We start from the raw sequence: 112,256 nt of genomic DNA on the forward strand, positions 1-112,256 counted from the left end.
AGTATTCTAGTATGATGAAATTTAATTTTTGGGGTGGGCCACAGGGGGGGCCCGAGACTTTTTATTATGGGCCCGGGCCCACCCTGGCCCACCCCTGGCGCCGCCACTGCCTAGGCACAACATAGACAAACCGAAATTACAGAGAATCATTTTTTTAATCTTCAAATTTACTCCTAATGACATAAAAAAATAATAGAGAATCAATTTTAGACTGTGGCAAATCGATTTGTCTGAAGTTTATCTCAAAATAATTTAAACATCATTCATTTAAATTAACATTTATTTTATTTTGAAAACCTTTAAAAGCATTATAAATTTATAATTAAATTTTTATAATACGTGGTTTTAGTCTGAGATCACTCAAAAATTATAAAAATTGATTTCACATAAATCCGTTTTTCTTTCATGTTGCCGTGGGTCTGATAAAGAAAACAAATATCATGCTGTCATCCTCTAAAAACATTGTATAAATATTAAATATAAAATATAAAATATTAATGAACAACTACTTACGAGAAGTTGGTGTTTTTTCACATCGAGAGCAACAACAATCAAAGTGTTAGGTGGTTCAAATGCATTAGTAGAAATAGATCATAGATGAAAATCTTTTCGTACGCCGGAAAAATAATGCAAGGTGTGTAGGTACTATAGCTGTATATTATATTATCTCAACAACGGGTGTTAGGTGGTTTTAGTCGTGAAACAGAGGATTGTGTTATGGTTAGTGTGCCAAATAGATCAGAAATTACATTGATACCTATCATTAACTGGTATATTATTAGACATGATTTCATATTTTTTTCTGAAAGCTGGAAAACTTATGCTAATTTGCAACAACATGGATTTAAAAATAATCAAGTTCATCATGAATACAATTTCTTAGACCCTAAATAAAAATGTAGAGATGATGTGGAGTTTGGTCAAATATAGCAAAAAAAAAACGTAAAGGAACAGATAGAAATTGTTTGACTCGTAGGCTTCGTAAATGACGAAATTTATATGACGATAAAAAATAAATAATTGTAATCCGTTTGAAACGATTTTAAATGATGTAGCATAATTTGTATTTATTATTATTTTATTTTTTTAAAGTATTTTACAAGTGTCAATTAGAGGGTTCAAACCCATCCTTTAAAAAAGTAGAAAATAAAAAATGTTTAGTATATACAAAAATGTAAAATGTTTATTTTTTAAATCATTACTTTTAACTGAATAAATAATTTATATTAATATATTATATTATACTAAATTTATAGTGTACAGTATAGTGCCCAAGGTGTATTGATAGTGCCTGTATTGTATTGTGATGAGAGTTTAAATAATAAAACAAAATTGATACAAATTAATTCCAATCATTGAATGCATTTTACTATGTGGTTACCAGAAAATTCTTTTAAGTATGAAGTATGAAAGAGGTATGGACCCTCCCAATAGAAAATTCATAGCTATAGCCCAGAGTCTAATTTAAAAATTAGAGTGAATTGACCTTTACAATTCAAAGGTATATATATCAAGACGATCTCATCAGCTTTTTACGATACTTTAATATACTTGTTTATGACTTTAATTATGAAGGGACTAAGGGAGTTATAATTTTTTTGTACATCATAAAATACTTATAACATAGTTTATAAAAAGTACACTAGATGGTGTTAGTGACTATGCCAAAAGTAAAAAGCTTCAGGCTTCACTATCACACGTTTATCTGGTATCCTGATTCCTGTAGATTTTATAAATTCGTACTACTCAATTTTTCTATTCCATTTTCACTGTCGGTAATTATTATCTATAAATTCAATGTTAAAATTTATCAATAATCATTCAATATTTACTATTTAGTATTTATCTCTTAAGTGCAAACCGCGTATAGTTACTAATATTACTATAATTTTTCATCAATAATTTGTTATAAAAGTTGTATGTGAATAAGTTAAATTACAGTATGTCTTTTTCGGTGACATGTTTGCTAAAAAAACAAAATCGATTACTTGCTACAATGAGTGTACGGCACAGAAGTCAACGTAGAAATTTAGGGAAACCTCCTGGTATAGCAAAAACACTAGAAGAAAGATTGGAAGGTACTTACTTACTTTACTTATGGTATGATTGAGTATCGATTATTGTTAAAATATCTTATTTATTAGAAATTAACTTCAAAGATCCAAAGATTCACTTTAAAGTTGACATTGGATTACCTACACCACAAAGAGACAAAAAAATGGAAACAGCTAAGAGAATTGAGTTTATAAAAAAAATAAAATCCAATGCTGAACTTGAAAAGTTATCTAGAAACAATGAGTGTATGTATATTATATTGTAAAATGTTCAGATGTATAGAACATGTTATAGTTCATAGAGACATAAAAATATTTGTTTTATTATTCCAGCAGTTTTTGATTATTTTTTAATCAAACTATACAATAGATTAAGTAACTTATTTGAAAAACTACTCTTTTTAACTAGCTGTTAGCTGTAACGGTTAAATATTAATAATTTTTCTTTGTTATGTTCAAAATTGTAATAGTTCTACCTTAAAGCATGCGGAACAAATGCACTTTATCAACCCCCTCACGATTTTCAATTTTTTTTTCAGACGACTTGTTTTTTTATGCTTAAAACGATGGTGTAATTTTTTTTTCCGGAAACCATTATTTTGGAAGTTATAGCCTTCCAAAGTTTGCGATTTTACGTTTATTCGCATGCGCACAACACCACTACTTTACTGCCGCAGTATGGGCAGTGATTACACAGTTTGCGGCACTCGTCGCTCCGCTCCTTGGCGCCGTCGATCCACTCCGTAAATCAAAAATATCCCTCGATTTGCTGTGTAAAACCACCTTGGGTAGGCCTCGGAATTAAACAATGTTGTTAAAAAGCAATTATCAATTATATTGAAAAATAGTATTAAATATATTTTAGGCGCTGCGCGTGGCAGTCAAGTGCATAAACGTAAAATACACAAACTTTGGAAGGCTATAACTTCCAAAATAATGGTTTCCGGGAAAAAAAAAATACACCATCGTCTTAAGCATAAAAAAACAAGTCATCTGAAAAAAATTTGAAAATCGTGAGGGGGTTGGTAAAGTGCACTTTAGCCAAGCATGCTTAGTGATTTTATCAAATGGTTGTGATTGGTAATTTCAATCACAATGTATTGAAAAACAATTGATAAACTAATGAAATTGTTTAATAATTTAATTTAAAATAATAAATGATTCAATCTGTGATTAACTGAATTTATTATTATAATAAATAATTTTCAAATATGTAGTTATTTTTTTCTTATAGATTTAAAAACCACAATTTAGCAAATACAAATAGGCCAAAAATTTACTTCAATTTCTACATAGTTTTAAATAGCATGTTTTTGATAAATTTCATTATTTAAACCAATACCTATGTTAAAAGTACTTAAATTAAGAATTTAAAAAATGTTTAATATTAAAAAATTTGTCTGTTTATATAGTATTTAATAAAATACATATTATGTGATAATTAATTGTCTTTAGTACCAGTATCATTGGATGAAATATCTAATGAATGGTCAAAAACAAATGCTCCGTTACACATAAAAAAAGTAGCAGAATATTATGGGATTTTTGAGCATTTATTTGGAGATGCCTATTTTACGCCTTACATTCAAATGGATATTAGTTATGAATACAACTCAAAAAAAGTACCTGTTTATCGAGGAAATATTATTAAACCGAACGAGGTATTTATTGTATTTTTTAACTTTTTTTAATTATGTTTACAATAGTTTTGTTGTAATAGGCTCAGTATAATCCAGAAGTAAATTTTGAAGCTCCTGAAAAGACATTATGGACATTAATGCTTACAAATCCAGATGGACATTTACATGAAGAAAATTCTGAATACATCCATTGGCTAGTGTATGTATTTCACAAAAGTTCTTTTATAATTTTAATTTAAAACACTGATGCCTTATTATGTTTAGCGGAAATATACCAGATGGAGATGTTAAAAGAGGCGAAACAGTGTTTAATTATTTACAGCCATTTCCAGCAAAAGGAACAGGATACCAAAGAATGATCTTTGTTCTTTACAAGCAATCCACAGAAATAAATTTTTCTTCTATTAAATTAGTTAGTGAAAAGTAAGTTAAATTTTTTAATTCTTATAGTATATATTATTATTGTGCCTAAGGGCACAGAATTGACACGGATTGTATATATTTAATTAAAAAAATAAGTTTTAAATTATAAAAAACCGTGCAAGACCAATATATCAAATGAATGGGCAGTAAAAGTGTTAGTATATTTTGCTCAATCTGTAACAGTGCAACATACATTAACTTATTATACTATTAGTAATAATGTGTTAAAAAAGACAAATACTTATAATAAATTATTTCTAGAATAGATTTGGCCAAAAGAACATTTAGAACTTTTGATTTTTATCGTTCTCATGAAGATGTCATGACACCAGCTGGATTAGCATTTTATCAAACTGATTGGGATAATTCATTGACTAAGTTTTATCATGATCAATTATCCATGCCAGAACCAGTTTATGAATATGATTTTGAACCTCCATATATTAAACCACAAAAGTGGTTCCCTCTCAAAGAACCATTCAATTTGTAAGTTTATAATAATTTATTAGTTTTAATTTTCAATAATGTAATTATTTTATTTTAGATACATGGACAAGTATCGGGATGAAAAACAAATAGCTAAAGAATTTTTACTTAGAAAATTAAGAAAAACAAATCCATTCAAAAAACCTGAACCCCCCCTTAAGTATCCAAATGCAGTACCATTCAAGAAAACTACTCCGTCTTGGTTAAAACTTGAGATGAAAAAAGAACGTCTAAGATGGGGACGTGTAAATGATTATTAAAATTTTAAATCATTTACGACAGTTTAAATATTTACTTCTTTGTTCATAAAAAAAAAAATAAATAAACATGATTCTCATTCTTCAACAAATATTCTTGTTTATTTTACCAAATCGTAGTAAATTCTCTATCATGATTTTAACTTTTTAGTTTTATCTTAATACATCAAAATTTGGTCTACTAGTATAAGGTCTGGTTAGATCTACTAGCATGTTCTGAATACATATATAAATCCTAAATAATAATCATATTTAAGTTTTTTATGAAACTAAAAACAATTATTAGACAGTTATTAGTCTTGTCTGTTTAATTTTCATTGTTATTTTCAGTTTAAATTTGGATTATTCAAAATGATTAATTAAGAATTTAGCTATAAAGTCAAAATATATTACACTATGGTTTACAAATTGAATACTCATAATTAGATAATAGCCTTCATAAATTATTTTTTTTAGTTATTACAATTTTAAATTGAAAAGTTTATATATACATCAAATAAGTTATAAAACACATACAAATATAACTATTAGTTTATTATTCCAAATCTATTTACTATATTGCAAACATTTTAAATAGAAACAGCAATATTTATTAATTGTATAAAACAAGTTAGAGAGTAGCATAATATAAAAAATAATTTAAATTTAACAAATGCAACTTAAAAATAGAAATAGTCAATGCTGAATGAAATGTAGTTGTAACTATTACTAATGTAGAATAATTTTATTATACAATACATTTTTTAAAATTAAATTGATATACATTATTTACTTTTTAATGTAAATTATGTTAGTCAGTAAATTCATTTTTTATGATTAATTATTTTCTACTGTGTTTGCATTAATAAACATCATTTTATCTACTAGTTCTTGATTTATTTGGGATCTTTTTATATAATACAGTGTTTGTAACTCAAGTGGTAATTTACTTGATGATCCACTAAGAGCATATACAAAATGTTTTCTTGCTAGTCTTATTAGATTATGACATTTTGATGACATTCTTGACCACCACATAAGTGGACACTCTTCGAGACAAGGAGTTGGTTCAGATTCATACTGAGCAATTTCTAAATTAAGTCGATCTTCAAGTGACATATTATGTTTATTAATAACGGGAGAACTTTTTACATTGGCAACACTTCCAAGTAAAAATCCAATACCTAAACCATAATTTAAATTAATTGTAAATACATTCAGGTGATTATTTTTTTAATATATTGTATATAGTTATGCAGTTAAAATTTGTATATTAATTTTGAAACACTAACCTGATATTCTAGGTTTTTTAGATACATTTGTGTCAATTTCTGTTATATTCGATTTAGTATCATAAGTAACAGAACCTTCAATTTCCACCATTTTTACAAGTTCCTGTTTAATTGTTGGAAGATGTTCTTCACCTTCAGTCATAGGAAAATCTTTGAATCTTGGATCTAATAATGTTGCTATGTGTAAAAATGTTTGTACATCAATATTATTGTACCTAAAAATGTTAATTAATAATAAATAAATCAGTAAAAAGAATCATTGGTGTAACTTATTCTTACTTCCAGTGAAGTTCATTGGCAAATGTATTCTTTAAACTAGCAGCCAGATTTGAATCCCCGGGTTTAACTTTCAAATGATAGCTGGTTAGTTGATTAATCAAAGGTTTTAACAATGATATCAATGGTATCTTTTCTTCACTAAGAGTAGTAACAGTGACTTTTAAAGGCTCAAGAGTTGTAACAACATCTTCAATAACAGACCAATCTTTATCAGTTAACAACTCATGGGGAAAAAATCCGATATCCAATGTATTGCATAGAGTTTTAATGGTTTCTTTTCGTTGAACAAAACGTTCTAAATAGTGATATGTTGTAGTCCAAATTTGTGGGTACTCTCGACTAAGAAATGAATTATATACTTGAACAACATTATCCTGAACCGTGACAGATGTTAAAGCATTATGGTGATGTAATTTAGCAGAAACTGTTCTACATTTTGTTAAAACATTTAATACTTCTTCAGTTTCAAAGCAATTTTTTGTACATAAATTCTAAAAAAAAAAAAAATATGAAAATATTCTCAATTCAAATTCTAAATTATACACACTTGTAATTCGTAAATTAGGCATGGTATCAAAACAAAACCTTGAGTTCGTAATGCTGCATCTAAATTATCGTTTGAAAATGCTTTGATGACAGTTTTTACTTGTTCAATATTAATACTCCAATTAACAAACAATGAACCCAAAATTCCACACCATTCATTAGCAGTTCTGTTAGGGTTACATAAAATTGTGGCTAGTTGTTTAATACACAAACCTTCTTTATCCAACTGTACATTTAGAAACATTTTTATTAGATTATTTTTAAATTTTTTTAACTCTCATCTATAATATTACCTGTTGGAAAAATACACTTATTGTAATATAAACATTTAAGCTAGAACATTTCCACTCTTCTATACCTAAAGCAAAAGTGCTGCAACTGTTTGCAATACTATTGAGAACAGCAGATCTGGTAGTTTCATAAATTCTTGGTATTATGTACTGTTCTAATTTATATTTTCCTGGAATTTCACACGGGGACCTCAATGTAGCAATAAGGCGTTGAAAGCCTTTGCCTTCTACAATATCTGGTAAATGAAGATCAGCTATAACAAAATCAGTAATTGCATCCGATACAACTTTATTGATCACATCATTTGGCTAAAAAATAAAAATAAATATTTTAAAATATATATTTAATTATAGTAAACAAATAATATTTATAAATGAAACTTATTATCTTTAATCATAAAGTAATTTAACAAATTTTCTTAGAAACAGAAAATGAGTGGTAATATATGTCATTACATACTGAATTATCAATCTCTTGAAAAATAACTGACATCTGAGGCGTTTGTTCTTGGATATTATTAACATTTTCCCCAACAAACTGTTCATTAATTTCTCCTTGTATATACACATCCTGTTGTTTTATCCTACAACTAGACCTATTAACATCCACTTGGCCTTCAGATGTAGCTAATAACATTAGTTCATTTTTTCCATGTCTTTTTTTTGGACTTCCATCTTTAGATGACCCCATTTCTAGTACCATTAATTCAGTCTTATGTCTGCTTTGCAAGTGTACTCTCAGGTTGGTAGTATTACTTTTGTAAGCAAATTGCTTTTTACAAAGTATACATATAATTCGATCTTGTGTGAGTATACTGCCATTGTCTGAGGCAGGAAAACCAAAATACTTCCAGTAAGGACTATGCATACGCTTCGGTACAACTAATTTTTGGTAACTGACAGTTTCAATGTTTGAACGGTCCGGCACTATTTTAGTATAAGGACGTTTACTTTTTTTTTTTTTGCCATCTGTAAAATCAACAAACATATTTAAAAATCACAAGAAATTATTTAATACATTTCAAGATAATTTCTGCTTTTTAATCTAATTTTAAAGTGCTTTCTACAAATTTCAAATAAATCCACAGCTTACTGTTTGATGTCCCGGAGAGATTTTGTGAGGTCGATTGCAAAAATGGGTTTAATTCAATTGATATTTTATTACTCCGATTCATAATTTATTAGTACTTGAAATTTGCCTCCAAAATTCGGATATTTCACATAAAAAGTTGACTATCGATAATGCGATAATTATATTGCTTTTATCGAAATCAATTTTCGGATAGTAGTATGAACAACAAAAGAAGAAATAAACACTACACTACACAGAGTACAGAAAAATAGACTAAACCTGTCTGAAAAACATCGATCGATGTTCCAAGTTGGTTTGTGAGATATCGTTTTCACAATCCTAAAACGGGTGGTGCTCCAGTGTAGCCATATATTGAATATAAATAGTACCCAGTGACAAACACAAAGGTCAATTTATTTATCATGAAAAAGTTTAGAAGACAAAATATCAGCACACTAGCACAGTCGCACAGAATAAATAATATAAAAGTCACAAAAAATACGATTTAAGATCTATATTTTATGATTTAAGGAAACTTCTCTGTTATCGTCTTACATAGTACTAATTAGTACATACATATTATATACGATATAAAAAATGTCCGTTGACCAGTTTCAGTAATCAGTCGTAACCATTATTTTTGAATTTTGATATTATAAATTATAATTGACTTATGAGAATATTCAAATTATAACATTTTACATGCTTATAACTCACTTAAAAATTAAGATGTCGTAAAAATTATGTAATAGAACACGAATAATGTTTTTACCTATAACGACTAAAGGTTGAGCGATGGTATGTCTCTAACCTCTCACTACAGTACATAATGATCTTAAAATTAAATATTAAAACAGTCTCTAAAACAACTAAAAATTACTGTAAAAAAATGTCGCACCAAAATAGTTAACCACAAAAAGTCATTGATCTCTATAACTTATCCAGTGAATTCATGCCAACCAACTATCCCACAGCCCCACGTCGATTAAAAAGACATTGATGTCGAGACTCGAGATCTCTTGAATCCGGAAATGTATTAATACTATTAATTGAAGAAGAAAACTTTTCTCCCCCAAGTTAGAAAGTTCCCACACTGGTGGGCATCCCTCCTCACACGCCATTTATTCATGTTGTGTTTATTGTATCTCAGCTTTATCAAATTCACAAACAGCACACACATGAAACCGGCCATGTCGTGCAACCATAGATAAGATAATGGATCTACTTTATTATCTATGCGTGTATATGACAGAAACACGATCTGGGTGACTGGGTGCGATCCAACATTCTAACCATCTAACTTAACCATGAGGACCCTTCATATAGGTTTTAACACAAAAATTATATTTTCATACTTTTTACCGAATCAAAAGAATTTTATTAACATTAATTATAGAAAAACAACTAAAAGATTGAAGATGTATTAAAACAAGTAGCTAATAAACAATTAAGTCTCAATGACTAGCAGTTAGGGTGACGTATGAGGAACTTGGAGCGGTACGTTCACCCGTAAATAATAAACATAATAATATTAATATTATATACCAATAATTATACCAATTGGTACGTGACCTAAGCGGTTGATCTAGATCCGTGAAACCGAGTGCTTTTCTCCTTGGACTACAAACAGAGCAGATACTTATTTAGTATTTAACAGTATGTTGATTCAATCAATTCTTGAAGTATAGGCAATTATAAATACCATGTACAATATTTGAATAAGAATACTAAATCAGAGGTAGTATTTTATAACACACAAAGAAGACGTTTTAAATAAGTTTTGAATAAATTAATACACACCCGCTCACCCGCCCCCCCCCTAAGTAACGACCCTTACTTCTGAGGGTACTGCTTTAATATTTTCCGTTACACGACTTCAACAGAAATTTTTTTTTTACTGAACCAAAGGTGCCAGTATTGCTGTATTCCTGTTTCTAATTTAATTTATTTTTGAGTAAATATACTCAACAACACTTTTTAAATGATCTATTTTTCACCTAATATATTATATGAATACATAAGAATGATAAAAAGTGTTTCCGGTTATATGGGCATTTTAATTAATTGTATTTATTCTATGATAGAAGTTTTATTTAGTTCATGGTTTTTCCGAAATTCTTAATTTGGGTTTGGCAATGATTGCAATTTGTATATTCTTTTCTGTCGGTCCATTTTATTGCTAAGTTAAGAATAAATCTAAAAATAACAATTTCTTCATGCCATGTTTTTTAAATGCATACATATTTTTTTTCAATATTTATGAATTATAAAAACAAAAACCTTTTGAAAAATATAAAACTCACAAACTTTGCAATATATACCATCATCCTGAATTAATAATTGTACGTACAACTTTTACATAAACTCTAGTATAAGTTTGTTTCCAGGCTTCCAGCCATCAGTGGCGCAAAAGTGTTAGAAACATTGTATATGACATCGTTCTTTAAGGCGCACCCATTAGATGTAAATCAAAACACCTAACTGATAAAAGGATTAATCATTTATTTTACATTAATTCTAGATCTACAATGTGGTCACAGCAGTATCCTACAGCGGGCTTCTCGACTTCAATAAGACCAGTCTTGTAAAAGATACTTTTAAAAAGTATTTAAAATACGTATTTGAATACTTGAAAAAAAAAGTATTTAAGTACAAATACAAATACTTTTAAAAAGTATTTACAGATACTTTCAAATACTTTCAAATCTTTTTTCCTTGGCCTAATGACCTTATAGATAAAATGAATTATTATTTATTAATCAACTAAATTATTTTTTTATTTCAGAACTCTAATTTTACTTAAATTAATTAGAATAAGAATAATTAAGTTAGAATAATTAAAAAGTAAGACGAAAAATTTTTTTTTTTAAATAGGATTTGATTTTAAATACAGATACCTTCAAAAAAGTATTCAAATACTATACCCAAGTACTTTTTTCAAATGTATTTAGAATACGTATTTGAGTACTTAAAAAGTATTTGAATACTTTTATTCAAATACTTTCACTCAAGTACTTTACAAGTCTGAATAAGACTATAATATTCTATGACATAATTATGTCATATAATATAGATTAGGCGCCATCGCAGCTATCTAATCATTCTAATCAGTTGACAGTTACTAGTTTACTACCAGAGAGGCAGAGAATGTGACTGGCATTGGGCATTGGTTTTCTGTGCACTGTATACAAGGTGCATAAGTTTTAACACTCATGAAGTACTATGCCTAGGGCGGGTGACAGTAAATATTTATTTTGTATAAGTAAACGTACAAAAATAAACTTTACATTACTTACTGCATAATACATTTTTGTTATATAATATATTAATGCTTATAAACATTAAAAAATTTTAAATACAGTATGACATTAGACGGGACGGGTACAGTTTTCCCGAAAACTAAAAGAAAAGTAATCATCGAATTTAATTAATTATATTACAGTGATTTATATTTTATCTAACATGCTTATCTCCATTATTCTTTTAAAGGGAGATTGTAAATTCAGCCCGAAACATTTCGCCAGGAATAAATATTTTTAAACTATGCGTTCCGTGACTGTATCGTACTGTTCGCAACGTGATTTCGAAGCTGTATACAACGCAATCCATATGGCCAAATATTCAAATGTATGGTTGTCGCTTCCATTTATAAATTGTGGTATAGGTATATATTCAAACAGTAGGATTAAGTTGTGTGGAGTATATATATAAACGAAACCTTGAATATTAGAAATTGGATGGTTAAATGTTTTAGATTAGTTTTTTCCTGAGCCCTAGATGGTTTCTGATTACCTATTTTGAAATATTTTTGAGTACTATAAGTACTAAGCCAAATGACCATAGATTAACACAATTTTCTAATTATTTATTAAATAATTATATGACGCGTCTTTCACCTAAACATATGGGCTGCTGTTATAGCAGATTTGAACAGAACGATTAATGCTTGTGAGTCATTTCATTCCCATTGTAATATAAGTTTTAATTCTAATCATCCTCATATTTTTATATTTTTAGAAAAACTTTATCAAATTAAAATAAGAAAATTACATAAAAATAAATAGAATAAATGAACCACATAAGTATAGAAATTCAAAATAAAAATAAAGTATATTTTTAGGTGGAATTCACATGCATCCCTTCTAAAAAATTTAAAAAATGGATTTTTAAATTTACCAAATTTCCAAATTCTGGAGATTTAATTGTACCACTTTTTTGTGGAGATGCGAATATCTATTTGTTAAATGAAAATCCACAAAACAGTACAAAAATTTATTTAGCGAAAATGTAGGTTATCATTTGTTAAATATTTCAGTAGAGACTAATATTTTGGCAAACTGCTAAAATAAGTTTTGGATCAATTGATTTATTCAATTCAAATGTCGTCTAAAATCTTATTCAAGTGAAATATTTTCTGGTAAAATATTATTCAACTGAAATACTGTCAGGTACATATTTTCGGACTTTTTATAACTCTGGGAGCACTCTTTTCTTAATTTACAGTAAATTAATTGTGGATAATATTTTAGATTCTGAGCGGAGCGATGAATGTATTGATTTTACCATGATGTTTTTTTTTTGTGTCTGTCATTACGTTTTGGGGCAGTAAAAGTGCTTCGATTTTTGACTTCAGTACCTCGTTCGATCAGAAAGTGAATCTAGTTGGTACTTTGGGGGGTCAAAAGGGGAGAATTATTTTCTAAATAATCGAGAAAAACAAACTAAAAATTAAGGGAAAAACTGGAAATTTTACGCACACTCATTTTTCGACAAATCGATTTTGGTTTTTGATGTAACTTTAAAACAAATGACCATATAGATACATGAAATTTTCACCGAATGTTTATATATGTATATTCTATCCACCATGCAATTTTCAAACATTTTCGACTCAAGTTGAACTATTCATAGGCATTTGAAATTTTCGATCATTATTAGTTTTTTTTAAATTAATATTGATAAAAATATATTTGTTAGGCAGAAAAGCTTGAAAATTTAATACAAGGCTCTTGCCATATTGTTACAATATCAGTTGAAAAATAAAATGAATTCATAGTCACAATTATTTTTTATAAGCATTCAAAATTTGAATTTTGACAAAATTCGTAAAAATCACGAAAATTCACAAATTATTTTAAGCTAGAAATTCATAAAAAAATTTCTTTTTAAATCTAAGATTTAAAAATTTAATACAAGATTCCTTACAAGTTTTTCAATCTTTATTACAAATAAAAATTCCACCGGAAATTCAAATTAAATTTTTATAAGCATTTAAAGTTCAAATTTTGACTAAATACGTAAAAATTACGACAATGTTCAAATTATTTTATGCTAGAAATTCATAAAAATTTTTCCTTTTATATCTAAGAATTTTAAATTTTATATAAGGCTCCCAATAAATTTTTACAATAGCAGGTGAAATATAAAAGAAATATATTGGCACAATTTTTTTTTACAAGCATTCAAAGTTTTAATTTTAACAACATATGTAAAAATCTCGAAAATTCGCAAATTATTTTAAACTAGAAATTATTATTATTATTTTTTTTTTTTAATGCCCTGGGGCTTTTTTTATTTAAACGACCCAAAGGTCTTTATAAATATGTTTGACAATTACACATATTTTACATACTTGACATAAAATATATATGTATATTACACGTTGATGGAGTCACTTCCTATAAAGTGTCTCCTGCCTTAATCTAAAATCTTAAACTAAGTCGTATGGTTTCAGACGCTTAAGACGTCGGATATCCTTGGAGTTATCTAATAATTGAATGGCCAATGGATTGACATGGTGATCTAGCCTCGTCTCGTGTTTGCAAGCAAACCTATGGATTTCGTCTGCTATTGTAGGCAGCATCATATCACGGTGAATTGCATTGTTTCTTTCGAACCGGTAGGCTGCAGTGATGGTCCTAAGTGCAATATTTTGACAGCGTTGTATTACATCGATGTTAGACTTACTGGCACAACCCCACAATTGAATGCCATATATCCAGATCGGTTTTATAATTGCTACATACAGTAGACGTTTGTTTTCTATGGTTAACTCGGAGTGAGGTCCGACTAACCAATAAAGTTTTCGCATTTGTTCTTTAATCTGAATTTTTTTCTGACGGACGTGGTGTTTCCAGTTTAGATGAGAGTCAAGGTGCATTCCAAGATATTTTGCTGAATTTTTTTGTGGGATTGGTGATTGATTCAATATTATTTGGATGGTTTCGGTTTTGCGTAACGTATAGTTAACGTGCACCGATTTATCGCCATTAATCTTAATTTTCCAACGTCTTGTCCAGGCAAAGATATTGTCGATTGACCTCTGTAAGTTATTGGTTGCAGTAAGCTATTACGTGTTGACAAAATTGCTGTATCATCGGCAAACATAGCTAATGTTGTGTTATCATCGTTTGGTATATCAGCCGTATAGAGTAAATACAAGATAGGTCCTAAAACACTACCTTGCGGTACTCCAGCTGATATATCTTTCATTCGGTTATCGCTTCTTCGTGTATGACTCGAAATTGACGGTCAGACAAGTATGATTCAAGAAGTGCACACCAGGTATGTGGCAGCTGATCACGCAGTTTGATGAGGAGTCCTTTGTGCCAGACTTTGTCAAAAGCCTGAGCTACGTCAAGGAATACTCCACAGCAGTACTTTTTTTCTTCAAGAGCTTTACTAATCACATTAGTAACTCGATGTACTTGATCGATTGTTGAATGTTTGTTGCGAAATCCAAACTGATGTTCTGGTATAAGATTTTTTTCCTCTATAATCGGTTTTAGGCGTTTGAACAGAAGTTTCTCTAAAAGTTTAGATAAACTTGGAAGGAGTGATATCGGTCGGTATGATGTGAAATTTTCAGGTGGTTTTCCTGGTTTGAGCAACATAATAACTTATGCCCGTTTCCATTGTTCTGGAATGTATTCCAAGCGCAAAATAGCGTTGTATATGTGTGTAAGATGAATGATAGCCTTCTTTGGAAGTTCTTTCAGTTATTCAAATTATTAAAAAATTTTCTTTTTAAATCTATAATATATCCTATACAGATAAACCGTCTCCGCTCAGAATCGTTTTTCGTATACAATGATATAATATCATTGGATTCAAATTTAATTCCATCCATTACAGTAACCCACTTGTAACCTACTGTACAGCAGAGCGACATCCAAGACTTACCCGCCTTTTTTTAACTTACTTATGCATATGAACATCATCCTTACCAATGTTTCTATAGCTTTTAATAGAACATATATTTACCATTTTACCACTGTTTTACAAAATATTAACAACCAAAACTAATAAACTAATAAAACTTGAATTATTTATTTTTTAATAATCAAAAGTAAAAAATTCTTAATACTTTTCTAAATAATTGAGAAAAACAAACTAAAAATTAAGGGAAAAACGGGAAATTTTACGCACACTCATTTTTCAACAAAATTGATTTTGATTATTGATGTGTAACTTTAAAACGAATGACCATAGATACATGAAATTTTCACCGAATGTTTATATAAGTATATTCTATCCACCATGCAATTTTCAAAAATTTTCGACTTAAGTTGAACTATTATTAGGCATTTGAAATTTTCGATCATTATTAGTTTTTTTAAATTAATATCCAAAAAAAAATGTGTTTGTTGGGCAGAAAAGCTTGAAAATTTAATACAAGGCTCTTAACATATTGTTACAATAGCAGTTGAAAAATAAAATAAATTCATAGTCACAATTTTTTTTTATAAGCATTCAAATTTTGACAAAATACGTACAAATTACGAAAATACACAAATTATTTTAAGCTAGAAATTCATAAAAAGTTTTCTATTTAAATCTAAGATTTTAAAATTTAATACAAGATTCCTTACAAGTTTTTCAATCTTTATGACAAATAAAAATTCCACCGGAAATTTAAATTAAATTTTTATGAGCATTTGAAATTTAAATTTTTACAACATTGGATTTTCACTTTTAGCGATTTCCTTATTTTGGTGTAACTCTAAAATAAATGACCGCAGATACTTGAAATGTTGACTGAATGTTGATATAGGCGTTTTATATATTTGATAAAATTTTCAAAATATTTTGATTTGTTTTGAGCTGTTTACTGACATTTTAATTTTTCAACTTTTTTAGTTTTTTTTTCTATAAATATCGATAAAAATTTATTTGTTCGGTAGAAAAGCTTGAAAATTTAATACCAGGCTCCTAACATATTGTAACAATAGCAGTTGAAAAATATTAAAAATTCGTTGGTACGATTTTTTTTTATAAGCATTTAAAGTTGAAATTTTGACTAAATACGTAAAAATTACGGCAATGTTCAAATTAACTTAGATAGAAATTCATAAAACTTTTTCTTTTTAATTCTAAGATTTGAAAATTTAATACAAGGCTCCTAACATATTTTTACAATAGCAGTTGCAAAATAAAAGGAATACAAAGTCACAATTTTTATTTATAAGCATTCAAAGTTTGAATTTTGACAACATATTATGTAAAAATCACGAAAATTCACAAATTATTTTAAGCTAGAAATTCATAAAAAATTTTCTTTTTAAATCTAAGTTTTGAAAATTTAATACAAGGCTCATAATATATTTTTACAATAGTAATTGAAAAATAAAAGAAATATATAGTCACAATTTTTATTTATAAGCATTTAAAGTTCAAATTTTGACTAAATACGTAAAAATTACGGCAATGTTCAAATAATTTTATGCTAGAAATTCATAAAAATTTTCCTTTTATATCTAAGAATTTTAAATTTTATAAAAGGCTCCTAATATATTTTTACAATAGCAGGTGAAATATAAAAGAAATATATTGGCACAAATTTTTTTAAAAGCATTCAAAGTTTGAGTTTTGACAACATATTATGTAAAAATCACGAAAATTCATAAATTATTTTATGATAGAATTTCATAAAAAATCTTCTTTTTAAATCTAAGATTTGAAAATTTTTAATAATCTATAATATATCCTAGACAGATAAACCGTCTTAGCTCAGAATCGTTTTTCGTATACAATGATATAATATCATTGGATTCAAATTTAATTCCATCCATTACAGTAACCCATTTGTAACCTATTGTACAGCAGAGCGACATCCACGACTTACCCTCCTTTTTTAAATTGACGATGCACCACTTTCAAAATTTGAATTGGTAATTTTTCGGTTTTTAAAATGTTATATTAAGGATATAATGTCCTTAAACATTGATTTATAAATATATAAAATAGATGTCATATTGAATATAGTATTTATTATACTTGGACCATTTTTCAAATTATCATAGTCACAATGACTTCCAAACAAAATTTATAGCAATATAGGAATACTTATTTAGCTTGTTAGAATTATTTGATCACTGATAAAATGTAATGTTGTGTTCTATCATTGATTATAAGACCTATGGATAAATTATACTAGTGTTGCAAAACGCATTTAAATATTAAATTATTACTATAGATAATCTTAATTCTATTTACATGAAAAATATTTTATATTATATGTACAGCCATAATTTTAAATTTATAAAATTTAATCATTATTATAATATTAGGTCTAAAAATAATTCTAATATTAGATCTGTTTTATGTGGTATTACATTTGATTAACATAGCCCCATTAATATTGGTATTAAATTATGTAAATAAGTTTAATTCATTTAAACAGTTTAAAATGCATGTAAATTATTTTCATTTAATATAATATTGTCTTCTGCAGAATATAGTGTTCACAACAACAAATTTGTTAATCTCCCTATATAAATTGTTTAATTTATTGATTTAATTTGTTTATTTTATATTTTTACTTTTGTTCTCTTATTACTGGATTTATATCTTAATTTAACTATTTTATCTGTCAGTTCTTCATTTTATTGTATTGAACTGTCTCTCTTTAGAACAAGCCTAGCTTTTAAAGAGAGAATCAAAAACAAGATTTTTTATATTAAATTGTATAATGTTATTACTATTATTATTGTTGTTTTTAATATTAATAAATATTATTATTTATTATTATTGTAAGTAGATAACAGTTTTGGGAAGTCTTTATAGGATGTTGATGCAACCTGTCCCATATATATTATAAACCACACACTCTTGAATACCATTTTTGTATCAATATTTTATTAGTGAGATAGGTATAAAACTAACATAATACTGACACTGTTTTATGATTAAAAAAATGTAAAATATAATTTCTTTTTTAATATGAAACAAGAATGATATTTTATTTTTAATGTTATATAAGCATTTTACTTTAGAATTGGTATATTGGTATCACAAAGTTAACCCTACTACCCACTCTCAGTTTTAAATTTGAAAAATATGAATAATAACAATTGTAAATTATTGTTAAATAAATAACAAACTAAATTATTATATTATTAAAAAAATATGTACAATAGGAAAAGTTTGAGAAATTAAATGTACAAAAGGAAAAATACATTTAATACATACATTTTAGGTAAGTATACATAATTATTATCATTCTGGACATGATTTATAAGTCAGAACTTTGAACATTATAGAGATAATTTTTGGATTAATCTGGTCCACAAATTACGTAAGAAATAAGCAGATCTTGTGCTCAAAAAAATAGTGTATAGATAGATTAACACAAATTAAGTTTTTAAATAAAAACTGTAAATGTTGATAAATTAGTTAGTTTAAAACAATATTGTAAGTGAGTAATTATTATAAATCAACTAAAACCATAAGTAGTTAATATCTATACACATATTTTTTCTACATAATTACTTTCCTTATTTAATTAAAATATATAATGTGACAAAATACTGGACCTGTCAGACGTTCATTATTTATCTTATATTATTTCAATGAAAGTTAATTTCAGCAGTGCCAAAGTTAAATACAAATTCCTTAATGTAATATCTGCAAATTTTAATTTTAAAGTTGATAAATGTTTGAATAATATAGTACCTTCTACATTGACACGACTACTTAACTTTCAAGTTTAACAATTAGGATGATAATTACTCAAATAATGTATTTTAGTATATCTTGCGTTTGTTGAGATAGTTATACAACTATAATTAAAATAAATAACAGATATATTTTTATATAACAGAAATAAATACTATTGCTTTATTTTAATAAGTTATGATAGCATACTACCTTTACTATCTTGTTTCAATTAAATAAGTCAGACTTTATTGTAATAAGAAAATACCTGTTATTTATTTGGTTTAAATTGGTGTCTATTATTGTACTTATTATTAAATATTAATCATAATATTTAGGATATTGAATGAATAGAGAGGATGCACCCTTACATTGTAAAAATATCCAAATAACTCTGAACGTCAAAAGGTCAAAATAAAAATGCAATACTTAATAAAAAATAATTTAAATCTATACTGGGTCTTAATAGTAGTTTTACATAACATTAGTATAATAATTGTATTATAACTCGATACAGAGAACAATGTTTAATTATTTCCAAAATTAAAGTTTGGTAAAATTGATCTATAATAATAAATATTTGTCTAATTGTTTTTAGTTAAGAATTGAAGGCAACAAATTTAATTTAATTTTCATTGTCAATATCTATCAGTCTTAAGTTCTAGATTAATTATTACAAAATTGCTCATCTTCATTTTTATTTTAATGTAGAATTAATAATAATAACGCTGAGATCTGATAGAAAACTGCATTAGTAGTTGGGTCCTAAAATCTAAAATAGGGAGTGGTTAGTAACAAAATTTATATTGAAAAAAATATATAATATATAATTACAATGCAATCATTTTTAAAACCACAAATAATTTAAGCAAATTTTTACAAATGGAATATAATTGACCAAGGAAAAATAGTTTGTGTAGTTCATTTAAATTAAGCCCGTTAATTCAAATTACTAAAAATAAATTAATAATAATAAAAACAAAGTTTAACTAAAATAATTTGCAGATTATTAAACCTTAAATAATTAGTTTTCTAAGCAACACAGACTTTAATTCACCAATTAAAAAAATTAAATATAATACTTAGAAGAAAAATAAATTTATGTATAGAAAATTATGGCATAATTAATAACTATATTACAAAAATATGATATAAGAAACTTTATGCAATACTTTACAAAAATGAACTAGATTGTTTCATCATGTTCCGATATTTAATCTTAATGAAACAAAAAATAATTTTTAATATTTTGCTTTAACTATTAAAAAAAAAAAAAAAAAAAAAAAAAAAACAATACATTGTTAATAGTTGAATTGAAAATGTTGAGGTAGATAATATTATATTTATAGAATACAAGCCTGAAAGATGAAGAATCAAACATCACTTCTAAAATAATTATCCCAGGGTTAAAATTGTAGTACTAATATTAATCGAAACGTAAACCGAAATGCTTGTAAAAAAATATTTTGTTATTAATATTTTTATGATTTAAATGATAGTATTATATATCAATAAATTTTAAAATTTTATTTGTTTATTTATCGAAACAAAATTTACTTTTTATATTATGCTAAAACTTTAATTTTAATATCATCACTAAAATACCAGATTTGACAGAGAAAATGAGGATGAATTATTCAAAATATTTTTTTAAAATTTATATCTGATTATGCGCATCAACAGATACATGAAGTGTTTGTATTGAGAAGTATAGGTAATTGTTTTAATAACATTAAGATTTTCATGGGGATATATTTATTTTAAAATACTTCAAGAAATTAGATATATGAAGGGTGTAGTACTTTATGAAAGAACAAATTAGACTACAATATTAGTACTTAGGAAGTACCTGTATTTAAATTAATATAAAAAGTCGACAGCTATGATTAAAAAAATAACTTCAAAACCATAAATAAAAATTACCAAATACCTAACAATTGGAACATAGTTTTGGTCTTGAGACCCAGAAACAAAGTTATAAAAAGTTTGTAAAAAATCAACATAACAAAAAAAGTTTGCGGTCACTTGTGGTAAAATTGACAACTATTTAAATAACAAAAACACTTGCCATAGTATATTTAAGTCGTCCTTCCTTCATCTCCTTCACCCATAAACGAATTTTCAGATTTTAATTTTTCTAAAGTTTTAATTTGTTGCTGTAAAAATAACACCCTGGAAACAAAATTGAATAACTATTAGTTAAATGTAGGGTTTTTTATATTTAAATACTTACTTGTGTTCTAATAAGGATGCTTGCACTTCAGTCAAACGGACAATAGATCTTGCATATTTGAGTTCTGCAGATACTCGTGAACAGTGTACACTTCCTAATATATGGGCCTCTTCATTCAATTTTTGTGCCTGAAATGAAATACTCATCTATTAAAGCAATGAATTAATTTTTAAAATAAATTTATGCTTTTAATATTGTTACCTGTTTTGCTAAAATATCAGCTGGCCAGGATTTAACGTGTGATGTTAAATCATCACGTACAAAATTAGACATGACGGGAGATGTTGTTGTTCCAAGTTGTCTGTAACTCATTACATTGTTGACTTGGACAACCGTTTCCGCATGGCTTGTTACAGGACTTCCTGTTATTATGAATTATATTAATTTAATTCTAATACAGGGGAACACTTTAGTTTCTTTGTTTTAAAAAAACTATTCTAAGAACATTATATTTTAACATTATACAAAATTTTTTAAAATTATTTGTAATATAATTAAATGTTAGAAAGAGTAACAATAAGAGTAATATTAACAATTAAATCTTTTAATTGTTTGGTCAAAAACAAACAATGTCAATAAATATAAGTGATAAAAATAAAATAAATAAGTAATAATATGGTAAAAAAATAACAAATAATTGGTGTTTTATATTCTGCTCTAGTATTGTATTTTGATCTCATAAATGAAGTGACTGGGGCCAGGAGTGATGGGTTTGTTTTGTTATTAGTATAGATATATAAAAGGGTTGAATCCAGAAATATTTTTGAAATTAGTAGTAATAAGAATAACAAATAATATATAGGTTAGAGGAAATTTATTTTGGGTTTTCTTTCAGCTTAAAAAATATTACATTTTTAAGACTAGAAAATATAAAATTGGATTATTTAGAATATGTTAATTTAATTAATATTACTATTAAAAATGAAATGAGAGATGGATAAGTTATCAAATTAAATGATTACCTTTAACTTCTTGGGTGTTATTAGTTTCTGTGTTTGCTGGAGTGGGTGGACTTCGCTCAGTAACATTATTGGTTGTCGATGAATCAACTAAGTTCTGAGTTACATTTGATAATGGTGGTGTTGTTGATCCAACATCAACATTTGTTCTTTCACATAGTTCACTGTTAACTTCAGTTCCCTTTATCTTAATTTTAATAAATTCAATTAGGATAAATTAATTTCAAATTATTTATTAAAAAATGTATACGGAGAACAAATACTTGTGATTGAGGAGTAGAAGAACTGTGCCTTTGTGCAGGTACATTTGATAGTTGAATGGATTTTTCTGAAGTAGGAGTGCTGTCGCCACTACATAATTCCATATCTTGGGTTTGAGAAGAATCGCCTAATTAATATCATAATGAATTTATTATACCTATTTATATGATGGAGATGTTATGTTTGACTGCTAATTTAGACTGATTTTAATTAATAGTTTAGAAAGTATATTTTTATAATTATTAACAGTATTTAAACATAGGTAAAAAAGTAAAAAGTAAATAAATACGTACAAATAAATATGTGAATAATATACCTAAACATTTATCTTTAAAGTAGATTATGGTTTGCAATCAACATAGCTTGAAAACGTGTGGTACCTAGAGTGATTTACCAACAATGCTCATACCCTTTTTCTTCAATAAAATTATTCAAAATCTTAGTTTTCGAATTTTTGAATATAATTAAAAACTATATTTCTTAATTGTTATATTACTTAAGAAGTATTCTATTGCATTACACTTAATTTTATTAATAGGTACCCTTTTTTATCTGAATAATTTATCGGAAAATTTTGACATATTGGAATCAAAATTTTAACAGGTAGTTATCAAGTTAATTTATGATTTTATAACATATAATTACTTTGAGAGATATAAGCTCTATGGTTATTTTAATAAAAATGTAGTAATAAGTAATTAATATTAATTCATTAGCATTAATAATTTTAGAAATTATCATAGTAAGAACTTGATCCGAAACAATATCTATATTATATATTATGTGTAAAATCATTTTTAAAGATAATCTTTAATAAAATCATTTTAAGAGGACGCTGCTACACACTTATTTGCTGTTTCTGTTTTACAAGTGTGTAACATAACACATTTATGCTTAGCAGATCACGTTTAGCTCCATTAGTTTACAAATTAAAGTAAATCGACATATTATGAAACTTAATGGTAAGAAAATTATCTGTGTTTGTATGTAGGTTTATTCCAACAACTTAGATTTAAGTGAATTATGAGCATTTTTAATTTATGCTTATTTATACACACATAATTTGCTACAAAATTGATCTAACTGATACTAAATTGAAACACAGATAATGTTTTTACCATCAAGTTTCATAATAGGTCAATTTACTCTAATTTGTTAACTAATAGAGATAGACGTGATCTGCTAAGCGTAAATTTGCTATGTAACACACTTGTAAGACAAAGACAACAAATATGTGTGTAACGTCTTCTTAATAAATGATGATAAGCTATTTGCTCAAATTTTAATAAAAGTACATCAACATTCAACATTATAAAATAAAAATACACTAAAAAATGTTAATTAAGGAAATTGTCAAAAAAAAAATCTCTAGAATTTAAAAATATGGGTTTGTAAGTAAATAAAAAATTCTAAAAACTTTAATTTTAATAAATCCATTATTTAAGAAAATATAGGATCAAGTATGGTTAGTTTACCGCCTTGATTTGTTATTCAATTAAAAATAATACAATATTTATTGCAATAAGTAACAGCCAGTAGCCACTAATGGCTAACGAGTTACACTTATAACAGCAGATTAAGTATCTTAGTTTATTCATTTTTAAAACAATTATTTACTAATTAATATAATAAAATACCATCATTTTAAAATTTAAATAAATATATGAAAAAACTAATTTTAAGCTAGTAATATAAAGTATTCAAACAGGATATATTCAATAAATTATATTGTAAAATTAACTAAGAATGCTTGATAAATAAATGTACATACTATCTATAGTAACAAGTTTTTAGTTTAAATACATTATAAAAAACAAAAAGAAAGGAAATTAGGTTTTGGTAGGAAACATTGTTCAATATTGTTATTATAATGTTGTCTAGTTCATTTAGGAAAATACTATTAGCATCAATAACTGTATTATTTATTTTTAACTTACAGGAATTGATTATCGTAGGTCCATCTAGTTCAAGTCTATCTACATTACACTCGGAGACATGATGAGATTGCGAGACATTTATTGGAAGATTATTACTTCGAATTTGATTCCAATAAGGATCTTTTTGATGATGAGTTGGTCTACTTGTAGAATTAACTTGTTGTTGAGAGGACTGTTGTGAAACTTTGTTCACATGATTGCTCATTGATGATGATCTCATAATTGAGTTATTGGAATGTTTTTCTGTACAAAATTACATTAAAATTAAATAGAATATTAATATAATTAGTTATGTTTTAAATGACTACAGACCATGGTGGTATTGTGTTCGAGAAGGTTGAGATGCTGGATAAGCTTCTAACCATTCTCGTGGCTGATCCCATTGGGATACTTCGGTTTTACAATTATAATAGTATTTTTTGCCTGAAGAACTTGTATGTTCAGACCAATCACCCACTTTAGTGACAGTTGAACTTCCGCCAGACCTGGATTCCCGGTTATTACTACTACTGCTGCTACTCTATACATAAATAAATATAAAACTAAATACACTATATACACAAATAAATTGATAAACAAATGAAATTTGTTAAATTTAATTAACAAATCTACATATAGTATTTACAGATTATGAAAATAATATTTACCTGACAAGAGCTATGAACAACTTTCCGTTGACCAGATTCTCTTGAATCTCTAGAATCCCTAGAACTTGACCACTTCACAGAATGAACAACCATTTTCTATAAAATTAAATATCATTGTTATTAAAAATGTTATATGTATTAAAAATAATAAATTACTTCCGGACTAATCCGATCGTGGTTTGTTCTATATTCATCTCTACTTCGTCTATCTTTTGGTGACCTACTATAATCTGAAAATAAATACATTTTTTAGTTTCATGCTATATATATATATAAATATATACATGGTGTCTCGTGAGATTTACCCATTGTGATATCTCTCAAAATAATGGTGATATCGAAATTCTGGTTTTGTAATAAGACTAACAGGGATAAGAACTACAATTATTTCATTTTTAAATTAATTTTAATGTTTTGTAAAAAATTTAAAAAATATATTTTGATATTTAATTATTTCCAAAAAAATTAAAGATGGCCATTTATAGTTTATTTTTCTGAAAATATTGACGTTTCATATTTTATTTTCATAAATTTTCTGATTCATAATATTTTATTAAGTTTCGAGAAAAATTGCGAATTATTTAACACCATAATAATATCAAACATTTGGCGCAACGCGACGCGTGCATTCTCATACGGCAGGCCGAATACATTTTGTGTTCCTAATAGTTATAAATTTATAATCATATTTTGTTTCTTCAAAACTAGAAAAAGTATTAGAAGTCGGGAAATTAATGAAAATAAAATTTTGAAACGTCAATATTTTCAGAAAAATAAACTCTATAAAATGGTTATCATTAATTTTTTTGGAAATAATTAAATAAAAAAATATATTTTTTAAATTGTTTACAAAATATTAAAATTAATTTAAAAATGAAATAATTGTAATTCTTATCCCTGTGAATCTCATAATAAAATCAGAATTTTGAAATCCCCATTATTTATTTCGTGAGATATCGCAATGGGTTAATCCTTGCGGGACACTCTGTATATTGATTTGAAGGAAATATGTATAGTGAATAACTTATTAAATTTTACTATACTAAGTATTTACTAAACTATTACATATTTTCTGAGGTATCTCAGCCCTAAAATTTGAATAAAATTTCTATAAAATATCAATAAAAGACATAGATGTTGAAAATTTAAACATTTATAATACCTTTTAAATAACACAGATTTTTATAAAATGTAAAAAGGTTAGATCCTACAGTTAAAGTAGACAGGGCACTATTTTCTCTCAAGGATATCTCGCATTAAGCCAAAAAAATGGCAAGCACAAAAAACAATTAAAATTAAATAATAGCATAATGTGATTGAATAGATACAAAAGATGCATAGGGTATTTACTATTTTATATAGTTTATAAACTAGGAAATTTCTAACTTCAAATGATTATAAATTTTAAAACTTAGTTTTGCAATAGATAAAATCGTAATTGTAGTTTTAAAACCTATTTTAATCCATGCTAATTTAAATAATCATAGATAAAATAAAAATAAAAGTTCATTAAAATAATTTAATGATCCAAAAATGTTACTTTTATAATATTAATAGTTAATTCCAAATGAGAAAAAAAAACAGGATAATAGTTAATTTGCAACTGTCCTGAACTATTTTAATTACATTTTAAAGTAAAAATTCACGCCAAACACCATGGATTCACAGAATATGAATTTTAATCCAGTCTATATCAGAAGCTTACATTAACAGCTGCAGGAAAACTACACCTAAAGTTTAACTGAAGTTACTGATCAAAAGGACGAATTAGTATAACTGAGTCTTGACGGTAATGGAATCCTAAATCATTCACCAAAAAATTATGTATAATATTGTCTATATCTCAAAAACTAAAAACACTTACCAGAATATTTATCACTATTCCTAGATTTATAGTCTCGAGAATCTCTCTCCTTATCTCTGTGACTTTTTTGAGAATGATATGAACTTTTGCTAGAGTATGATCGATCTCGCGATGGACTTCCTCGGCTAGGACTTGGATACGAGGTACCATTTCCCCTACCGCTGCCATACTTTTGATCACTGCTAGAATTTTTTGAAACTAAATATTTAGAATTCTGAAAAAATTAAGTGCATCTTAATAAAATAATGATATGTACAAATTTATATGGTTTATTAATGAAACTCTAATAACTAACACTAAGTATAGAACAGGAGGTAGAAGTTTATATGGAACGAGCAATAAATTGTGAAACTCACATTACTGTACTGCTGAGCACCAATATTGACCAAATCAGTATATATATATTAATTCTATTTAAAGGTCGAGTAACTACCTCTACCACTTAAATCCAGTATCTTAAAATTTAACGCAAAGTTTTAATGGTATTTATAATATATCTAATTATAGTGGGGAACTAAACCCATTTGGCCCCCTTTGCGATTTGCACTTATGTTTATATCATAAATTTGAAAATGAGACAAGTATTCTCAACTAAGTGTTCATTTTAATAGATTACTAACTAATAAGCAACTCTTAAAAATTAAGTGCTTAAAAGTTAAAATACTAGAGTGAATAATTTTCTTTTATATGTTAGACATATTTAATACATTGTTTAGTGAGTAATTTTTTAATATTTTACAATTTCATTTGATTTGGGTTATAATTTCAAATGCTTTTTTATTATTAAAAATAGTGAATTTACAATCTATACAATGGTACAATAGGTAAGTGTAATGACAAAATAACATTAAATACAGAAAATAAAGGCTTCCAGCAGTATCATCTGACAGGAAATTAGGGTTTTAATTTTTTAGAATTTTCTCCTTAGTTATTTTTTTTATTTTTTATTAGGCATTGAGCAGATCTCTAGGCCATTGCCTTTTTAGCCTTCTAAGAATAATTGAGGTAGAGGATATACTTTTAATTATGGGATTAGGATGAGCTCAAAGCTTTGAGTGAAATGTTAAGTAGTAGGATTTGGCTAAGACGTTGAGGGTTGGTATGTTCAGGTCTTTATTGGTAACGTACCAAGGGGCAGTGGTTATTAGGTGTAGCCATATGGATTGGAATGCTTGCAAGGTTTTAATGTTAGATAGTTTAGCTGGCCCCCATAGTTGGATGCCGTAAAGACAAGCCGGACAAATTATTGATTTGTATATTGTTAGTTTGTTGCTAGTTTTGATTTTAATAGAGGTCTTAGGAGATGCAGTCTAGAGTTCACTGATTTACGTTTTTGTTTAAGATACAAGCTAATTTCAAATGCTAAAAAGTAAAATTATTAGATAAAAACATGATAGTTAATAAATAGTTAAGGGTGACTATATAATTAATTTTTTGAAAACATTTTAAGTTACCAGATGAACAATTTTTTTTTAATTGTATGTGTTTACAATAAAGCATACACAACCTAAAATTTAAAACTTAAAACCAATAACATTATAATATTAACTTTGTAGACATTCTTGTAGAAAATAACTGGTATAGCAAGTTGAATCAGGAGAATAATTTTCTGTATAAGTATTTTTTTACTTGAACCTTAAATTTTTTTGTAATTTACATTATTCTTTCTCAATGTATTAATTAGGTACCTGAGAATTGAGATATGTATTGACATTATAAAGTTTTTAATACACTATATTTACTTTAGACTTATAGGTTTAGGGCCGTTCTTACAATGTCCGGTTAAGTGTCGGTTAAGACTAACCGGTAGAATTCTATCGGTTAACTCATGATAAATTCTTCCGGTTAGTGTTATCAGGCACTAACCGAGCATTGTAAGAATGGCCCTTAATATATCAGATAAAATCATTATATGAATTATACAACAATGAAAATAATAGTAAAATGTTATTAATTTGTTTTATAATTATGGTAGATTTTTACTTAAAAAAAATAATATATTTATATGGTAGGAACCAATATTTTGAAGGACATTGTTGTGTACCTATCAATGCTATAAATTATCACAAGACTCAATAATATTTACCTGATACTGATGGGACGGGTTCTTGTCATAATACCTGAAATCAAAATATCCAAACATTAATATTACTATCGATGTATAATAATTTGGAATTACGTTATTCCCGTAATTTGGTAAATAGGCCTTACCCATCACTAATCCTTTGAAGTTTCCTCGCATGCATTACCATCAATGCCGATTATCTGTGGAAATTCACCACCCGGCTATGGAATTATATCGTCAACACTAAATGTAGGCGGACGTGTCAGTGGTTCTAGTGCTTAATTAGACGTAAGAATCTTTAATCGTAACCAGACGCTATGAAATAACCCAACGTTAAAATGCAATAAAATGGAGTGAAAAGGAAAAAAACTTTATAGACGGGGTGAAGATGCTGTCGGGAGAGTAGAGGGGGCTTGTCATCCATCGGGAAGGTACGCATTGCCATTGGTCAGATCAAAAATCAGCTGGCATTAATAAACAGTGCAAACAATGAATGGTGAAATATTTATAAATTTAATTAAAATTAAATTGATTTTGGGTTTCTAGTTAACGAAGGTACTACTTGAATAATTCAGCTATTAATACATTATGTTATTCCAAAAATTTCCACAAGCTAAACCGAAATTTGACCGAAATAGTATTTTGTTTATTTTTGTTCAGTTTGCAGCCGTGTTGTATTCGTAAAAATTTTGTTTATGCAAAATTCGTCCTTGAAATAAAGACACTTATTTGATTAGAAAAGTAAATAAAAATTATCTGAATAGTGAATTGTAAATCTACTGTTGATGAATTTAGTAAATTATCCATATCATTAATTGCTTTAGTTGTTATGTATTGACCTACGACACTAAAGTAACGATCTGTAGTCTACTAGTCTTTTTAGATATACGAGTAACATTAATACGAGTATCCCTTAACTATTGAAGTTATGGTAGATGTACCCGTTCAAGATATGAACAAAAATACATTTACTTGGCACAACAAGAATGGCTACAAATCTGCGAAAACGTAATTTTTATTATACTAAGTACAATAAAATCGAAGTACTTGACTTATAAATAATTTTTATTTTCTCAGATATAATTTATTTAATTATTTTACAAGCATTGAAGATTCACATTCAAAATATCTTCATTATCAAATGACCAAACCTTTGTCTATTAAAGTAAGAATAATACTCGACTTTTTTGTTAATGCTTTTATTTAATTAGTGGGTATGTTATCTAAAAAAAAAAATTAATTAGCAAATTTTATAATTTCATAACTAAGAACGTAGGTAAAATTGTAAATTTATTATTTTTAATGAAACAAAAAAAAAGTATCCTTTTAAATGATTATAATGAGGATCTAAACTAACTATATTTGATTCCTTTATCTCCTAAATTCTGATTTAATAATGATATTTTTATAAGTTAGTTTCAATTTAAAAAAATTTTTTCCTCAGTTACACAAGACAATTGATTTGTATTTTATTCGAGAATACTTGCTACTTTAAGCATCAATAAGCATATAGGACCTAGACTTCAAGTATATAGAACATTTCCATCTATAAATACAAGATACATCCATATAGATCAATCAAGATACTGCTCCATAAAATTTCATAATTTACCCATGGTACCTCTTCATCACTGACTAAATTAAAGCTAACTATAACAACATTATTTTAAATACAATTTTTAACTATTATTTATCTTAAAATATTTCAGACTCAACATGATTCTCCATGTAAAAGTGATTCTCCTCAACCATTTTATCATATTCATCAGGTAATTCACTTATTTAATTATTATTAAATTTCTTTTATTGTGTCATATTTGTTTTTATTTGTACAATCTATATTATATGTATAAAAAAAAAAAAAAATACAATAAGTACAATAAATATATAATATAATATAGGTCATCATGGTTGGCTTGGTGAAGAAACTATTCATTAATAGCAATTCATGACGGGATGGTGGACTAGTTAACTAGTCGACTACTAGTAGGTCACGGCACCAGCTATGCTTTAAATGTCAGCCAGGGTCACCCGGGATTGTTCTAGAAGAGAGGTTTTGAATGAGAGGGTTTCAGTGATTTGAAAGTTTAAGGTGGAAACGTTTATATAGGGTTTTGGCAACGTTTTTTTACTGTCGGAATGAGGAGGTCCCTGTGGAGGGTATCATTTGATACATAAAAGGGAAACAGTTATCTGTCTGAGGCATTTAGATTGAAATGTTTGGATTCGGTTTATATTGGAGTCTTTGGCTAATCCCCAGAGTTGAATTCCATAGGACCAGATAGGTTTAAGGAGTACTTTATACATAAGGATTTTATTGTGTAGTGAGAGATGTTTGGATGACAGTAGGAGGCAAAGATGTCTTTGACGATTATTTAGTATGAGTCATTTGTTACGTATGTGGGTAGCCCAAGTGAGTCGGCGATCGAGGTATAGACCTAGGTAACGGACATTTTGAGCGGTCGGGAGAGGTTGGTTGTTAAGAGTGATGGAGGGGCAGCTTATTGATCTGAGAGTGAATGTGCAGTGGATGGATTTGGATTCATTGAGTTTGAACCCCCAATCTTTGTACCATGTCGAGGTGGGTTTGGATTCCGCTGGATGCCCCGAGAGGGTCACGGTGGATAGCCAGGATGCTTTATCATCGGCAAAGTCACCAGTGATGGTGAGGTTGGTTGTGGGTTGGTCTGACGTGTACAGGTAGAATAAGAGAGGTGCAGAAGATGGAGTTGGAGAAGAAAGGTGTGTCATATTTAAAATTAATATTCTTTATGGTTAAATAAGTTATAAACATAATACATTGTTGTGTTTGACTTCAATTGAGCATTTTTCATTATTAAATTTTTGTAGTTCATAATATACTAGCAACTATCATCACATGAAAAATTATGTGTTTTTTGTACATTATAACTGAATTATTGGGGTATATTTTATCATAGGATTCAATTATTACACAAAAGTCAAGTCCAACACCAATTAGATTTAGTCCCCGTATGGGTTCTAACGCAATCAATTATGCACGCTCGAGTGCTACAAATCGGGTATCAATCACTCCCAATATGTCACCATTCAGCAGTTCTAATATAGATCAATCAATATCAAAAATTAGTGCAATGTTTCCTACTGCATCGGAATCCCACATACAATCGTTATTAAATAAGTAAGATAATATTTTAATTATATATATTTTTTTTTTAAATATAATGACAATTGTTTTAGATATCATAATAGAGAAGCTGTTGTTATTAGTGCTTTGCAAGTAGAAAAGCATCCAATTGCTACACCTGGACCATATACACCACCATCAATTAATCGTCATTATATGTTACAAGCAAATCCTTCACCCATGGCAAGTCCATTACCTAAACCTGCCCATTATTCTCCAAAAATGAAACTCAGGTAATTTTTTCAAATGTATTTAATTTCAAGGGACTACAATAGTAAAGTGATAGACCCTCATTAAAAAAATCAAATTGGAAGTGTTCAACATTAAATTAATCTTATTAGCTTAATTATTATTTTTTATAAAAAAGTCCAAATATTTTAACACTGATTATCTAGATATTTAACTTCTCAAAATTCTTAGGAAATTTTAGTTGATTTCAAATAAAATGTAATTAAGTATTTACCTCAGTTTGTAAGTATTTAACATTGTTTGATTTAAAAATAAAATATTTGGTCAGACTTATCCAAATAATTATTATGGGTAAAAACCAGATTTATATATTTTTTTACATATCCCTAATAAGTATATTATGTTGTCTTATGAAAGAAAAGATGTAGACAAGTCGTTCGATTGTGAGTTAGTAAAATATATTTTTTTCTTATTTGAAAATATTGCATGAGTTAAGGAACTTATAACGTGTTTTGTGAGATTAAGAAAAAAAATTAATTATTCTACTATTAATTTTAATATTTCGGTACCTGAAAAAATTATTTTTTTTTATCACTGACAAAAAGAAAACATGCAGTGGTATAGCATCTACCATAGTTTAAATATTTTGTTTTGCAATCACATATTTAATTGTGTTTATGTCATTTTTTAAGTTAGACAATTGCCTAGCAAAATAATAATAAAAAAAACTAGTTCATTTATAAAAGACAATTGTAGATTTATGTCTCATAAATTAATTGGTGGAAAATTGTAAAAAATTTTAAAATAATAGCAAGTAAGTCGTGGATATCGCTCTGCTGTACAGTAGGTTACTGTAATGGATGGGATTAAATTTGAATGCAATGATAGGTATCATTGTATACAAAAAACGATTCTGAACGGAGATGATTTGTCAGTCTAGGATATATTATATTTAAATATTGTCATATATTCTATTTTGAAACAAATAAATTATTTTTCATTTAGGACGCATTTTGAATAAGGCATGGTTAATCAATTTTTCCAAAAACATTGCATGTAGTTATCAAAATTCATAATACTTTATATTATCATAGATATACATATACCTGGTTTGAGGATAAATCATTATCATTACGCAATTTCATAAAAATTTAAAACTCAAACGCTCAAAACATTTTTCCTATAATGACGCTTCAAATTTTTTCTATAACTATTTGAAGAACAACTTATGGAAAACTTAATGTTAAATTTTATAACCTTAGGTATAAATACAAACAATATTATGAGTTTTGAACTACAAAATAATTTGCAAATATTCATGGTTTTGACGAATTTTTGTCAATATTTGAAATTCAAATGGTAATAAATATTTAATTTGAATTTCCAGTGGACATTTTTTTTGTGATAAAGATTAACAATTTTTTTAGGAATCTTGTATTATATTTTCAAATCTTAGATTTAAAAAGAAAATTTTTATGAATTTCTAGCTTAAAACAATTTGCTAATTTTTGTGATTATTACATATTATGTCAAAATTCAAAATTTGAATGCTTATAAAAAAAAATTGTGACTATAAATTTCTTTTATTTTTCAACTGCTATTGTAACAATATATTGAGAGCCTTGTATTAAATCTTCAATATTTTCTACCCAAAAAATAAATTTTTATCGATATTAATTTAAAAAAAAACTAATAATGATCGAAAATTGCATATACCTATGAATAGTACAACATAAGTCAAACATTTTTGAAAATTTCATGGCCGATAGAATATACTTATAAAAACATTCGGTGAAAATTTCATGTATCAATGGTCATTTGTTTTAAAGTTACATCAATAATCAAAATCAATTTTGTTGAAAAATGAGTGTGCATAAAATTTCCCGTTTTTCCCTTAATTTTTAGTTTGTTTATCCCGATTATTTAGAAAAATATATAAGAATTTTTTACTTTTGACCACCAAAGCAACTAGATTCACTTTCTGATCGAATAAGTTACTGAGTCAAAAATCGAAGCACTTTTACTGCCTCAAAACGAGATGACAGACACAAAAAAAAATATATTCATGGTTTTGACGAATTTTTGTCAATATTTGAACTTCAAATGCTAATAAAAGAAAATTGTGCCTATGTATTCTTATAATTTTTTAATCACTATAAGAATAACTTATGAGAAACTTTGTATTAAAATTTCAAGTATTTTTATAAGACCTAAAAAAATGTATCGACATTTCAAAAAAAAATTTTAGTAAAATTGAAAATTTTAGTTGTTTATAAATATCTCAAAAAAAGTCAAAATATTTTGAAAATTAAATCATGTAAAGAAAATGCCAATCTTAATAACTGGTAAAAATTTCTAAATTACTTGCAAATATTCGCGTTTTCGACAGATTTCGTAAAAATTTGAACTATAAACGCTTATAAAAAAAAATTGTGCCCATGTATTCTTACAATTTTTTAATCACTGTAAGACTAACTTATGACAAACTATGTATTAAATTTTCAAGTATTTTGATGGGGCCAAAAAAATTTTATGGACACTTCAAAAAAAAAAAAATTTCTGAAAAATTGAAAATTTCAGTTGTCTATAAATATCTCAAAAAAAGTCAAAATATTTTGAAAATTAAACTGTATATAGATATCACTAACATTAACATTTGGTGCAAATTTCAAGTATTTACAGTGATTAGTTTTTGAATTACAACCATATAAAAATATCGATTTGGTCGAAAACTGGTTTTGCGTAAAAATTCCCGTTTTTCTGTCATTTTTTTTTTTGGGTTTTTCTCAATTTTTTTGAAAACTATTGGAAAATGTTTACTTTTGACCTCTATAATGCACCAAGGATATTCACTTTTACATTGGAAACCACCCCCAAAGTTTGAAATTGAAGCATTATTTCGACTAGTTATGCTGTACACAGACACAAAAACAAACATAAAAAAAAAAATAACACACATCATTGTAAAATCAATACATTCATCACTTCGTTCAGAATCTAATACACATTTAAGTATTTATTAATGTTTATTGATTGTTTTTGAATATTGTTAATTTCTAAGAGAATATAAGTAATGGGAACATAAATCTGGTCTTTAACTATCTATTAGTATGTAATTATTACCTATTTTATTATCCTACAGTAGATATTGAAAACTACATTAAGAGTTTATCCCTTTAATTTATCTTTTTTAAATTTTTAAAACATTTTTCAACAACTGAATATTGTAGTTGATGGCTAAAGATACAAATATTAAGTGTATAATTGTATTTGTGAATGTTTTTGTGTGAGGCTTGAATTTAATTTGATTTGCCGCCATAATTTTTTTTTTCATTTACTTATTTTATTTTTATTTTTAGCATGAATTTTATTTTTGATGTTTCAGTATATGTAGTTAAATTGAATTGATAATTGTCTGATGTAATTAGACGATAGAAAATATTTTTTGTGGGCAAAATTTTACATTGATGGATTTATTTTAAAGCATGAGATGGTGAGTATTTTTTTAATATTTTTTTTTTTTGTTAAATTGATTATGCAAATTATGTTTTGTTTTCTTAAATTCCAATGTGTTTGTTTTATATTTCATATAGATATTTGAAAAGTGTATTTCCAGTTGTAGAAGAAACAGTACTTTTGGATACATTATGTAGTGCTGATAATAATGTTAATCAAGCGACAAAAACATTACTAACTATGGGATTCAACAAACGACATAACATTACAAACATTGTGCCTAAACTGCCTAGAGTTACATTAACCAACAGTGAAAATGATTTTGAAGAGGATGATATGTATTGGTTACGAAGAAAAGTGTGTGATAATTATGATAAAACTAAATCTACTTGTTCATCTTTGCCTGTTTCTTCTGTTGTATCAACACCAACCAAAAAAATGAATGTTGATGAACAGAGAAAAAGTAAAAATTAAAAACAAATTATAACCTTATGATTTAATATTTATTATTATTATTATTATTATTTAGTAAAACAAAGATTGCATGATAAATTTGATGATCAAGAAGAAAGAATTATAATTTTTGCTTTAGAAAGTACAGATTATAATGAATTATTAGCTGATCAAATTCTTAAAAATTATTTAGATAATGAATTCAAAACAAAGGATGAAAATGATGGGTAATATTATTAAAATAAAATTTACAGATTAAATATAGTGTTATAAAATGATCTTTTGAACTTGAATTCAATCTATTGCAATGTTCACTTATACAAATATAGTATATACAATTAAGAGGACGCCACACCCGCATGTGTTGTCTCCGTCGTACAAGTGCGTAGCATAGCAAATTTTACGCTCAGCATATCAAGTTTATCTCCGTTAATTTAAAATTTAGAGTGAATTGACCTATTATAAAAATTAAAGGCAAGATTATTACCGAGGGCATCTCATAGGCTTTTTATTATATTTTAATTTTAAACCGAGTTATGAGTATTTTTAGATATCAAAATAATTTACAATTTTAAAATAGTCATAACTCAGTTTAAAATTAAAATATAATAAAAAGCCTATGAGATGCCCTCGGTAATAGTCTTGCCTTTAATTTTTATAATAAGTCAATTCACTCTAAATTTTAAATTAATGAAGATAATCGTGATCTGCTGAGCGTAAGATTTGCTATGCTACACACTTGTACGACGGAGACAACACATGCCGGTGTGGCGTTCTCTTAATAATACATAATTTAAGAAGTTAATATTAATTTTATTTACTATTATAGTAAACTCAAAAAGGAAAATTCTAGTACCGACACAATTGGCAGTTTTGTTGTAATGAACATCAATAACTCTAAAACTGAAGCAAACAATTCTTTCTGGTAAGGAACTATTTGTGTTATATGTTTAGTAACAAGCGTTTAAAAATTATTGAATTACAAATGACCGAGAAAGGTTTGGCCGATTAGGTAATCAGTAATCTTCCCGACGGGCCTGTTTTTGTGAGGGCTGTTATAGGTACTTAGGTGTCCATGATAGGTATACCCATTAGTTATGGAGAAGGACTCGCTGCACGGATAAATACTAGGGAATGCCTAACACAAAACAACAAAATCTAAAAAATCTATGTTGAACATGTTCGAGTTGATTAATATCAGAAACAGTGTACGGATCCCAGACAACCGACCCGTACTCTAAAATAGGATGAACTAAAGCAAAATAATATAATGATTTTTATGATTTTGACAATTTAAAGTTTTTAGATAGATGCATAATGAACCCTAAAACTTTAAATGCTCTACTAGTGATCATTGCAATATTGACTTAAGACTTGGACTAAGGGTTTTAGCTATTTTAAAACCCAGGTCGGTGAGATTATCCAACGCCTTCAATTGTCAAACCAGAGATATTGCAGTCAAAAAGGATAGTAGAATGGGAACGAGTAAACGTCATGTCTGCATTTTGAAGCATATTAAAAAATTAATATGCATTAAGGTATTATTTAGGGGGAGAAGAAGTTACAATTGGGGTGTATGGGCACGTTAGGTTTGCTATTATTATTTTGTTATTATATTATATAGATTACATTGTGTAAGTGTCCACTTTACTGTATAAAAGTTTTATGCTTTTTGGTAATATCCTAAGAAGACTACAATAAATCGGCCTAGAAATCTACTTAAATTATTAATAATATTCCCTAATCTGGTTTATTTTTAATGGTTAACACTGGTTCCATATATTCTTATTTATTAATCATTCATTATAATATCTCATCTCACTTACTGGTCTTTCTTTTGTAAAAAATATAAATAAGTTTCATAAACAATTTCTTGGAAAAAAATTATAAATATATGTATTTAAGTCAAAATATACACAATTAAAAAAAAAAAATTATGTAAAAATACTACTTATTACCATTTAGTATAAATGGTATAATATATTATACTCAATTGTATTGCTTTTTTCATAGTTTTATTACTTTTAATTAAATTTATATTTCGATTTATAGTATAACTATTAAATATTGTTTTAACTGGGTTTAGTGAAATTCATTTTGAGAACCAGAAAGTAGCAGCAAAAGGTACACAAAAAAATTTGGCAAAAGGTCCCAATAAAGAATTATTGAGGTAAATACTATTTGTTACCAAACAATACTAAGTAATAACTTTACTAAGTAATATATTTTCTTTGCAGGAAAAATTCCTCATCTAAATGTGAGCATGATGAAAAAAATAGAGTGAAACCCAAAGGCCCGAATAAATCATTGTTGAGTAAAATTCATTCATTAGCAAAAGGACCAAATATGGAGTTAAAAAAAGGACCATCTAAAGGATTAGCCAAGGGTAGTATTTTCCATCGATTATTTAGGAAATAATTACTTATGCTATATGTATAACATTATTTATAATTAAGTACAGTGTTCTATTATATTTTCTTTGAAGGAATGTACTATGTAGGTAATTTAAAATTCTTTTTCTCTAGAATAATTTAATATTATTTTGTTACATAAGGTTGCTAATTGGTAGAACTATTTTATTGATTTGTTTTTTAAGTGATAGGTATCATATATTTTTTCATTTTCTCTAATAAGAACCAACTTTTTTACATATTTAAAACTCTATCTTTTGTAGGTAAATATTCAATATAATATAAGTATAAACAATAATTGTGTACTTCATGTTGAAAAAAATTGTATATTAGTGATTAAATAAAATCTTGGAATATGCTGTAAAATTAATTAATTATATTTAGCTTGTAAACTAATCATATTAGAATAAATTACTTGTTCAACCTTTTAATGTTTCTTTGTATTTGAACAGTTTAGTTGATTAAAATAGAATAAATCGCGTATTTACTCTTACGATTCACTTACCCAACCTTTATCAAAATCGTCTTCTGTTGCTTATGTGAAATTTAAGTTCCCCATTAGTATTACACAAATCACAATTATTTAATTAATTAAATAGTTTAAAATAATATATAAAAATTGTTTTTTGACTATTTAAACTATAATCCAGTTTCTTGATACATCTATAACTGTTGATACAAGGTGTAAAGAAAAGGCATAATAAATTAAACAGTTATTTCTAATTAAGAATTCAATTATAATATATATTATATATATTATTTAAAGACACTTGCTTAAAAAGCGAAGATCAATATTTTACTTTGTTAATACTGAAAAATAAAAATAAAATAAGTCGTGGAAGTCGCTCTGCTGTACAGTAGGTTACAAGTGGGTTACTGAAATTGATGGAATTAAATTTGAATCCAATGATATTCACAGATTTTTAAAATAACAATATTATTTTGGAGTAAATTGATTTAAATGTTAATAATTGTTTTCAAAATATATGATGTAGGTACTTGGAAATTTCCTAGTTATATTTCTTAAATTGTTAATTTTCTTTCTGTCATGGTATGTTCTCAACTAGTAATAGTATCAATATTTAAATTTGGTTTCTAATTTATTTCTGCTAGCCTTGTTGTTATATATATATAGCTGCTATATTATAGTGACAAAATGTTTTAGAGGGATGGAAACTTTTATAGAGCCTTTGATAATAAGTCCTTCTCTGATTTCTATCAATTATCAATTACGTCAAATATATTGATAAGTAAAATTTATCGTCACTGCTTTTAAAAATTGTTATGAATTAAATTTGCTTAACAAATTAAATGTTGTTACAGTTATGTCTATTATAAAATATGTGAACCACTAAATTTACTAATTACCCTATGCTGATCCTAGTCCACCACTAGGTATAGGGTCATAGTCATACTGTTTTAGTTATCTACACAAGTCTGACAGCCATGGAAACAAAATGTTAATTTGTTTTTTTTCATATATTAAAAAAAAAAAACATAAAAACGTGTGTTGTGACTGTTATTTTGTACTGCAAGTTTAGAAAAAAAAATATATATATATCAGTAAGTTATTTTTTTATTCATTATTATTAACTAATAAATCATAATGTTTAACTGTAAGCCTCGGAAATTCTCTTTCGCCTCTTTTATTGATTCTTTGTTGTAGTTTTTCCACTTCATATTTTCTTAAATAAATCAAAGTATCTATGAATAAAATAAAATAATAAGTCACAACTAAAATATTGTAAAATTATTTAAGATATATACCATATATTTATTATTATATAATTATATTTAACTAAAAATGTAACGCTAGTGGCCTGTGTTGTCAAAGGGGAAATTTATTAATGTAAATTTCAATAAAAAATAAATAAATTTATGACATCAGTGTTTGTAATATAAATTTTATTTTAAATTAAGTACTAATTTACCTCTAATGTTTTCTTTTATGTTTGATGGGACTTTTTTACTAACCCAAGAATGGAAAAAACCACAAATAACTTTACTGTTTGCACCTGGATATAATAAATTAGTTATTTCTATCCAATTCAAATCTGACCAATGCTTAGGATTTATTTTTTCTAATCTATAAAATGAAAATAATTTTTAATATTACTTTTAATATTTGGGGATCAGAAACTTACAAATCCATTATAATTAAGTTGAATGTTGACATTAAAATAGGTTTTTCACAAAATAACATGGTATATAAATATATCCAATGGTATCTAACTTTTTTATAAGTGAAATTTTCACCAAGTTCATTTGCAATTTCAATCCATTCATATTTTGTTATTGTCCGTTTTTTCAAATCTTTCCAGTGTTCTGTATTTGTTACTAATAGAATTTTTGTAAATAATTCTTGACGCATTTGATCGTCCCAAAAAAGTTCTAATGAAATGAAAAAATATTTTTAATTTACAAATTACCTTTAAATATACTTCTTAATATTAATATGATTTAACTCACTTTTACATTTGATATGTTGATCGTTTAAAACTTCAAGTCTTCTGTAAAGCTGTATTCTAGTTCTGTTTAAAATTAAACTTAGTACTGAAAATTTGTTTTTAATTGCATCACACTTGTCTACTTTCATAATTAATTGGTCTTCTTCTTCACTAAAACTACAGATGAAAGTAATACAGTAAAATTATAAATAAATAAATAACTAATATATAAAAAATTTGTGTTTACAAAATTCACATATTTTGTTATACCTTGTTAAAGCTTTTCTTCAATTTCATAAAAAATGATAATTTAAAACATGGTATTTATATAAAATATAATTACAAATTCTATACTGAATAACAACAATTTCAATCTAATACCACAAATTTGTATTTGTGAACATTTAAAGAAATTTAATTTGTTTTTCATATTCACTCATATTTAAATTAGTGTACAGTGGTTAAATGTAGCATAACAATAATTTATGTTTAAACCACAAATGAATTGTTATTAGTTTTATGAGCTACTTTGTTGTTCAGCATCTAAAAGAAGTATTTAAAAAATATCCTAAAAATGAATATTTTAATTTCTATAAAACTCGATTTGAAAAAAATTATTACAGGTTTAAAGTGGTCAACCCAGCATAAACAAATATATTTCTAATATTTTAGATTCTGAGCGATGAATGTATTGATTTTACCATAATGTGTTTTTTTTTTTATGGCTATCATCACATTTTGGGGCAGGAAAAGTGCTACGATTTTTGACTTCAGTACCTCGTTCGATCAGAAAGTGAAGAATCTAGTTACTACTTTGAGGGGGACAAAAGTAAAAAATACTTTTTCTAAATAATCTGGATAAACCTACAACAAATTAAGGCAAAATGGGAATTTTTACGCACAACCAGTTTTCGACCAAATCGATTTGGGTTTTTGATGTAACTCTAAAACAAATGACCGCAGATACTTGAAATTTTTACCGAATGTTTATATAGATATTTTCTATATTTGATACAATTTTCAAATTTGTTTTGAGCTGTTTACTGACATTTTAATTTTTCAACTTTTTTCTATAAATATCGATAACAATTTATTTGTTGGGTAGAAAAGCTTGAAAATGTAACATCAGGCTTCAAACACATTGCTACAATAGCAGTTGAAAAATATTAAAAATTCATAGACACGATTTTCTTTTTATAAACATTTATACTTCAAATTTTTACTAAATACGTAAAAATAACGGCAATGTTCAAATTATTTTAGATAGAAATTAATAAAAGTTTTTCTTTTAATATCTAAGATTTGAAAATTTTTAATAATCTATAATATATCATAGACATATAAACCATCTTCGCTCAGAATCGTTTTTCATATGCAATGATATAATATCATTAGATTCAAATTTATTTCCATCCATTACAGCAACCCACTTGTAACCTACTGTGCAGCAGAGCAACATCCACGACTCAACCGCTTTTTTTTTATAAATACTTATAAATATAAAACTCATTATTAAACTAACAAACTTATATGAGAAATAGAGAACTTACGGTGTTTTGTTTTGGTATTTGTTAAACAGCAAATTGAATCTATTATAAACAGAATATAATAATCGGTTAGGAAGTCCAGCTGATATATAACGGATAAATTGCATTCTTTCTATAGGACTCAAAGCCATTTCTAATCCATTGGATAAGAATGGTAGAATATTTGAAATATTGTATTCCTGAAAATGAATTATTAATATATAAATATATATAAAAATATAATACAAATATTACGAATAAATTATTCAATAAGGCATAAGTTAAATTTAATTATAACAAATAAAAAAAATTTAAACATTAACATTTTTTATTCTGATTTTATATTCAAATTACTTATCAATACTCTACTTTCTCTTCCAGTACCTTACCTCGTTATAAGAACCATATTTTTAGCCAAAAATGAATGTTAAGAGGACGCTACACCCGCTGTTTCACGCGGGATAGAACCGAGAAGGCTACAGTCATAACTAAGAAACAAAATTCTCACCATAGATAAAGGGGAATTTGACAGTGTAACATTGTTTTTATTTTATTGATATCAGAACTGAAAAAAGTTATTCGAGTTTGAAAAGTGCAAAAATAATGAATTTTGAAACAATAAGAACTTTTTTGTATTTGTGATATCAAAAAGTCGAAAACAATGTTGCACAGTAAATGTTCTCCTTATTATGTGGTAAAATTTTGTTTCTTAGTTATAACTGTATCTTTCTCGGTTCTTTCCTGCGCGAAACCGCGTTTGCAATGTTATGCACTTGTAAGACGGAGACAACACATGCGGGGAAAGCGTCCTCTTAATGGGAGATTTAAAACAGTAAAACTCATCTTTTTTTCCACATACCCCACACAATAGCAGTTTGAATGTTGACTGGTGCCACTATTGTCACAAGGTGTTAGAAATTTGAAAATGAGACTTCAGAATTTTAGCCCTAGTTGCACCACTGCACATTATACTAATAGAAGCTGTGATCATGTATCCTTTCTAGTTTTATCAAATAAATTATTTTAAAAACATACCTTTTGAAATTTTGACCAATATTCCTGAATCATATTATCTTCATCTTTATTAAATACTCCTAGTTTGATCAGAGGATTTTGCTTCTTTATAATATCCATTTTGTGTTTATTTGGTAATCTACATAACGTAGTCTCCAAAAAATGAATTTTATTTTTACAACATTCAGGTGGTAATCTTATTATTAAACCTTTTAAATCCTAGGTGAAATAAATAAAAAATATATAAAGTATGTATTATACTCTGTTTCATGAGAGAACAAGCCATTATGGTATATAATATGTATTGACATTAGAAAGTTACAGTGTGGTGATACACAGAAGCGATTAGTTTTGGTCAGCACATGACTCGTTCTCAGGTGAAATAGAGTATACATTATATAAAATTAAGAAAAATGTTAAGGCTATCAAGTGTTATACCTGTGCAGCATCAATTTTTTCAACAATTTTTTTCAAAATAATTTTCCCAACTGTTTTTAACAATAAAATATCCGATGCTCCCATTTTACATTCCTTATTTATAGCTTGCTTGATTTTTTTAGACAAATGCTCATTTATTTTTTTAAAATTAGGATGATTTTTTAGTGAAGGATCTTTATTGGTTAGATACTTCATTAAATTAAAACGTTTTAAATTACGGTCAGTTTTAATAATAGAAGATGATTTTTCAGAGTCAAGTAAGTCCAAAGAATTTAGCAGATTCTTTACTCTAAAACGGTCTTGGGAAATCATAGGCATTTTATTTTCACTATTACAGTTTGAAATTACAGTTTTTAGAATATTGTGCTTTTTACTCTTTTTAGATTCCTTATTTGCAAGATTTTCATTATCTAAGCTATAATTAATTTCTAATGAAGCAGATGATAATTTATTTTCCAACAAAATATCTGTCGGAGAGCTTCTGTAATTCACTTCATTATTGGTATTTTTTTCTATTGAGTTCAAACTTTTATTATGTTTTCTTTTCTTATTAGATTTTTTAGTTGCAATATTATCACTATCTACATAACATTTATTTTCCAACAAAATATCTGAGCTTAACTCAGACTGTATTCTTTGGTTTATATTTTCTCTGTAGTCAGGACTATTAATACTCTGATAATTAACTTTCTCATGTGTTTTTTCAAATATTTGTATTTCATTATCATGGTTTGTTTCTAATTCAATTGAATTTAAACTTTTACTATGATTTTTCTTCTTTTTAGTTTTTTTGGTTGGCAAAGCATTTATTTCAGACATAATTGTTTGGTTTATATTATCCACGGAATCTGAAACATTAATATTTTGTTCATTATCTTTTTCGTACATTCTGTAATTCACTTCATTATTGGGATTTATTTCTATTGAGTTCAAACTTTTATTATGTTTTCTTTTCTTATTAGATTTCTTAGTTGCAACATTATCACTATCTACACTACATTTATTTTTCAACAAAATATCTGTCTGAGAGCTTAACTCAGACTGTATTCTTTGGTTTATATCTTCTCTGTGGTCAGAGCTATTTATACTCTGATCATTGACTTCCTTATGTGTTTTTTCAAATATTTGTATTTCATTACCATGGTTTGTTTCTAATTCTATTGAATTTAAACTTTTACTATGATTTTTCTTCTTTTTAGTTTTTTTGGTTGGCAAAGCATTTATTTCAGACATAATTGTTTGGTTTATATTATCTACGGAATCTGAAACATTAATATTTTGTTCATTATCTCTTTCATACATTCTGTAATTCACTTCATTATTGGTATTTTTTTCTATTGAGTTCAAACTTTTATTATGTTTTCTTTTCTTATTAGATTTTTTAGTTGCAACATTATCACTATCTACATAACATTTATTTTCCAACAAAATAACTGAGCTTAACTCAGACTGTATTCTTTGGTTTATATCTTCTCTGTGGTCAAGGCTATTAATACTCTGATCGTTGACTTCCTCGTGTGTTTTTTCAAATATTTGTATTTCATTATCATGGTTTGTTTCTAATTCTATTGAATTTAATCTTTTACTATGATTTTTCTTCTTTTTAGTTTTTTTGGTTGGCAAAGCATTTATTTCAGACATAATTGTTTGGTTTATATTATCCACGGAATCTGAAACATTAATATTTTGTTCATTGTCTTTTTCGTACATTCTGTAATTCACTTCATTATTGGGATTTATTTCTATTGAGTTCAAACTTTTATTATGTTTTCTTTTCTTATTAGATTTCTTAGTTGCAACATTATCACTATCTACACTACATTTATTTTTCAACAAAATATCTGTCGGAGAGCTTAACTCAGACTGTATTCTTTGGTTTATATCTTCTCTGTGGTCAGAGCTATTTATACTCTGATCATTGACTTCCTTATGTGTTTTTTTAAATATTTGTATTTCATTATCATGGTTTGTTTCTAATTCTATTGAATTTAATCTTTTACTATGATTTTTCTTCTTTTTAGTTTTTTTGGTTGGCAAAGCATTTATTTCAGACATAATTGTTTGGTTTATATTATCTACGGAATCTGAAACATTAATATTTTGTTCATTATCTCTTTCGTACATTCTGTAATTCACTTCATTATTGGTATTTTTTTCTATTGAGTTCAAACTTTTATTATGTTTTCTTTTCTTATTAGATTTTTTAGTAGCAACATTATCATTATCTACATAACATTTATTTTCCAACAAAATATCTGAGCTTAACTCAGACTGGATTCTTTGGTTTATATCTTCTCTGTGGTCAGGGCTATTAATACTCTGATCATTGACTTCCTCGTGTGTTTTTTCAAATATTTGTATTTCATTATCATGGTTTGTTTCTAATTCAATTGAATTTAAACTTTTACTATGATTTTTCTTCTTTTTAGTTTTTTTGGTTGGCAAAGCATTTATTTCAGACATAATTGTTTGGTTTATATTATCCACGGAATCTGAAACATTAATATTTTGTTCATTATCTTTTTCGTACATTCTGTAATTCACTTCATTATTGGGATTTATTTCTATTGAGTTCAAACTTTTATTATGTTTTCTTTTCTTATTAGATTTCTTAGTTGCAACATTATCACTATCTACACTACATTTATTTTTCAACAAAATATCTGTCGGAGAGCTTAACTCAGACTGTATTCTTTGGTTTATATCTTCTCTGTGGTCAGAGCTATTTATACTCTGATCATTGACTTCCTTATGTGTTTTTTCAAATATTTGTATTTCATTATCATGGTTTGTTTCTAATTCTATTGAATTTAAACTTTTACTATGATTTTTCTTCTTTTTAGTTTTTTTGGTTGGCAAAGCATTTATTTCAGACATAATTGTTTGGTTTATATTATCTACGGAATCTGAAACATTAATATTTTGTTCATTATCTCTTTCGTACATTCTGTAATTCACTTCATTATTGGTATTTTTTTCTATTGAGTTCAAACTTTTATTATGTTTTCTTTTCTTATTAGATTTTTTAGTAGTAACATTATCATTATCTACATAACATTTATTTTCCAACAAAATATCTGAGCTTAACTCAGACTGTATTCTTTGGTTTATATCTTCTCTATGGTCAGGGCCATTAATACTCTGATCATTGACTTCCTCGTGTGTTTTTTCAAATATTTGTATTTCATTATCATGGTTTGTTTCTAATTCTATTGAATTTAATCTTTTACTATGATTTTTCTTCTTTTTAGTTTTTTTAGTTGGTAAAGCATTTATTTCAGACATAATTGTTTGACTTTTATTTTCAAAGACATCAGAATCATTAATAATTTGTTCATTATTTTGGTGATCCCCATCATTATTTGTGTTTAATTTTATAAAATTTAAACTTACATCATGTTTTTTCTTTTTCTTAGATTTCTTAATAGCAACACATTTATTTTCCAATGAAATATATAATTCATGCTGAATACTTTGGTTTACATTTTCTCTCGCGTTTTCTCTAAAATCAGAATCATTAACTTCTTCATACACTTTTTCAATTATTTGATTTTCTGTTTCATTAGTGTTTAATACTATTGAATTTAAACTTACATCATGATTTTTCTTTTTTCTTTTTTTTATAGGAATATTCTCATTAACATAGTTACAATTATCACCAAATGAAATACCTGCTAAAGTATTTTTTTCAGACTTTCTTTTCCGGTTTACATTCTTCTTAGAATAAGATCCAATTATATTTCGTTTATTAACTTTTTCGTAAGTACTTTCTAACAATTTCATTTCTACATCATTGGTTGTATTTAATTCCATTAAATTTAAACATTTGACAAAATTCTTTTTATTACTTAGTTTTTTATCATTTTCTGTTAAATCAGAACCATTAATATTTTGTTCATTAACTTCTACACAAGTTCTATCAACTAATTTGGTTTCTGCTTCATTAGCATTTAAACTTTTATGGTGCTTTTTCTTCTTTTTAGGTTTCTTAGTTGCTAAAGCATTTATTTCAGACATTTTCTTTTTTTTTCTTAAATTTACTGTGGAATCAGAATCATCAATTATATTCTTTATTTTTTTCTTGTAGTGTAATTTACTTGATTAATGGTATTGCAGAACTTCCAGTTTTTTTTTTTTTTGTTGTTTCCTGAAATTGTATGAATATATATAATAATTAAATTCTGAACTAGTAATTTGAGTCATAAGTATCTTAAGTTTGGATGAGCAGAGCAGAGTGCTACAGGTATAGCCATATATTTATCATACGAAATATATATATATATATATATATATATATATATATATATATATAGCCATATATTGGTTAGTTCACTAGTATGCTGACTGCTCTGTTCATCGATATATTAAATATCTACATATAAGGTTATAGATCAAAATGCTTAGTAAACTCTGCTTAGGAATATGAAATTAAAACTGTATGTTTCCATTCAAAAGATTAAACATTTTAAAAATTTATAGCAATTAAAAATAGTTAATTAAAACATATTTTTCCCAAACATTTTGTTCGTAACAATTTAAATTTATGTAAAAGAAATAGGCTGTCATGCATTATGCCAGCGTTTCTTAAACTTTTTTATCCGTGGAACCCCTAATTCTTTTTACCTTTTTAGTTTTTTTTAGGATTATTTGCAAATAAATTATAATATTAAGTAGAAGTATAGATTATTGAATATATAGAGCCCGATATAGAGTTAGCTGATAGATTATTCCATATGGCTTATACATTATTATTTAATATACAAGTATTATTTTCCATAATGGATATTTTAAAGTAATTTTCTTGAACATTTAAAAAAAATTACTTAAGCTTCGCGGAACCTTGAAGTGATCTACCCTAAGGTTCTGCGGAACACAGTTCAAGCAGTCTACCAGCAAACACGTTCGGTTAGGTCCTGGCCGGTTTTTATATAGACTTTATATATTTATATTATAAAGTTTATCTTTAATAGATACACTTTAATCTTTTTCTTCGGTCAATATTTTATGTTTAATGTCTTATACACAGATAACAATACTTCAACATTTTGTAAAAGTATGTGCTCAATGGCTCAATACGTCATTTATTGTGCGACACCACAACTTATATTTTATACACTTAATATGTTGGCAAAAGATTTTTATTTAATTATTAGTAGTGAAGAATCAACCACAAGTTTTTTAATTGGCAAAAATTTTGTGGCAAATAATGAAAATGCCCAATATCTAAGTGTGAAAGTGGTATGAATTTATACCTACGTAACGAGAGAGGTAAGAAAAGGAGATTTTTACGTTGCAAGAGAAAGGGATGTCAAACAATGCACAGCTGAATGTGAGAAAATTATATTCATATATTCATTTAGCTTATTTTTTCATAATTGTGTGTACTATTATAGGAAAGATAATGCTTTTTTTGATAAACACATTTTTTATAATTAATTTTTTACTAGGTATTACTACTACAATAATTATATTATAATATTATGATATAATTTTTAATTTATTTATTTGCGGTAGACTGCATACTATATTCGTAAATCACCGGTAGACCGCATACTATATGACAACCAAGAAATATTTTCAAAAACTTTAATTGTTTCTGAAATAATTAGTGTCTCTCATTAAATGGAACACCATGCTTACAACAGTGTTACCGAGATCTATTCGGGAGATTAATTTTAACGTTTTTTGAAAATACTTTAAATACTTAGTATAGGCAGTAACAAATAAAAATTATTTTTCAAAAACGTTAATAGTTTCAATTGTTAATTGATAAAAGAATCACTTACTATATATTATGTGTATAAAACTGAGTCAAAATAATACTTATAAATAAAAATCATTCACCTGTTATAAATGTACCTATGAAGTAGGTATTTTTATGTAAAAACTATGAATGCAATAACTAAAAACTAAATTAATAAGGTCAGACACTCGGACATCCTCGCACGTGCAGCATGGATTTAAACTTTAAAAAATAAAAACCGAATACGAATAATACGACATACGATACGAATACCCGAATACGAAAACCAAACACAACTGCCTTAAGTAAAGATAATATAATGCATCAAATACTCAAATGTAAGAATGTAACTGTCGAATGCCGATGGTTTATTTTGTCGAAATCCACAACACCGAAAACTGAATAGAACCAACTCTACATGATAACTGGAAACACAGACTTCTATAATAACAGGGGTACGACACTCTGTAGTCTGTGTATTGGCAAAATCGGGTGACTGTGGCCTTGAACACGGTCTCCTGGAGGGCGCGGCATACGTTATCAATTAAATATATCATATTCATATCAATATCACCGCTGAACATTGATTACCACAAAACGATATTTGTAGTTTGTATAGTACAGTACTTGGTAATTTTACCAAGTTTGAATGTTTTAGCATTAAAATGTAAAATAAATTATTTAATCAGGGCCGGCGTTAGGGGGAGGCAAAAACGGGGCATTTGTCCAGGACCTCGTGCTTAAATATATTTTGTATAAAAATCTTGCAATAAAATAAAACAAGAATATAAGTAATATTAAATTAAATATGTATAATATTTTGAAAAGCAACGTGGTGCGGTAAAATTACAAAACCTTTGTATACCTTAATATATATTTTGGAAGTTGTCTGTTTACTCGTATGATATGATATGTAAGTTGACGTATTACACATACGTTTAAAAGTAATTATTGAACAGTTGAAAATTGATAATCGCTATTTCCCTAAAGTATTTTTTAATACCATTAAACATCATAGATGTAACTAGGGTCAACATTTTGGAAGAGCTTAACTCTTTAATATATTAAATTTAATTATTAAAAAAATTGTTTTATTTGGGACATGTATTTTTGATAATTTTTCGTTTTTAATTACACCTATAGTCTATAAATTATAGATAACTATAGTTATTGCCTTATTGGTTAAATAAATTAAATACGTTTTGCACAGGCCCTCGCAAAAGGTAGCGCTGGCCCTGTATTTAATTAATAACTCTAATGAAAAAAATATTAAAATACTTTAATTAATGGCTTATGTAATAACAGGATATTGAATTTAGAATAGAATACTAGGTTTAAAGAACTAACACATTATAAATTTAGTTTGGGATAAGCTGATTTGGGATAATGGCCCATATTTGTTAGGGCATACCAGACACTTTACAACCATAATGAAAATTATTAATTACAAAAAAAAATGAATAATAAATTAATAAGTAATAATACTAATAACATATGAAAACGCTACAACTACGGATTACGGGATACAGAATATACAGCCATACGCCCATACAGGACAGGTGTGAGGTGGTTAATGCCGCCTGGCCATTGCGTTGTATCCGTTTTTAAAATTTCGTAACAAAGAGGGATACACGTTGCCAACATCCTATCAGATTACGGATACGGTACAATTTTTAGAGTCCAATACTTCATACCGTAGGGATACGTAAACCCGCACAGCTGATCGACTGTCTATTCTATATTGTTCTGTGATAATAAGTATAGAACCATCATTGAACTATATTCAATGAGAACCATAGACATAATAAGATATGGACTGCTACTCCTCCACACCCTGCCATAAGTTTATTGAAATAAGATTGTTAGAAAGAGATAGAGCATTTTAGGTAAGAGAAAATGTAATATCATGGAATAATAAACAAAAAAGGTGGCTCATTTGAAGTCATATACATATAAAATTCACTTAATGCATACAATATTTTATTTTTATTTTTATTATAGAACTTTCAATAATAACTACAATAGTTCGACAATTATTTAAGATTATAAGATGTAAAGGTTACATGATAAGATAAGATACACTAGTCCCGATGGACTGTCTGACTGTACAATACATACTTACAGATAATGATTACATATCCAATTAACGTACATACAATGTCTTAAATATAGGATTTAAAACTTTTTTAATATCTTCTTAGCTCTTTAAAATGTAGGCAGAGTACTTATAAAGAAATATAAAAATGAATCTAGGAAAAAAAGTGACACAAAATAATGACAAATAAAAATCATTAAATGTATTTTATTTAAAAATCACAAATATCAGTTTTAAGCAGAGACATAAAATTAACACAATATGAACATCAGATAATAAATCTTTCATATTTGGTCAAATATAAAATTATCAAATTAAAATATAAAAAAATGAAATAGCCAATAGGTAAATAATAATAATAATAATATGAAAATAATAAATCTGAAATCATAGGCGTAACTTGGGCTCTTTTCACGTGGGGGCAAAAACAATTTTTGCATACCTCTACACATTTTCATTTCAGAAGTTAAAAAAAAGTTGTAAAAACGTCTATCATAGTTCTATATATTCTATACAAATAACCGAACCGAACCTATGACATATTCCATACCACGGTTTAAGATATACAGGTTAGCTGTCGCTGGCCCGCCACTCGGTCAGATTGTGTTACCATTCAGTAGTTCATATTTTCACCACACGCTTAAGGCGCTGGTAGTAAGTAGGGTCATATTTTACTATTGGTAATTAATAATTATTAGTACATCGTAGTATCCGACATCCGTACATTCCTAGTTGTAATAGAATATTAGAGTTTATATGATCATAAATTTAATATAACTTATAAGTAAAAAATATATTTATTCTAATATTAATATGTCGATATATATTACTCAGGGATGGTACTAGAGAAAATTTTTTTAATTATAAGATCATTAACTGAGCTATCTGATAATTGATTTAGTCTTTCCTTAACTTCATTTAACTGATCTTGTAAATATTGTATTCTATGTTTTGCTCTTAACACTTGTTTTTGTAAAATATGCTTTTTATTGCGGTGCTCATCAAATATTATTTTTTTTTGTAGGTGATAATAATAACCTAGTCGATTTGCTAACAGACAACTTTGATTTTTTTTAACGAAATGCTCTTCTTAAGCCTTTACAAAATGAATATTTATTTTGAATAGATGATTTATCAATTAAATATGGACATTTTTTATGTTGCCAATGGTTTTTAAAAATTATATCTGCACATTCAACTGATATACTTTTAAATTCTTGAACTAAAGGCCCACCTGAACATATTTTTTTAGAACTTAAAATAATCATAATTGAAATCAAATCATCCAATGAAGAAATATTTGAATTTCCACACAAATCTTGAAGGTTTATATTCTTTTCATATATATTACATTTCAAAATCATGTCTGAATCTAAAAAAATCTGTTTTTCAATGCTAATTCCAGCTTCATTGTTTTTACATTTTATTGTATACAATATAATATATGGTTTATTTGCTCTATGTATCTCATATTTCCAATTATCTGGAAGTGTGATTGACTCAAGATCACAACATATTTTCTCAAACTTTTGTTCAGTGGACAAGACTGAAGATTCTTCAGAAAATTCTGGATCAATATCATTACTACAAGGATGTTCAGAAATTTTAGATTCAGCCTATAAAAAAAAAAAATATTTACAATATGTAATACATAATGTATACTAGGATATATCTTACCTATATAACAGAACTTTAAAATTAATTATAAAATTGATATACAACATTTAAATATGATACGAACAGTCAAATATTTTATACATAATATTTATGTATAATTATGTATTATTTATATATTGTACCTGATTAATTAATATTTTTAGTAAGATTGTAAAATTTACCTCTACTACTTTAATGTTTTTAGAAGAGATTAATGAACTATCTCGCTTTCTAGGAGACTTTCTTTTAGTTTGTGGATTCGATAAATATTTTGGGCAAATATTCTGGCATTTCTGCACATAGCATATCTAAATAAATATTGGAATTTTCAACAGGTTTTGAAGTGCTACTACTGACCCACAAAATCTTTGTCATATCCATCACCATTACAATTTGCTCCAGATGATGTCATTATTTCTGTATGAACCAATAGTCTTTTAAAAGAACTTTCAAACTGTCAAGCAGTGGGATTATTGTTAAAACCTCCTCTTGAACGGATAGCTGAGAAAAATATTTCAAGGTGATCTTGGCTCATTTTATATGTTAATAAAAAATCTAATTCTTTTGTCATAACTAGATCAATAAACATATTTTTGATGCTTTGTAATGAAATTATTAATCCAATTAACCCAATTTTTCTAGTGGATTTGATGACAGGAACTATTGTTTTACTACCATCTTTACCAATTTCACAGTATAATGATTGCAATTATTTAATGGAGTTTTCAATAAAATTAAATACGTCACTTTTGTTTTCTCTTTTTAAAGGTCTTTTGTACTGTGACTTACTTAAAAAGTTCCTTGTGCTTAAAAAGTCAAATATATTGTTTAGATTCTTACAAAATGTTATTGTCGCATTGCAATCTGCAAAACTATTTAAATTTAATGTTTTTGAACAATACTCTAGTGCGTTTGCTACACTTGAGCTGAAAGTTTGAGCAGCTAAACGCACTTTCATTTCTCTTTATGATACTTAATGTGTCTGGTACGGATTTTTGTTCCCATATGAAGACCAATTTCTTCCTGTATAGAAACCAAATCTTGAAAAAATGACCACTTTATTGGTTTCATGCTCTCATCATAATATAGAGTTTTCCAGTCACCCAATGTATTTCAACATAGTTTAAGCATGTGAGCAGCATCTAATAAAATATGTACTACTATTCCAGATTCATGCTTTAAAAAAGGTTTGGGATAAGGCATAGATAAATCAGCTCCTAAATACTTTGTCATTGAAAAATTAGATACCGTCCCATCAAATGTTAGTTTTAACTTGGACTTCAATTTTGTGCACTAATTCAAAACATGTATTTACTAAGTTACCATTTTCTGTTGACCATATCCCATTTATAAGAAAGTAACCAACTGGTACTTTCCAATTTGAGTTTATGGCTACAAGCATAAAAACAAGAGCTTGAGTAGCTTTGGGAAGTCCATCACAACCATCGGTGCCAGTTCCATAATTTACATACCCCATCAATCTATCTCCTTTGAACGTTACACTTTCTTTGATGTGCATTTCATCTATTATTAGTCCACATATAAGTTTTTTGCATTTACTTGCCATTTCTTTTAATTTAATTTCAACAGCATTCAGGGCTTCAGCCGTAAAACCTGGTTTACCATCAATACATGAATACCACTTTCGTAGGGTACTAAGAGCGGGTAAAGCATTTTGAAAAGTTTCACGTACAAAGTTATAGGCATTCGGTGAATAAAAATGTAAAGTTAAGGCAAATGTACGTAAATCAGGGGAGTATGCACCACCTTCATGGTTTAATTGTCTTTTTAGAAGAGCAGTTTCTGCAGTTGGTAGGCATTCCTAGATAAAGAGATTTATAAAAGTAAATTAAAATTAAAAAAGTAATTAATCTTATTATGTCTATGGTATAGAAGCACAGATATAGATAATATTATCTATATCTGTGTATAGAAGTCTGTGATTAGAACATAGAGCACGGCTATTTCTATTACATGATGCATAAAAATCTATTATTTTATTTTAAAGCCACTAGTATACAACTATGATAGGTAACTTGACAGCTACAAAACAATACAAATTAAGATTAACAATAGATTAATTCTAATATACTAATATATTATATTATAAAGCCAGCCTATAACAAAAATAATATTAATAAATAATAAATATTTCTATTGCATGATTATGAATTAAATATTTAAAATATTTAAATATCTTTTGTCTAGATAACATTAATATAATTGATCATTGATCATTTTTTAATATATTAATTTAAATAATAACTATCCAATTCATTACTTGATATAGTGTTACTTTTTATACAAATGTTAAAAAACATGTCATTAGTCATTATTATTTGTCATCTCCATCTTACAAATACATAAAATACCTGCAAATTGTATGTTCTTAATAATTCACTAAACTCTGTTATACATAATGTTATTCTATTTAAAAGTAAGATTATAATGTAATGGATGTCATATTTTAAAATTTTTATTTTAATGCGAGTTATAAGCATTACAATTTCAATGATCTCAGAATTCGTTTTAAATTAAAGTATAAAAAAAAAACTAAAAGATTCCTGAGATTATATATTCTTATTTTCTTCAATTATCTAATGATAACAATAATAATTTATTCGACAAAAAAAAATAGCATACATACTAAATAGATACAATATACATACATGATACATAGTAATAAATTAGATTAAATTAGAATCAAAAAAATAATGATAATAATAATAAATATTTTAAATATTTTATCCCGCCAAATGTAGAGCCAATGAGAAAGCTGTATTTTCATATGGGTTTTATTTCGTGTGCAGAATGGTAATATGCGTCCGGGTCTCTAGCCACAACGATAAATATTTTTACCATCAAAATATTATTATATATTTATATTGTACGTGTAGCGCAAGAATCTTTTAATAATAAACAAAAAAAAATATTTGTTAGAACAAAAGTTTTGCGTCCTTCCATATGTACATTAATGTGCCTAATTAAATTGAATTTTCGGTATAATTGCAGTTTAGCTACCACGCGATTTTTTCAAATTTTTTTTTCGAAACATATGTATTTCGACGAGTTAAGAACAATGATGCAAAAATAAATTTGCGCAAACCGTTATTTTGGAAGTTACAGCCTTCCAAAGTTTTCGATTTTAGTTTTAAACGCATGCGCACAACGACAGCGTGCTTGCTGCATTGCCGCGCGGAAGTCTTCGAGTTTATACTATACAAATATATTAGTAATATAAAATATAAATACTTATGTTAGGGTTAGGATGTTTATGACCTTAAAAACACTTATAAATATGCACAACCTATCAAAATATGCCCTTTAAAAAAATTAAACAAGTCATTTTAAAATTGTATTTCTAATCCAAAATGTATTTTAAATTATTTTACAACTTTTTTATAACTTTAAACTTAAATACAAATATATAAAAATATGATATTTTGAAATTAAAAACATATAGGTACTTACAGTGAATTCGACACACTATCGCAATCATCGGTCGTAAACTTGATTAATAACGTAGAGTCAAAGTTAAGATAACTATAAGTAATAAAGATAAGTTAATTATATATACTACGGGTTTCATATTTTCTCATTTTCGTTAAATGTGAAACCGACTGTGCCTATACCTATCGGTTTTTATTGAAGTTATTTTTTGGCGAAATATGCATTTATTCATAAAAATCCCTAAATATGCAAAATAAAATTTAATGCATCTGATTCTATGTCGCACAAAATGAATTTATAACTTGGTCTGCAATGTGCTCGACTAAAAGAAAAAATATGCAAAAGTCATAAATATCCTAACCCTAGTAATTACCCTGTGACCTACTCGAGGTAGTGCTGCATAGCAAGTCGAGGGATATTTTCGATTTGCGGAGCGGAGCGACGGCGCCGAGGAGCGCAGCGACGAGTGCCGCAAAACGTGTGATCACTGTTCATACTACGACATAACTTTGATTAGCTATAACTAGGTAAATCGACGTTTTAAAAATGATGGTGCCAAAAATATATATAAATATATTTGTGTAACAGATATTCCCAGTTACGGGATAACTAGGCGGATAACTTATTATTAAAAGAACATCAAAAGATATTAAGATAAAAATTGTAGGTCATAAACTCGTACCTATCTAATGTTTCGGTCGGGCTTGAAATCATCGTAATTGGCACTCGGCAGTATGCGGTATGCATTATTTGTGAAACATGTGTCTTAATCTTTTAAATATTTTTGAACTTTTCTCGTGCAAAACAAACGGGCCCGTTAGTATCGAAGTACTAGAAAAACTTCAAGAGTGGAATCTAATAAGTAAAAATAATACATTAAAAAGCATATTCTTCGTTTGTGTCCCTTGAATAGTGCTATCGATGGATTTGTATGGCGACGTCGAGAAAAAAAAAACAAAAGGTCTTCGAGCACCATCATTTTTAAAACGTCGATTTACCTAGGTTTCGAAAAAAAATTGAAGAAATCACATGGTAGCTAAACTGCAATTTAAGCATTTTATTTGTATACACTACACCACTACACGTCTACACCAGACATTAGTCATTTAAGTCTTTAAGATAACTAAAATAAGACTCTGTAAACACAGCTTTAGAGCCTGCCGTACAAGAATAAAATTGTAGTTTATCGGTACGTTTTTCACTTAACTTTTTTTCTTGGCGTGGAACTTTTTTTCTGATTACCGTTGTTTACCACTGTACCACCAAATGTTGCTTGAAAAACTGTAGTATGTACCAGCATATAATATTAGCGGTTCTCAAGTCTCTAGCTTTTTGACGTCCTGACCCATTATAATTTATGGTCATTAAAAAGTGTATGTTTTCAATATTTATGTCCATAGTCCATAAAATAATTGTTGACCAACCTAACTGACGACTCTAATTTGAAAATCGCTGCAGTATAATATACCATATTACCATATATATTATATCAGGTATACCATGTGAAACATAATATGTATGGATTGATTAAAATATTTATATGTAAAAATTGTACTTCTATGATATTAAACGGCCCTACACGCTACACAACTAAAAAAATAAACTAAAACGTCTATAACCAAATTTGTTAAGTGTTAAGTAGAAAATTAATTTGTGCTAATTTTTAAACATTTTACACAATTTAATAGTTTACATATCAGCTCCCACCACAAGAATCAGTGTAGCCGTGTAGGGCGTAGGCCGTAGCAGCAGACAGCAGTACAGTTATGTATGATAGATGACAGTCATCAACATTTTTGAATTATGACCCATAACATAGAGTACAATTGTTCAGTCTCAAACAGACTAGTCAGACTACGAAGAGTGGAATTCTCTCTAAACCTATAGAGATAATATACAGTTAGTCAGTATAAACTAATATTTGATAAATTCTACACAATTAATTAGTTCACTTCAGCTCTCATGCTCATTTACATAGTTGCTGTACAAACAAACATGGGTAGATACTAGATAGACTATTTTGGTCTACCAGAAATTTCCAAAAATAGACCCTAATATAAAATGTCAACTGATAAAAAAATTAAATACCAACTACCAAGTACAATTGCTTAAGGCTCTATCTAACAGACCGCCTTATAAGGTGCGTTAAAGCAGTAAATGGCTAGTTGGCCTGATATTTTCACGCGATGTGAAAATGACACTTTTTGTTTGACAGAGGCTTAGGTACAGTGGGGAGCCCACTGGAAAATTTCCAGCTTTTTGGTATGCCTATCCACCCATTGGCCATGACCCTAAATCTTGATACATTATCATTTCTTCTATGTGTTTTTTATTTTTCTTCTTGCCCCATTGTTGTACCGAATATTGAAAACATGGGGCATTCATGTTTTTCTTATGAAAAATCTATTTTATAATTTACTTGAACCAACTTGGGGCACTATTTTAAATTTAAAAAAAATACTATATAATTTTCTGAATTTAAAAAATATATATTGTACCTGTTGAGTGTATATTAACATAATATACAAAAAAATAAAAACATTCTTGTTCTTATAATTTTCACCAATTTTTCTTCGACATTCACCCATCCGTAGAAAGTTAAAAATATAACTGTAGACTAATTATTCAGACTAAATTGTATTAAGGTTAGTCTTGTTTAAATGGAATTAACTTGTTTAAATTTATCCTAATTATAAATTTGACCATGGATGAATAATAGTGGCCCAAGATGGACTAGAAATTAAAAAACAATTTACAGATATGTATGCAGGATTATAATAATTTATTATGTCGATTCGTAAATTTAATACACATCTGAACAAATTTTATATCATACATTTCTATGTAAAACGTCTCATTCAATGAGTATTAGTTAAGTTTTCGGACCTTTTCAAAACCATAGATATTAGTAAAAAAAGAATTAATAAAAATGAATACTTTAGTTGAAAATTTGATGCTGCGACACTAGCAAAATGGTTTTGAATATTTCTAAGATAACAACAGAATACTTGTCTCACATTAATTAATTGAGAATAGGCCGTTTTGGAGGTAAAACTAAAAGATAATATTTTTGTTCCTAAGTTGGCCCGGTTGACGGTAAGTATAATTTACACTTACATACTTTAACGTCCAACAACTTTGTATTATTACATTCTATTTTACTTAGTTACTTAACATAAAAAAAAAAGAATTATTATTGAACAAATAGTTATTATTATAATTAAATTAAATAAACCATTTTTTTTAGTTCATAGATATATTGAGTACAAGTTAATATATTATTAATGGTATTACATATGAAAACGTTTACAAATTATTAGAAATTCAATGAACTAGACACATTAAATAATTAGTAGAATAATTTTTCATAAGTTGATTTGTAAATCAAAATAATTGATAACAAATCACTTTTTTATTTGTTGAGCTTGATACTGTTGTTGTAATTTAGTAAGTGACTCCCTATATTTTTCTTGTGTTTCTTCTAATGTATGTACCCGGTCATCAATTCTTTGCAATTCATTTTTTATATAACTCATACGTTTGTCAATATTTTCTTTAGCTTCTGTATGATCTTGACGCAATAATATAGGGCCAACCATTTTATATACTTCACCTGAAGATTTTAAAAGAGCTAACTCTTCTTTGACAATTGAATTTTCATTTAGTTGACCATCCAACTGTTGACGATTTCCAACTAATTGATTAATTTCTTTTTGACATTGTTTTAAAGCATCCAATTCTGTTTGAAACTTTTTTTGTAATTCTTCAGCTGCCATTTTGTAATTCTGAAAATGGAATACCTTTTAAAACACAATTATAAAAGTTGATGTTAAGATAAGAATTATGGTTGAAATATTGAAGAGTTCTTTACTTCTTTATTAACGACTTCTATTTAGTAAATAATAAATATTAACTTAAGTGAATTGCACGTTTTTAAATTTGTATTACTATTTATCAGTAATTACTAATTAGTAAATTTATTATTATCAATGTATTTTACATATTATTGTTATCATGGATTTTAAGTACACTCTACACCATAGACCTTATACTCATAGCTATCACCTTAGCAGTGTTGTCATTTCTGATAACATAAAATATGTTTATTTATTTATATTATTAAGATATTAATGTTGTAAAATAATTATTAGGGCTCGGGATTATGCATTTGCAAATTTCAAATTTGCAAAACATTTGTCCAGAAACAAATAGAATAAATCTGATTCATTATAAATTTGTTTTGGGGTGTCTGGATTTGAAATTTAAAAGTTTTTTGCACATATTTAAGCATACCTACCTATTTCCAACTTTTTCCTATATATGCATATTTTTTAAAATTTATACTGCATATTTTATCTTTTTTTATAAATTGGAATTTTTTTAATTATTTACATAATAAATTCATTTTGTATATGTATAAAAATTATTAATACAATTATGAAATTCAATTTTCTGTATAAGTATTTGTTTTTAAGGACAGCATTTAAACTAATGAAACTTAAAGACAAAAATCATTATAAATATATTATACCTAACCAAAGTAAAAAAAGTTAACGGTGATAGATTTTTTGATATTTAAAGCATACTAGCATTTATGTCTCCTAAAAATTGTGAATAACTTACATTAACACACATTTTATGTTGTTGGATGCTTAAATAGGTACATATATTTGTGATTTTAAGCACATAGTCCCAAGTCCAAAGCCCTGCTAATTATTATGAAAAATAGTCTAGATTGAATATATATTTGTCTATGGTCTAACGCAAGTTATAATTTTAAGTGGTGTAGGTATAGTTATACTAAAATTTAATCCATGTATTATAGCTATATAGGTATTTGATTGTAAGAAATTTTAGTGTAATTCGATTTTGATATTTCAAAAATTCATATTTTTATTAAAAGTTAAAATGCTTATTTATAGAAAATTTAAATTCATACAATTTACATAAAGGTAGTCAACATAAAAATATATATATATATTCATTGAAAATATTTGGTTTCTGGTATATTTTGTGTTTTATTTTATTAAACATTTTGTGTTTAATATTTGGTAAAAAAAACATTAAAAGATCGAAAAGTTCTTTCTGCTTCATGACATATTTCTAGTATTGATAATACGATACGATAATAATAAGCGTTTTATGCACAACCTGGTTTGTCCTATGCACATGCGCAGAAGTATGAAACAACATGTGCAGCGCAGCCACCGATTACCGCGGGAACTACTAGCTTGCTCCGTCTATGAGTATAAGGTCTATGCTCTACACATTAAATCATAGACATTGTGGTGATAGTGTGATACTCCGACGTATCATCACATGCAACATTGTACCAACGTTACCGCCCGTCCTTTTTGCATTGTATAAATTTTAACACACTTGCGCTCACGAGTAATATTTATGCTCCTTGCACCGACCGACCGATTAACTCGCGTCTCGCCCCCTCTACGTCCCGCCGGCTCAACTCGCCGCTGGACGTACGACCGACCGTCGCGCTTCGCGCGCGCTGCGCAAGTGCGCAACGGAACGACCGAACGAGTGCCGGAACGACCGTTGCACCGTCGCGCCCGACACCAAATCAATCACTACGTTTTCTACGAGCTTAGAGCTACCGACCTCGTCTCGTCTTGCTCCGACCCCGTCCTTTCGACTTTATTCTGTTTGTCCGCAAAAAACGACTTTGTGTTATATCGACAAGCGGTTCGTCGTGTATTTTGTACCGAATATTATTTACGTTTCAACAAAATAAATCTTTTTCGACACACCAGTGTCCTACCAAAATAATTCAGTGTTCTAATTTCATTATCTCTTTTTACCTTCGACCGACCGGTCCAGCGACCGTGCGTCTAATCCTTTTCCTTCTGTAAGAGACAAATTTCGCGCATTGGTGATCAACATCATCACCAAAACATAATATAGATGGACTGCGCGTTTAGCCCTTATCAATTTATCATGTCAGCAATAATAAACTTAGGTAGAAGGCACGAATTAAGATATCTTAAATCGTGGTAGAAGGTAAATAATCATGGAAAAATGTTTATCTCAACATTTTTCATCCATGATACGGAATTAATAGTTACCACGAGAGTTGCCGCGTTTTTTTGTTTTACATTTTTCGATTTTTTGATTCCAGTTATAATAGTGTAATATTATCATAGACATAATATAGATCATAATCTATATTACATGTATGAATATTATTATCTGTTATAATATTATATCATAGAAAGTAAAAAATAAATCTTAAGCATAATATTTTATATTATTAAAAAATAAATAATTCAAGTTTTATTAGTTTATTAGTTTTGGTTGTTAATATTTTGTAAAACAGTGGTAAAATGGTAAATATATGTTCTATTAAAAGCTGTAGAAACATTGGTAAGGATGATGTTCATATGCATAAGTAAGTTAAAAAAAGGCGGGTAAGTCGTGGATGTCGCTCTGCTGTACAGTAGGTTACAAGTGGGTTACTGTAATGGATGGAATTAAATTTGAATCCAATGATATTATATCATTGTATACGAAAAACGATTCTGAGCGAAGACGGTTAATCTGTCTAGGATATATTATAGATTTAAAAAGAAAATTTTATAATAATTTCTAGTTTAAAATAATTTGCGAATTTTCGAGATTTTTACATATGTTGTTAAAATTAAAATTTGACTGCTTGTAAAAAAAAATTGTGCCAATATATTTCTTTTATATTTCACCTGCTATTGTAAAAATATGTTAGGGCCTTATATAAAAATTAAAATTCTTAGATATAAAAGGAAATTTTTTTATGAATTTCTAGCATAAAATAATTTGAACATTGTCGTAATTTTTACGTATTTAGTCAAAATTTGAACTTTAAATGCTTATAAAAATTTAATTTGAATTTCCGGTGGAATTTTTATTTGTAATAAAGATTGAAAAACTTGTAAGGAATCTTGTATTAAATTTTGAAATCTTAGATTTAAAAACAAAATTTTTTATGAATTTCTAGCTTAAAATAATTTGTGAATTTTCGTGATTTTTACGAATTTTGTCAAAATTCATATTTTGAATGCTTATAAAAAATAATTGTGACTATGAATTTCTTTTATTTTTCAACTGCTATTGTTACAATATGGCAAGAGCCTTGTATTAAATTTTCAAGCTTTTCTGCCTAACAAATATATTTTTATCAATATTAATTTTAAAAAAACTAATAATGATCGAAAATTTCAAATGCCTATGAATAGTTCAACTTGAGTCGATAATGTTTGAAAATTGCATGGTGGATAGAATATACATATATAAACATTCGGTGAAAATTTCATGTATCTATATGGTCATTTGTTTAACCTGTGTAAGAACCTTTTGGTTCACCAAAATCGATTTGTCGAAAAATGAGTGTGCGTAAAATTTCCCGTTTTTCCCTTAATTTTTAATTTGTTTTTCTCGATTATTTAGAAAAGTATTAAGAATTTTTTACTTTTGACCCACCAATGTACCAACTAGATTCACTTTCTGATCGAACGAAGTACTGAAGTCAAAAATCGAAGCATTTTTACTGCACCAAAACGTGATGACGAACACAAAAAAAAAAAAACACACATCATGGTAAAATCAATACATTCATTGCTCCGCTCAGAATCTAAAATTATAGAATTTTAGTAACTTTTATATTTTTAATACATTTAACTATTTTATATATTATGTTTTTAAGATTTCCGAGTAATGAACAAATTGCAGTGATATGGACTAATACAATTAAAAAAATACAACCATCATACATGCCTTTAATTTTTTTTTGATTCTTAAAAAATAAATAATTAAGGTATACATTTTTCATGTCTATTGTCTTATCAGTTATCACTTTTATTTACACAAAATAATACCTTGGAATAAAAATAGTAAAAATGTTGACGTGGGCCCGCGTAATAGCCGTTTGAATTCAAATGGCCTTTGCGCGGACACCCGTGCAATTACTTCTCTTTTCAACCACCAATCGACGACGGACGACACCGACACGCGATAAGCGCGCCTGGAACGGTCGATCCGCCGAGACTCCGAACCGGTCGACACTTCGACAATCGACAGTACACTCAGTACAGTGAGTTCTCTGGACTCTGACCGACACTGAACGACACACGCGTTTTAACTTTTAACTTTTAATACTTTAAACTTTTGAAATTTGACAAAATGATATTCCTTAAAAAATATACAAATGAAATTGTTGGAGAAATTGGGAATACTGTTAACATCAGATCAAACTTAACATGTATGGAAAATGGAAGATATTTAATAATTGGGTTTCTGAATTGGGGAGTTGAATTTTACTCATTGGAACTATCGCTCCAGTATACCGAATGGCCAACGAATTGTTTGCTCATAAGGTCTTTTACAGTTATTATAAATAACAAATATTATAATAAGTACCTATTAAAATGAATTAATGTTTTTATTTAGTAAAAAATTTGTATGTCAACATAGTAATTTCAAAAAACCTGATATTAATAAAAAAGGATTATCAAAAAATGCGAATTGCCCAGCTACAATTGATATTACAATAAAACTTAATACTACTGCAACTAAAAAAAAAGATCCATTTATAAAGGTAGTATAAGCAATATATATATATATTTGGCTGGTATATTGAATGTTTTTATTTATGTTTTAGGAATTTTATTGGAGTTGGTGATTTGTTGTGTTATTACATGTTTATAAAAATATAATGGCATAATTGCAGTTTAGCTCCCTCTCGCCATTTTGAATTTTTTTTATCGAAACTTATGTAACTCATCGAGATAAGAACGATGGTGCAATCAGAATTGGTCGCTCTCACTTAGTTTCGAAGTTATGGCCTTCCAAAGTTTTCAATTTACAAAAAAATAACAAAAATGGTCCTCCACGCGGCATTATAGTAGTGTTGCGCGCATGCCTATAAACGTAAAATTGAAAACTTTGGAAGGCCATAACTTCGAAACTAAGTGAAAGCGACCAATTCTGATTGCACCATCGTTCTTAACTCGATGAGTTACATAAGTTTCGATAAAAAAAATTCAAAATGGCGAGAGGGAGCTAAACTGCAATTGTTCCTTATGACCTGACTCCAAAGATACTGATCTCAAGATTGTGAGTGGTGTGACGACCAGCCTCTGAATGTCTCAAATATCCCTACTTTCTGTCTAGCTCTTGTCTCGGTTTTCCTTTTATATGATTGTCATAATGAGTGGGTGGCGATTCTGTTATATGAGGTGTCTTGAAAATGTGTTTATGTATTCTTGTTGATTCTTATAGATGAGACATTGAGTTTCAACATTTTTTTTAAATTATTATAAGAATATAATTATTATATTTTCAATATTTAAAATTACATTAAACATAAATTATTGTTTCTTATTGATAATTTAAAACTGTTAATGATTCTTACAGAAAGGTTTAACGGGTTGTATAAAAATTTATAACAACCATACACATAGCATCAATACAGCAGAAAGCCTCAGATATTTACCAGCTAATAATGATGTAAAAAACTTATTTTATGAGTATTTTGACAATGGTATGGGCATAGCTGAAGCTCAAAAATATCACGAACAGTTATTGAGTTGAAAGAAGATTTTAAACTAGAAACATTAGCTAATGGTTGCATAAATCCATGTTACCGTACTATTCGTCATTGGCATGATATTTGGAGAAATTTAAACTTGGGTCCACGTACTGGTGCTGGATTAATCGAGGTAAGTTATTTAAACATATAATAAATTGATAAATTTATCCAAGGCTGGGCAAGTTAACTATTTTTTTTTAACTCGTTAAGTTAAGTTAATATAGAAAAAAGTAAGTTAAGTTAAAAGTTACCTCTATTTTTTTTTAATTTGCAAAAGTTACAAGTTAATTAGAAAATAAAAGTAACTTAACTATGTTAAAAATAAGTTACTTTTTTTTTAGTATAAAATTAATAATTATACCTGCCTATCTTTTTTTAAGCTAACAAATAAAATAATAATTCAATAAATGTATGTAATAAAGACTAAAGTTATTTACTGTAGGTATAGGTACTTATATTTGTATATTATACTTTAATCAATGATGAAATCCAATAAAATAATAAAATAATTGTATTTGTTAACGTAAATGATCCACAACTATACTAAATATTTTCTGTGAATATACAATATGTCATATTATGATAATTATTTTTATAAATAATTTTCCAATAATTATTAATTAATATATTTTAAATTTCAGATTTTTTTTTTATAAAATTAATTTGTACAAAATTGAATTTATTTTAAATCTGTGGTTTAGGAAAAAAAATAACTTACCGTGTCAATAAAATTAATTAACTCGTTAAGTTAGAAGCTACTTGAATTTATCATCGGTAACTAATAATCAGTAGTGTTCCCATAGTGTATACTACATATACGCCATATACTCTCAAACATTTTCTAAATTATCATGATTACACTACGTATACTCTCAAGCAAACCATATTATATTACTATAACATAATATAATATTATTACCAACACTCGACAGAAAATGTAAAAATAATATATATTACAGAAAAATGAATTTCGCAATAATCGTTATCGCCTTATCGGTGGTATTTCTCTAAATCGCCTTGAACTATCAGTACATGATGTCATAAAAGATTGCGCTGGTGTATCTCGTTTTCAATGTTTAATGGATAAACTTTACTCTTATTATCACCAAAGTCCCAAAAATTCTAGGGCCTTAGATGAAGCTTGTGTGGAGGTTGGAATTGAAATGAAAAAAATTAGTCGTATCTTAAATGTGCGTTGGTCTGCAAGTAGTTTTCGTACGATAAAAGCCATTTGGGAAAACTATCCAGGGATACATAAGCACATGAGTCAAACTCAAGAAATTGGGCTAAAAAAAAAAATTAGAATTTTCTTCTTTCCTAGAGGAACTTGGACTCTTTTATGACGTCCTTTCCGAACTCGGGATGTTGTCTTGTATACTTCAATCAAGGAAAACAACATTAATGCGCGCTCAATCAGAAATGTGTAGAACGATTAGAATCCTAGAAAGCCTGAAGGCAGAACCTGGTGAAAAAGAAAAAGAAATCACAGAAGCTATACAAAACAAAATTCATAAAGGCGTAAATATTACTGTAACAAAGTCTGGAGGAATCAACAGATTGCAGTTCTTGCAAAATATAGTCGATAGAATGCGTGAACGCTTATTCAATGACCTTAACAATAGCACAATACTACAAGATCTGAAGGTAAGGAATATTGAAAAATATAATATAATTTTAAATTACTGTACACAAACATCTAAATTAAATTTTTTTTTTTTTTTATCCTGTAGGTTATTGAAGAAGTATTTAAAATAGAAACTGATGACAATAGAGGAGAAGAAGAAGTTAAAAGAGTGTCACGCAGATTTGGGTTATCTGAATTTGAAAGTTTAGTAAACTTTTGTACACGAAATGCATCTTCTGATCTTATAAAAACACTAAACATACTTCCAACAAGTACTTCTGAATGTGAACGAGGATTTTCTGATATGAATCTCACCATTACTGATCTCAGAACTCGTTTAACGATTGAAAATGTGTCAGATTTAATGTTTATCTCCATCAATGGCCCCCCAGTTGAAGACTTCAATCCACAATCATATGTGAAAATTTGGCTGCGAGACCACAAATCAGCAAATTCAGCCCCACGCGGTAAAGAAAAGAAAAGAATCGTCGACGAAGAAAATGAGTTAAGAAAACAATTTTTTGTCAATTTATTTAAGTAATTAATTTTTTTAATCAAGTTTTTATATATTAAAAATGTAGAAGTATTTTTTTTTCAATATTGTAATTAAACCTCTCGCCTATATTTTAGCTTTCTTCAGTATAGTATACTCTCATAAAAAATGATGGGAACATCACTGCTAATAATATACATATATTTTTTTAGAAAATCAAAGAAAAACAGAAAGTATATGAAGAAAGTGGTGCCATAGTTCTATTTAAAGAAAACCCATTTGGTATAATTATAATTACACCAATCATGAAATCAGCTCACCAGTTAAATTTTGCAAAAGAAATTATATTTGTTGATAGCACCAGTGCATGTGATCCATTAATGATTAAATCATGCCATAACTTTTATAATGTGTCCAAGTGCAGCTGGGGCTATACCTTTGGCAATAATAGTTACCAAAGGTCAAACTTATGAATCTTATTGTCAAGGATTTTCATTATTAAAAGAAGCTCTTCCTGAAAGCTTTTGTGGACAGGGATTTCCTAATATTTTTATTACAGACCAAAGTTCAGCAGAAATTAATGCAATTAACTATATTTGGCCGAATAGTTGTACATTACTTTGTGTATTTCATGTTCTTCAGGCTGTTTGGCGTTGGTTATGAGATTTGAAACATAATATACCATTGGAAAAACGTAAAATACTTATGAAAGAGTTTCGAACTATCTTGTACTCTGAATCAATTGTTGATGCAGAACATGCATATTTAAAGTCAATTAGAGAAAATCTTGACTATCCAAATTGGATAAACTATGTACAAAATTATTGGAGTTATAGACAAAAATGGTGTTTATGTTTTAGAGCAGTGGTTCTCAACCTTTTTTGGTTCACGGCACACTATTATACATCACAAGTTTTCACGGCACACACGCACACGCACTTGACATCCACAACAACATCGGAAAGTTAGGCTTTTCGACACTAACAAACATAAAAAACAAAAAAACGGGAGAGGCTTCTTTCCGTTGATCAGAGAATGCGTGTCTGCTTGTCTTCAACTCGACCACGTATTGAACTTTTGTGTACGAAACGACAAGCTCAAGTTTCTCACTAATAATTAAAAATCTATTAACTTTATGATATAATATTCCGTTGTTTACTTTAAATAATTTAGTTCTTAAAATATTATTTTGTTGCTGTATTAAAAAAAAAAATGTCATATTTAATAACATTTCTCATGGCACACCTAGACAATCTCGCGGCACAGTAATGTGCCGCGGCACACCGGTTGAGAACCACTGTTTTAGATATCATACATCAAGAGGTCATGTTACAAATAATTATTGTGAGGTTGCTGTAAGACTGTTTAAAGATCATGTTTTATGCAGGGTAAAGGTTTATAATGTTTTAGCTCTAATTGATTTAACATGTACTGCCTTAGAAAGCTATTATAAACATAGATTAAGAGAATTTTCAGATAATAGAAATGCATCGTCCAGATTATTTCTACAAAAAATGATTAAAAAAACTACTTATTTAAAAAAAGAAATGATTATTCAAGAAAGTGAAGATGAGTTTTTAGTACCGAGTGAAGAAGAAAGTGGTTTAATGTATTATGTGGACAAGTAATGGACTTTGTTCTTGTTCAGCTGCGCTTACTGGAAAATTTTGTAAACATCAATGTGCTGTTTATAAATATTTTGGTGTTAAGTCTGAATATTGTCCGGTTATAACTCCCACAGATCGTTTCATTATAGCTAAAATTGACTATGGAGATAAAGTTGTAGATGAATCCTTTTATGAACCTTTCATAAAAGAAAATAACGGCCCAATTAATAATATTGAAATTAAAACTATTGAAAATAATGTGATATGTAATCAAAACGGTGATACTGAAGAAAATAAACCTAGCACATCTAGAATTGAAAATAATGATAATGAAGATAAAAGAATGATGTTTAAAAATATATTAAAGATTATGAATAATTGTCATCAAAATTTTGGTTCATCTTCAAGTGGTATTCTCAAATTAGAAGAACGTCTTAAAAAATTAAAACTGAAGGACAATGGGAAACTTTTTTGCAGTGTGTAGATTGGAATGAGATTGAGCACATGTACAGGGTTAAAAATAAATGAAAAAATAAGAAACGAGTCATGTGTATTATACTACACAGTGTATACCTCTTGGGTGACTTGGAAATTACACATTACAGAAATATAGTTTATAGGAAGTTATAAGAAAGTTATTACAATCATTAAAAACAGAATTTTAGGAACAAAAAATGTATTATTTATAGCCAATAGCCATAAGGCATTTTCTTTAACAATAACATATTATTATAAATTTTTATAATTTATAATAAAAATTAAAAATTAAACTTTTAGTGTGTATGTATATAAATTATACAAAACTAAGTTTAAGGCATTTAAATATCATATATAGGTGTTCAAACTCCAAAGTAACTTAATCTCAATTTCAATGATGAATGTGTACAGCCAATAAAATATTAATCATTGCCTGTGTTAATTCTTGCAATATTAATAAATGAGAATGCAAGAAAAATAGACAATTTATTTTTTAATTTTAATAAATACCATATGAGTGTTACTGTTAGGTAGCAGGAAGCTACTCTCCGTAAGACTTCAAGTCATGTATATATATAATATATATATAACATTTATTTGGAAAATATACAATCTGTAAGGTTAGTTTACAATAGGCATATATACGGTGTTTATGTGTTTTTACGTGAGTTTACTTGAGTTTAAGGAACTACCCAACAGAAGTACTTATGGTGTTAGGCCGTTAGGGTCATGTATATTTATTTTTGTTTTGTTCACGCTCATATGGTTATTGTAACCGTTACAGATTGAATATATACTAATAAATGTTAAAAAAAAATAATAATAATAATAATATTAAATATTATGATATTACACTCATCAAGTGACCACGAGGAAGACCGCACTAGCGCTGGTAAAGATTGACCTAAAAGGAACTGATCAAGCAATAGTAATTGAGAATGCCGCTGACAGAGATCATTGGAGAGTATTAGTAGAAGCTGCATACTTCATAGTTTAATATACTATAAACTCATTGGCATATAAAGATAAATTAATAATTATACTGATTCGGGTATGATAGCTTTGATTTAAATGAGATACATACAACTGCATGCGTTTTATGTATTACCATTCTGGCACAAATAACAAACCCTTCATTTCAGTCATACATTAAATTTCAGGTATCTATATGGATGGATTCTAAGTCACTCTCAAGTGTAATACATTGCTTTATTTTAGTAACTATTGTATAGGTACTAATTTTGTTAAAGAATTCAGTTTTAAAAAAAGATCCATATAACGATATAACCACCATAATTAATTTCCAAGAACACATAAGATACAACGCTGGGCGCCCAAAATTGACACTTATAACGATGCCAATACACTACAGGTACAAAAAGGTACAACTGATTGCGTTTATTGATATCTTGTAAAACATGTTACTTGACCTTAAGACATATCATTATTATATTATGTTAAGACACATTATGATGTAGGCGAATAATTCAACGCTCTAAAAAATTATTTACAGTATAATATACCTATATGAGCAGTTCAGCAGTTGTCATAAGAATGCACTTTTATTGTATTATAAATTATAAAATTATTGAGGTGTATAAAATACTGCTTCATTCGACAATTCAAAAAATCTAAATAGCGACTTACCTTGATCAATTGGAAAAATGATAAGTCAACGGTTGTTATATAAGTTGCTTTATTTTAGTAAGTGCCCTAGAAATGTTGTAATGCAACAAAACATACAGGATTCTTATCATTTTGTGCACATGTAGGTAATGATTTGCATATATGAAGAAATTACTGAACAGCGTTTTAAATGTTGTAACTGTTCTGGTTTTCGCAGTAGGCACTATAAATTTTCACGGAATTGCGGAAAAAAAATCCCCAGTAGTACCGTACTATTAGGTATGTTATAAATTATATAATATAAGTAAAATTAATATTGTATATTATTTTAAAAGTTGTCATTTTATAAAAAATTGGTAATATAAATAAATATTGTATATTAGGTACCTATACCATATAATATGATCGCTATAACATCAATTTATTGCAATCGAAAAAAGTTCATTATCTCTAATTGTGTACCTACCATAGGCGCACATAGGGGAGTGCTTGGGGGCGCTTAGCACTCCCAGGTTTAAAATTAGCACCGCATAAACTATTTAAAATATTTATTACATAGTCATATCTTTTGAAATATTATTATATAAATCTGTTTATGTATATCAGGATATTTTGAAAATATCAACGGTTAGTTTATCAGCAGAAATGATGGTTTTAATGAATAGTCTACCAGCCAGCTTTATATATGAAGGCATGAAAAATCAATGTTATAAAAGTTCGTTTCCAAATGTCTGTAAGCTATTGGGAATAACAATTCCAATTTCTTCGTCAACGTGTGAACGCTCCTTCTCAGCTATGCGTAGATTGAAAAACTGGTTACGCACCAATATGGGCCAAGAAAGATAGAAAGATTTACCAAGCTATCTACGCTTAGCATTGAGAGTGATCTTACCAATAAAATAGAGGGGGAAATTATATTGCAAACATTTGCAATATCAAACAGAAAATTAAATCTTGTCTAACATTAATAATTAATGATTACATGCAGTGGCGGACTGGACGACCGGGATACCGGGAAATTTCCCGGTGGGCCGCTGCTGGTATAAAATATATATTTATTAATATTATAATGGTGAAATAATAAATTAAAATATTATCTAATGAGTAATAAGTATGTAATATAAAATATTATTAAACATAAAAACCTAGCTTTCTGATTAGGTATTTTAAAATGCGGGACTGGCTTGTGTTCGGCCAGACCAGGCTTACAGTAGGTTACAATAATATAGTAGGTCACTGTAATGAATGGTATTAAATTTGAATTCAATGATATGATATTATTGTGTACGAAAAACGAGATTTTGAGACGGTATGTCTATAAAATTACTATAGGTAGGCAATAGGCATATTTTATAATATTATTGTGATTAAAGTAATTAATTTTAGTATTAGGCATTAGTATCTTCTACAGTAGGTTAAATTCATTTTTCCCCAAAAAAATACATTTGAAAATGTCATTGTGTGTATAAAATACAATAATATGTCAATATATTCTTAAAAGTTTCTTATATCCACGAATAATATTTATTTTTAAATTACAACAAAATAACCAAAATCGATATTATTGGATTTAATATGTAATTTCGTCCAAATTTTTGTTTAATAATAATAAATTTATTTATTGCTAGTAGTTGATAAATGTGAATAAAGTGTATGGCTAACATATGAATTTGCTAGCTTTGCTCTATACACTGAGGTAATATCGTAGAGCAAGAATACTAATCTAGATGTAATTAAAAATTTTTATTTTATTTATAATAAAGAAATATAAATTCACAATTTGAATTTAAAATGTCTATAAGAAATAACTGTGTTTATATATTTTTTAGATTTGTTGGCCATAATAAGAACAATTTATGAGAATCTGTATTTTTAATTTTTAATCCTTAGTTATAAAAACTGAACATTTCATAATTTTTTAATTACAATGATTGATAATTTTCAAGATTTTGATACATTTTGTCAAAGTTCAAACTTTAAATGATTATAAAAAAATGTATGCCTATGCATTTTTAATATTTTTCAACCGCTATAGTAACAATATATGAGGAGCCTTCATTACCTTTTCACGCACTTTGGGACAACAAATACAATTTTATTGATATATTTATCGAAAAAAAATTAAAATACATGCAATTTTAAATTGCCGTAAACAGTTCAAAACAAGTCAAAATATTTTGAAAATGTTTTGATGTATAAAAAATTCTAATATAAACACTCAGTCAAAATTGCATCTATCTATGGTCTTTTGTTTTAGAGTTACATCAAAAAATAAAAATAATTTTTCTTTTGTTTTTCACGGCACTTTTGAAAACTACTGGGAAAACTACCAACTAGATTCACTACTTTCCTATCAGAAAAGATAATGTTGAAAAAAATCTAAGCATTTTTACTGTCCTAAAAGGTGATGATAGATACAAAAAAAAAATTAAAAACACACACATCATTGTAAAAACAATACGAGTATATTCATCGCTCCGCTCAGAATCTAAAATAGTTATTATAGGCATTGTATAGACCGTTATAGCATCCACATGACGTATAAAAAATATATTATATATTTAAAAGGCCGTTAGTATATTGAGGGCCTCTACAATTATGATTTTCCCGGGCTGTGTTTTTCTCCCAGTCCGCCACTGATTACATGTTATTATAACTTGTAATATAATTACAAAATATTTATTTTTATTTTTAATAAAATTTATAATTATTGCAATGCAATTATTATAGTATTAGGGTGGTGTAGTGGGGGGCTTCGCTCCCCACGGGTCTGTGTACTATAAATTATTTCAGCTCCCCCTAAATTCACACCCTATGCGCGCCTATGGTACCTACCTGAATACCTATAAAGTACGAGTACCTACATTGGAAAAACACTCTTTACGACGATTATAGGATGCGTGTTGTCCACTATCTAATCTTAAACCGGAACTGAAACAAATAACAACTAATTGGTCAGTTGGAAATTGGAATTACATCTTGATCGCGATTTCGAGTATACTGTTCAAAACGCCGAAAGTTTATCCATCATGGCATACATTTTATATGCGTATAATATAATACATTTATATATTTAGTAATATTTAATTTATTATAAAATAACAATTTTTAACATAATATACAATATTTATTTTATTTTTCATATAATAAAATTTATAAAATAATTTAATACTACCGGTATAATGCAACTGGGGATTTTTTTTTCCTAGTGCGCGGATTTTTTTTCCGGGGATTTTTTTGCGGGGATTTTTTTTCCAACTACCATTTTCACGATGTCTAAGTACGGTACATCCGATGCCGTGTACAAAGTTTCATATTTTTTGGTGAAGTATTACGAGTTTGAGAGCAGTTCAGCGGAAATTACTGAACTGTGTTGTAACTGGATGAGTTTTCGCGGTAGGCACTGTACATTTTTACGATGTCTAAGTACGGTACATTCGATGCCGTGTACAAAGTTTCATATTTTTTGGTGAAGTATTACGAGTTTGGGAACAGTTCAGCAGAAATTACTGGTTTGGGATATTTCTGCGACAGGTAACCCTGATGTGAAATTCGACGGGACAATCTGGAATTTGGCGGGGAGATGTATAGATGTATTACGTTGGCAGTTGTGGAATTTCATGCTATTCGAACTTTGTTTATATAAATATACTTTAAGTAGTTACTACTACTATTTAGTCGCAATCGCAAACAAAACTGTTATTTTGTATAAAATTTATACTATATTTATACTATAAATCAAGCAAATAAAAAACAGTGCCGAACTAAAAAAAAGTTGTCAAAATTAGTTAAATCATGATTAAAAAGGTAATAAGTAGCTAGTACCTAAATGTAAAAAGTGTATAAATTAATTAGTTCATAAATAAATATATTGGTTGTTTTATATAGCTTGATAATTATAATAAAATAATAAAATCTATATAACTTACATTATAATTTATAATATATTATTACTGTTATACTTGTACAGCTTGAAAGCAGACTTCAATAAAATCTTAAATGTTTGGAAAATAATATAAAATTTTAAAATTAAATTAGTAAAAAGAATAATTCTTTTGTAATCATTATTTATGACACAAAACTGAAAATAGAAAATTTAAAATTCAGCAGGCAACCGGCAGCGATACGGTAGTTAACTTTTATCTCACATGGAGCGCTTACTGTAATTTCCAGCACCACAATGAACTCAATTTGGTTCTCACCTTATCATATGCCGATGGGCAACCTGTATATCTTAAATCGTGGCATACGCATTTCTTTCGTGTACCGTGAAATTTTGAAGGTGGTGGGGATGATGTTGGACACAATTCGGTATACGCATAACCGTATGTATAACGCATAACCGCATAACAATATGTTGTAGTAAAGCCATAGCCCGTAAGCCGTTTAGTCAAAAACGTAAACAAACAACAAACCGTTTATCTCAAAAAAAAAATCGTTCATAACAACACTTCTAAACCACCAGGTAATCATTTACAACTTCAACACTAAACCACCAGAGATCGACCACCAAGCAGGTGGGGATTGCAGAGTGTCGCTTCTATATTGTTCTGTGGCATAACTAATCTATTAACTACATCGTCTACAATTCTACATCCATACTTAATGCATACTGCATACTGCATAGTATATGATCTAAGGTCGGGTCTCTATACACAGCGTTTATTTTTTATTTTCCTATATCCATTAATTCCATTATCCATAGACATAATATGAAACAAAATATTAACAAACATATAAATTAATTAATTTTTATATAATCTGTGCCTTATCTTGAAGTGAGATAAAATATAAAATATTAAATTCACTCCTTGTGTAATCTATACAAAATAATATTCACTCAGCCAAAGGATTGATGTTATTAAATAAAATAAATGTAATGATATCCACAGTGACACAGTGTTGTTTAAGAAATAACAATAAGATTGAAATTTTTAAGGAAACCTTTAAAATTACCTTAATGTAAATAATTCTCTTCCTAATTCCAAGTTGGCAAGTTCTATCCATACGGATCTATAATAGTATTACTATAGTATTATTTTTCATAGTTCATTTTATATAATAATAATAGATATTGGAATAAAATAATTCATATTCTTCTGATGCTTTTTGTTTATTGTTTAACATAAACTTAATTTTTATTAATTTATTATTTAATTGCCTATAGTTGTGTTATTATCAAAAAACATAGACCTGAGATTTTGGTTGATAAAATTTTCAATTAAGTTTGATATGCAAATAATATATGATTTATTAATTTTAATTGAAATGGTTCATTAAATTATATTTATTTTATTTTACTTGTTTATTAATATTACAATCTATACATCTTGCTTAATGGTTAATATCTCAATAATCCTTTGAAGTTTATAAAATGAGTAATATTTATATTCAAGAACCACCTACTTCTGGAAAAGTAAGTGTTGTGTTTTTTTTATGATTTTTTAATTTCTAAATATTATACTATTGTCTAAGGTGTAGATTAATTGCATCTTATTTTAAAGTTATTAAATATTTTGTATTGCTCCTATAAGTCTAATGTCCGGGTAAATTTCTTAAATTTGTTTTCTTATAATATCTCCAAGTGTCTAACTCTTTTAAACTGATTAAAACTAAATTATAAATAATAGCTGAATGTCCCGGCATTGTCCGTGTTCAGTTTTTTTTTTTTTTGTGGCAAAACCTATATAGTTAATACATTAAATGTTGGTTTGAGCCTTGAGTTTATCTCAGTTTTAGTATTTATCAGTAAAGTTCTCAAACAAATCAGTGTTAGTATACTAGTACCTTCTTCTTTCTTCTTTGGAGTTTGTCGGCCATTAAGACCATCTCGTCACACATCCAATTCTCCAGCCTTCTCTATCCAGAGCTCGTGCTTTCCAATCTGGTCCTCCATTCAGTGCTAACACGTCTTTTTTTATCGTGTCTTCCCACCTTAATCAACGTCTCCCTAGTGGTCTTTTACCAACTGGGTTCGTCCATAGTCATCCTTATTATATTATTCTGACCTCGTCTAGCGTGACCGGCCCACTGAAGTCTTCGGTTTCTGATTGTATTTACTATGTTTTCTTTTTTAAATAGGCTTTCCAATTCATTATTTTTTCTTATTATCCACTCACCCGTTTCTCTGTCTTTCGTTGGTCCTAGAATTTTCCTTACAAAAACCATAAGTTTTCTTTCCTCATTCTTTCTTAATGTCCAGGTCTCCGCTCCATAAGTGACAACTGGGCATATTAAGGAGGCTGTATATATCTGTTTCTTAATTTCTAACAACAAGGATCGTGATCCTAATATTTTTGAGGGTCCATAAAAGCACTTATTTCCTGATACAATTCTTGCCCCAACTTCTTTGTCAGTTTCATTTTTTTCTGTTACTACTGAACCTAGGTACTTGATTTGTTTGGCTCTACTGAACTCATACCTACCAACTTTCGTGTGCGGGAATATGGCACTGCTATCTCTTTTTCCCATGACCATGTATTCAGTTTTTATACTAGTACCTACTACCTAGTTTTGTAAAAATAATTTGTCATATATGTGCAACCACAAGTCGCAGATCGAAGTTTTGGTACTCGGTTTATTTTTTAATGTGGTTTAAACTACTTACTCTCTAACTTTTCTGATAACTCAAAAAAAAAATCTAAAGATTCTGTCAAATTCATTTGAGTTGTTTTTGAGTAGGTATATAAGCTACACGCATGCATTTGGTTTTAAGATGTAGTTCTTTATTTGAAACCACTACCACTATAATTTGATGCATGGTTGTATCTGATCTAGGTACTCGAGTGTCCTATGTGAACCATTTATAAACTAAAAAAGTTTCAATTCCACTGTGAATCTTAAAATCCCTGTTTGGACTACCTCTTTAAAATGGGAGTATTGGAATTTATTATTGAACATATAAATTATTAGATAGACCACTATTCCAAATTCCAAATTCATATGTTTTGTTGTTTTTGAGATGTAGTAATGAATGAGTGAGTGGTATTTGGCTTATGATAGATTATAGCATAATTGCATTATGAAATATATAACATAATAATAGATACAATAATGTTTGAAATAATTAAACATAACCAGATTTTAAGAACATATTATATTTGTATTGTTTTATGAATGTTAAATAGAGTCTAAGTATTTTATTTACATAAATAAAGTATAAATTATAAGTATTAAAATATACAAAATACATATTATTAATATAAATATAAAATTTTAGTAATTCTATATTTCTAACTAAATATTTCTTAAAGGTCGTACTCAAAACTTCATTTGGTGATATTGAAATTGAATTATGGTCAAGAGAAGCTCCAAAAGCTTGTAAAAATTTTGTTCAGCTGTGTACTGATGGATATTATGATGGAGTCTTGTTTCATCGTATTGTCAAAGGTTTCATAGCTCAGGGTGGTGATCCAACTGGAACTGGAGCAGGTGGTGAATCAATTTATGGTCATCCATTTAAAGTAATAATTTTATTTAATGAATATTCTTTATCCAATAAAAATTAAGAAAATTTTTTAGGATGAAATACATTCACGTCTTCGGTTTAATCGACGTGGCTTGGTGGCTATGGCAAATGCTGGAAAAGATGATAATGGATCTCAATTTTTTTTCACATTAGGATCTACTCCAGAACTTCAATCTAAACATACAATATTTGGAAAAGTTGCTGGTGATACTATCTTTAATTTAACCAAATTAAATGAAACTCTTGTAGATACGGTATTAAAAAAGTATTTATTACATTGTTGTAAAATATTATATATGTCTTATTAATTTTATTTATAGGAAGATAAACCAGTTTATGATCAAAAAATACTAAAAACTATAGTATTAAATAATCCTTTCCCTGATATTGTACCTAGAGTTGAAAAAAAGAGTGAAAAAACTGAAAAACTTTCAAAAAAAAAAGAAGCCGTTGGTGTCAAGTAAGTTAATATGGTCTTTGAAAAATCTTCTAGATATTATATCATAATATTATATGGCATATATATATTTATTTCCTAGTTAAATTTACATATATATTTTTAGAAATTTTAAACTTTTATCATTTGGTGAAGAAGCTGAAGTGGACGAAGAAGAACTTATTGATGTTGTTAAAGAATTTAGTGGTAGACCAAAATCAACTCATGATGTTCTTAAAGATCCTCAGTTAAGTTCAGAACCTGCAGTTATAGATAATGAACTTACTGATGATATAACTATACCTTCTAGTGATCAGACATCAAAGTAAAAATATTTTATTTTTATTTTTACATCTATTCGTTTATACGTTAAACATACTTTTTTTTATTTAGAATAAGTATAGATGATGTTCGGTCAAAATTGTCATCTAATAGTAAAAATAAAAAAAGTGCAATTAAACCAATTGAAAAACCAAATGAAGAAGATTCTGACGATTATGAACTTGGCAAAGATCTAAAAGATGAAAAAAAAAAAAAAGCGTAATTATAAATTTAGTTTTCTACGCAGTGATAGCATTGATATAAATTGATCTTATTCTAAAATCATACAAACTGTTTTATCTATAAAGTGTATTTAAAAGTATATCATTATGACTAATGATGTTTAATATGAAAATACTAAATATTGTAATATGTATTTAAAATTTGCTTATTTTATTACTAGGGAGGAAATCCGAAAAGAAATAAATCAAATAAAATCACAGCTTTCAAAAAAAAAAAAAGATAAAAAAAAAGACCTAGATATAGAAGATACACCAAGCATACCACTTTTGCCTATTGATCCACTTAAACAACAATATTTAGAAAATATAAAAATGTATTCTTCCAAAAAAAGTGAAATTCCCTTAAAAGGTATTATTTATTGCCTAAAACTTTCATATATATTGTTAAAAATTCCTTATTTAATGATAATTGATTTAGGTTCAAATAGAGAAGAATTTGCTCTTAGTCTTTTAGAGCAGTTTAAAAATAAACTTCATAATGCAGTACGATCAAGTCAAGAAAAACCTGAAAAATCATCTGAAACACTTGAAGAAGATGATGATGATTGGTATATTTTCAAATTGAATAAATATTAAATAATAAAAAATTATTTATTCCTATTTTTTTTTCCAATTTAACTATTAGCTTGCTTGTATATTGTATAATGTGATTAATTTGATAATTCATACTTTATTATTTATAACACAGGAAAAGTCATCCCCTTCAATTTCAGAAGGAAGATGTTGTACTAGCAAAAGATGCAAATAAAAAAGATGATGATTGGTTTGAAATATATGATCCTAGAAGTGCTATCAACAAAAGGAAGCGTGAATCGAATAAATTCAATTCAAAAGCTGACAAAGATAAAAAAACAAAAGTTTAAAACATAAAAATATAAAATGTTATTCATTGTCTTTTATTATTCTAAAGATTAAAAAAATTGACTACCTATTGAAAGTTGAAATATCATTATATAAAGTTAAAATAAACTATGCCAGAGGGCAGAGGTATTCAAACTGTTTCATCTCATGGCTCCTTTGTGTGATCACAATATTAATTGCTCCTAAATTATTATGAAAAAGTTTAAACAATACAGATACAGTATTTAGTTCTAGAAATAAAAATTGAAATTGTAGCATGATGATTATCATTTCCATAATGATTATAAATAATATTTAAATTAATTTTACAAGACCTACTATTAATGTTGGTTTCCGGTGCTTTAACATGACTATCTTCGCCAACTCTCGAGGCCTCTGAGAGCCACGATACACAGTTTGAATATCTTTAATTTATACATTACGATTTAAAATATCAATGGATCATTTTTATGAGGTTTACTAGACTATTGAGTACTTAACTCATCAAAAGTAAATGTTTCAAAAAAAAAAAAAATTATCAGGTAGCTAAACTAAAAAATTGTTCCTTATGATAATGTTATTATTTTGGGTGCTCGTATAATAATAGTTTAAGACCTAACCTATGTAATACCCGCATTCCGCTTGTGTTGTCTCCGTCTTACAAGTGCATAACATGACAAATTTACGCTCAGCAGAACGCGTGTGGATCTGTTAGTTTAAAATTCAGAGTGAATTGACCTCTAATTAAATTTCGAGTAGTGGGACACAAAAGTCCGAATAATAAGTTTTTTGAAACTTTTCAACGGTGTAGTTCTAAATGCCATTAATTCAACATTATCCTTGTAATGCGGCGTTTTTTAATTTTAATTTTCTGGAATTTATAACGTCAATAACACTGAAATGAATTACCCAGGTCCTCTATCCGAAATCTTAATTCCAAAATTAAATCCCTCAATATGTTTTTCAGTTTCCCTAAAAATTAAAAACTAAACCGATGGAGTTGTTTGCCGGATTTGCCCACATCCACATTGATGTAAATCGTATATGGCAGCGCTATCTAACTAGGAAACTAAGCAGCTGTGATGGCCATATTCCACGTACATGATAGATAATATTATAGACTGTATAGAGTAATCAAATATATTAAAATATGTGTAGTGTTAAACTGTGCATTTATATTGTAAATAAAAAGTAATAAAATAAGTGTAACACGCCTGTACATATAATATATTTTTTGTTTATTGACATTTTTTTTTTTTTGGTTGATCGCGACAACCTAGAAAAATTCGGAGGTCGATCAAAGTTGGCCAGCACTGGTATAGACCATGGCTTATATTTATCTTATACTATAGAGTTCAAAATTATTCGGCGGCAGTAGATAGCGCTGCTGTGATCGAATTAATTTAAATCCATACGGGCCAATGCGGATAGCAGTATTCGCCATTCGGTAAGATTAAACCATAGAACATGACGAACATGTTCTAAGATTAAACCTCACTAAGGACCCGTTTTACAATCATAGTTAAAAACCTCGGTTATGCTTGAACCACTGATTTAACCGGCTGAATTCCGTGGTTTAACCGGAGTTCAGCCTTCAGCTATAATAATACGGGCCCTATACCCAAATAAACAGCAAGCTTATGACTTGGAAGTTTGCTTGCGGCTTGTGACTATCAAAAATGATTGTGTGCCCCCCCTCCAAGTGAAATAATTCATTTTAAAATGTATCGCGCCTACTTATTGATTATTATGGTGAGTTGTGACTTTGTGAGTAACCAAAAGTCAAGAATTAAGTTTTAAAAGTTAAGGTTTCAATTATTGTATAGTGCTGATTTTTTGTTTATAACAGTGTGCCGAATGGATCGCGTTCGACTCCTTTGTGTAAGTAAAAATTGTGTTGGTCTGACGAATGTTAATACGACTTACGAGCGCTTGCAAACGGTAAAATACGAATGAGAACGCTCGATATTTTTATTTTATTTTCAACGTTGCCAAATTTAATCGAATAATAATTTGAGCACGATAATCGACTAACTAACGATTATGAACGTTATACCTTTTTGACTGAACGATTAATACAGTTGATTTTTAATATTTATCGGACGTTTATCGAATTAACTGTATGATGTTATTTGTAACTTTTATACCAGATATACGAGAGAATGACTTAATAGGCGCTTTAGTCGTCGCACAAACGTTAACGAAGTATTCGTATTATAGTCGGTTAAAAATAGCAACAATGGAACAGGGTAACAAAAGGAAAAATTAATTAATATTCATAATGAATGATAATGAATGTATGTAGTATGTAGCAAATAAAAGCTCTAATAATTTATTAAAATATCTGTAGAGTATGGTGGATTATGCTATCCCGCTTTAACTAATTCATAGGTAACTCATTTGTCATAAACTCATAACATATGTGTATTACATTTTTTATACATATTTTTATAATATATTCTACAAGTTTTACTTTTTTTTTACATATATAATACATAGTCTTATAATTCAAAATTTTTTTCATTTTTAAACATATTTATATTACATATGATTTTCTTCAAGAATATTTATTAAATGATAAATAATAAATGATATGGCAACGTTGCACGTAAATTCGTTCTTCAATCGTATCCTTTTTTGGGGTCAGCGGTAAGTTCTTTGTTATTTTTAAGTGTTCTCAATCGTTCGGCCAAAAAGGTATAATGTTTTCAATCGTTCGATAGCCCTTGCAAGTTAGCAATTGCTATGATTTATGCATATAAACCTAACTAAAATAAGTGTATGGTCAATATATATATATTGAATATTGATCGTCAATTATACGAGAAGACTTGAACAAGCCGGGATAACATTTCAACTTTTAAAAAAGGTACGCTAACAATTTGCTATGAAATCCAAAAAAAATATTCAGCAAGCAATATTATTATTTTAATGTACTATTTTAGAGTTATTATAAAAAAATGTTTGCAATAGTTACCGATATACTTATGACCAATTAAAAAGTACAAATTGAAATTTATGATTTTCTTCAGTATAATATGTAGTTAAATACTTAAATTGATAGGGACCAAATCAAGTACCATCGCTAAAATCACTATAATTACTTACATAAGTTATATATAATTTTTTAATGATCATATTGTTAGTGATTTAGTGTCCGTTAGTAAACTTCATTTGATACATCATATTATTTAGGAACGAACTGTTACATAAATATACCTATTATATATTTAAATTATTATGAGTAGAGCGATGAGCCGATGTATGATATCGTTTTACATTGAATTATTTTGTATTTGTGCACTGTATGAGTGTGTGGCAATATTTTAGAATAGGTAATAAATACAAATTTGCGAGCACAACGATTCTAATTCGTCTAAAACTTAATTAAATTATAGAATAATATGTAATAATTATTTGTTTTCGGGTCTCTATATAGGTATTTACAATGATAGAAAATATAAGGGACCTGGGTGGACTGAAAATAAAAATCAGCTCAAATTATATTCGGATAAATAATTAAATCCCAAAAGAATATTTTTGGATTACCAGCATTGCTTGTCGTTTGGTATTTATCATTTTTCTCTTTATGACATAGTTAGAGAATACAGTATAATCATTAAAAACTCAATTACATACTTTCATTAAATCGGTAAAAATATAATATTCAAAAAACCCAAATTTTCACCGGTGCCTACAAGCACTAGGCAGTGATCACACACCGGCTACCCTAGCCAGTCCTCCCTTGTAAGGCTGTAAGAGTCAAAGACACAGGTTTTTGTATAAATATTATCTCGAATATTATTGTTTATAATGGAAAAAAAATCTAAGTTTTATTATTATAATATTGCAACCAAACAATCCAAATTCCAAATAAATATTTAATAAAACACAATATATATTGATCACCAAATATACACTCCGAAAATAATAAAAATATTAGATTAAAATTAAAATTTTGGGGACTTGAGATCTCGAAAAAATATTTATATAGGTACCATATATTTTACTGGTTACATTTAGATGATCCGGATCGAATTGTTCATGAAATCACCTTAGATTCTATGAAATACCTACCTATGATATTTTCATACAATCTGTGCTATTATCTAATATTATTCAGTTTACTTACTTAAAGTTATGGACATGTTAGGTGTCTTGAATTAAATTTTCAAGCTTTTCTACCTAACAAATAAATTTTTATCGATATTAATTTAAAAAAAACTTATAATGATTAAAAATTGCATATGCCTATGAATAGTTCAACTTCAGTCGAAATTTTTTGAAAATTGCACGGTGGATAGAATATACCTTTGTAAACATTCGGTGAAAATTTCATGTATCAATGGTCATTTGTTTTAAAGTTACATCAAAAACCAAAATCGATTTTGTCGAAAACTGATTGTGCATAAAATTTCCCATTTTTCCCTTAATTTTTAGTCGATTTATCCCGAATATTTAGAAAAATATTGAGAATTTTTTACTTTTGACCCCCCAAAGTAGCAACCATAGATTCACTTTCTGATCGAACGAGGTACTGAATTCGAAAATCGAAGCACTTTTCCTGCCCCAAAACGCGATGACAGACACAAAAAAAATTTTTTTTTAAAACAACACACTACACACATCATAGTAAAATCAATACATTCCTCGCTCCGCTCTGCAGAGTATAAAATACAAAATTTATAATAGGAAAGAATAAGTATTAGACAAGTTAGTTATCTATATTAAGGTATTCATTTCGGGCACATCGTACATATTACATACCCCAGGTATAATCAAACAAACAAATTTTTGATTTAGATCCTAACCTATTAATTATAACATAATGAACATGGCATAAAAAGTCGTATTATAATGTCTTTTTGTCTTTCCTTTGAAATTTGGTTTGTGCAACTTACGTGATTTGACTTCTTTGGTATACCAACAGACTAAAATTTTAGCGATAGATCACGTGATGTTAGTTATTATTAGTTCTAAACTTCGAATGCAATTATTAGCCTGATCGCCGCCGATACGAGATTATTACAACTTTACAAGTCAGCGCTAGTGGACAATGACGACCCGATCTCTGTTAAGAATACGTGGCTCATTAATTTTCCGATGTCCTATTAATATTATATTTTATTTATGTTACCAGATATTCAAGTAATTAATTATATATAAAAAATAAATATTAAATACCTACAAATAACATGGTAGATAAAAATATTATTTAGTCCAATAATTATAATTTATCTGCCCAACCGACGGGCTAAGTTCGAATGAAATTAAACGTTTAATAATTTTAAATGATTTGATCGATTGTGAAAGTGTTGAAATGCTTGTTTTTTAAGTTGTCGTAGTCTATATAGAGTTTATTATTTGTGATAAACCAAAAAGCAAAGATGATTAATTGACGAACGCAAGTTGATTGAAATGCCAGGAAATTGTTATCAACTTGGATAAAGGGTTTGCAATTTGCAATCTACATTTTCCTATCCATATCCGGAAAATTACAGTGTAACAATTTGCAATTTAGGCTTTCAGCAGTATTACCTACGTCGTAAAAAATAAAATTATGAATAATACTATACATATGTATACACTGTATACGTTTGGATATTGCTATTATTTGTAGTTTGAACCTTGTGTACATGTTTAAATTATAATTACATGTAGGTAATATTAGGTACACGGTACACTTAAAATATAATCCAATAAATACACAGATATGATTTTAATATCTACACTTATTGCATTGTTTAAACAAACAGGCAACAGCTATAAAATATAAGATTAACGAACATCTAGTTTATGATGAGCGCCAAGTCGGCTATTTACGACTTAGTTCAATTTAAGAATCGCTAACCATGGCTCGTTGGTCGGATAGTCAATTTACGGTTTGTTCCGAAGATTCTTTTATTAGTGAGTACCACCTACCTACCTAAATAAAACTTTTTGAAACTAATGAAAATATAGTTACGTTAAGTACTATATAGTATATAATACATGTATAGGTACCGCTATATAATTCCCCATAAACGTAACTATACACTTTAAGTATAAGCAGATGGTTAAGTATTTTACTCGATTGGTTTTAATTGAAAAATGTCAACATTTATTGCAAGTGGGCAGGTACCTATAATAAATAAAGAACCCAAATAAAATTAATATTTGTTATTATAAAAAGTTGTTAATTACCTATGTGTAATAATGCAATCTATATGAATACCTTAACTATGTAACGACAATTGTTTTGTAGTTTTTACCTTGCTGTATAATATATACATAACCCAAGTTGGCTGTTTGAAGAAGTTATAAATCATTTACAAATAGGTAAATATACATACATTGATTAGAAAAAATAAATAAAAGGAAAGTATAACTGCCTAATAAAATACATATGTATAATAACTATTGACTAATGTATCATGTTATAAAATGTAATATAACTTACAATTTTATTATATGTGTGTATGGTGCATATGAGATGATATTTGTAGATCTTGAAAAAAAATAATTGTTTTGTTTTCAATGAATATTGAATGAGTTATGAACTAAAAACAGTATATTATATTACTATTAATGTATAAAAGTACTAGGTAATAGGTATGCCGAGGCACTTAGAACGTTATATTGTTACTTAAATAAATGTTTTTATTGAATTATTTGATAAATAATATATATTTAATATAATACTGCGTAATAGGTAGTCGACACTTGACAGTTTCGTGTCGTTTACATTTATTGACATTTGGTAAAAATTTTCTAAAAGCTTCTCAAAACTTTATTCATAACTTATAATAACAATGCATTTTATAAAAACAATTTTATTTACCTATGGAATTTAGATTTTATTTATATTACATGACCAACTTGTAAGTAACCTACAGGATTTTAAGTTCAAAAATAAAAATACTTAATATTATATGTAATTATATAAGTTTCTCAACTCTTAGATAATATTATAATATGCTTACCTAACATACATCTACATTCATAAAAACTATTTTTGAAGTGCCAAAAGAAAATCTATAAAAATTAAAAATTTCCTTGCTAATTTTTAAGTTTTTTCAACCATAGTCATAACAACAGAAATAATAATATCTGAAAATTAAATCTTGTAAAATTAAATATTTATACAAAAAAGTATTACCTGATTTTATAATTCATAAAATAAATTGTTAGTTGATTGAAATAAATATAATATTTGAAGGTTTTGGTATGATAACACTTAAATCTCAGTACTATTATTTTAAATACTTGTTTATTTATAAATATTATTCAAGTAGTATATTAATGTGATTGCTAAATAAATGTTTATGTAGTTATGTAGTTATATACAATTTACGAGAACATTGTAGACCCTATAACCTGTTGGTACGCATAAAATGTTCATTAATAATATACTTATAGGACTACCTATTAATAATAATTTTTCTATTTTGATTTCGTAAATAAATCAGTTTTACACTTATATTCTTTGCACTTGATGCTGAAAATGCAACATCGTAAATCGTGGTATCAGCGATAGGTAGGGTTTGATTTGGACATAAGTCGTTCTCGTTATAAATATGATGAGCATCACCTATATTTATTATATGTTTTGAGTGTTGACAATAATAGAGGACGATTGAATCAATTACATTAATGATTAATATGTAAATATGTTTCTTACTTTCTTGGATGAAACAAACATATAATAATTTTTTATAATTTTTTTTCCGTTATAATATTCGTGTCTTGAGATTTATAAGTCTGTGAGGATAAACATGCTATCAGATTATAATGTATACGTCATAATCATGATAAAAGACGAGTGTTCCGATTAAAACAAAAAATTAAAATTAAATTAAATTAAAAAAATAGGAATAAACGTACCAATTTTTTTGTCGATGACAAAATATTTACATTTTTTACGACCTAACCTACGACCTCTGCACTTCTGGTTCTAGACTGCTTAATTCTATAACATTATTAAGAGTATTTAATACACAAGTAACATGTTAATAATTTTAGTTAATTAATCAAGTTAAAAAATAATATACTTTTTATTATTAAATATATTCCATTTAAATAACAGTAATGTAAAATGATTAAATAATCTGTTATTTGAATAATTACCTTGATAATAGACGTATGGACGTTTAGCTGATAGTATTTATCATATATAACTATAGTCTATAAATCTATAATATATACAATATATAACAAACAAACAAAGTAAATATTATCAATATGTATATTTTGTTTTTGTATCACAAAAAAATAAAAATGAAATTTAAAATACATTTATATATTATGGATTTTTATCTGAATAAGATATGTCCAACTATCCGAGTAAGCAAAAATAAAAATTAAATACATAATCATTTATATAAAAAAAGAATGAATAAAAAAATAGTTATCGACTGAAAGTATATGTTAATATAGTTTATTGTAGTATGGCTTACATAAAATAATTTCAACTTTTAATAAATTCAACAGAAAATATAAAATATATAATATATTTTAAGAGGCACAACAAATAAACTAATAAAATCGTTAGATACACTTAATAACTATATACATGACACATATTATGTCTATAGTTTATACAGTTAATATAATGAGTTCCTTTCTATTTAGGTTTCAAATTACATATCTTAAATTTTGAGCAGGGTGAAACGATCGTGGTGAAAATGTGTTGAGTTCTCAGTCCTTGAATACAATGAATTAATGAAGGCCTTACCCGGGTTTTCCCCTAATAGGTAACACATATAAAATCTAAAAATTATACACATTTATTATATGTACTAGATGGAAGGGTAGGAGGGCCGTATTCTTCATAAATTTCTTTAATATTATAAAAGAATTTGATAATAATTTTAATTATTATTAGTGACACTTATATTGTTACCTACAATAGTTGAACGTTAGCCTACAGGCCACGGGCCCGCATAATGTGTTAATTCTGTCTTACAAACGCACAACAAATCAAATTTTACGATAAGAATAATCCATGTTATGTATAATATTATAATATTGTGTATTATTTAAAATCAATTATATTGGCGTAAATTTATTTTTTATCGAATTTAAGCATTTGTCTAATATCTATCTTGTAAATTTAAAATTTTCCGACATAATATGTATTATATATATATATTTATATATATATATTATATGGGCTATAGATAATATACACTTTAAATATGATGACATAATATAATAGATCATTATTCATTTTACTTTAATTTTAAAATAATAACAGAGTAAAAAAGATTACTCTGAACCAAAAATTTGAGTTACCGATTTTTACAATAATTTTATTTTAGGGTATCTACTATCTAGTTACTAAAAATTGTACGTCTGCACTATATAGTAGGTATAGGTAGGTTTATTGATGGCTAAGACTATAGCTGAAAATATAAGCCATTTTTCGTGATTAAATAACTATACTATTAGCTAATTTATACTGATTTTGATGAGTGGTGAAAGGAAATTCGCAATATTATTCCAGCTTGGGCCGTCCGTTGATATATATTCCCACTATCCTATATTATGCTCGTCTCCGTAGATTGAATTATGATGTATTCATTCCTGCTGCTGTAAATCATTTAATTGTATTATATAAAATATTGTAAACGAGGTATTCCAATTATATATATGTTAAATTAGGATACTGTTCTTTGACACAATAAACTACGAACCATTCGGGTTGTGGATTAAAATGTACACAAAATATTTAAAATCTATATAAAAAAAAAAATGGCTAAACATAAAATACTATAAAATGAAGTAGAATTAAATTTTAAATGTTAATCAAAAATAATGTAAGTTAAGATTTTCAAGATTTTATTTAGGTTAGGTATTATATACTTAGGTATAATAGAATAATAATTCATTTAACATTATATGTATACTAGCATTTTAAGCCATAAAGAAAAAGTTATATATTTTATATGTATACAGGGTGATTTTTTATCGAAGAACACTCATACTCATACACTCATACTTTTTTTAATAATGAGTGTTCTTTGATAAAAAAATCACCCTGTATATATATATATATATATATATATATTTATAATATGAAATGATAAATAATTTTAATTCAAACTGATACAACTAACTACTTAAACACTTTTATCTGAAAATGTCTATTTAACATGGACGTAAATTTAATATCATCAAATGGTTTATTAATACTAGCTATATAATACAATTGAAAGTTTTTATAAAGAATTTGAGAGGAGTCAAAATTTCTTATCTATGTGTAGATTATAGGTACCTACCCTTCGTTTCCTTTATTTTTTATATAGGTACAGTCACCAATGTCATAAAATTATTGATTTGTGCATGTATGAAAAAGGTCTGATAATAATTCTACTTGAACTTAAAGATTGCCAATTTAAATAATAATTATAAGTGGAGACTCTATCAAACTCTACATACCCCGTTCAAATATAACATCAAATAACTAAAATATTTGAAATACTATAACTCAACAGGGTTACATAAAAAAATTGTGTTTGTGTAACAAAATCATTCAATGTATTTATGATGATTGAGTAATAAATTGCTCTAGGTACCTATATTAATGTAGGTACGTCATAATTTGTGTTAAATTTGATTTCATTATTCAATGATAATACAATAATATTATATACGAAAAATGATTCTAATAATTGACGTGGAATGAGGATAGGTGCCTAGATATTTTGTTATTTATCTTTAATTTTATAGCATCTTCAGTATTCTGTATAAACATATATTCTGCAGTAGTTATTATAGTATGGTTATGTTTATCGCACAATTACTTAAAAATCCTCAGTAATATATCTATATTGAAAAATGAGTAGGTTCTCAAAAATACGAGTACCTATTATAATAATTACAGATATCATTTTATTCATAAATTATCAAATGCACTTCTGATTTAACATTATACATATGTCAATATGTGTAGTATTTTTTAGTGGTTCGAGTTATGGTACATGAATGAATAAATTAACAACGTTCACCAATAGAGTGCGTATCTATTTTATTATAAAACGCAATAGATTTAATACAATTTGGAAGTGTGAGAGTTGAATATAACAGTACGACTATAGGTACACATTAGTATTCCCGCTGTTTTCAGCACGTAAAGATTACGATTATGATGTTACAATATTTTTAAGCTTAAAAATTATTGTAAAGTTTTTAAATTGCGTACTTTATGAAATAAGTGCTTTAAATTACTTTGAGTGGCATTAGAAATAATAGGCATCAATAGTGTTTTTCTAAGAAAAATATTTATTATACATTTACACGTGAGTGATATTCATAATGATTTTATGCAAAAAGAGAAAAGGTAAACACATTGGTGTATTTTAAATCTAACTTTATATATAATAGTGATAATATTATATAGTGTATTAGTGTAACATATTAATGTGCATGATTTTTGTTTTTTAATGAAACAATAATATAATTTTTTACTAATTTTTGCGTACTCTTATTATATGTACTACGTATATACAAGCAAACGACTTTCAATTAATTTGATACGTCGAAAAAAGACAAACTCCATTTTGCAACATCTCATTTTATTTATTTACATTTAAAGTTAAATTGGATATACCTTTATATGTTTTACAACTTAAGATTTGTACAATACAAAAAATATGACCAATAAATGTTAAAATAATAAAAAATATTATAATGTTGATAGGTACCCTAAGATTTTGTGAAAATGGACGCTGTATATAGTATATATTTTGAAACTTACAACTATGTTAATTTACCTTATATATATAAAAAAAAAACCTTATATACTAACATAATTTTAATATATTGTTCATAAAAAATTATCATCATTTTTAATTAAATATATTGAAATAAATTTACATGTTATATTATTATAAGACGATACACCATATTTTATATTATTTATAGTTATCATTTAGAAATATAATCTACATACATATATATTATGTAATGTATAGAAACTATGATCTCAAAAAGTGCTGCATAAGTATTAGGTATAGTACATTTTTATATTTAAAAAACATAAATGCATTTAAATGTAATTATAATATAAAGTTTATGTCTAATGTTTATATATATATAGCACTATATGTTTTGATTTTATGAATACAAAATTAAATTAACATATAATATTAATGTAAATATATTAAGAAATTAACTAAATTACAAATTTTTTTTCATAAATTTCGTTAAGCCACACTGCTTGATATTCAAGTTAAAAAGTTGAATCAGTTTAATAAGCTTTTTAAAAGAGGTAAATCATAAGTTATCGTTCTCAGTTCTCTAATAGTTTCGATGTAAATATTGCCGAATAAAACATTAAAATTGTTACTATAAATTATTTCAATAACTAAAATACATAAATAACAATAACTTCTACCAGTTGTATCGGCATATCACTTAATGAATAAGTCCAAGTAGATAGATATTATAGGTATTCAGTTTCAACTTGTAAATTGTAATTATTATTTAAAATAATTATAGCTTGTAATAAAATATAAATAGGTTATGTGTAGTTAATATGCTATATGGGTTCTGAACTATAGTATTAATTTTTTAAAACATTTTCTATTATTTATATAGATTTCTTTTAGGTTTAAAACGCTCCGATATATTATTATAGTTATAATTACTTATTTTTATTTTATATTTAATTTTAATACTGTCATATGTTTTTATAATAATGTATATAGTATACATAATATATAAAAAATATACTACAGACATACATAACAATGACAAAATATATCTTATTTCTTGACTGAATTGATGATTTTTTATTTGGTGTGCTAAGCTGCGTACATATTTTGTTTTGTCCTAAACGTATAGTTGGATTAGAGCCAATTTCATAAGTATAATTCAGTGCTTAATATCTAGGATACAAAATATTTGTTCTTAAATTATTATAAATGTTATTTAAGCATTTGGTATTTTTTCTAACCATTTTTGTTTAAATAATGCTTATTACAGGAAAATATTAGTTATAATTTATTACTAATGTAATACCAAATAATAGTATATTACAATTTTCCTGTTAATATGCAGAGGTGCATAAAGAATATGTTTGTTACTGATTAGTATATATTATTATCAAAATGTATTAGGTAACTACTTAATAAATTATTTCTTATATTATTTCTTTAGTATCATTTATAAATGCAATTTTAAAAATAAGTTCTTTATAATGTATGCCTATTATATACATATATGTACAAAAATGTCATTAAAAATTGTGCTTTAATTTGATTAAAAACAGTTAATTACCTATAAAACATACTTAGATTAAAATAAATAAAACATTTTAATCTATATATTATTATTATAATCAAATTAAATTACATACTTTTTATTATAACTACATATTACGTAATTTTACTGAAATAATATACATTAAAGTTATTACTATAGGTAATTAATAATATATAAATATTTTATAAAAATTAGGGTAAAAGATATAAATCTTTATAATTATTTGTATTGGAAATGTTGTAATCATTTTTTGGAATAGTAATAAATTACTATAATTTGTATGTAGTTGATATTTATATGAGCAATAATTTTATATTGTATTATAATTATAATTATTATATGAATTTACATTCCATCGTTTTGTTTTTGCGATTGTCAGAATAATAAATCGAACTAATTACGATATAAAGATTAAGTTAATTAAGAGTTCTTATCTGATAAACAGTTATAACTAAAAAGTAGTAAACAAATCATAAGCGCTGAAATGCATGTAACATGTTTTTACACATAACTGTGATCTGGCATTGCATTAATCGACCTCGAGAGAGAGAGAGAGAGAGAGACAGTAAGACATATCATTTTTTTTATCAGAATAAAGCAGCATGTTATTATGTGAATAATAGAAACAAAAACATTCTGTAGGCAATATTGTTGAAACGTTTGCGGTTTTAATATCACTGCTAGGTAAATTAACATAAATTATGCCTGTGATGTTTTAATATCTCAATAGCAATTATTTCATTTTTTCGTTAGCAATTATTATAAAATTAATGTTTAAAGTATTTATTTATCACTCAATAAGAACTAATATGTATACTAACAATCGGGGAAGTCAAAGCGATTTAAGAGCTGCCGAACACTCTATTATAGGATTATCGTCATTCAGTAGGTCACTGTAAGTGTAATGGACCTACTAATGGACCTCTAATTAATGAGGTGGAAATAGAACCGATTTATAGTTAAACACAGTAACGTAACGTAGGAGATGTGTTTTATTTCCAACTTACTCTACTCATTAGATCAGTGTTGAGAGTTTTGAAAACATTTGAATTTGTCGTGAAAAAGTCTATTTGAAATCCACCATCCCACACTTGTTTTATTGTATTCCCCTAAATCATAAAAAGTAGAAATTAAAAATATTATCACGTTTAAATTTTGGGAGTAAAAATATAAAATGTGGGAAAGTTGATACGTATACGTGTGTGACACAGACTAAAATTCACCTCATTTAATTCCTTTAAATTTGAATTCTATTCACTAATAATTATCCTGAGCGAAAATTGCACACCGTAAACTTCTATTTCTAGTGATAAATTATAATTTATTAATATTAGAAGTTTATTGTTCTATTTTAAATAATTTTAGGCAATAACATCGCTAATATTATTATTACGAGTATATTGCTTTTAGTCAATACCGATTACTGACGTAGGTATGTAGGTATGTAGGTATGTACGTAATAGGTACCTACGAAGAACATGACGTGTGACTCGTGTGAGTTTAGGTTCATGATATTAACAGATTGAAATAAGTAACCAAACATTTAGATAATTTCTCCATGTATAGAAAATAAATATAAATAACCTCATAACAAAAAATATCAAATTTCTACGATTAATTATTATTTTTCAATTAAATATACAAATTTGTCTAAATTTCGAAATTCAAATTTCTAAAAACTTGCAAAATATGTATTTTTGATATTATTTTATGTGGTATCTAGTAAGGTAAGATTTCTTGAGAAAATGTTGTATTACATTTTTAAGGAACAAAAATTCTATCAAAATAAATTGAAAAAAAAACAATTTCTAATGTTTATTTAAATTACGAAAAGAACCACGCGTAATATTTTGAAATTATTTATATCTACGAAATTATATAAAAAATATTTGATGAAAAATTTAAGTTTACTATTATTCAATATTTGAATAGCAACAAAACCGATTTTGTCAAAAACAGCTGTCAGCCGTCAGGCAATAAATATTCCCGTTTTTCTCGATTATTTTACTTTTCACTCTCTGAAAGCAGTGAAAGTAACAAGTAGATCCAACTTGGTATCAAAAACTTGGTTCTCTCGAAGTCAAAGATTGATGAATTATTTTTAATGGTTTAAAACGTAATAACAGAGGAAAAGATTAACAAATAAAACAAGTAAACATATATATCAGTGTAACAATAATCGCTCCGTTCAGAACATAAAATATGTACAATTTACAAATTTGTATTTATAATTGTTTACATTGTTTTTATAAAAGATTAGAAAATTATCTAATATTATATTGTTTGCAGACTTGCATGTATGTTAATACTTGATTTTCTGGTAAATACGTTTTGTTTTTTTTATGATTCTGTGAAGTTAATATAATTTAATGGTGCTGCTATACATTAAACAATGTCCATAACAATTTTAGTTATTTACAATATTATAATTTTTATAATTTTTATATCTCATTTTGTCTGTGTTGACCTGTCTTTTAACTTCAGTACTTAGATAGGATAGTCTACCCGTAGGTTTATTATTATTACCTACGACATTTCAACCATATAACAACAATTTGGAAATAAAATATATTGATATAAACTTAATTTCTGTCTCCTAACGTGTCTTAGAATATTCAAATACCAAAACCTATTGAATAAATTAATTTTATATAACGAATGATAATTGATTTAATTTCAGATATCTGCAACTTAAATGTGTGTGTAATAAAATAATAAGCACCTTAATGAGTCTTAATACAATAATATAATATTATATAATATCATAAATTAATAGTTACCTAGCTACCATATATTAACAGACTACAATATTGAATTTTCATATTAAAATATATACTAAATTCAACTGCAGTAGATATGTCTATATCAGAACTGACACTTTCAATATATATCATACGGTTTAAAGACATTTTCGCTGTAAATACATTTGCGCTATCAATACCAATTTAAAATTTTATTTGCTCAACTTGACTTTTTTTTAATTATAACCCGCCACATAAAGTCAAGAGATCATCAAACTCGTACCAAAAATATTTAAGAATATCCGCAAACAAATAGCAGCTATAATTTAAACTTTGTAATCAGTATATAAAACGTCAATCACAAGGAAAAATATAACTATGTAATGTTACGTCGTTATACATATATAATATATATATATATATTATATACGGGACAGACTCTTATAATATTAATTGCCATAATTAACATTACTATATTAGTTATAATTATTTTCTATGGCGATGCCGAAATATAAATGCAAATGCAAACCACTCGTTGTTATAAAACTGCACAGGATTAACAGACTTATTATCAATTATTTAATTCGCGTTCCTCATCTGTCGTCATTTGAACAGGCTTGTTATTTTTAATCTATAATTTTTTCTTCATCTTACCGATCATCTGCACTCTGCGGTGCACAAACTCATATAATAGTTGAAAAATCACACATGACCATTATGTCACTCAGACGAATTGTTGGAATATTACGATATAACAGTATATTATAATATAGATATATATTTTTAAATCTTATGTCATTGTCTATGTGTATATTATATGAAAATAATATGATAAAATACTCAAAACTAACTTCTATGGGGCCATTGCCTTTATCGGATTAAGATCGTAACAGTTTCCAAGTTCAATCATTTTTGTCCGACGTCAAACGGTCGTCTGTTCGTTACTCTTTAGCAGCGGTTCTCAAACTTTTTTGATCGCGGAGCTCTTATATTCCTAAAAAAAATTTCCGAGTCCCAAAAATCAGAAATTTCTATATGAGACAACAAAAATTCATAAAAAATGATGTCAATTATAAATGATTTGCTTTATATTTTTATTTTCTGTAAAATACGAATATATACAAATTATTTAATTAATATTAATAATTTAAATTTAATTAATACAGATATTCACAGGGAGCCACGGAGCCCCTAGACTACTCTCGTGGAGCTCTAGGACTCCGCGGAGCACAGTTTGAGAACCGCTGCTCTTTAATTAGTATAGACAGTTTCGTAGAAATCTGGGCACGCGATCAATATGAGTATATGATTCCGACCACACAAATTGAATTCTTCATTTTATAAGCTCATTTACTGTGGGCATGCATTTTAGTGGTGTCTGCTGTGTTAAGTATAAGTATAATAAAGTATGTATCGTTGTTGAACATATTATAAATAAATATTATATTATTATATTATTAATAAACATAAAAACGTTATTAATGGCGAATGGTGATCACACATGAGTAGAAACTAGGTCAACAAAACTGATTTTATGAATGTTGCATAGGGCATATCAGAAAAAATTCAAATAGTTAATACAAAATATTAATTCATACTATATTGCAGCTGTTACACTATTGTATAACAAAATCGGTCTAATCACTAAAGATAATTTTTATTGTTATTAGTGGTGTACAATACAATCGCTATTTTATAAAAAAAAAAAAAAATTATTTTAAAATTCAAAAATTATATTATGATGCTAATTCAGACGCTTATAATTCGAAAAATTATTTTTAGCCACAATGCATCAGTTTCCATCTATAAATAAGATCGTATTGGCATTTTTAACAAGTCTATAATATAATATAGTTGTTGATAAAAAAGTTAGGTAATTTGTAATATATGATAAAAAAATGTATGTTCATTTAAATACAACTAAAAGTCTAAATACGTACCTAAATATAGGTCTTAAAAAGTTTGATCATATATATGGTATCTATACATAGAGTAGTATCATAGTTTTTAAATGTTGACCATATATATTTTTTTGTAACTTAATAAACTGATGTTGAATTAAAAAAATGTTATATGTCTTATAATTTTAATTTAAACTAGTTTACCTACAAATTACAATAATAGATATTGAATAAAATGGAAACATTGGTAATCGGTTTATACTTACGCACAAATTTCGTGACTATATTATTATTAACATTTATAACTATTCATTATAAATTATAATATATACATTTCTGGTTAAATAGTTAAGATACATTATAGGTAACAAATAAACATTGTAAACGCTTTGGAATAATGTTCAAATAAATCTATGTAACCGTAAAAAAAAAAAACGAGAAAAAATTATTTACAGACTACATTTTGGTATAACAAGTACTTCCATCGTCAAGGCGGTTCATTAGAACACCCTGTACATTACTGTTATAAAAATTAAAACAGAGAGCGTAATGTAATATAGTTCATAGCTTTTTTAATTTTTTTTTTTGTTAAGCGTAAACTTACAAAACATCTTGAGTTATTGCTCGTGTGTAAAAATAAATTTTAAATTCAAGGTTAGATAAATGTTTCACTCCGTATAAGTGTATAACGAATACCGGGATGTACCAAATGGTCAGATACCCATAAAAGTTATTGACTAGAAAAACGGGAGACCACCCGAACCACACAGTATTATACTGTTCCCAAGCGTGAGTTTTATGTTTTTGTAATTGGTGATAATAGTTTCTCACATCTAACATAGTATACAGGACGATTATTTTATCAAAAAACATCATCTCATTAATTCGATAAAAAAATAACGTTTTTGAAAATTTTTTTTTATAAGATTTTATGTCGACACAACTTACAATGCCTACAAGATTTTTGACTATTTTTTTTTAGTTTTTAGTTTTTTGAAAGACAGTAATATGCTTTTTAGATTCCGAAATAGAACATTATTTTAAAAATTTCAATAAGTACGTATATGTATAAAAGCCAAATTTTGAATGAGTATGGGTAAGTCGGTAAGTGTTAATAAATTACTTAACTTTACATGTTAAGTGAGGCGGGGCCCATAATCTTCTTGAAAAATAAATACTTCATAAACTACCTAATAGACAACCTATTTAAAATTCTATTTTTATGCATCAAAATACTCCAAAATTGCATTGTTTTGTACCTTACGAATTAAAATGATTCAAAAGAAATATTTCTTGAAGCGTTAATAGTTTTTGAAATAATGAGTATTCTTCGATAAAATAATCACCCAGTATACAGGGTGTATCAGATAGAACTGACTAAAAATTATGCTAATTAAACGTACAACAAAAATTGTGAAAATTATATAATTAATAACTAATTTAAGAAATATACTCATTTCAGAAATAATATTTGAAAGAAGTTATAACGCTCTAAAGTAATTTATGCAAAAAAATATTGATATATAAAAAAATTCTAAAAAATAAACTAATTGATTTAGATAAATATTTTTACCATCAAAATATTTCTTTTAATTAAATTTACAAATTGGCTATTTTGAATTTTTCCAACAAAAATTTAATCAAATTTAAATTTTTTTATATTGTACGTGTAGCGCAAGGTTCTCTTAATAATAAACAAAAAAAAAACAATTAAAAAAATATTAATTAGAACAAAAGTTATTCTAAAAGTCAGTTCTATCTGTTACACCCTGTATACATATATATTAAACGTTTAATATTTATTTTAAGTTCGTCGACCTTTTTATTTGTACGTTTATATTTAACTATAGTGCAGTAGTGCCGCATGTTTAGCGGTGTAAGATGTAAATTATATTTTATTATACAATTAATAATTATTGTTTAATCCTATTTTATAAATGATAGGTATTACCTAGTCAAAATAAATAAAGAAGTACGAACTGATTTTATTAGTTGCAAGTTTATGACGTATAGGACGTATAGGTATATCGTATACATATATATATATATATATACTACCAACCAATAATATAACATCAGTTGAATAAATTAGTGTAGACCTAACATTATATTTATTATCTCATCTAAAATATTATATATATTATACAGAATTGTATACGTCTAATTAATTAACTTAAGTGTGTCATGACTAATATTTATTTATGATTTTTATTACAACATTTTAATTTTCTCATTTATTTTGTTTATTGAAATATCAAAAACAAAAATTATCAAAATTAATTGATTGTAAAATTAGAACTATATAAATAGTTTTAAATTTAGTTTAACAATCACGCATAAGGATTAACAACAATTGTGTATAGTCTACTGAATTTATTGTTGCGTCCTTCCAAAGGTTAAAAAGAATTATATTAATAACGACCTTGATGACAATTATTTTTTATTATTTTTCTGCTACTTCATTGGATAACCCAAACGCGTGGATCATAAAATATATAAGAGATATTTATATAATAGTTTGGATAATATACTTTAGGTCATCGAGTAAAGCAAATATATTTAACTGTCTTTAAGAATATAAATAACCTTATTTTAAATTAATTTTCCCATGTCTTTAATTGATATGATAATTTTATGCGATTTAAATGAAATATAATTATAAATAAATTTTTTTTTAGGTGGTGTTTATTATAAAAAGGACAACTCTAGTAGCCTTAAAGGACCATTAAAAGCGGCCAGGCTATGTATTTTAAGTTTACTTGTGCCTGGTATTTTGGTCATTGCGCCATTGTACATTCGTTATCATGTCTATTCTGATCATAAATATCCTTTAGCTATTACTGATATGAGAATATTAGACCAAAAAATGTCAACATTTTGGTGCCAAGTAAGTATTGAATTTAATTTGTGAAAAATAATTTTTTTTTTAACTATTATAATATTATTTTCAGAGTCATATAGTGAATACTAATGCCACTTTTAATGCATATTTGATGCCAGAAAAACCATCTATGTTACCAAAAATGGAATTTGTTGAAATGGAAAGGCATATTACGTTAGAAGACGACATTAAAGAATATTGGGGATTTTATCTACTTAAAGATTCAATCGTAAAAGTATCTACATGCTCAAGGTGAAATATATTTCACAATTTATTATTTTAATCTAATCTAATAATGATAATTATGGTTATACAATTTTATTTATTATAACAATTTTGAAATCTTTAAAAAAAAATTATTTGACTAAAAACATCCACGATTACCTACACATATACATAAACATAACATATCATTATTATAATTTTATAGGTGGCCTGGGGCTAGTATAATAGTTATTAAAGGACATAAACATCTAAAAGAATGTGCTTATATAGGAGATAATTCTAGCGAAGAGATTGATGAAATTGAATCTTCCGAAGAAGGCAATGATACGCATATTCCAAATTTTATGAGGAAACTTACTTCTGGTATGACTGTGCCCGATATGGCGCCTGACGTTGTCTACCTTACAAATCATCCAAATGATAATAATATAAACCGCACATATTTTAAGAGATCCAGTAAAACTGCCAATCATCATTTAGATTATGCTGAAGATTTATACCAAAAAGAAATGAAAGAAAAAATTGAAAACGAGGATTATGTAGTTCACTCTGCAAAATCTAAGCCCATATTCACAAACGTTAACGAAATCAATAATATACCTCAATCAAAAGAATTGATCGAAGAATCATTAAGAAAATTGGGAAATCAAGGAAAAGACGGCGCGACACTTTTACGTAAATTAAAAGAAGTTCTACAAAATGATCTAAACGAGCCAATGAATGACACAAATAGACTTTATCAAATCATTGAAAATGCAATGGCTGACGATGATACATCATGGCGTGGTCCTAGATTGAGGCATTATCGCAGTAGATTTAAGCGATCCACTGTAAATGAAAAAGATCGGGACAATTTGAGCAAGCAATTATTTGAGCATGACCAACAAAACGATGCGGCCAATGAAGAGGTATTGTACATTATCAATCACATACTAAAAAACTTAATAAGAAGATATAAATTATTATTTATATCAATTGTCTTAAACTCTTTGCATATTAATATCCTAAAGAGTTTTAGAGACAAAAATATATAATATTACATATTTGGTATGTTCCAATACGCAAAATTTTTAGAAAAAAACGTGAAAAAACCAATCGCTTTTAAATCATTGAATATTTTTTGAAAACAGCTCAGATTTGTTTTTCAGATAGGTACCTAAATTAAATCATTATAATTGTTTTAAATATAAACATTAAACTATTAAAGATACCTTATACCATTCGGCATTCAGTCCTGGAAGATTTTAATTTTTTCTTACACTTATAGTTACTAAATAATATTAATTATTCATCAAATCGTATTGTTTTATATAATTATTTGTACCAAGTGATATTTAAATGAAATTGTAATTAAAATGCATAAATATTATCACTTGTGTACATAAAATAATGAATATTTTACGTATAATAATACAACTTATAAAGATTAATAACAATATCAAATAATTTAACGTTATTAAAGTTCTAACTATTTCAGACCGATGCACTTTCACCAGATGGGATTGCTCAAGTTCGTGGAAAAGTAACTGAAAACAGTACGCATACATTAAATAAGGACCGCAGTCATAGCGAGTTTTGGTCGTCATTTTCCAGTAGTGAAGAAATGCTCCTCGAATGCGAAGGCCTTTTACTAAGCTTACCATTAGCTCCTCACTATAAATGTTTACCTCCGAACAAAAATCCTAATTATGAAGAAGCCAGCCATCAAAACACTGTTACTTATAAGTATGTTTATTAATCCATATATGAAACTACTATATAATATATTCCTACGCTATTATACCGCGCGTATATAATATATACCTAATGTATAATGTATAATATTTAAAATTAAACTCTAGACTTAGAATTTTGAGTTATTTTGAATAATCTATAATAACGTACATTAGGAACTTGAGCACGGATATAAACTTGGATTTATCAAAAAATGAAATATTAATATTTTACACGCTGATGTATCAAATATGAATTTTAGATTTTACAATTTTAATATTTTATTCTTTAAATTTAGGGTTCCTGGTGACGGCTATTATTTTTTCGTATTCAACAGCGAGAACGAGATTCAAGATAACTTTATACGTATACATTTTGCCATCAATAAAACCGTATACGATATCTCAAAACCAACTTCTTCTTGTCTAAATGTAACTGGTGAATGTCAATTACCTTTAAATTTTTGGTCACAGCAAACAACAGTCTTAGAAATGTTAAACCCTGGACCTAATAGTGATTCTGGTGATGAATTTTTAGCAATTTCTACATGCCAGCCTAGATCTGCAGTATATGCCATTTGTCTGATAGCAGCACCTGTTCTGTTTGTTTTATTTTCATTTCATTGATATTTATATCTAAATTATCTTTTTGCGTGGATTTGATATAACTAACTATAATAATATAAAGCATTAGATTTTAAATTTTAAAAAAGATCAAGTAAAACGTTCTGTGATTTTAAATGTTGAACCAAACACTTAGTTATAAATATTAATATAAGAATTACTAAGGATCCCGCCTGAAGTATTAAAATATCTCATAAAATATTTATACGACTAATTATGCTAATCATTTATATATATATATACTACAGCTCAATTTATAACCTTTGGTAGTATAATATGTATTGTATTATGTATATTAGCATACAGTAAATCGTCAGTCAATTTTATTAACTATATAATTTATATTTTAAGCTACAATAAACTATCATTATGAATATCCTGCATAAAGATTAAAATTGATTATACAAATATTTAATAAGATATCAATTTAAAAAATACAGATATTTATAATATTCTAATAAAACATATTTATTCTATTTTATAAAGTCGGTGGCAATGACAGCTTTAATTGGACACAACCATGTAAACAAAATTTATATCTATACATTTTTAACGGTTAAAATAAAATTAGGTAAGTTTTTAAAAACATTCCAATCTTTTTAAATCTACGTGACAATGTAAAAAAATATCACTTAATTCAAAAAGCGTTTTAAAAATGAGCTAAATTATTATATCAACTCAAATTAAAAACTTATAATGGTTATGGAACTAATTATTCATCTGTAATTAACTTTGTTAAAATGAATTTTCATAAATACCAACGTAAAGCCAAATTTTGTTGTATTCAATATTATATTTTTTAAATAAATAATGAGACTGAAAACTAGTTTTGAACTTATTTGTTATTTATCTGTGATCAAAAAAAAAAAATTAGTTGATTTGCATCTGTAGGATGTTTTGTAAAACTTCTTTTTGTACGTGTTTATAGAAGTTACTAAATTATTTTGTATATTAGTTATAGATTTATAATTATAAATAATGATTAAAAGTTTAGAATGTCTATACACGTACAATAGAGTTATATAATTATATTATATATTATATTAACATTCAAATCGTGTGGAAATTGTTGTGTAATCATCGTATTTTATTAATCTATTTGCTTTTAATAAAATATGTGCGTACAATTTATTATTTTTTGAACAAATGTTAAGTTTAATTATGAAAAAATATTAAAATAAATGACATTTTATAAATAGTAAGAACTAAGAGGTATGCAACAAAACTAATGTAATTATTTAAATAATTAAAGTAATTCTGGTTTAATAACAATCACACATTATAAATTATGAAAGCCTAGCCAATATAAATTACTTTATTTACATTATTTCATATCTGTTAAAAGTTACTTTATAATTGGCATTGCAGAAAACTTATTTTTTTGCATTTGATTATACTAAGTATAAAGAAGTATCTACCTAGTAACTTATTTGGGAGGAATTATTAAAGTACTTTAAGTGTAGTAACAAATGTTAAATTTATAATTTTATTTAAGTTGATATTATAATATATAAATAAATTATATAAATATTTCATATACATTCAATAATTATTCATTATTATATTAATAATGTATTGTTTATAAATTTATATTGTAAGTATATCAAAAACATTTTATAATCGGTTTATGCGTATTTCCATGCGGGTGTATATTATATAGTATATACATATGTTCGACTATTGAACCTATATTGAACCTCTTTTACAATTAAGATAAGATAATTATATAGTTTTAATTTTAATAATTGTTATGTAAATGCATGTACTTTTATTATTGTTACATTACGCTTATACAGTTATACGTTATACCTTATACGAATATTTTAATTTTTATACACAATATTTCACAAATTGTATTTAAATAAAATATATTTATAAATATAATGATTTTTCAGTCATTTATTCCGAAACCATTTAAATTATTAGCATATAAGTTCAACAAGATTGGCATGAATGCCGAAAAAGAAATCAATTGCATTATTTGAAACTATTGTAATTATTTTAATCATTATTAATTTTTCAAGTAAAAAGGTTTGTTTTTAATTAACATATAGAGACAAAATAATTCATCATATTAATAATAATAGATATACGGACATACGGTATCCAGTTAGGGCACGGCAAAACCATCAAACACCAAAATACTTCAGGCTTTTCAATCCATCTGCCTACGACTAATAAATAATAACATCGCCATGGTACTTCACAAACAATAATCTAAACAAAGACTTAAAAATTCCAACACTCAATCAATTAGCAAAATTATATTAATATTAATTATTATTACTTTAAATTTCACACCAACTTGAACTCTCACAGTAACCAATTAATAAATCAAACTTTCTTCCACCTCAATTCCTGGTATGTAGGTACGTATAAGACTGAAAAGACAGTAAAAATAGTGGTCTAGATATCTACTAAAATAAAAGAAGATATTAAATTATTAAAAAACCAACGATACTGAAAATGTGGAGTTTCAACGATTCCGCCAGACTTTTAGATTCTGAGCGGAGCAATGAATGTATTGATTTTACCATGACGTGTGTTTTTATTTTTTATTTTTTTTTTTTGTGTCTGTCATCACGTTTTGGGGCAGTAAAAGTGCTTCGATTTTTGACTTCAATACCTCGTTCGATTAGAAAGTGAATATAGTTGGTACTTTGGGGGGTCAAAAGTGAAAAACTAATACTTTACTAAATAATCGAGAAAAACAAACTAAAAATTAAGGGAAAAACGGGAAATATTATGCACACTCATTTTTCGACAAAATCGATTTTGGTTTTTGATGTAACTTTAAAACGAATGACCATAGATACATGAAATTTTCACCGAATATTTATATAAGTATATTCTATCCACCATGCAATTTTCAAAAATGTTCGACTTAAGTTGAACTATTTATAGGCAAAGAAATTCATAGTCACAATTTTTTTTATAAGCATTCAAAGTTTGAATTTTGACAAATGATACGGCACAAATAACAAGACATAAAACAGCCGTTCTCACGGCCACCAATTTAATGCACATATCAAGACAGAATCATACGAGCAACCGTACATACGGATAAGAACTAGGTGATTCTTCACAAGTATGATCAACCATTATGACGAGCGAAAATGACATCAACGGAGCAGAATAGATCATAGGATCGAGGTCATATTCACTCGTCATAACAGAACTCTCCGCCAATGAAAACAGCCACAACAGCAAAAACTGGTATATATACGAGTGCATTTTACTGATCGTCAACCAGTACGTCCAGTACTCCTTCAACCTTCAAGACATCAAAACAAGATTCATTGCTGTCTACAAGAAGGAAAAGGAGAACGACCGACGACGAAGCCGAATACGAAACACGTTGCAGGTCATTAAGAAGCGAATCGGACACGACTAGCCAGAGTCCAGACCCTCGAACGGCGACGATCTTTGAAGCCAACGCCAACCACACCGCATTATTAAAATAGCCCGTTTCCGGGCTGATAACACCGACGCAGCTTAAGAGCCGAGACGAGCAAGAAACTTACGGAAACCACGAGGCTCGTCGAACATTATAGTCAGCGCCGTCAACAACACCAATAGATCATCACCCGCAACTCAATCCGTAAAGTTGTCGGATACCTAAAACGGCCCTTTTAAGGGCCGAGAACAAACGTGTACTTTCCCCCCAAGCGCGCCTGCCTAGGCCACGCTTCCCATCCGGAACTATAGATCGACGCCACTTATTCGAGCGGGCTGATCATAGTCAACCGGGTCGCCCCTTCATTGTTCAATTAAACCTATATCCAACTTTGTAAGGACCGCCGCGCATCCATACACAACCTTGTCGGTGTGGGAGCGCGAGCCGTCCACTCCCTTTATAATGTATATAAATATTTCCTTATCATAGAAATAAACCATCAGATGATACCATAAAGGCATTTGTATACTTTATTTGAAGTAACGGATGTTCGCTTCCGGTGACTCCGTTACACAAAATACGTAAAAATTACGAAAATTCACAAATTATTTAAAGCTAGAAATTCATAAAAAATGTTGTTTTTAAATCTAAGATTTGAAAATTTGATACAAGATTCCTTACAAGTTTTTCAATCTTTATCACAAATAAAAATTCCACCGGAAATTCAAATCAAATTTTTATGAGCATTTGAAATTTAAATTTTTACAACATTGGATTTTCAGTTTTAGCGATTTCCTTATTTTGGTGTAACTCTATAACAAATGACCGCAGATACTTGAAATTTTGACTGAATGTTTATACAGGCGTTTTATATATTTGATAATTGTTTTGAGCTGTTTACTGAAATTTTAATTTTTCAACTTTTTTAGTTTTTTTTTTCTATAAATACGTAAAAATTACGGCAATGTTCAAATTATCTTAGATAGAAATTCATAAAAGTTTTTCTTTTTAATTCTAAGATTTGAAAATTTAATACAAGGGTCCTAACATATTTTTACAATAGCAGTTGCAAAATAAAAGGAATATATAGTCACAAATTTTTTTAAAAGCATTCAAAGTTTGAGTTTTGACAACATATTATGTAAAAATCACGAAAATTCATAAATTATTTTATGCTAGAAATTCATAAAAAATCTTCTTTTTAAATCTAAGATTTGAAAATTTTTAATAATCTATAATATATCCTAGACAGATAAACCGTCTTCGCTCAGAATCGTTTTTCGTATACAATGATATAATATCATTGGATTCGAATTTAATTCCATCCATTACAGTAACCCACTTGTAACCTACTGTACAGCAGAGCGACATCCACGACTTACCCGTCTTTTTTTTATACTTGGGGATAAGGTTGATTGATTCTTCCAGCATCGATTCTGCCAGTGCAGGAAGTCTAAAAACAACCTATCGATTTTATTTATTTAACTACATTGTATTATTTTATATATACATTAATGCACATTGGATTAGTTTTGCATCATCATATTAAACAATACCATTGTATAACATAAAACTACATTTGACTAAATTAATTTCTATTAAAATTAATTATTTAATTTTTTTTTTTTAAGCAGTTCCTAGGCTAAAGTAAAAATTGGAAGGTGGCGGAATCGATAGGTTGTTTTTAGACTACCTGAGCTAGCGGAGTCGATACTGGCGGAATCGATGCTGCATTGGCGGAATCGATATAGGTCCCCGAAAATGTGCTACACCGGGTGGTGCTGTTGAGTGCCTGCCCACAAATATTAAATTCTTAAGTCACTTACCATTAATTATCAAATTTGCTCATTGTACATAATATATGTTGTATGGATTGTAAATTACTTACAATATAATAATAATAAAAATAGCGGGGAAGTGGGTATCGCTCTGCTGTACATTAGGTGGTGAGGTGAACCTCTGACTAGGGTAGGTTAGATTTGAATGCAATGATAGGTATTATTGAATAAGAAAAACGATTCTGAACGGAGATGATTTGTCAGTCTAGGATATATTATATTTAAATATTGTCATATATTCTATTTTGAAACAAATAAATTATTTTTCATTTAGGACGCATTTTGAATAAGGCATGGTTAATCAATTTTTCCAAAAACATTGCATGTAGCTATCATAATTCATAATACCTTATATTATCATAGATATACATATACCTGATTTCATAAAAATTTAAAACTCAAACACTCAAAACATTTTTCCTATAATGACGCTTTGAGTTTTCTCTATACCTACTTGAAGAAAAACTTATGGAAAACTTAGTGTTAAACTTTATAACCTTAGATATAAATATAAACAAAATTATGAATTTTGAACTACAAAATAATTTGCGAATATTCATGGTTTTGACGAATTTTTGTCAATATGTGAAATTCAAATGCTAATAAAAATTTAATTTGAATTTCCGGTGGACATTTTTTTTTGTGATAAAGATTGAAAAACTTGTAAGGAATCTTGTATTAAATTTTCAAAGAAAGTTTTTTATGAATTTCTAGCTTAAAACAATTAGCAAATTTTTGTGATTTTTAAGTATTTTGTCAAAATTTTAATGCTAAAAAAAAATTGTGACTGAATTTCTTTTAACTTTCAACTGCTATTTAAATAATATGTTAAGAGCCTTGTATTAAATTTTCAAGATTTTCTGCCCAAAAAATTTTTATCGATTTTAATTAAAAAAAAACTAATAATGATCGAAAATTGCATAAAACTATAAATAGTTTAACTTCAGTCAAAAATTTTTGAAAATTTCATGGTGGATAGAATATACTTATATAAACATTCGGTGAAAATTTCATGTATCAATGGCCTTTTCTTTACATGATTTAATTTTCAAAATATTTTGACTTTTTTTGAGATATTTATAGACGACTGAAATTTTCAATTTGTCTGAAAATTTTTTTTTGAAGTGTCGATTAAAACTTTTTGGCCCTATAAAAATACTTGAAAATTTAATACAAAGTTCCTCATAAGTTATACTTATAGTAATTAAAAATTTATAAAAATACATAGGCACAATTTTATTTTATTAGCATTTGAAGTTCAAATATTGACTTAATACATAAAAATTACGGCAATGTTCAAATTAACTTAGATAGAAATTCATAAAAATTTTTCTTTTTAGATCTAAGATTTGAAAATTTAATACAAGGTTCCTAAAATATTTTTACAAAATTTGAAGCGTCATTATAGGAAAAATGTTTTGAGCGTTTGAGTTTTAAATTTTTATGAAATCGCGTAATGATAACGATTTATCCTCAAACCAGGTATTCGTATATATAAGGTATTATGAATTATGATAACTACATGATAACTACATTAATCGATTAACCATGCCTTATGTAAAATGCATCTTAATTGAAAAATAAAATATTTGTTTCAAAATAGAATATATGACAATATTTAAATATAATATATCCTAGACTGACAAATCATCTCCGTTCAGAATCGTTTTTCGTATACAATGATACCTATCATTGCATTCAAATTTAATCCCATCCATTAC

General features: G+C 27.1%; 10 protein-coding genes and 2 pseudogenes across 15 annotated transcripts; 7 read left to right on the forward strand and 5 right to left on the reverse strand.

The window, feature by feature from the left end:
- The first annotated feature begins 1,763 nt into the window (after positions 1 to 1,763).
- On the forward strand, positions 1,764 to 4,952 carry LOC107168116 (mitochondrial ribosomal protein L38). Its single transcript, XM_015517416.2, has 7 exons — positions 1,764 to 2,078; positions 2,145 to 2,300; positions 3,510 to 3,715; positions 3,775 to 3,893; positions 3,959 to 4,117; positions 4,379 to 4,603; positions 4,662 to 4,952. The coding sequence occupies exons 1-7, from the start codon at positions 1,943 to 1,945 to the stop codon at positions 4,861 to 4,863; spliced, it is 1,203 nt and encodes a 400-aa protein (XP_015372902.1). The 5' UTR covers positions 1,764 to 1,942; the 3' UTR covers positions 4,864 to 4,952.
- Positions 4,953 to 5,373: 421 nt separating this feature from the next.
- On the reverse strand, positions 5,374 to 8,950 carry LOC149054730 (E3 SUMO-protein ligase ZBED1-like). Its single transcript, XM_089229629.1, has 7 exons — positions 8,340 to 8,950; positions 7,707 to 8,215; positions 7,250 to 7,555; positions 6,958 to 7,182; positions 6,411 to 6,901; positions 6,132 to 6,346; positions 5,374 to 6,023 (listed from the first exon to the last, which is right to left on the reverse strand). The coding sequence occupies exons 1-7, from the start codon at positions 8,419 to 8,421 to the stop codon at positions 5,677 to 5,679; spliced, it is 2,175 nt and encodes a 724-aa protein (XP_089085755.1). The 5' UTR covers positions 8,422 to 8,950; the 3' UTR covers positions 5,374 to 5,676.
- A 12,371-nt stretch (positions 8,951 to 21,321) lies between these two features.
- LOC107168134 (WW domain-containing adapter protein with coiled-coil wacky) lies at positions 21,322 to 29,600 on the reverse strand. The gene is made up of 12 exons (XM_015517444.2): positions 29,366 to 29,600; positions 29,241 to 29,274; positions 27,155 to 27,368; positions 25,447 to 25,520; positions 25,291 to 25,386; positions 24,956 to 25,163; positions 24,644 to 24,886; positions 22,709 to 22,833; positions 22,449 to 22,632; positions 21,688 to 21,848; positions 21,487 to 21,614; positions 21,322 to 21,425 (listed from the first exon to the last, which is right to left on the reverse strand). The coding sequence occupies exons 1-12, from the start codon at positions 29,404 to 29,406 to the stop codon at positions 21,332 to 21,334; spliced, it is 1,602 nt and encodes a 533-aa protein (XP_015372930.1). The 5' UTR covers positions 29,407 to 29,600; the 3' UTR covers positions 21,322 to 21,331.
- Positions 29,601 to 29,930: 330 nt separating this feature from the next.
- LOC107168115 (uncharacterized) lies at positions 29,931 to 39,325 on the forward strand. Of its 2 annotated transcripts, XM_089229630.1 has the most exons (10): positions 29,931 to 30,227; positions 30,297 to 30,384; positions 30,929 to 30,988; positions 32,159 to 32,379; positions 32,439 to 32,618; positions 36,168 to 36,493; positions 36,560 to 36,710; positions 37,313 to 37,408; positions 38,570 to 38,653; positions 38,721 to 39,325. In XM_089229630.1, the coding sequence occupies exons 1-10, from the start codon at positions 30,148 to 30,150 to the stop codon at positions 38,899 to 38,901; spliced, it is 1,467 nt and encodes a 488-aa protein (XP_089085756.1). In that variant the 5' UTR covers positions 29,931 to 30,147; the 3' UTR covers positions 38,902 to 39,325. The 2 variants fall into 2 exon arrangements, with proteins under 2 accessions (XP_089085756.1, XP_089085757.1); XM_089229631.1 differs by lacking the exons at positions 29,931 to 30,227; positions 30,297 to 30,384; positions 30,929 to 30,988 and adding an exon at positions 31,789 to 31,961.
- A 1,127-nt stretch (positions 39,326 to 40,452) lies between these two features.
- LOC107168120 (uncharacterized) lies at positions 40,453 to 50,501 on the reverse strand. Its single transcript, XM_015517421.2, has 8 exons — positions 50,164 to 50,501; positions 44,320 to 48,466; positions 43,903 to 44,100; positions 42,892 to 43,067; positions 41,364 to 41,518; positions 41,039 to 41,285; positions 40,826 to 40,980; positions 40,453 to 40,598 (listed from the first exon to the last, which is right to left on the reverse strand). Exons 2-8 carry the CDS (start codon positions 48,334 to 48,336, stop codon positions 40,471 to 40,473), a joined length of 5,076 nt encoding a protein of 1,691 aa, XP_015372907.2. The 5' UTR covers positions 48,337 to 48,466; positions 50,164 to 50,501; the 3' UTR covers positions 40,453 to 40,470.
- Positions 50,502 to 51,573: 1,072 nt separating this feature from the next.
- LOC149054731 (uncharacterized) lies at positions 51,574 to 54,225 on the reverse strand (annotated as a pseudogene).
- A 5,799-nt stretch (positions 54,226 to 60,024) lies between these two features.
- LOC149054732 (prefoldin subunit 6-like) lies at positions 60,025 to 61,289 on the reverse strand. Of its 2 annotated transcripts, none has more exons than XM_089229636.1 (2): positions 61,135 to 61,289; positions 60,025 to 61,048 (listed from the first exon to the last, which is right to left on the reverse strand). In XM_089229636.1, exon 2 carries the CDS (start codon positions 61,037 to 61,039, stop codon positions 60,668 to 60,670), a length of 372 nt encoding a protein of 123 aa, XP_089085762.1. In that variant the 5' UTR covers positions 61,040 to 61,048; positions 61,135 to 61,289; the 3' UTR covers positions 60,025 to 60,667. The 2 variants fall into 2 exon arrangements, with proteins under 2 accessions (XP_089085762.1, XP_089085763.1); XM_089229637.1 differs by having other exon boundaries at positions 60,025 to 61,063.
- A 4,064-nt stretch (positions 61,290 to 65,353) lies between these two features.
- LOC149054733 (uncharacterized) lies at positions 65,354 to 66,967 on the forward strand. Of its 3 annotated transcripts, XR_016192140.1 has the most exons (4): positions 65,354 to 65,623; positions 65,697 to 65,844; positions 65,908 to 66,484; positions 66,663 to 66,801. XR_016192140.1 is itself a non-coding variant. In XM_089229634.1 (3 exons), the coding sequence occupies exons 1-3, from the start codon at positions 65,430 to 65,432 to the stop codon at positions 66,837 to 66,839; spliced, it is 519 nt and encodes a 172-aa protein (XP_089085760.1). In that variant the 5' UTR covers positions 65,354 to 65,429; the 3' UTR covers positions 66,840 to 66,967. The 3 variants fall into 3 exon arrangements, 2 of the variants coding, with proteins under 2 accessions (XP_089085760.1, XP_089085761.1); XM_089229634.1 differs by lacking the exon at positions 65,908 to 66,484 and having other exon boundaries at positions 66,663 to 66,967; XM_089229635.1 differs by having other exon boundaries at positions 65,908 to 66,806.
- LOC149054734 (E3 SUMO-protein ligase KIAA1586-like) lies at positions 66,831 to 69,085 on the forward strand. The gene is made up of 3 exons (XM_089229632.1): positions 66,831 to 66,967; positions 67,964 to 68,481; positions 68,568 to 69,085. Exons 2-3 carry the CDS (start codon positions 68,200 to 68,202, stop codon positions 69,000 to 69,002), a joined length of 717 nt encoding a protein of 238 aa, XP_089085758.1. The 5' UTR covers positions 66,831 to 66,967; positions 67,964 to 68,199; the 3' UTR covers positions 69,003 to 69,085.
- An 84-nt stretch (positions 69,086 to 69,169) lies between these two features.
- On the forward strand, positions 69,170 to 71,468 carry LOC149054735 (uncharacterized; annotated as a pseudogene).
- Positions 71,469 to 77,207: 5,739 nt separating this feature from the next.
- LOC149054736 (spliceosome-associated protein CWC27 homolog) lies at positions 77,208 to 82,068 on the forward strand. The gene is made up of 9 exons (XM_089229638.1): positions 77,208 to 78,080; positions 79,918 to 80,127; positions 80,186 to 80,386; positions 80,453 to 80,592; positions 80,696 to 80,893; positions 80,962 to 81,108; positions 81,293 to 81,480; positions 81,550 to 81,679; positions 81,820 to 82,068. Exons 1-9 carry the CDS (start codon positions 78,039 to 78,041, stop codon positions 81,992 to 81,994), a joined length of 1,431 nt encoding a protein of 476 aa, XP_089085764.1. The 5' UTR covers positions 77,208 to 78,038; the 3' UTR covers positions 81,995 to 82,068.
- Positions 82,069 to 87,726: 5,658 nt separating this feature from the next.
- Positions 87,727 to 107,109, forward strand: LOC107164716 (uncharacterized). 2 transcript variants are annotated; one of them, XM_089229311.1, is made up of 6 exons: positions 87,727 to 87,878; positions 102,537 to 102,745; positions 102,810 to 102,991; positions 103,170 to 103,872; positions 104,442 to 104,689; positions 104,976 to 107,109. In XM_089229311.1, exons 1-6 carry the CDS (start codon positions 87,824 to 87,826, stop codon positions 105,301 to 105,303), a joined length of 1,725 nt encoding a protein of 574 aa, XP_089085437.1. In that variant the 5' UTR covers positions 87,727 to 87,823; the 3' UTR covers positions 105,304 to 107,109. The 2 variants fall into 2 exon arrangements, with proteins under 2 accessions (XP_089085437.1, XP_089085438.1); XM_089229312.1 differs by lacking the exon at positions 87,727 to 87,878 and adding an exon at positions 93,065 to 93,291.
- Positions 107,110 to 112,256: the final 5,147 nt, after the last annotated feature.

Source organism: Diuraphis noxia, unplaced genomic scaffold (assembly GCF_037042655.1).
Source record: "Diuraphis noxia isolate RWA-SAM2 unplaced genomic scaffold, SU_Dnox_SAM2 contig0005, whole genome shotgun sequence".
Taxonomy (NCBI): domain Eukaryota; kingdom Metazoa; phylum Arthropoda; class Insecta; order Hemiptera; family Aphididae; genus Diuraphis; species Diuraphis noxia.

Coding starts and splice junctions, on each gene's coding strand:
- LOC149054733 (XM_089229634.1), top strand. CDS start 65,430: ATGATATTCCTTAAAAAATATACAAATGAAATTGTTGGAGAAATTGGG. Junction 65,624..65,696: donor ACGAATTGTTTGCTCATAAG/GTCTTTTACAGT, acceptor GTTTTTATTTAG/TAAAAAATTTGTATGTCAAC. Junction 65,845..66,662: donor AAAAAGATCCATTTATAAAG/GTAGTATAAGCA, acceptor TGATTCTTACAG/AAAGGTTTAACGGGTTGTAT.
- LOC107164716 (XM_089229311.1), top strand. CDS start 87,824: ATGGCTCGTTGGTCGGATAGTCAATTTACGGTTTGTTCCGAAGATTCT. Junction 102,992..103,169: donor AAAGTATCTACATGCTCAAG/GTGAAATATATT, acceptor ATAATTTTATAG/GTGGCCTGGGGCTAGTATAA. Junction 103,873..104,441: donor ACGATGCGGCCAATGAAGAG/GTATTGTACATT, acceptor TAACTATTTCAG/ACCGATGCACTTTCACCAGA.
- LOC107168115 (XM_089229630.1), top strand. CDS start 30,148: ATGGTAGATGTACCCGTTCAAGATATGAACAAAAATACATTTACTTGG. Junction 30,385..30,928: donor CCAAACCTTTGTCTATTAAA/GTAAGAATAATA, acceptor AAAATATTTCAG/ACTCAACATGATTCTCCATG. Junction 37,409..38,569: donor GAAGCAAACAATTCTTTCTG/GTAAGGAACTAT, acceptor AACTGGGTTTAG/TGAAATTCATTTTGAGAACC.
- LOC149054732 (XM_089229636.1), bottom strand. CDS start 61,039: ATGGCAGCTGAAGAATTACAAAAAAAGTTTCAAACAGAATTGGATGCT.
- LOC149054736 (XM_089229638.1), top strand. CDS start 78,039: ATGAGTAATATTTATATTCAAGAACCACCTACTTCTGGAAAA. Junction 80,387..80,452: donor ATGAAACTCTTGTAGATACG/GTATTAAAAAAG, acceptor TTTTATTTATAG/GAAGATAAACCAGTTTATGA. Junction 80,894..80,961: donor TCTAGTGATCAGACATCAAA/GTAAAAATATTT, acceptor TTTTTTATTTAG/AATAAGTATAGATGATGTTC.
- LOC149054734 (XM_089229632.1), top strand. CDS start 68,200: ATGTTGTCTTGTATACTTCAATCAAGGAAAACAACATTAATGCGCGCT. Junction 68,482..68,567: donor CAATACTACAAGATCTGAAG/GTAAGGAATATT, acceptor TTTATCCTGTAG/GTTATTGAAGAAGTATTTAA.
- LOC107168134 (XM_015517444.2), bottom strand. CDS start 29,406: ATGGTAATGCATGCGAGGAAACTTCAAAGGATTAGTGATGG. Junction 29,275..29,365: donor CTTCAAAGGATTAGTGATGG/GTAAGGCCTATT, acceptor TTTTGATTTCAG/GTATTATGACAAGAACCCGT. Junction 25,387..25,446: donor ACGATCGGATTAGTCCGGAA/GTAATTTATTAT, acceptor TTAATTTTATAG/AAAATGGTTGTTCATTCTGT.
- LOC149054730 (XM_089229629.1), bottom strand. CDS start 8,421: ATGAATCGGAGTAATAAAATATCAATTGAATTAAACCCATTTTTGCAA. Junction 6,347..6,410: donor GCCAATGAACTTCACTGGAA/GTAAGAATAAGT, acceptor TAACATTTTTAG/GTACAATAATATTGATGTAC. Junction 6,024..6,131: donor TAAAAAACCTAGAATATCAG/GTTAGTGTTTCA, acceptor ATTATGGTTTAG/GTATTGGATTTTTACTTGGA.
- LOC107168116 (XM_015517416.2), top strand. CDS start 1,943: ATGTCTTTTTCGGTGACATGTTTGCTAAAAAAACAAAATCGATTACTT. Junction 2,301..3,509: donor GTTATCTAGAAACAATGAGT/GTATGTATATTA, acceptor AATTGTCTTTAG/TACCAGTATCATTGGATGAA. Junction 4,604..4,661: donor CTCAAAGAACCATTCAATTT/GTAAGTTTATAA, acceptor ATTTTATTTTAG/ATACATGGACAAGTATCGGG.
- LOC107168120 (XM_015517421.2), bottom strand. CDS start 48,336: ATGTCTGAAATAAATGCTTTAGCAACTAAGAAACCTAAAAAGAAGAAA. Junction 43,068..43,902: donor ATTGGTCAAAATTTCAAAAG/GTATGTTTTTAA, acceptor ATTCATTTTCAG/GAATACAATATTTCAAATAT. Junction 40,599..40,825: donor CATAAAAGAAAACATTAGAG/GTAAATTAGTAC, acceptor TTTTATTCATAG/ATACTTTGATTTATTTAAGA.